Source organism: Lampetra fluviatilis, chromosome 1, assembly GCF_964198595.1.
Source record: "Lampetra fluviatilis chromosome 1, kcLamFluv1.1, whole genome shotgun sequence".
Lineage (NCBI taxonomy): Eukaryota > Metazoa > Chordata > Hyperoartia > Petromyzontiformes > Petromyzontidae > Lampetra > Lampetra fluviatilis.
In genome coordinates this window covers 27447390-27591568 of record NC_136275.1, presented here as the reverse complement: position 1 = coordinate 27591568, position 144179 = coordinate 27447390, and the positions used below count along the sequence as shown (strand labels likewise).

General features: G+C 49.8%; 1 protein-coding gene across 1 annotated transcript; it reads left to right on the top strand.

Annotated features, from left to right (window-relative positions):
• Window positions 1–37916: 37916 nt before the first annotated feature.
• Window positions 37917–95610, top strand: LOC144940078 (uncharacterized). The gene is made up of 3 exons (XM_078866756.1): window positions 37917–38478; window positions 89444–89637; window positions 95479–95610. The coding sequence occupies exons 1-3, from the start codon at window positions 37917–37919 to the stop codon at window positions 95608–95610; spliced, it is 888 nt and encodes a 295-aa protein (XP_078722882.1).
• The last annotated feature ends 48569 nt before the right edge of the window (window positions 95611–144179 follow it).

The following is a 144179-nucleotide window of genomic DNA, read 5'->3' as shown; positions in this document are numbered from 1 at the left end:
CATGAACACACACATGAACACACATGAACCACACGTGAACACCACGATCTACGAACCTCGGCACACAGCACAGATGGCATGATTGTTCATCTACACCGCATGGTTCGATGCATACAGTCGTGATAACTATAACAATAATAATAACAATAATAATCTCGGGATGAAAATACGTGGAGTATTTAGCACGGAGTTTGGCCCGTTGTTTCGTGCGCTATATAAAATAGTCACAAGGTAGGTTTTTTGCTGGAACTTATACCACGGGACCTCATCACGTCTAGACCTACGGTGCTGATGAGGTATTTTCTTTAGCATCGGTTTAGCAACAAAAAATATGTGATAAAAATTAAAGAGCATATGTTGAGCATATTGAGCGGAGATGGATTCGTAAGAGAGATTGTGATATCTGTAAACTGCTGTGGCATACAAATGCCCCGAATTGTATGTGTGTACATATTTACATATGGTTGTGTGTATACAAGTGAAAACAATGATCATCATCGTCAAATAACTGGCTGTTCCGTCACAGCGGTATGTTACACAGTATTTAAATTTCGCGAGTAGTGACAATAATACTAACAATAGTTCTTGATAAATCCGCTGTTGGATGACGGCATCCGGGCGCCGCGTGGATCATAGTGATTGCTCTGATGTGACCATACTTCACCAGTGCTTGCGTGGGCTTATATTATCACATTGCACTATGTACCTGTGTTCACAAACAACATGCACGCTGGGTGTTCGTTCAACGCGAACCTTCGGAAGAATTAAAACTAAGATCGCGCGTTCGATAGCGATCTTGGCTCAGCGCGGTTATCTACTTTCGTGACGATGTCAGTAGGAGCAGCAGTAGCAGCAGCACTGTGGTTCAGGAGGTACATGTGAAATCTTGAGTTCTGCTGGCCCACGACGAGAGGGCTTCAGCAGAGAGAGAGAGAGAGTTCTGGTAGTGTTGCTATTCCTCCTCCGTTGAGAAGGGGCGCAGACTACAGTGGTCCACTGTCGCGTCCGGAATTCGGGTTAGGTGGCTGCAGTCTATAGTAGGGAGGCGTGCGTGGTCTGAGTGCGCGGGGTGCGTGCTGGGGCTAGCGAGACGTGAAAGGGAGCCTCGTTTTCGACCAGGGCTTTCCAAACCACCACCACCACCACGCTCCTCCACCACCACCTTCACCATCACCACCACCACCACCACGCTCCTCCAACACCACCACCACCACCACGCTCCTCCACCATCACCACCACCACCACGCTACGTCTTTCGGCGTTTGCCAATTGACTCGTCGTTCAAATACAATAAAATCGTTCCACGCTGTACGCGCCCGATGGTTGTTACAACACGCCCCACGTGACGCTCGAAGCAAGTGACGCTATCAGCGTGAATAGAGCCGATTCAGCGTGAATAGCGCCGATTCAAATTGAGATCGAGATCTCGGTGTGCGCGCGTTCAACGTTTGCGCTGCACGTCACGTGGGACGTCTTTAATAATCATCGGGCGCGTGCAGCGTGGGACGAGTAAATTTGTATTTTAATGGGAGAGGGTTAAAGTGATGAACGCGGAGAGGCGAAGTAGCGTGGTGGTGGTGGTGGGCGGCGAGGACCGGAGTTGAGGATTCCCTGCATGGGTTTACCGCCATTGTTTAATTTTACTTCCGATATATTTCAACTGTTACACTGTTTTTTAATTATTTTATAAGGTAAGGCCCGCTGAGCTACGTGGCTCTCTATCAGAATCGTCCTGAGCACAAATGATAGCTCAACGAAGTGGCTTCTCATCACGTGGACATGGATAGCAGCCAAATACTCTAAACGCGCGTTGATTGTAAATGTGCAGCGAAACAAATGGGCGGACCCGGATAAAATCCACGCGATCACGGAAAGAAAAACATGCAAACTCCAAATATACAACAGGCGTCAAGGGTCGGGATCGAACCCACGGCCTCTTGTATACCAGGCGAGGTAGTTGACATCTCGCCATCATCATGAAATCATAAGTTTCGTCACAGATGTGAATCTGCCCCGATGGGTACACGCACTCACCTCTCTTTCTCTCGCTTTCCGCTCTGGAGAAGAGCAATTGGGCTCGAAACACCACTAATAATATAATACACAATTACTGCATTTTTATTTAGTGCGCTGATAGTATTCGTAGACGTTACCGTACGATTGTGCGAAACATTAATGTACAATTTCCATTTTTTAAGACAATTATGTATGTGTAGGTATGTGTGTGTATATATATATATCTATGTTGGTAAGGTTGCAATTAACTTCAATTCGTTATTGTACAAGGTGGTCCAGATGTATTGTGACCCCACATTCGATTCTCAAAAAACGTAAAACAACTTGAAGTAAGGTTTATTTCAAACAGAAATTAATATGAAAAGGAAAAAAATATAAATGTTAGGGGTACATTTAATTGAGAAGGGGGCGGGGTGTCACAAGACATCTGGACTACCAGAAATGACCGAATGTGAGCCACCCACATGATTCGGTAATTCGTACAAATGCGGGCTCGCAGACCTCAACCCCGAATCACCGAGACGAATATAACGAACATTGTCACGTCGACGACTGTTATTATTGGGCACACAATCTATACATCTCAGCCAAACGATGTAATACGAGGACGTGTTTTGTATATATATAAAAACTCATCGGAGTTAAATTGTAATTTTTTTTGCGTCAAATGCAGCTTGGGCTATCGCAAAATTATATATAATTCATAATTTACTTTTGGGTCACACCGCATGAACGTAAATTGCGTGTTGTGCACATAACCTCCTCCTCCGCCCGACACAGGCGCCAATATCAAAGCACCGGTCTCGATAACCCACGTGTCAAATGCATGGGTTGTTCTCATGATTCATCCTTTGCATCTCTGACCAGCTCCGTGCACGCGCACAACTGTTAAAAACACGGCAGCCCGTTATAATTACCTTACATCGCCGATACTCGTTCGGTACCGTGCAGTGATCACCCCAGAGTGATTCATACATTAACCGAAGCGATGTCTGAACTTGGTTCTTATAGCTTCCCTCCCCTCCCTCCGAGCCCTTCACCAACCAAGAAGCATTGACCGGCGTGATGAAGTATGGATTTAAACAATCCCCCACGGGAAAGCGACAAAAAGATGACGAGTGTGTAGAATGTTCTCTATATATGTGTATCTAGTCATTGTTATGGGATTCTATGGGAGAGTACCGTTGGGTCTCAGCACGTGATTATGTTCTGTCGTCCCTCTCCAATCTCAACGCCCCAAATAATTAATCCATCTCCTCTTACTGTTTGATTCGTATTTTTGCAATCTTTATATATTTTAAGTCACGATGCCGAACCTTCGCAAACATCAATTTCTTTCTGTGGTCTGGTCATCGGCTTCCCGTGACCCAGGGTGACTCTGGCAACAAACAAACAAAAACACCACAAGGGTCTTGCGGTCGCCACGGGTTCTCACGCGACACGCGTGGCTGCTCCTGTCGCTCCTCCACTAACGCTGCTGCCGAGGGCCCTGCTTGCGACGTCCCCTCGCTGGCCACCGCACGAGCGCCACACGGACACGCAGACCCCCACACCGCAAGACGGATAAGCCCCCCTCCGTCCCGATGTCTCGGGACCTCAAGGTCCTCTCTCACCTGCGGACCCGGGGCTCACGCTGCGTGGGTAGCCGGCGGTCAGTTGGTGGCCTACGCCAGCCGACACTCCACCTCCTCCTCCTCCTGCCGCAGGCGCCGGACACTCGGGGGACGAGCATCCTACCTCCAGCTCCTCTTCCACGACCATCGCTCCGTCTTCGTCGTCGGAGGAGGAAATCGCCTCTCCGAGGCCCGCGGGCTCGCCGCCTCGCTTCGGGGAGCGCAGCGCGCAGCGGTCGGGACTGGCGGCCTCGCGGTGGCGCCTGAAGATCTGCAGCAGGGCCCCGCCGTCGCCTTGCGACGCAGCGCGGAACGCGTTCTGCAGTTGCGGCCCGGACGCGTCGCGCGGGTAGAGAGCGGCTCCGGGCAGCGTGGCGGCCCGCGGACTCAGCCGCACGAAACCCCCTCCTCCTCCTCCTCCACCGCCGCCGCCGGCTGCTGCTGCTGCTGTGAGGTGCGGCGGAGTCAGAGCGAGGCGCTCCGCGTCGGGGCTGGCGGAGGGCGCGCAGCGCGGCCGAGGTTGGTGCAGCTTGTGTCCGGCGAGCGCCTGCTCCGACATGAGCATGGCGAGGTCCCTGCGCACGGCGTCCATCGGGTACGGAGAGGGAGGGAGGACGGACGGGACGGAAGAGACGGAAGACCCGACGGAGGTGGCAGACGATTCCGCAGAAGTCTCACTCGCAGCGGACCACAAGCAGCAGTAGGAGCAGCAGTAAGAGCAGCAGTAGGAGCAGCAGCGTCGCTGTCGACGTGTTGCCACCGTCGCCACCGCCTCCTCCTCCTAATCGAGTCGCGGCTCCGATGGCGCAAAAACTTTGCCGCTGAGATTCTCGCGGGGCGGTTCTGGTCCCGGTGAGGGGACGGGCTCGAGGGGTCGCGGGGTCGGCTCCGCGAGCTGCGCGCTCGGCGTCATCCCTCGTGGTGTCGTGCGCCGGCGTCAACAGCGCCGGGAGTTAAGCTCCATGTCGGCCTGGGAGGCGATTACATCTCCCCCCCTCCTCCTCCTCCTCTAATCTGTCATCCGCGCACCCGCCCACTCTCTCTCTCTCTCTCACACCCTGTCCTCTCGCATAGACACACACGCACTCCCCCCCCCCTTTTCTCTCTCATACACACTCTCTCCTCCACTCCCTCCGTCTCACATAGACACACACGCACTCTCTTCTCCTCCACTCTCCCCCCTTCTCTCTCTCATACACACTCTCCTCCACTCTCCCCCTCTCACGTAGACACACATACACTCTCTACCCCCCCCCCTTCTCTCTCTCATACACACTCTCTCCTCCACTCCCTCCGTCTCACATAGACACACACGCACTCTCTTCTCCTCCACTCTCCCCCCTTCTCTCTCTCATACACACTCTCCTCCACTCTCCCCCTCTCACGTAGACACACATACACTCTCTACCCCCCACCCTTCTCTCTCTCATACACACTCTCTACTCCACTCTCTCCCTCTCACGTAGACGCACGCCTACGCTCTCTCCTCCACTCCACTCCCCGAACCCCTCTCCCTCCTCGCGTCGGCCCTATCGTCACGCTCGCGACATGGAACGCGCGCAGTCGTGGGTTGTGGGTTCATTGACGAGGTTGGGATGAGGCGGTATGGGGGGCGGGGTGGGGGCTATGGAGAAGCGAGCACTGAGAGGTTGGAGGTTGTGGAGTGTGTCGGGGTGCGATGTGGGGATGGCTGTTCGGGGTTAGCGCGCCTGCACCACGAACCCCGCCCAGCACGAGTTCGAATCCCGCTCACGGTCAACACCACCGGTGGCGGTTACCTGCACCGGTCCTTGGCCTCCCCTAGATCGACTCGGACTCAAATGAGTACCCGGTGCGGTGTGGAGGTAAACACCGCCACCAAGAGAGACGAAGGCGGTCAGGGCGTGGTGCTGCCCACATGGCCTGCTGCGTGTGCCGTTGCGGCCTTCACAGGCGCTCGCCAACAGCACTTGCCACTAACGTCTGTTAAAGGCGATACGGCGGGGGGCGGGAGGGGGGCTTGTGTGTGCAAGTAGAGTGGGAGGGATGGGCAGGGATAGAGAGGGGGGGGGGGGGGCTGAGGATGGGGTGGGGTGTTGTGGGGGGGGTGTTATTATTGTGTTTGAAGACACGTTTATGGAGGCGTTAACGTAATTAAGCGCGTGTTCATTAAGGAACACGCAAGACCCAGAGCGCGCATTATTAGGACGTTCATTAATACTTAATGAGTCAATGATGCGTGAAGCAGCGAAACGCCGCCACCGCCACCACCACCGCTGACGGATCGCGTCGCCTCTGGCTCGCGACGCTCGTTCGTCGCCGAGCAAAGCCTCGACTCATCCCCGGGTCACCCGCCTCCTCCTCCCCGCCCCCCCAAGAGCCTCCCTCGCGAACGGGACAGAGCGAACGGGGGGGTGGGGCTCGGGGGGGGGGGGTTCTGCGTCTCCCAATTCACGTCGATGGATGTTTGCGCCGAATGCTTCTCTCGTCCGTCCGTCTTTGTATCTCTATTTGTCTCTCCGCGCCACGTCGCTATCGAGGCAGCTCGCCGCCAGACGTTGGAACGCGCTGCCTTCTTGACAATACGACAACCCGAGTCGTTGGCTATATTTTGAAGCCCGTCTTGAAAACTCACCTCCTTTGAATTGGCGTTCCACCCAAAGCCTCGTTCTGGCCGTTTACCTTGCAGGTTCTGAGCGTGTGGGTGTGTGAGAGGGTGAGTAGGTGGGTGGGTGGGTGAGAGGGTGAGTAGGGGAGTTGGGTGGGTGAGTGGGTGGGTGGGTGAGTGAGTGAGTGGGTGGGTGGGTGGGTGAGTGGGTGGGTGGGTGGGTGAGTGAGTGGGTGAGTGGGTGGGTGAGTGGATGGATGGGTGGGTGGGTGAGTGGGTGGGTGGGTGGGTGGGTGGGTGAGTGAGTGGGTGGGTGGGTGGGTGAGTGGGTGGGTGGGTGGGTGAGTGGGTGGGTGGGTGGGTGAGTGGGTGGGTGGGTGGGTGAGTGAGTGGGTGGGTGGGTGGGTGGGTGAGTGGGTGAGTGAGTGAGTGAGTGGGTGGGTGGGTGGGTGAGTGGGTGGGTGGGTGGGTGGGTGAGTGGGTGGGTGAGTGGGTGAGTGGGTGGGTGGGTGAGTGGGTGGGTGAGTGAGTGAATTAGCCTTTACCCCACGCAAGTTCTGGCCGTTTACTCAGCAGGTTCTGTTTATTGCCTGCTGTTCATACACGGGGTGCGCATCGTGTGGATGTGGAACTCCCTTCGTATCCTGCGTAGCAAACCGCGCTAATCGGAGGTTGCGCGGGGGAAAGAGAACGAAACTGAACACAACAACATTGGTGGGGACCGACGGTTGAAATCCGCCACCTTACAAATGTATACAAATTATAAATGACAAACGGCCAGCAACGAACGGCAACTATGGCAAGATGTGAACGCGTTTATTTAGTTTGCGCCTGGTTTCGTGATGCGTGTTTTGGGCCGGGTCGTCAAAATGTGGATGTGTGGCCCTTATGGACCGAGAGGTTAAGTTTATTTGAATTAGTTACACAGCTTTCGTCGGAAATCCATGGTGAGGGAGCACACCACGAGAGTGCGTGGGTGGCCAGCACTACGCCCGGCCGCCTTTGTCTCCCTAGTGGCGATGTTTTCACACCGCACCAGGTACTTCGTTTGAGGCTGAGTCGACCTAGGGGGAGGCCCAGGACCGGCTCAGATACTCGTCACTTGGTGTTGGCCGTGAGCGAGAATCGAACTCGGGTCGCCGGTTTCGTAGCCCAGCACGCGAACCGCTACACCACCGGTCCCAACACATAAACACATACATACATGACAATTATATGCAGTTTTTGTGTGAATCTACTGCTGGATGAAGGAGGCGTACCCACGCCGTGCTCGTCACGGACGATGCTTGACCATACTTCACCACGTTGGTGGCGAAGTATAGTGCAGGGGACACCCAAGACGGGTTCGGATGTAACGTATAGGTAGAACTCGCCGCTGATGTTGTGAGCCGTGGCTGGGAATCGTGGTTTTATATATCCATAAACGTACACATATATACAGAGAGAGACAAGTACATATATATACATACAGACACTTAAAAGCCGAGAAGCACACACGGGGATCACAAACAACTTAGAAAAATAAAGGCACTTGAAGGAACATGAGCGGCAATGTTGAATATTGTCAAATAGTTAAAAAAATTAGGGAGATAACTTCTTTGAGAAATATATCTTTAAAGAAATGTTGATTTATTTTTTTTAGTTGGTAATATATTAACAAACTATACTCATAAGATTAAATGATAATCGCCGTTGTGTGAATTGAAGCAAATCTATTAAAAAAAACACTCGTGAAGATTGCTTTTTAAACCAGAATTTACTCAAGAATGCGGTCAGCTGTGCCCAATTGTAAGTGCCTTGCGGACAAAAGAGGACTTTCTGCTTAGGCAAACATGTAAAATATATCAATCCTGCATCTCATTGTCTTTTTTCATCATCATCATCATCATCATTATCACTGTCAGTCATGATCTATCCCCTGGTGGATGAAGTCTTCCCCCATTCCGTCATCATCGCGATGCGGCGATCCATCCGGGCTCTTGCGCGAGCGCCGATTTCCCTGCTCCGTCTCCGCGGATCTACGGAGGCTGATCGCTGGTAAGGAGGTCAACGGACACGCACCCCAGCTGCTATGGGTGGGTCAATTAGCTGCGGTGAATGGCAGATGCACCACCGGTTTGCACGCCGCAGTTCGTACGAGATGTCGACGCAGATCTCACGTGTGAAGCCCTAAAACGTTGTCGAGGGCAAGTGCCGGTGGGCGAGTAACGGCGAATGAAGGCGGACACTGCACACGACGGGATGGGTGGCCAACACTATGTCGCCTTTGTCTCCCCGGTGCAGATGTTTACACACTGCACAAGGTACTCCATTTAAGGCTGAGTCCACCTAGGCGACCGGTTTCAGATATTCGTGCACCACGTTGCACGTGAGCGCGTAAAGAACTCGAGTCGCCGGGCTCGTAGCGCAGTGCAGCGCTAACCACTGCGCCACCGATCCACACTGATCACAAAGACAACGATCACTCGTACAGCCGAGAAAGACTTTTGGGGGCAAGTACTGTTAGCGAGCACCTCATGAAGGCAACACGTACATTAACACGTACAAATGCACGCACACGCGCACACAGCATATGTATATACAAACACATATATACATACAGACGCTTGTACACGCACACGCACAAACGCAACGCGTTTTCAAAGAATCCAATAATTACGAACAAAACTTTATACATCGAGTCGAGAACCTTCGGGATCGTCTTAAAATATATTTGTTTTAGTTTTTTTTAAATGATTAATAACCCGCGGTCAAAACTCTGGAGCGGTTTTTCAACGACAGCGAGTCGCATCGGCACCCTTCGACGACGAAACTCCACCCTGGCGGTCCGCAGAGGAGGGTAACGCAGGAGGTCTCTCGCCATGTCACGGAGAGACCTCAACGCGACCAATCCTCTCCACCAGCGGTTCTGACCCTTTATCGCTGCAGCCTCAATCTTTAATACAAGTGTATAACGTTAATTAATACATCTGGTTTGATGAATCAAAGTAAGTTGTTGCTTAACGCGGCCGTGCTTAATTTGTGTTCTTTAATAAATAAAATCTGGCCATGTCTCTACACCTCCTCCTCCTCCTGTCCCAGGAAGGGCACTCCAGGTAAAGCGCGGCGCTGCTCTGCACAGCCGAGGCGCTGCTGCAGCGGAAAAAAACAACGCAACACATCCAAGCGATCAGAAATAATTCGCCGGGGCAACGCGTAATTATCTCGCGTATAATTACACGCGGAGCGAGCGAGGCAGAGAGAGAGAGGAGTGGGTGGGGGTGCCACTGTGCCACTGTTTCTAGGCGGGGGGAGAATTAAAGCTCCTTTCTCTCGGATTTACGCCGCTCTTTATTACGTGCACGGCCAGAACTGGCGAGAAACCAAATTGCCTCGATTCACGACCGCCTCGCTCGCCGCGGGGCCCTAACGCGACGTGGAGGCCCGAGGGGCGGGAGGGTGGGGGTAGAGGGGCGGAGGGGAGGAGGGAGATAAGAGGGGGGTGATAGTGGGGAGGGGGGGGAAGTGGCGGGGGTCACGGAACGAATCTCCAGACCGATGCTGACATTTCACCGCGCCAGTGCGATTGCGTTTTTTATATTACAACCAGCAGCCCGCATGTCATGTATGTTGAACTTCTTTCGCACCGCACGTAGTCATACCGTGCTAATACGTTTGGAATTCCCTCCCTCCGTCGCTCCTTCCTTCACTGCCTCCCATCAGCCAGCCAGACAGCAAAGCTTCGTATTCTAATATAGCACGATGACCTGGATTATCCCCTTGAGATGGAGCATCTCATTTGCAGTCTTGTCCAAGGAGCCCAGTGCTAGGTGTTTAGCAAACACTTGAGGACACGGATACCAAGTAAACATCTACGAATCGTACTCAAGGCACCGGACTGCCTTTTCGCCGGCATCGATGATAACTACCTCGCCTGGTATGCAGGAGGTCGTAGGTTCGATCCCGACCCCAACGCACGCACATTTGGAGTTGGCGCGTCTCTCTCCTCGTGGTGGCGTGGCTTTTTCTCCGGGTCCTCCGGTTTTTCCCTTCCACATTTAGAATAAACAACACGCATTCAGAGTATTTGGCTGCTATACATTTCCACACGATAATCCACTTCGTTGAGCTATCATTTTTGGCCAGGTCGCTTCTGAAAAGAGCAACCTAGCTCAGTGGGCCTTACCTGGTAAAATAGAAATAAATACAAATTATTCTTTAAGAAATACATACAAAGTTTAGTTTAGTTTATGACACGGGGACTCGTGAATACGAGTATAACATAGCCCACGTGGTGTTGTGACTTACGTGGGGTGTGAGCGATGACATTCGCTCGTGTGCACGGCGCCAGCTGGACTAGCGCACGGCGTAGATCTTGAGAGTTGTTGACGGCTTGGAGAGGGGAGGCCTTCATCCAGCAGTGGAACTATCGCGGCTGCTGGTGCTGCTGCTGATTATGATGATGGGTGTCGTCTGGTGTTCCGTGCCATGTGCACGCGCGATTGAGGTTATATCCATACGGGGGTCAGTAGTGAAATATGATACCGACTAAATGTTAGATATCTATATATATGAAGAATTTGCTGGCTGGAGGGACGGACAAACGAACGGTCACTTTCAAAGAACGCGCGGGCTGCTTGTTGAACTAAAGGATGTTAAAGCTGCTTCAGTAATTACATATTACGCCTTGCGAGCGGAGGAACAAACCTAGGCAATCACTGCAGGAATATCCCGTCTCACATCATGAAGACGCGATGCTTCCCGCAGCACGAGAGACCGGCGGGTCGCGTCTTTGCTCTCGTTGAAGCCCCACGGAGGCTAAACGTGGCTTAGCTGATGAGCCCCCATGAGGTTGAAACGCGATAGCATTTGCCACTCTGCGGGCGGCATAATAATTCGGGAAGTTGTCGAAAAACGAAAGCACCAATGACTCCGCATGTGTATCGCGTGCATACAGAGCTGACGATGCGACCATCGGAATCAGGAATTTCCACCGCTGACCCAATGAAGGTGATCGAAAAATCCACCGCTCGTGTTGGGAGCATGGAAGCATTCCACCTCGATTCACGTGTTCTTGGTGAAGATTCCTTTTCGTCCGATTGTTTTTGAGAAGAATAAAAAAAAACACGCACCAATATTTCCCCCCCCTCCACACACCGCGCCGCACCTCGTTACCAACAATCGACCGGATCGGCCAGGCGATTGGGATGACATTCAGCCGTTCCCTGGAAATGCGAACACTCCAATCTGGTGCCTGGTATTTACACAAAGCGGCACTGGGAAGACAAAGACGGCCGGCCACGGTCCTGGCCACGTACCCTCCTCTCGGGCGCCGTGCCGGCCTTCGTCGGTGTTGCTCGCCAACAGCAGCCACTTGCCCCCAGCAGTCTGGGGAGATCTTTGTCTTCGGAGTGTGTGTGTGTGTGCGTTCTCCCTCCGGCCGCGGGTCTCTCATTGAGGCCCTCCGCTTCCACGTTGACGTAAGAGCTGAGCGATGATAGCGCGGGCAGCGGCGACGTTTTGTCTCTGGACTACGACGACATCGTTCGTTCTGACCCCCCCCCCCCCCCCCCCACTGAACGTCTGCGAGGAAGAGCTTCATATCTCATCGGATTCCGCCGGTATGAATAAAATATTCAGATTCGGACATAATTCGTGACTTTGCCACAGCAGCTGAAGCTATAGGGGGCTAACAACGAGAACGTGTTTGAAAAAAAATGGGGTGTAGTGAGCGATTTATTTTGGATGAATTTACCGAGAGTCGAATACATTTGTGAATGTCACATGGGTAAATAGATAAACATGTTAGATGACTCCGATTTTTTTTTGTTGTTGCAACATTTAATACATACGTAGGCCCTTCCCTCCTATTAATATTAAGGGCCCTGCTAAGCTCAATCCGGCCCCGGGTATAAGAATGAGGACACTTCAAATCGCCGCATCTGAGCGGCTGACATCGAGGGATGCCAGTGGCACTTTGCTCGTGGCAAACAGCGAGGTTACCTCCCTTCTCGACGGAATCAACGTTGAGTCGCCTGCGACACCTGATGGCAATGTCCAAAAGACACGCGGGAGGGGGAGTAGCGTCAATTTTTTATTCAATTTGTTTTCACTCAGTTGAATGTGTACATTTTGAATAGATCGTTTGTATAACGTGTCGTTGACGTCTGGTACAAACATCAACTGCTTCATCAAACGCGTCCTTTACTCAACCGCCTTTATTTAACCATTTGACAAGCGCCATGGGACCCGCTCATTAATGTGCTCGCCCCAGGGTTTCCAAAACTTCAGTCCGTGTGACCCAGCAACTGCGTTGCTCCGTCTCTTCGCGTTTGCCAATCCACTCCCTCATTCGACTGCAAATCACGAGTCGTTGCACGCCGCACGCGCCCGATGATTGGTAAACACGTCCCACGCGCCGCGCGAAACAATTGACGCCGTCTGCGGCACAGCGTAGCGAACGCGCATACACGTGTAGCGGGTGTACATACGCACACGTGCAACACATGTGCACGTGCGCACACACACACACTGAAATCACGATCTTAATTTTCAATCGAATCTCTCCACTGCATTGCTTTAGCGCGCGCACACACACGGAATAAATTACGCAACAATAAAAAAAAGTGTTCCGTGGCTCTGGGTGCGAATCGAGGGTTAAGTACCTGGGAGGCGTCCACGCCAAACGACGGCGCGACGCGGCGCGCAGACTACACGGCGCGCGCCTTCCATAGGTTAATTGGCCGTAATCGCTCATTTGCGAAACACAAATTTCGAACGGGGACAAAATAACGTGGGCCAATTAATCTCCGCTCGCCTCGGCAGCGGCGAGGCGGCGGCAGCAGCGGCAGCAGCAGCGTCCCAGACTCGTTCATTACAATCACGAGACGGGATGAGGCCCCTCGCAGTGACGCCTCCTCCTCCCCTTCCCTCCTTGGCCACGGATTCAAAAACCCCGACTCTTCACGCCACTACCACCGCTGCGTCTTGTCACATTTACTACTTTACAGTACTCTCCCCCCCCCCCATCCAGCCCGCTCCATTTAAATGCAACTTAACTCGTTCCACGCTGCACGAGCCCGATGATTGTTAAGCACGTCCCGCGTGACGTGCTCACCAGTTGCCCGCGGAACACGTGTACACGCACACGCGGTCAGTCACTGAGATCTCGATCTCCGTTCCAATCGGCTCTATGAACGCAGACAGCGTTAATTGCTTCAAGCTTGCATTTTGGCTGAGTCAATGCACTACCGCCAGCAGTGGCACGAGTAAAGAATTGCAGGGCCGCGCCACGACCTTATCTGTTTTCCTTCGCCGCATCACCCCCCTACACATCCCGCGGTCACGTGACTCGCGCTCGCCCTCTGCTGGGCAAGGCGACGATGCCACGGGACCCCCAGGAGGGATTTGTTCAATTTGGCCATCGTCGTCGTGAATAATGACGAAGATGATGATGGCAACTCGAAGAGAAAGCGCGAGGGAACGACTCGGAGGTGAGAGCTGGAACTGCAGCCAGTCACGCGGTGAGCAGCTGCCAACTTCTCCCCCCCCCCCCTCCATGCTCTGCAGTCCTCCATATATTAAGGTGTTATGCCAATCAATGCTTGTTTTGCACGTGGGTGGAAACCGGAGCACTCGGAGAAAAGCCAACAGATGGAACAGGTGGAGTCGGTATGGGTACCTCCTCGACGCCCACGGGGAGTGAGAAAGTTTCACAACATTTGTGTGCGGTGATCCACCAACCTTCGCCTGCACGGTGCTGAACTGCAAGGTCACGTGCGTTGCCCACCACCACCTTCCGGCCAATTCTGCAAATTGCCGCTATTGCGGATGGAGCCACAAAGTCGTCCGTTAATGTCCACGGTGTTTCCATGAACTGGACCCACCACTCCTGAGTTCGATTACCGGCCAGGGATAACATCGGTAGCGAGTGAAATCCGAACCGGTCACGGATCCCACTGGCCCCCCCACAACTCTAACCACGCTTCACCAGCCCGAACCAGTGTGGTGAAGTATGGTCAACAACCTCCATAAACGACACATGGGGAGGCCTTCATCCAGCAGTGAATTGACAAGGCGTACAAATATGAAATATTTTTTTTAAATTCACGTTTTGTGTTAATTCTCTTCCGTTACTTTATGACTTCCTTTTGTTTCCAGATGTTTAAACAAAGACGCCAAAGCGACCAGCACAACTGAAGATGTAATAGATGCACTTATTTTATTAGTTAAACACACGCCAGTGGTTCGCAGTTTGCGTAAAATTCCGCATTGTATGCTGTGGTGTGAGTTGCACAGTCAGTGGCACATCACGAAGTCAACGACGATGATGCAGGTCACGTGCCACGAAACCTCGCCCCACACCCCCCGGATGTCACGTGACCCTGAGGTTCCACGTGGAGCGGAGCGCGGGCGCCACCGCGTGGCCGCCACGTGGTCACGCTCTCTGACGACTTGCAATTACGAGTTGACTTAAATCGATTCGTAAAATTAAACATCGGGTTCTTTGGCTAACCCGCACTGTGCAACGTGATCAGAAGTGCGGTCAAACAACGCGCACGACTGATGCTGGCTTCGTGGGGCGGTCGGGGTTTGTGATCTTCGTCCAGCAGTGGAATGAGAACGGGATAAGGAGTGCACCGTCTGAAAAGTTATGTTCAATTCCAAACAACACGTGCTGCCTTGTCTATAGGGTGGTTCATTCGTCTTCCGACTGCAAATGCAAGACTACTTGCTTCCCAGTGTTCGTCTGGACAGGGTGGGGGGGGGTCTCACGTTCAGCAAACAGCAAAGTACTCAAAGATAATGTAGAATATAATCCAGAAAACGAACCTCTCTTTCTTATTTTGTGGCGACACTCCAATGTTGCGTGTACAGGGCTGCTCGACCGCCGAGTTTGAGAGCCTCGTTCGAGTGTAGAAATGGAACAATTTGATACGACGGTGACTGCACTGATGTCCATGGGGTGCGCTTTAAAAGCGTCGCTTTCAAGTGTCTTTCCTTTAAGATCGCGAGCCTCCGCTACCGCGCCCTAAAATCTGTCCCTAAGTTCTCTGCTGACGCCTTACAACCATTTCAATGAATCGTAGGAACCTTCGCAGTGCGACGCAGAACCTCCTTAAAACTCCCAGGACAGGGACCGCGTAATTGCTTCTCGTCTTTCTCCATCGCAGTCATCTGGAACGCCATCCCAACTATTCACAGCCGTAATGATCGATCTTATTTTTCCTTCAAAAACAATCTAAAAGGCGAGTTTCTTCAGCTCGACATTTAACCGAGTCTCAGAATTGCGTCTTCGGTCCGCAACATTGCGCGCGTATTATAAATTGTATTATTATTATTGGGTTAAGCAGAACGCTCAAAACTCGTGTTAGAGAGTCCGGGACACAGGGCTATATAATAAGGCGCCCAGGAGATGGCAGTACAGCAAGTAGGTTCGTGAATCCGCTCGTCAGTATAAAACAGACCTCTGCGTGGCGTTGTCACCTCGCCATGCACGCTGGGGAGATTCCTCCTGGTACCGTAGTCCAGTTGTCTGCTCCATGGGATTGAACAGAACACCTGAATGTACGCAGATGCTCTGATGATGCACTTCAACGCAACGTAAAAAAAACATGAAGTGCGTTTTACTTCACTAGATAAGGCCCACTGAGCCACTGTGTATAGCCATTTATCAGACGTGACCTGCGTACAAATGATAGTTCAGCGAAGTGGCATATCACGTGGACATTTATAGCAGCCAAATACTCTAACCGTGTGTTTCTAAATGTGGAGGGAAAAACCGGAGGAGCTGGAGAAAAATCCACGCGACCACGTGGAGAGAGAGAACACGCAAACTCTAAATATACAGCAGGCGTCAGGGTCGGGATCGAAGCCACGACCTTCTGTATACCAGGCGAGGTAATTAACAGCTCACCACCGTGGCGGATTAATTTACTGCTGGATGAAGGTATCCACAAAATCCGTCAGCCACCTTTCGCGATCTTGCGAGGCGACAATCCATCCTGGGAGGTTCCATCGTTCCATCTCCTTCGAAGCATTTCTATTCTTTGGCTACCGCTGCGGTTTGTTACTTTTGACCGTGCCCATCGTTAATTGGCTCTCCCCGGCTTATGAATAAAGTTAATACGTATGTGTGTATGTCTTTGTCTTAGGTTAATCCAGCCTCAAAATGAGTACAACTGGTGTGGTGTGTAAACGTCACCACTAGGGAGAAACATGCGGCGGGGCGTGGTGCTGGCCACCCACCCCCTCGTGCGCCGTGCCGGCCTTCATAGGTGCTACTCGCTAACAGCGCTTGCGCCAACGAGTTTGTTAAGGTTATACGGGGGATCTTTGTCTTTGTTGTCTGTGGGATAGAGAGGTGGCACAGTGGTCAACGACTAAACATCCACGGCGAGTGATATCTGATGTGGGTGCTGATGCGATGTATCACAAATACACCGTACAATGTATCACATGAATACACAATACAATGCATCACATCAACCCACAATACAATGTACAATGTATCACATCAATACACAATACAATGTATCACAGCATTCGTAACAAACGAGCCGTGCTGGTGGGTATAATCCACAACATTAGTTCCAACCGTGGCCGGAGTTTCCGAGAGGGCATGCCAGAGTCAATGCTAAGGACTTTATAGTCGAAGCGTGTATAATGAAACTCATTGTTTGGTGATGCTGTTCCTTGATAGCTCATCGCATTCCTAGAGTGAAAATACATATCCTGAGTCTGATTCGCAAGCACCACTGGCTAACGAGCTCGAACCATCCCTCGGTGGCACTGTGATCTTAAAATAAACGTGCAATATAATTATATATAATATATTATAATAGGCGACAATTCGGGCAATGGCTCTTCTTCATAGCACACGATTCGGGCAATGGTGGATCAGATTAAGAATAGTTATTGATACTGGAAGAATCCGATTAGCTATTTAGCAGCAGCAGAGATGTTAACTACCTCCCCTGAAATGCAGGTCGTGGGTTCGATCCCGACCCTGACACATGCTTTATATTTGGAGTTTGCATATTCTCCCTGTGGTCGCATTTAGAACCACGCGTTTAGAGGATTTGGCTGCTGTGTATTCCCACGTGACAAGCCACTTCGTGGAGCTATCATTTGTGACAGCGATGTTGCTCGGTGGGCTTTACCTGGTAATAATGAAAATATATATTAAGGCCACATGAGTTATACTTTTGCCTCCCATTCAAAATGGGTTTCGAAATAAAGAACCGGCATTGGCCGGGCTAAACCCAGCGGTGGAACTGCGCCCAAAACGCCCCCGGAACGCCGTGGTGGCCGTGAGCATTTATTTATTTACTTATTGCTTTTTCCCTTCTCCCCAACTGACCGCCAACTTAGAAGGGTTCCCACTTTCCGCCAACTTATAAGGTTCCCCATACGCGAGCGTGAACTCTAACCGTGTTCTAACTTGAACTGCCCTGGCCACGCCTCTGTATCGGCCAGCCAATAGAAGAACCCAGACATTGGTTTCATCACGCAACAGTAGAAATATACAGACTCAATACCTATTTCTTTTTTTAATTATTAAAAGACCATGCCAAAGGAGTCACCTATAAAACATGACTTTTCTCTGTATATGCCCTATGAAATGAAACCATGTTAGGGGGTCACTCGACCCCTGGTCGCCTTGCTACGCTCGGCACATGTGCCTTCCCCTTAGCGATGTGATTCCATTCCCACCGCTGGCTATACCCGATAGGAGCGTCAGCATTGTCAAGAGCGCCGTGCGGTACCAGGCGAGAGGCTGGCCTGCCTCGCGGCTGCAGCGGAAAGTTTTTGGATGTTTCACAAATGCCAGGGGTCCATCAACCCTCGCCCCGCGTGATGAATGTCGGAGTGTATACGCATTGCGTCGTACGCGTGTCTATCGAAGCTTTGCTAGGTGACGTGTACAAACACTTGCGATGCGTAGAGTCAGTTCAAACATCGCGAGGAACTCGACTACCGCAAGCGAAAGACACCAAACAGAAGCCACAAGCCTCGTCGCGTACGTGTGTTGAACTTCTTTCACACCGTACAGTAGCCGACCGTGCTAAATAGGAGGTGCGGGGAAGGCAAATAATTGGCAAATATGTTTTTGATTATCGACGAGTTTGTCTCAACAATTCCTGTTGGGCAATAATGCCACAAAACGGCGAATTAAAAAAACGGGCCATCAGAGACCAGATTAATATTTCATAATCATCATCACGGTCTCCCGTGCTGCAAAGTTCCATCTCCAGCTCTTCGTGTCCACTCCATCTGACATTTCTGTTTACGTGCTATGAAAAAGGACGACTACTCCAAACGTCGCCTATTGTTGAATATATTTTATTACGGCAGTGTTGTTACTGACGAGTATGATTGTGATTTATTTTTTAAATTAAGAATCCACCAACATCTTCCCTCCTCCCCCGTCCCCCCGCCCCCCGCCCCCCACCTCCCCTCCTCCTGCACCTCCACCACCTCCTCCACCTCCACCACCTCCTCCTCCGGCACCTCCACCACCTCCTCCTCCGCTCTCCTCGTGCATCCCATAGCCGTGCTTATGGCGCCTCCCAGAGATCGTTTCCGTGATGGGGCTCAGAGGCGGCTCCATCTCTCCGACAACAGCGACACACAATGGCCAGACACAGCAAAGTCCCATTGCGTGACCGATGCGTCACAAGAGCGCACGCGCACACGCGTGCTTGTGGGGAGAGGGGGGGGGTATTGTCTTGTATGTTGAACTTACTCTTTGGGTCTTTCGGTAAAGTCACGTAGAAAGAAAATTAATTAACTAGTAATAGAATACGACGTTTCCATTGCAACACAAGCAACCATCATATATTTGTTCTCATTAATTCGTACCTGATGATGATTGCTTGTGTTGCAATCGAAACGTCGTATCTATTATTATTTTATTTATTTTCTTTCTACGTGACTTTTCCGAAAGAAGCAAAGAGTAATTCCTGTAGTCACGAAAGCTTCGAATCTATGTTGAACTTCTTTCATCGGACCGGCGTTTGCCTCCGATTCGGAAATCACCGGATGTTCTCTAAGGGAGTAAGATCTCAGTTCTCGTCGAATAAACGCACGTGTGTGTTGTGTGTATGTGGATTTTTTTTGCACCGTACGTAGCCAACCTTGCTTATCCGAGGTGCGGGGGAAGGATAGCAAACTAAACACGAAAAGCAGTAATCAAGAAATTAGATTTTTTTTAGTCGAGATGATTTGCACTTACTCTCGAGTTATTTCTATACAGCGTTTAGAAATGCCATTGTATTAATGACTCTATTTACAATTCTACGAATATTTACGATTATTACGTATGATAGATGATGGTGATGATGAGTAAATCACCGCGCATCCCGAATTCAAACGCTCGTAATGTTTGACTCCTTCATGCGTTCATTCATTCATTCATGTATTCCTTCCCTCCGCACGACACAGAGAGAGATGACGTCCGCGTCATCTCAATAGCTTCAGCAACAACAAAGAAACTCCCACCAGCGAAGCCGTGACACGAACCAATACATGGGGATGTGGGAGGTGTGAACCCTAAAATGCCGCTCTCCAAATGCCAGGACTGTGAGCCACGGTGGCTCGGAGATGTTCACTACCTCGCCTGGTACACAGGTGGTCGTGGGTTCGATCCCGACCCTGACGCCTGCTGCTGCTGTATATTTGTAGGTTGCGTGTCTCTCTCTCTCTCCCGGTGGTCGCGTGGATTTTTCACCGCTTCCTCCGGTTTTTTCCCTCCACATTTATAATCAACAACACACGTTCAGAGTCTTTGACTGCGATAAATGTCCACGTGATAAGCCACTTCGTTAAGCGATCATTTGTGGCCAGGCCGCTTTTGAAAAAAATAGAGTTATATAGCTCAGTGAGCCTTGCCTGGCAAGACACAAATAGTTTGCTTGAGTTTTATTAGAGTCTTAGTTTTATTTTAGCCTCGATAATGGCTGCAAAAGGCAGCACCCTTGGGGAGGTAGATTCCTTCAACACGATCGTCGTTTGGACGGAACCTCCCTCGCCCGGGCCGCCTTTGTCTCCACCGTGCTTAACCTTCAAACGCAACTTGTAACTGTGCTGGCGACGTTCGTGTATGTGTTGTGTGTATGTTGAACTTCTTTCGCACCGTACGTAGCCAACCGCGATAATTAATCGGAGGTGCGGTGGAAGGTCAACAAGCTAAAGACAAAAGGGCAGCTCTAACGCAGTGAGTTTGGCAATCGAGATTTAAAGGTGCATAGCTCCATTTGCTTCGCAATATCGGAAAGAGGAGCGTTCCAGATAGCCGCAGACGACGATGGTGGTGATGATGAAGGCATCTACGTATTGATCTCATTTTCTAAGGGCGGGTAACGTGTTGGATTTAAATGCCACTGTGTAACGCTGGCCCTAAAGACCCGTAAGTGGGTAGCATCGGCTACACTCGCAACTCCCTTACCCGTGGCTACACCACTGGAAGGGGAGTAGAGGCAAGGATTACAATGTAATGGGAACAGAGAAAGAAACACGAGAGGGACGAGAAAAGATAATAAAATTGGGAATCTGAGGAAAAGGATGGAAAAGAAACGCAGAGACAGGCGCAGAGGCGTCAGGAGAGATGAGGATGTGGAGGAAGTGGTTACATGAGGGTCTCGATGCTGCTGCACGGCAGAGCAGCGTCTGTTTTCACAGTGGGCGTGGAGAGGGGAGGGACTCACAGTGGGGGGAGGGGGGGGCACGTAGAAGGCACGTGATTTAGAAGAGGCTTGAGCTGATTCATATGTAGAGATATACAGAATGGTGGTGGTGGTGGCCACACAGAAGCCACGTGATTTACGGGAGACTAGTGCCGATTTGGATACATGTAGATTTTATTGTAGTTGGGTAAATAAAATCGCGCGTTCATTGCGAGGTGCCCAGGAGATAGCAGTACCCTCAATAGATTATTGAATATATTTCCGTGCGAAGCGGTGAGTGTTTTCCCATGGGATGCACTGGGGGGGGGGGGGGGGGCTTTCTCCGGAATGTGCAGCTTTTTTTGTCCCAGGTACCAAACACTTAGACGGGCAATCGTCTAAACGCAATTCCACCGCAGGCGCACCCTGCGAACGACGACGCGTATGGCTCCTCTATACGCGGAAACCCTCACACCATCACCTAGATAATTGTGATAATTATGGTTGGTCGAAAACGCAACAATAGCAAAACGCCGAAAGAGAATCGGCTCGCTTCAACAATAAGATTGGTCTGGAAAGCTGATAGGCTGATGGACCAAATTCTAATCTGATCCGTACGTGGCAGATAGAGTTATGGAGTTCTAACTTGATTTGAAGCCTTCGTGACTGCAGGGATTACTCTTTGGTTCTATCGGTAAAGTCACGTAGAAAGGAAATAAATTAAATAATAGAATACGACGTTTCGATTGCAACACAAGCAATCGTCATCAGGTAGAACTAAATTTGAGAGACACACAGATAGTCTGTGTGTCTCCCTGTTTGTGTCTTGTCTCTCTCAAATTTAGTTCTACCTGATGACGACTGCATGTGTTGCAATCGAAACGTCGTATTCTATTATTAAATTAGTACATTTATTTATTATTTATTTTATTTTATTATTTTATTTACTTTCTTTTATGGAGTTCTGCTGGTATTTGCGGTATTTCCTGGCACAGACTTTTGGACCGGGTGCCCAGAGCGAATCGTAACTTCCAGTGGCGTCGTGTTTAGAGCTCGGGGGACATTCAAGGTCAAGTGCACCCCTCGAGACGCTGAGTTGACGGATTTTGCGAGATGGCAACCCGTCACGTCTGGTCCGTGAACACTTTTGTCGTTTTTTTGTGACCCAAGTCTCTCCTAAAAAAAGATATGGTCACGGTTCTAAACGCGATGGGTTGCATAAAAAGAAAGTAACTCTCTAGTAATATTGTGTGCAAGAGACACGCAAAGATACGAAGGCGACGCATTGTCTGCGTATCTATTTAGTTTTACAACGAAGCGTAAACACGATTATCCCTGTCGCTTGTTTCTTTTTTTTTCACGAGCCAAAAGTCGCCGCTCGCGGCGCGTAGCTCGGGACGGCCGGCGTCGATGCCGCGTCGTGGAATAAACTAAAATAATAAAGAGCTGGGAACGATCTCTTCTGCCGAGTAAAATAAACTAACGGCGACGGCGCCTGGAAGACGGCCTTTAGGATTCTCACAATAACAATGCCGACGATCGCAGCGATGGTGACGACACGTGGTGGGTTCTTTTTGTTTTTTGAATAGCGGCAGCAGCAGGCGTCTCGGGAGAGGGCGTTGCGCGCAACGCACACGGCGGCCAATTGCCAGCTCGCGCATAGTCTGAGGATGACTCCATCGTGGTCTCACGCCGAAGCACAGCAACTGCATCAACAGCATCAACAACAACAGCAGCAACAACAACAGCAGCAACAACAGCAAATGTCACAAGGTCACGCATATCCGAGACCGTTAAGCACGGTTGGCTTCGTACGGTGCGAAAGAAGTTCAACACACATACACGTGCTCCATAAGGTCAAAACCCCACGCCACATAAGACAACAAAACCGTGACCTGACGGGAAGTGGATTATGCTGTCACACGCGCGTGTCTTTTTTTTGGTGTTGGTTTTTCTCCCGCACCTCCGATTAGCACGGTTGGCAACGTACGGTGCGAAGAAAGTTAAACATACATACATAGTGTATAGTGTAGTGTATCGTAGTGTAGTTCTTAGTGCAGTATACAACGTGTATTGTGTTTAGATTGTTGTCCTTACCCCGCACCTCCGATTATCACGGTTGGCGACGTACGGTGCGAAAGAAATCCAACACGCACACACACACACGTGGTCTATCTGTGCGTCCCCAACCCGCGGCGATCTCTCTTGGATCTGCGACGCCACAACTCCACCTGTAGCTCGCGTCGATTCCATCGCTCCATCTCCGCGGGAAGGACGTGCGTCTCTCTCCGCTCGCCGTGATCGTCTCACCTCCTTCGGGCTGCCCTTCCTCCGTCTTTAGTTTTCTCCACAACGCAGCCGGCCATCGACCCCCCCACCCCCCAGCGACCGTGTTCCCTCGCCAAAGGCGCAACTTGCCGTTCGCCACGGTCAATGCGATGTCTTGAAGTTGCGGGGAAGGACCCCTTTGGGAATTCCACCACGCGCCGCTCCAATGCCTCGTTGCACACCCTCTGCTCTTGGTTCGACCACTCTCTTTCGTGAGTGGCCACGGGTTTTTTTGTCTGTTCCGTCTCATTGCGAAATAGATACTCCCTCGTATTTGCGTCCCTCTACGTGAAAATACATTAAACAAATCAGTGTTCTTTACACAAACCGTGGGCCCAAATGTCTTCTGAGAGTGCACACTTTCAGCAGAATTGGTTTCAGTTCCATAAAAGTCACGTCATAAACAGGTTATACATATAGACATATATACACTGATTGGAAAAACTGTTTCGAGGAAAGTTGTCCTGTTGCCGTTCATTATTAAATCTCGTTTTCCAACAGAGCATTCTTCCAACGTCCTCTCCTTGGCCTCTGTATGTCATCATCGTGATCCCTGTCCGCCTTAAAATATAACTGGTTCGGAGAGCCATTCTTTGCTTTGTAACTCCAGTTGGAGTCCAAGAAATGCGTCCCTCAGACACGACACCTTAGTTTAGTATAAACGCCCTTGTGAAATGTCGAGTTAGCGATCACTTTGACCGGACCGAAACCAGGGACCTAGAGTATTGATGATGGTCATCGCCTTTTGGCTAAGCCATCGAGCAAAGACGATCACCGCATCGCGCGCTTTCTGATGAGCTTCTGTGGCCGTCTGGAACGCTCTTCCCTCCGATATTCGGAAGGCACTGGAGCTATGGTCTTTTAAATCTAGATAGAAAGCCCACTTCCATAGAACTGGCTTGTATGGTTAGTTTGTTGTCCTTCGTCCGCGCCTCCGTTTAGCACGGTTGGCTTCGTACGGTGCGAAAGAAGTTCAACATACATACATACACATGCTCCATGAGGTCAAAAACCCACGCCCCATAGGACAACAAAACCGTGACGTGACGGGAAGTGGATTATGCTGTCACACCACCACGAGAAGGATGTTACAAAGATCAAATCGAGTTACTCCCTTCACGGCACAACTGGTCCCACCAGCTGGGAGAGAATACATTAACAAGATCAAGGTCGGGGTGAATTCCTCAAGTGAACAATTGGGATATCGGCGCCGCAGAGCCAGCGGTGACAATTCCACATTCCTGTGGATGGGAGCGAGTCTCTTTCTCCGTAGGTCGACCACTGTGGACTTCGCCACGCGTGAAGTGGAGTGCTTATTATTGATTGGATCAACCACGCAGGGACGGTGTGTCCAGTCAACCCTCAAGCAGGATTTGAACCTCGAAACATGGAAGTGTATCAGCGGTTCTCACGATTTAACTATATATATGTGTATCTATTAAATAAAAAAAACACACTGAGAATACCTTTCTTAGTCGCACGTTACCATCATTGTGAGGCCACGCGTACAGGCGTAACGGCTCCGAATTTTGCCAAATTAGAAAACAGCTCCCAAACTTTGCCCACGTGGGTGAAGCCCCCCACCCCCCAGAGTGAAACTACCACACAGATTATCTCTCGAAATCTTGACTCAAAGCTTTCGTGACTGCAGGAATTCTTATTCTTGGGTCTTTCGAACCTATCTACGTGACTTTATCGAAAGACCCAAGAATCTCTACTCGTCTCTGAAACATCGCGCCAGTTCTTTCCCCATTATAGCCCCCCCCCCAGCCCCCCCCCAGCCCCCCCCCCAGCCCCCCACCGCACGCTATGATAATGCCTACGGATGGCCACGTCCGTGTACTGTCCTCGCGATGGGGCTCGTGGATCGGACGTGGCGAGACAACTCCTCCTTGCCGGGGAACATTTGGAGAGGTTGCGATACCCCCTGGCTGGCCAGCAGAATGCAGTTACAGCAAAGTGTGGACGAATACCCATCTGTCACTAACACCATCTGTCACTATTATCATGTGGACCTTCTATGCAGGATAGAGCGTTGCCCTCTCGCATGCGTGGGGTCTGCCCCCCCCCCCGCCACTTGTATAAAAGAAACTGCACTAATTGTCTGAAAACATCTTGATATGTAGAGAACTGCAGAGCAACTGTTGGTAGCGGCCGACTCACCGCACGGCAGCCTTGAAGCCTGGTCTGTGGTTTCCCATACTCGGCGATTGTGAGTTATGCAATTATTTTGCATGAACGATGACACAATACGTGCAACTAATCATTACACATTTTTTGTTTTTATTATCATAGTGCGCAGGTTTAGGATGGCCACATCAGCGCCAAGCTTCCGACGGGAAACCATATCAATCGCTGACACGACCGAGGCTCACGGGCGGTGCGTGACGAGTTGAGATGGGAACGCGTCGCCCCGTGAGGCTGTCAATGATTCTCGTCCGCGACATTTGCATTTGGGGGATGACACGCGAGGAGCAACGTGACGGAACGCACGTCGCAATTTTCTTTCACAGCGGTTCTCAGCCAGGCGGCCGCCCTCGTTAATAGCGCGGGTGTGTGCTAAAGGATGAGAGCACGTACAACCAATATCTATATATAGATCCGCTTCACAGTGGAAGTTTAAGATCCCGTGACGTATTTCGCAAGAGGAGGCCGTTGTGTGTCAGCATCATGAAAGATTACCCGCATCTTCGTTTTTTTTTGTATTTTCCCACCGGCATTAACTCGACAAGTCCCGCAACGATGACGGGGGTTTCTCCTCATTTACCAAAGCGATATCTATCATGAAGAAGAGCCAATTGCGCCGAAACGTCACGTGTCATGTATACCATAATGTCATTGTCATTTTACGTGGCGGTGTTTATCAATATTATTATTTTTGGCCGGTGTTAACGTGCAGTCGATCTCCGGGCGCGGCAGTCCACACGTTGGAGCAAATTTTCTTAGAATAACGCCGGCCTCTGTTTGAATGTGGAATTTCGCAGTGATGTGACCTCCCTTCTTCGTGTGCGTAACATCTCGCGGCGGTGGCTAGGAGATGTGAACTCCCTCGCACGGGATACAGGAGGCCGTGGGTTCAATCCCGAACCCTGACGCCTGTCGTATATTTGGAGTTTGCGTGTTCTCCCCGTTGTCCGCCCGTGTATTTGTCTCCGGGTACTGCCGCCTTTTACTTCACATTTCAGAAACACGCGTTCAGCGTATTTGGCTGTTGCTATAAATTGCCACGTGATGATAAGCCCACTTCGTTGAGCTATCATTAGTGATGGATAGGTTGCTTCTGAAAAATAGCTTTAAAGCTCAGTGTGCCTTACCTGGTCAAATAAAACAAATATTGTTTTCAGTTTCAGTTTAGCTTTCAATATCTTAATTCCGCTTGTTTGGCCACCAGAAGAGACTCACTGAGTCGCAAGACTCTTTTTTTTTCAAGAAAGTTCTGCCAAGTTTTTTTCAGTAGAGGGCCGATGATTGCGAGGCAGATTCTAATCGAGTAATGTACGGTTTAATTATTATATATATTGTTTTAATTGCCCAATTCGAACCATGACATCGGAACGACAACAGCTCGTGAGCGATACCCGGTGACCTAGGTTCGATGTTCTGCCACCGATAACACCACTGGCAAGCGGTGTCTAACCCCACCCTGGATCTCCCCCAAAGGAGGAGTCCCCCAAGGAGGAGGCAGGCGAGGGTTGAGGGCAAGGCAGGGCAAGCCAAGGCAGGGTAACACAGGGGAGGAGAAGGCAGGAGAGGGGAGTACAAGGCAGGGCAAGACAAGGCAGGGTAACACAGGGGAGGAGAAGGCAGGAGAGGGGAGTACAAGGCAGGGCAAGGCAGGATGAGGCAGGGTAAGGTAGGGGCAGACAAGACAGTGCAAGGCAGGGGAGGGTTGCGGGCAAGGCAGTGCAAGTCAGGGTAAGACCGGGGAGTAGAAGGCAAGAGAGGGGAGGGCAAGGCAGTCAGGTGCCTGCCTGCGCAGTGAGCGCCGAGGCCGCATTGACGCCGCCCGTCACGGGTAGGGGGCGAGGCAGCACTGAGCACTCACGCGGCGCCCACCGCATCGCCTCCTCGCCGAAGCACCGCGACGTCTCGCACGGTACTCGTGTGAAGGTTGCTAAGAATAACCCCGTGACAATTTCCGACTTGGCACGGTACCGCCTGGGGCTTGTCGCACACTGGGCACGTGGTTTGAATTGGCACGCCGAAGCGACTCTGACGGGTGTTGTCAAGGGGGGGGGGGGGATGTGCGATTGGTATGCGTGTATGTTGAGCTTCTTTCACACCGTACGTAGCCGACCGTGCAAATCGAGGGTGCGGGGGAAAGGACAACAAACTGGATACAAAAAGCAGTTCTCAAGAACTTAGGTTTTCAATCTCGATGACGATGATTTAAAAGTGAATAGTTCCAGTGGCTTCCTCATATCGGAAGGAAGAGCGTTCCAGACGGCCGCAGAAGTGAATTTGGATGTTAGTCTTAAACACGGCACGTCAATCGTAATATTATACAACGTATTAAACATGGCAAGAGTGTGGCCCTGCAACCTAAATTATGGACCAATGCAGTAAACTACTGCGGTCTGCCCTCCTTCAACGGAGGAGGAACCGCAAACACGACACGAACTCTCTCTCTCTCTCTGCCAAAGCCCTATCGTTGTGGCCAACAGCTGGACCATGACATTATCATCGAGCTCCTGAACCACCTTGCTGTACTGCCATCATGCGTAAGAATATAATAGAGGCATAACAGAGGAATGCACGGGTTATGGAACTTCATACAATCAGGTTAATGTGCATCATTAACAAATCAAGTGATTGGTCTTGGGAATGATTCGTCACTGGAATTATCTTTTTGTTTACGCCCGAGTGGTCGAGACGCATGAAGGAGTAGCAGCCAAATGACAAGGCGTCGGAGATCGATCGTCAAACAAAGAAACGGAGCGATGGTGAGAGACGGCGGTGGATTGGGAATGCCTCTATGTAGCAGTTTATTGAACACGGCTGATGATACTTAACATAATAATTATATTACCCGACGAAGTCACTGTCCAGAGTACTCAGCCCGTGATTCTTTCTGTTTCGCCTTTTCATGTTTGTAGGGAGTCAACAAACGGCTGTCTTCTGGATAGACTTGCTGCCGCCGTGGGAACGTGGAATTGCCATTCGCGGGCCAAGCTCCTCGTGTGTGAAGGGAGACACTCCAGGCGCGATTCTCGGGTCTCGTTTTGCGAATTCTCATTCGCGTCGATTTTTTTGTGTGTGGGGGGGGGAGAACAAAGCCAAAACAACAGTGACCTGATCCTTTAACGGTTCCTCGGGGTGCCAAATAATACAAAAGAGGCAATAAAATATTTTATTTCTGGGACAATATTTTTTCCAGGGATGTACTTAACTCCGCGACTGGGGTACCAATCAATCCGAAATCAGTGCCACACTCCGCGATGTCGAAACGCAGCGAGGACGATTGCGCCGAAACCCTGAACGCTCGCGATACGCACCGTCGTGGTGCATCGCGTACAGCTCGTCGAGATGAGTCGATAGCCGCATCGCCGACCATCAACAGACTAAAGATGACTGCATCAGGGTACCGCCATAAGGTTAATCTCACAACCACGACCACCACCACCACCACAACCACTTCCACCACCACTACCACCACCACCACAAACACCAACCACAACCACCGCCTCCTCCAACACGACCACAACGACCACGTCCACCACTACCACCACAACCATGACCACCACCACCACCACTTCCACCACCACTACCACCACCACCACTTCCACCACCACCACTACCACCACCAACCACCACCACCGCCTCCTCCACCACGACCACAACGACCACGTCCACTACCACCACAACCACGACCACCACCACCTCCACCAAGACCACGTCCATCACCACCACCACCACAACCACGACCACCACCACTTCCGCCACCACAACCAAGGCCACGTGGCAAATCTTACGAACGTCACGTTGCTTGGCCTCTTTCACCCATGACGTCAACGCTATCCTCTGAACCTTTTTTTGGAATAGCAACAGCAACGCGACATTGCAGTATATATATAAAATTATATATGGATTGTATATCGTTTTAATCCTCGCTGCGTTTGATGTCTCCGTTGAGCTATTATAGGTCGCGTTAACGAGCAACTCGTTTATACGACCGAGTGTGGAGTTCAGCGAGCGCCCCGGAACAATGCGTCTGCGATGTCATGGCGCCTTCGTCTCAAGTCTAAGGTTCACCTCCGTCAATCCTGGTCGTATGGCCTCGACTGATGCTGCTGCTGCTGATGATGCTGATAACGAGCAAGATGTCATCGTGGCCAAAAGCCGTTGCTGATGACACCGGAGCCACACCTCTCCAAAGCGCCCCAACCTCATCCGCCAGAGCTCGCAGCTGCTGCTTCTGCTGCACAGGAAACACGCAGCCACCTGCCAAGATCACAGCCTGACGGTCTCGTCCCGGCGAATGCTCTTAGACTCCCACAGAGACGCACAGAATCACACAGAGACCCATAGACTCACACAGAGACATGTAGAGTCACACAGAGACTCACACACTCACAGAGGCCCAGAGACTCACAGACTCACACAGAGATTCATAGACTCACACAGAGACCCACAGAGTCACACAGAGACCCATAGACTCACACAGAGACCTGTAGAGTCACACAGACATTCACACACACACTCACAGAGGCCCAGAGACTCACATATTCACACAGAGATCCATAGACTCACACAGAGACCCACAGAGTCACACAGAGACCTGTAGAGTCACACAGAGACTCACACACACAGAGTCCCAGAGACGCACACAGAGACTCAACACTCACACAGAGATCCATCGACTCACACAGAGACTCACAGATTCACACAGATACCCATAGACTCACACAGAGACCTGTCGAGTCACACAGAGATTCACACACTCACACGTAGAGGCCCAGAGACTCACACAGAGACCCATAGACTCACACAAGAGACCCATAGATCTGCCCCGCGCTTAGCTCTTGGCTTCCCACAGGTCGCCAGAATCGTGGAGATCGCTCCATTGCCTGGATGGGCAACTGGCCCCTCCTCCTCCCCCCTCCATCTCTGCACGGCGACGTCCCAACCAGCAGCGCTGGTTGGGACGTCGCCGGTGTTACCCGTACACGCATTGCCTGTTCATGAAGCATCATCATCATCAGCAGCAGCCATCATAAATCCACTGTTGGATGAAGGTATTTCCAAGACGCTCACAGTTGTAACAGACAAAGACAAGGCAAGGAGTGTTGGGGCAAGTGCTGTGAGCGAGCACCCATCAAGGACGCCACGGCCACACGAGGGGGTGGGTGGCCAGCATCACGCCCGACAGCTTTTGTCTCCCTAGTGGCGATGTTTTACACACCGGAGCAGGTGAATAATTTGAGGCTGAGTAAACTTAGGGGTGGCCCAAGACCAGTTCAGATAATCATTGCTGGTGTTGGCCGTGAGCGGGAATCGAACTTTGGTCACCGGGTGCGTAGCGCAGTGCAACGCTAACCACTGCGCCACCGCTCCCCACCCAGTTGTAATAACAACAACCGCATTTCGCCACTAAGTGGCGGTGACGTCACCACGGCGCTTGTGCCAGGCTAGGTTGCACTTTAAGGCCACGTGAAGCGTCGAACGCCCGCTGGCAGGAGGTTACGGGACAGACCCTTGTGCCATGAGTTGACTGACCGAGATGACTGCGCCCAACGATTGCAAGAGATACCACCTAGCACCAGCTGATTTAATCGCTCCGTCTCCAATGGGTACGCCCTATCCGCTTGACGAATTCCGCACTAAAGTGTTGACGGATGCCGGGGATCTTGTCTCAATGAACGCTCGCCCATATATATATTTATATACAGGGTGGCCCAAAACTCAGGACACGTGAGGTCATACGTGATATAATAATGACTTCTATTTTAATAAAGCTTCTCTCACATCGAAGTATCTCAAAGCGCCGTACGAAAAAATGCAGCTGCACTCACGAGTATAGAAACAAGTTAAGCGAACTAGAAAGCTGATGAGGATAACATCATCGTTATATCAAAGACTACTCTGCTCCAGGACGAAGGTTCTGATCGACATTTGAGAGGTGATCAAGTCGTTACATTTGTGACGGTGGATGACGATGATGATTGATTTGACGAGTGAATAATTTAGTTAGGATCATGGTGATGACGATTATTTGAACAAATTCTGAAAATGTACTGTCGTGCTCAATAAATATGTTCATTTAAATGCTCCGATATATCTGATGATGATGATAATCATGATTTTTGAGAACACAACGGGCGAAAATTTTAAATAAGGGCTGAATTTGTCACTCGATATTTGACATACAAGTTAGCTTTGCAGTAGGGATTATCGGCATAAGGCACTACCACTATAGTACAAGGTAACCTCATGTGTTAATTGTACTCTACTAGCAACTGTTGTACCCGTGGCTACAGCACGGGGAAGGGGAGTCGAGTCAATGATTATAATGTGACGGGACAATAACAAGTAACGAGAGAGGAAACATACACCCCCCATACGATGCTGCTGCTATTCATATTCTTAGGTTTTTTCGGTAAAGTCACGTAGGTAAAAAGTTAAAATTAAAATTAATAAAAGTAAAATAAAATAAAAATAAAATAAAATTAATAAAAGTAAAATAAAATAAAAGTAAAATACAATTTTATTTTACTTTTATTAATTTTACATTTTTTACCTACGTGACTTTACCGAAAAAACCTAAGAATATGAATCCTTGCAGTCACGAAAGTTTCAAATCTAGAATTGATGCTGCTGCTGCTACTCAACAGAGGAGCAGCGTCTGTTTTCACAGCCGGCGGCATGGAGATGGGACGCCCTCGGCGGTGTGACACAGAAGTCCACGTGGTTCACGGGAGGCGGGCCTCAGCTGATTGTAGTCCTTTGAAGACAAACAACAACGAAATGAGTGGAGCGGGCTGCCAACAAAACGATTCCCGGAACTTGCTGTACCGGCCCCAAATTTGTATCGCTCGCATCTTTTCAAATGCGATATTATTATTAATAATCGTAAACAACAAACAAACAATCGACAACGTCCCTGGATATATTAGCAGAGTCCGTCAATAGTGCGGCGGGAAGAACCCTCAACGGAAGTGTGCGTGTAAATATGGCATCACTTCGTGAAGCAAGATCGGATCACGTGTGCACGCTTTATGACGTTTTACTGTCAAGAGGCGCTCCAATAAAGGTGAAACATTTACTGCCTGCACTGTAGCTGATTGTACACTCCTTGAGGTGCTTCTTCACCTGCGTGTCGATATCCCGTAGGCAGGGTGTGTGTATGTGTGCATCTTCCTAGATTCGATTCCCGCTCACGGCCAACACCAGTGACGATGATCTGAACCGGTCCTGGGCCTCCCCTAGGTCTACGCAGCCTCAAATGTGTACCTGGTGCGGTGTGTAAACATCGCCACTGGGGAGACAAAGGCGGTCGGGCGTGGTGCTGGCCACCCACCCGCTCGTGGACCGTTCCGGCCTTCATAGGTGCTCGCTAACAGCACTTGCCCTTATAGTCTGTTAAGTCTATACGGGGGATCTTTGTCTTTGTCTTCCTCGATTCGATTTCGGCTCACAGCCAACACCGGTCGCGATTAGTTTGAACCGGTTCCGAGCCTCCCCTAAGGTCGACTCAGCCTCAAATGAGTACCTGGTGCGGTGTGTAAACATCGCTACTGGGGATACAAAGGCGGTCGGGCGTGGTGCCGGTCAGCCCACCGCCTCGTGTACCGTTCCGGCCTTCATAGGTGCTCACCAACAGCACTTGCCCCAACAGTCTGTTAACAGGCTATACGGGGCATCTTTGTCTTCGTGTCTTCCTCGATTCGACTCCCGCTCACGGCGGCCACCAACACCCCGTGACGATGATCCGAATCGGTTTCTGGGCCTCCACCCCAGGCCGGCTCAGCCTCACACGAGCACCTGGCGCGACGTGCGGACATCCATCGCCACGAGGGGGGATGAAGGCGGCCGAGCGCGGGTGTCGCCCCCCCCTCAACCGACCCTCTTCCGTGGGACGTGCTGGCACTTCGTAGGTGCTACTCGCTAACAGCACTTGCCCCCAAAAAGTATTGCGGAGGCTATACGGGGGGTCTTTGTCTCGTCGTCTCATTGCGCGGTTCGGCAGTCTCCTTGAGTTGACCAGCGGGATGAGATCGACCTCGCCGAGACGTTTGCGTCGACGGAATTGCCTCTGTCGCGAGCGCGACCTGGCGTCTCTTTTGTTTGTTGGCCATTCGTTTTAAAAGCAAACGCAGAATGGTGATTTTTTTTTGTAAAATCTAAAATTTTACGGCGCAAAGCCGCAAGGATTTGCATGACATTTACGTGACCCTTTAAAGGAGGAGTTAAAAGTGGCAGTTTTTTTTGTAGCGTCCCCATAAGTTGCGCGACGCCCCTACACGGCTGAGTGAGTGTGTGCGTCAGGCGTGTGTGTGTGTGTGCGTGTGTATGTTTGTGTGTGTCTCTCTCTCTGTTAGTTGTGATGGCCACAGAAACTACCAGTGTGTCTCGCAGGCCATCATAGGCACTAGCTAACACTACTTGCCCCAGCAGTCTGCCCAAGGCTTCAACGGGGCAGCTTTGTCTTTGTGTTGGTCTGAGTAGGCTGCTCCCTTGCCCCAGCAGTCTGCCCTAGGCTATACGGGGGAGCTTTGTCTTTGTCTGAGTAAGGTGCTCACTCGCCCCAGCCGTCCGTGCGGCGGCTCTGCCTGCAGCGGGGTTTGTTTTATGTCCGTGATTGTGCATGAGGGTGTGTGGGGAACGTGAAGGAAGCTGCTACTGGGCAGTTGGAGGCAGTCGACCTCCAACAACAACTGAGGGCAGAGGAGCGACGCTCACAACAACGAGCGGAGCGCCGGGCAGCTAAAATACAGCAAGTTGGCACGGTAGGGGGTACAGCTGGTGGTGCATCTACTGGTCGTCTCAGTCCCAAGACCTCCTATCAGCGAGCCTTCGACAATGCGCGTGGCCTAAAAGTGCACCTGGCCTGGCACAGGAGCCGTGGTGACGTCGCCGTCGCTTAGTGGCGAGTGGCGGCTGTGTGTTGGTGTTGGTGGGGAGCCGTCGTGTGGCGGTTAGCACGGAGCGTTACGAACCTGTCGAACCGGAGCTCGATTCCCGCTCGCGGCCACCAACATCGATGACGATTATTTGAACAGGTCCTGGGCCTGCCCTAGGTCGACTCGGCCTCAAATGAGGACCTGGTGCGGTGTGCAGTAAACATCGCCACTGGGGGAGACAGACATGGCCTGTCGTGGTGCTGGCCACCCACCCTGTCGTGTGCCGTTTCGGCACTTGCCCCAACAGCCTGCTAATACTACACGGGGGATCTTTGGCTTTGTTAAATGCAAAAGCTCAACAACAACTTGTGAACAACACTGCCTCAAATAAAAAATAATATAATTCAAATCGACGACGTTTCAAACAATGACCCTTCTTCATGTCACACGTGTGTGAGTGAGAGCGAGCGGCGAGGCAGTAGCTCGCGGCTCCACGGTCCAGAACAAGCCGGGTTCGACTCCAGGCCACACACAACGTCAGCCATCTGACCACTTTGCACCCTCTTTTTTTTGTTTCTTCATCTTGGGCGAGTGAAATCTTTAGTCCCAAAATACAATCAGCACCCATTGTCCTGTTGGGGCTATTGTCCACAACACTCCCGCCGTGCTCCGTTTCACAGACGTCTGTGAAAAAGAGCATCGTAGCTCATCGGATTCCTCCTGTCTAAATACATAGTCTGATTTTTTAAATATTATTATTATATTATTATATTAGTTTATTATATTATTATATTATTTTATTATGTTTTATTTTTATTATTTTATTATTTCCCTTCTACGTGACTTTACCGAAATAACCAAGAAGATACATAGTCTGACTCTGATTCACTAACGCAGTAAAGCACTCGCCGCAATCATTCTACACGCGGGCTGCGCGTGTGTGCTCGTGTGTGCGCGTGTGTGTGTGTGAGTATGGGGGGAGGACAAAGGCGGCCCAGTCGTGTGCCGTGGCGACCTTCATCAGTGCAACTCGCTAACAGCACTTGCCCCAAAAGTATTGTTGAGGCTACACGGGGGGAGGGGGGTCTTTGTCTTTGTATGAGGGAGCGGCAGTGCCGGCGCTCGCGCCACAAAACCCGGCCACCCGAGTTCGATTCCCGCTCACGGCTGCCACAAACAACCGGCGGCGATTTATCTGAAGCGGTCCTGGGCCTCCGCTAGGCTGACTCAGCCTCAAATGTGAGCACGTTGGTACTGCGTGTAAACATCGTCACTGGAGAGACAAAGGCGGGCGGGCGGTCGGTCGATCGGGCTGCTGTGTATGTTGGCCACACGGTTGTGTGCCGGTTGCTGGCCTTCACAGCGTGGTTGCTGCACGCTCACCAGCACTTGCCCCAAATGTCCATTGAGGCTACACCCGGGGGGGCTGGGTGGGGATATTTGTCTTTGTGTGTGTGTGTGTGTTTGGGAAGGCCACGAGGTTTTATGAGCGTCGCTCTACCGTGCGACAAGCAGAGCCACGCTGGGCTCTTCTCTCGCCAATCCGGGGGGTTGGGGGTGAAGGGGGGGTGGAGGAGGGGGGGTGGAAGGGGGAGGGTGGAGGTGGGGAGGGTGGAGGAGGGGGGGGCGGGGGGTGTTTGGCTGCACCGGCAAAAAAAAAGTCGCGGGTTTTCACCCTGCGCTCTTTGAAGCTCCCGTTTTAAATATTAATCCCGAGCGAGCGCCGGTAGCCGCCGGTTCTCTGTGAGTGGGTGAACGGGAGGGAGTGGAGTTTGGGTCGGGGGGAGTTTCTTTCTTTTTTTATGGCCCGGTGGCTAAATATTTGTCCGCATGACTCTTACCTTGCTCGCTGATGGATTTTATGACAGCGTTACAAGACTGGGCTCGGGTGGGCGATGGGTGTGCGCCGTGGCAGTAAAAAAACAAACAAAAAAGACTTCTCCAACTTCTTGTTATCCTCCTCCTACTCCTCCTCCTTCCTGTTCTTGGGTTTATGATTGATTGCATTTTATGATTTCAGACGCAGCGGCGTGGCCCCGAGATCACCTCCGCAAGGGAGGGAGGCGGGGTGAGGAGTCGCTTAACCGTCCGTCGTGTTTGGAGTCGGTTTTAATTGACCGTAAATCGTCACGCTACTGTTTGGGGGTCCTCGGTCGAGCGATGCTAAATACCTGTGGAAGAAGGCAATCATCGGCGTCATAATCGTCATCGTAATTGTCATCGTAATCGTCGTCATCATAAGCATCATCATCGTCGTCATTAATCGTCATCATAATCGACATCATCATCATAATCGTCATCATAATCGTACTCAGCATGCGAGTGCGTTAATTCTCGTCCAGACTGTTCATCATCGCCGCCACGGTCATAGTTGTACAGACACACTTATTCTGCATTTATCACGATTGCACGTGCTACTATTGGTTACACGTCATCATCATCACCACTACCACCACCACCACCACCACGATGATTTCACATCGCCACCGTCATTAATGTCCGTGCGCAATATTACAAAACTCATCGCAAAGCGCAACCGTCACGCAGATTCACATCTCCCAGTAAGCAAGTGGCGCCGATGTGCTTTACAAACAAACAACATCAACAACCCCAACAGACAACAACATTTTCATTCCGAGCACCGCCATAAGTTTCCAACGAAACAACAATAATAATACAACAACAACAATAATGATGATGATAAGATACAGCATAAGCGTTAACCTCAACACCGCCGGCGGTAACGCGCGCGTGAACGCAAAGTGTCCCCGAGCGCGTCGATTCACCGATGAACATTCGCGTGAACTCCACCTCACCTCGCCTTCGTTCCTGCATCCGTGGGATGGAAGTCCGCTGTAAAAGCAAAACCCCCGCGTATAAACGTTTCGCCTTTGCCCTCTGCCGGAGGCGGAACTCGGTGAGGGTGTTTTTTTCTCTCTCTCTGTGTGTTCTGTCGCTTTACTGATTTGCGTGACCCATTCCGCCTATCTCGGCTCAGGTGCGTGCGTGCGCGCGCGCGTGCGCAAAGCTGCGGCGACTGTCCTTGACATTTGCTTCCATCTCGGAGTAGGTAAGTCGCCGCAGCCGTTATATTCGCTCTTTGAAGTCGCGCCAGGTCGTAAAAAAAAAACTCGCTCGGCAATTTTGAAAGAGATCTCAGCGCCGGCGGTGGGAATGAAGGTTCCTGCAAATTGCGCTCAGTGACGAATTGCCCCCGTTGCTCGACTCTTAGTCGGACGCGGTGTTTGCTCTGCGCGTCACTCTCTCGGTTTCGAGTCAATTTTTGACCAGACACAGGCGAGCGGCATCTCTCGCCGCGCCGCGCGAATCAATAGGGACGGCCGCGAAGGAAGCCTCAACTCCGTGACGGAGCCGCACCGCAACTTACGCACCACCAACTCCGGGAGGAGGAGGGAGAGGAAGCAGGAGAGAAGCTCGTGGAGTGTTTAGGGGTTTTTTTGAAGAGTTACCAAAAAAGAGAAAGAAACAACAGAACCCTTGCGTTCGAGCGCGGGGAACCCTCCGTTCGCAAGTCACGGACACGGCGAGGCGAGCAGCGTCTCGCTGTGCGCGGCAGTGCGAGTGAATGGATCAGGACTACAAAGGCGCAGAGACCCCTGGTGAGAAGGTAGGGCTGCTGCAGGATCCCGCGCGACCTCCCATGGGGATGGTCTTCCACGGGAACCTGAGCTTCCCCGGGCCGGGCTCCATGCAGCCGATCTTCGGCGCGCGCTCCTATCCGCTCCACGCCGACCAAGTGTCGATGCCGACTACGCCATCGGCCCTCGACCGCGACTCCCCAACGCTCGACCCCCTGCGCTACATTCCACAATCGCTGAGCGGCCACGGGGGGTCCGAGCAGCAGGCCTCTCTGCCGGTCTCCCTGCCGACCTCGGTGCCGGCGCTGATGGCGGGCAGGCACCAGCAGCACCTGCACAACCCGCACCACCACCATCATCCCCACGCCGTCGGCACCGCGCCCTCGGCCTATCAGTACCAGCGCTCGCCCGCCGAGTGCCAGGTCACCCCGTCGCCGCTCTACCCGACGTGGGCGCAGATGGACTACCAGAGGGCCGCCGTGCTCGGCGGCCCGGCAGACGGTGGCTTCTCCGACCAGAGGATGGGCCCCTATGGCCACCACCACCACCATCACGCGGCGCCCTACTACAGTCCGCCCTACAGCAGCGGAGCGCTCAACCACGGTCTCGCCAACATGTCCTCGGCCCTCGGTGAGTGGCCAAGCACCCGGACGTGCGTTCACAACAGAAATAATTTGCGTCACGTATGCAGCCTTTGTCAAGAGGGTCCTGCTGCTGCATCGCGGCTTTATACATTTTATAAAAAAAAAATGCTGTTTATTATTACAAGTGGGGAGCGAAACGGAGCAGACGGAGAAAACCCCACGCCTTGCGCGAGGTAGCGAAAACACTATGTCCCCGTAAAGATAGAAACCGATGGCGATTAGTCCACTTGCTGTACCGCCTTCTGTTGGCGAGTCCAGGGGCACGGCACCTCCTGGACGCCCTCGGGTATCAGGAAGGGAGTTTCACAGCAACATGTGTGTGTGCGGCGACCCAACAACACTCGCTGCTGCCTTCACGGTGCTGAGGATTGATCACAGGGCCAGCCACGTGCAGAACTAAACACACCACTGCCCGGCTAAGCATTGGCTGCAGCAGCTGGCAATTACCGGGTGCGTTGGCTTGCGACTGTGTGAGACAGCGCCTTGGAGCCAGCGATTGGTGGATCACGGAGACATTCGTGAATCTCCCAACGGCCTAACGAGATGGCAGTGACAGCGGTGGCGTTGTCTTCTCGTTTTGGTGGTTTAGTTTTTTTTCGGGAACTCCGGTGTCCAACCCACAGCAAGTAGCACGCTCAGTGATCTAATTGGCCACGTAGAGCTGTGTAGCTTAGTGGGCCTTGCCTGATACAATGAAGCAAAACATATTTGATATTATTTAATATATTGAAGCGTCTTGATACAGGGGGGTGTATATTAACCCTGTGTAAATATTTTTTCGCCCTCTCTTGATTTGAATAAAAAATAAAACCAATAATAAGTGAATGCTTCTACGCGGCAAAGGCGAGCAACTACGTTGTTGTGAAAGCTTATCGCTATGGCTGCCATGAACACAACTGCAATGTGCCGTTTTGTCATTTAAACATGCTTCGGCAAATTTGTCGTCATCTCATTCAAAACGGATAATTCTGTAGACGCGAAGTTACATCTATATCTTTTTTATTTTAGGAGTACATAAACAAATCTACGCGTCCGTCAACAGCACTGTGACCGTAATAGGAAAACACAACTATGTAAGAGAGCGACGTTTCAGAGAATAGGTCTCCTTTGACAGCAAGTAAAATTAAAAGAGGGCCATTGCTCGAATCGTCAGCGGTTGTCATTTTTGTCTTTCCTTTTACGGCCACACAGTGTTACTGACGAATGATGGACCGTGCTTTGCGTGGATTGGGGAAAGGCGGAGATTTGTAAATGTAATTTATTGAAACTAAATTAATGCTTATTTGACCAGGTAAGGCCCACTGAGCTATATAGCTTGTTTTCAGAAGCGACCTGGCTACCACAGATGATAGCTCAACCAAGTGGCTCATCATCGTGTGAACATTCAAAGCAGCCAAATACTCTAAACGCGTGATGTCGATTCTGAATTGCGGAGGGAAAACCCGGAGGAGTTGGAGAAACATCCACGCGACCACGGGGAGAGCAATGTAGCAATCTTTCAGAAGCAACCTGGCAATCACAAATGATAGCTCAACCAAGTGGCTTATCATCACGTGGAAATGTAGAGCAGCAGCCAAATGCTTTCAACGCGTGTTTCTAAATGCGGAGCAACAATTGTGAGGACCCGGAGACAAATACACGGGTTTCGGGATCGAACCCACGCCCTCCTGTATACCCGGCGAGGTAGTTAACATCTCGCCAATGTGGCGGCTCTTATATAATATTAGTATTGTTGTTATTCTATTGTGTGTGTGCGTGTACCACTGACAACGCAGCAGCAACAACAGCAGCATCACCGAATCATCCGTTCTGAATAAGGACCGTTGTCCGAAACGTTGGTCGAGGCATACTCTTTAAAGATGTTTACTTCTGTTATTCGACAGTGTTCGTGCCAATTGCGGCTACTTTATTATGACGTGTACCAACAAACGTCACTAACGAAACGAGGTCAAATGTATTTATAAAAGCCGGGATTCATATTTAAACCATGAACAAAGAATACATTAGTACTCATCATAAGCCTTATATATAGGCCTATATCCTGTGCACGTAGGTCGATCTCACGTGCAGTAGTATTTGGAATATCAACTGAACAATGTCTCAATGTAAATGCTGGACGGGTTTTTAAGAGTGCACACCAATTATACAGTTGTAAGATATTCAACACGTCTGAACATTAGTTACGGAGAGCTCTAACGAGGTCAGTCCATCACTATTGCAGCTCATCCTCGTATATACATATATACAACTAATTACAGGTTAAAACTTATATTTTAACTAAGCGCTGCAAGTGAGCGGAAACGTCGAGATTATATTTCCCTCTCAACACCAGATAAAAAAAGACTATTTGTTTTGCCTTAACTTGTTGATCTATTGTCTAAGTGCACTGAAGCAGCGACTTTTTTTTAGAGATATAAGGCACTATTGTGCCGCTGTTTACCCCGAGTAACTTTGCAGAGAGTCTCAGGCGGGCCGGGCACAATGATGTCCCTTAACTCTCCGTGCCATCTGCGACGATGCGAGTCACGAACGTGATCCGCAATGGAGCGGCCGCGTCTCACAACGCGACGGCATTGGCGCAGCCGTCTGTTGCTCACGCACATTGAAGATGTCATTTCGACCGTCCAGATAAAAAACACAAGAAAAACAAACGTATTATTTGGGTCTTTCGGTAAAGTCACGTAGATAGGTTCAAAGAAAATAATAAAAAAACTACAAGTAGTTTTTATATTTACGCGAGCTAACCCAAAACTACGAGTAGTTTTTTGTTATTTTATTTGAACCTATCTACGTAATTTTACCGAAAGACCCAAAGAATATGAATTCCTGCAGTCACGAAAACTTAACTCAAGATTTCAAAATAAACGTGTTATGGTTTTGGGCTGGACACTTCGCTGTAGGTCAGGGATCGTGGAAGGTGGTCAGGACCGAACGATGGAGCCCCCAGGCAAAGGACACGAGACTATTAAAAACTATTAAACTATATTCATAGTAAAATGTGTTTTGGGTTAGATCGCGTAAATATAAACGTGTCGTTAAACCCGCCACCACCCGACACAGCCAATCAGTAATGTTTGTCACTTAAAAAACCGTGACAATTATCTTCTTGGTTCTTTCGGTAAAGTCACGTAGAAGGGAAGTAATACAATAATAAAAATAAAACATAATAACCAAGAAGATGAATCCCTGCAGTCACGAAAGCTTTAAATCGAGACCGTGCCAATTAGTTACTACTTCAGCACACCGGCTGTACGTTGGAGAGTAAATCCACGACATTTACAAATCGAGTACGACGTTACGCTGGTGACTACAACCATCTTCATCACGCGAATTGTGCCGCAATTCTAATTGTGCCGGAGAATATAAGTTTAAATGTTACCACCAGGTAAAGCCGACTGAGCTATATAGCCCCGTTTTTCAGAAGTGATCCTCCTACAAATGATAGCTGAGCGAAGTGGCGTATCACGTGGCAATGTAAAGTATCTAAATACTCTGAACGCGTGATGTTGATTCTAAATGTGGAGAGAGGAACCCCAGAGCACCCGGAGAAAAATCCACGCGATCACGGGGAGAGAGACAGACATCAAACCTCCAAATATGCAGCTGGCGTCACATGGTCGGGATCGAACCCACGACCTCCTTGCATATCATGCGCGGTAGTTAACATTTCGCCACCACGGCGCCCAATGCATGAGAACAAAGCCACCGGGGAGATGGAGCGATGAAATCCGATTGCAGGTGCTCGTAGGTGGATTTGTTTACCATCGCAAACGCTTTGTGAGAGATGGCGACGGCTTTGGAGGGGGCGGGTGGGGGGGGGGCTTCATCAAGCAGTGGATTGATCATTGTAGATGATGATGATAATGATGATGACGACGAACTATCAGAGCCGTCCCCTAGGGTTACGGCGAATCGGGGCGATTGCCCCGGACCCCGTGCTTTGGGGGGGGGGGGGGGCGGCCCACCCAGTGTCAGATGCAATACTTCCGATTAAGTTTGAAGGCGTTGGTGGGGGGGGGTGCGAGCCCTGCGCCCCCTACTCTGCTTACTGTTTACTAAATTGGCTTTCGATGACCCCCTCCCCGCTTCTTACAAAACACCGAAGGAACCTGTTGCTGGTTGTTGCCGTACCTCGGTGATAATTGACGGAGAGATGGAAAGCCCCTCCAATTCGACGGTGGCGTCGGCAGCTGTAGTCTTACAGCGTGTTCACACAATTCTTACTTTGTCATCAGACGCGCGCTCTGCGTAATAGCGCACCTCCGACTGGCACGGTTGGCTACGTACGGTGCGAAAGAAGTTAAAACATGCATACATACTATGCTCTGCCTCCCTAAATACTATCATGATCAAGTGTTTGATTTAAAGATGCATTCCATGAGTAGGTTATGCAACCACACAAGTTCAGTAAGAGCATTTTTACATTTGCATCCTCTCTGGCCATTTCTCAATTTACCTGCTATGAATAAGGGTAATTGTCCGAAACTTTGTGCATGATGTACTTTCCCTTTTTTGAGGCCAATGTGTTAATGACGAATGTGCCGAGTTTTTGTTGTTGTCTAATATTGTGCTTATACACCAAAGCCAACGCAGCAGCAACATTATCATCAAATAATTTGTTTAATAAATACAGCAGTTTTGTGTTCGACTTGAAACAAAACCAATGTACATAAACCAATTTTTTATTATTACTCCGAAGATATTTATTACAATTATATTTACCCAATAAATGTTTCAGAGACCCGTATTATCCCGAAGAGTCGCTTCTCCCATTCACAATAACACTCTGGGCGTTACCCTGGCAGTCTGCAACTGGGCATGGCAGGGTGATGAGCTCTAATTAATACTAATACCCTCTTGGCTCTCTAACTATTTGGTCATGGCTCGCTGATGAGCTCTAATGATGGCAGAACGTATCAGTGTGTTCCATTCTGCCCAATACATGTCATTATATTGACCAATGAGTAACCTTCTTGATACATGCATTTATAATTTATTTGTTGATTATTATCATTTTTGCTGATATAGCATTGCCATTAAGACTCGGACACACCTATTCAGATTACTAGAGGTTGGTATATCTTTAAAATCGATTCTGCAGCTATAGACACCTACCCGCATTGACCATCGTGGTGAAGGATGGTCAAACAACACCCATAACCAATACGGGATGGGGAGGCCTTCATCCAGCAGTGGATTAACAAAGCTATTATTCTTATTATAAACAATATTATTACGTTTAGACGCATGTCTGAAGGTGCAAATAACGTAAAATCGACGAGCAACTAACAGCACTATTGATGACAAAGCAGACAAACGAAAGAAAAAACAAATATATATTTGTTGGTAGCCGAGCGAGATCTTAGGAACCTTGGACAAAATAGAGAAAGGAGCCTATAATTTGGGGTGATTGTATTTTTACATCGCCTATAATTTGCGTCGTAAATATAATTTACAACACTTGCTGCCTATGTTTGATTTTTTTGTTACAATCGAATGAACGTGCGCGCGTATCGCAGCGGAATTGCACACGGGGCGCACACGACGAACCGTGCGTACCCTGTGGGAGGGGAGTTCCACAGTCACGGGAATTCCCGGGAGCGATGGAGCGACGTCGCTCCATCGCTCCAATTTGGTGCGTTGCGCGAAGCACGCAAACCCTCTCTGCTCCGTGAGAAACATTTACACGGCGTGACAACTAAAGCCACGATTATAATGATGATGATGATGTGTGCGTGTTATTCGCCTGTTACAATAACATCCACAAAGGGGACGCCGCGCAAGAAAAGGACGAAGATTCTAGACAGATTTGAGGCTTTCGTGACTGCGGGAATCCATATTCTTTGGTTCTTTCAGTAAAGTCACGTAATTAGAAAAAATAAATAAATAAAAATATATCACGACGTTTCGATCGCAACACAAGCGGTCATCCTCAGGCGGAATAAAACACAATAATGATTATTATCATAATAATTATTATTATTATGATTATTTTGTTTCTTCTGCCTGAGGACGACCGCTTGTGTTGCGATCGAAACGTCGTGATATTTTTATTTATTTTAGTTTCTTTTTCTGCCGACGTGACTTTACCGAAAGAACCAAAGAGTACACTCTGCAGAATCAGAATCTTTATTAGACTGGAGGAAATCAGATGAGCTGTGAAGCGCTTCTTTTTGTTCACAGATGGTCCAATATGGAGTCACATACCTGGGGGAGGTGCAGCAGTAGAGTCACACACCTGCAGGTGCAGCAGTAGAGAGTCACACACCTGCAGGTGCAGCAGTAGAGAGTCACACACCTGCAGGTTGTGCAGCAGTAGAGAGCCACACACCTGCAGGAGGTGCAGCAGTAGAGAGTCACACACCTGCAGGAGGTGCAGCAGTAGAGAGTCACACACCTGCAGGTGGTGCAGCAGTAGAGAGTCACACACCTGCAGGTGCAGCAGTAGAGAGTCACACACCTGCAGGAGGTGCAGCAGTAGAGAGTCACACGCCTGCAGGTGCAGCAGTAGAGATTCACACACCTGCATGTGCAGCAGTAGAGAGTCACACACCTGCAGGTGGTGCAGCAGTAGAGAGTCACCCACCTGCAGGAGGTGCAGCAGTAGAGAGTCACACACCTCCAGGAGGTGCAGCAGTAGAGAGTCACACACCTGCATGAGGTGCAGCAGTAGAGAGTCACACACCTGCAGGTGCAGCAGTAGAGTCACACACCTGCAGGTGCAGCAGTAGAGAGTCACACACCTGCATGTGCAGCAGTAGAGATTCACACACCTGCAGGTGCAGCAGTAGAGAGTCACACACCTGCAGGTGGTGCAGCAGTAGAGAGTCACACACCTGCAGGTGGTGCAGCAGTAGAGAGTCACACACCTGCAGGTGCAGCAGTAGAGAATCACACACCTGCAGGTGCAGCAGTAGAGAGTCACACACCTGGAGGTGGTGCAGCAGTAGAGAGTCACACACCTGGAGGTGCAGCAGTAGGGGGCCACACACCTGGGGGGCCACCACAGTAAATGCGCGATCACCCCAAGTATAATGACGCTCGTGCTAATTAATTTCAGAATCAGTTTCTGATTTTCAAAGGTGTCAACTCCGTCACAGTGGTGCTGAGTGTAAATAAAATTTTGCGTCGGCAGCTGTGCATATATAGCAATGTGTATATATGTAACAGCGACATGTTATTACGTGAGCTATGAAGAAGGGCCGTTTACCGAAACGTCGCCTATTCTATTGAAGGCAGTGCTATATTTGACGAATGTGTTGAGTTGAGTGTAGTTGTCCGTGTATACGCACCACTGCCAACGTAACAGCAAGAGAATAATTCATCGTCGCACCAGGCTGAGAGCACGGAACGCATGGACAGCAACCACTCGTTGGAGAAGTAGTTAACATTGCACGAGAGTGGCTGACGTTTCGGGCAACTGCCCTTTGTAAATGCTGCCATCGGCTGAAACGTAATACGAAATTAATATATGGCCATTTTAAATATGAGAAGGTGGCGAAATTTCTCAACTGGCGTGTACATAGATTCATAATAATAAAAAAAGAACAACTTAAATGTATACGTACAGGATGACGGCACTTAAAGACGAGACGCAACCAGCCAATGTTGCTTATAGAAGCGAGCGCGTTTCATCCGTGCGTGCATTGCCTGCCACGGCTCATCGAGACGTGGTTCACTGGTGGAACAAGATACACGTGCATTCGAGAACACACGCAGGCGCAATGCATCGCTTGGCAATAATAGTTTGTAAAGTGGTGCATTTCGTCCATAGATCCCAATGCGCCCTGTGTATGGAATGCCAGGAAATAAAGAGAACCTGCAGGGCATATGGCAGGGGATGAAGGCCAATTTACCCACTCACTCACCAACTCCCCTACTCACTTGCTCACCAACTCTCTCACCCACCCATCAACTCCTTACTCACCTACTCATCCACTCACCCACTCATTCACCCACCCACCATCTCCCTTACTCACTTAATAATCCACTCACTCACTCACCCACCCACCAACTCCCCTACTCATCCACTCACCCACTCACTCACCAACTCCCCTACTCACTTACTCACCAACTCTCTCACCCACCCATCAACTCCTTACTCACCTACTCATCCACTCACTCACTCACCCACCCACCAACTCCCCTACTCATCCACTCATCCACTCACCCACTCACTCACCCACCTACCCACCAACTCCACGACTCATCTACTCAGGCACTCAACAACTCACTCGATCACCCACCCACCAACTCCCCTACTCACCTACTCATTAACACACACCAACCACATACCCACCCACCAACTCCCATACTCACCTACTCATCCACTCAAAGACAAATATCCCCCGTAAAGCCTTCACAGACTGTTGGGGCAAGTGCTGTTAGCGAGTACCTATGAAGGCTGGAACGGCACCGTAGGGGTGGGTGGTCAGCACCACGCCCGGCCACCTTTGTCTCCCCAGTGGCGATGTTTACACATCGCACCAGGACCTCGAGGAGGCCCCAGAACCGGTTCAGATAATCGTCACCGTTGTTGGTCATGAGTGGGAATCGAACTCGGGTACCTGGTAGCGCATCGTAGCACTAACCGCTACACTACCGCTCCCCGTCTCATCCACTCACCCAATCACGAACTCACCCACTCAGCTACGCGCGCACCCACCCACTCACCGACTCACGCACTCACCCACTCACCCACTCATGCACTCGCCCACTCGCTCAGACCCTGCAGGGTCAACGGACATAACTAGATGGGGAGTATTGACCAATTTAAAGAGGGTAGTTTTCAACACAGACGTAACGATATCTAACGACTCTGATTGCCCTCATTAGCAAACGTGAAACGTCGTCCCAACGCAAGGGAGCTGCACACAGTGGCACAAAGTCCGCACACCGCACGGGCAGAGCCCTTGGCCTCGGAGTCCTTAGAAGAAGGCGATCGGAAGATCTCAGGGACCCCGCTTGGGGTGCAAATGGATCCCTTCCTGTGAATGTCGCGGGCTGCTAACCCATTGAGTGCCCTGGAGATCAGCAGCAGCAGCAGGCTGATCGCATAGCCTGGGAAGGACTCATCATCGCCAGATGAGGGGGGGGGGCGGTGGAGATCAACTCGTGTATAGATGCTGCTGCTCCATCCTTACTTCGCATGACCCGAGAGAGGAGAGAGAGATTGTGACGGCTTTGCGATGCCTTCATCGAGCAGTGGGTTGATCATGCCTGCCGCTGCTGCAGCAGCTGCAGATGATGATAATGATGATGTATGTTGAGTTTCTTTCGCACCGCACGTAGCCAACCATCCGCGCAAATCGAAGTTCGTCGTAATACGCATCAAATCTTCGCCGCTCAATACAATCTCCGCGTCTGTTCGTATTTTCTCTGTCTCTCTCTCCCTTTCACTCTTTCACGCGGGCGCGCGAAGTTTTCATCACGTCTCGCGGTTCTAATCACGGGTGGTCGAAGCAAACGCTTGCGCGTAACATTCGCGCGGCGAGCAATCTGCTGGGATTGTGCCAGTGGTGCGAATTTCTCCTCTCCGCTCCAACAACAACAACAACCACAACAATCCCGTGTCCGAGACTACGCGCGCACCACAGCGGCGCACGCTGAACTGGTAAACTAATTGGCACGTGTTTTGTTTACGTGACAAACCTTGCTAATTCGGCTGTGCCGGGTGGTGGCGGGTTTAACGACACATTTATATTTACGCGATGTAACCCCCGTCCACCGCCAACCGCAACCAAACAACGTCTTTATTATGGATGTAAAATAAATATAATGATAATCAAATTAATCAGAATCAGGAGTGTTTCGAGCAGTGGTTCTGAACATTTCCTGCAGCCTGCAACTCCTTCGGTTCTCAGAAAGGGCATCTCGCCTGCACCCCAGCTGAAGAGCCGCTGGTTTAGATTACTTGGCTACGGCTGTCAATGTCCACGTGATAAGGCAACTTCGTAGAGCTCTCATTTGTCATAGCCAGGTCGCTTCTGAAAAAGAGCTGCGTAGCTCAGTGGGCATTACCTGGTAAAATAAAAAAAAGTTATAGTTTTAAAATGTTTTTCCCGAGTAAAGGCCGTTAATCAGCTGAGAAGCTCTTTTCCAAAGGGACGACTTGCCCGGCAGACAACTTAGCAATGATCTGACGTCGCTGAGGACACGTCTGGTGAGCGTGCCACGCGGCTGAGATGTGAAATCAAAACAAGATTGTGACCTTGGCTGTTGTTGTTTGGGTGATACTGCGATGGTAGGTGATGCACCGGGCAGAAATAACTCTCTCTCTCACACACACAATCATTTCACACATGAGTCATTTAACAACAATAGCGTGGTCTTGCAATAAAAAAAACCCTAGAATTTATTTGAAGAATAAAACAATGGGGAAGAGGTGGGGGCAATATTTCGGGCAATGGCCTGTTTTCGTAGCGCATGCAAAGACCAGTAAGATGATCTGACATACGTGGGTGTGATCTCGCTTTTACCACTGAACTCTGAGAGAGGATCATCGTCCGAAACGTTAGGTTTGGTATATACTGCATAGCGTATATTGTTTTGTAATAAGGCAGCGTTAATGATGAACGAGTTTGGATTTGTTGTTGTTGTTACATTGCACTCAATGCTTCATTGGCGTAGGCGACGTTAAAACAAAACAACGTTTAAGCCTCGGGACCGGTTATTTCTGAGCTGATGAAGATACATTCGCCAAATAGCATTGGCAGTGGCCATTATCAGACGCGTTCCGTTAATTTATAGCCACGAGTATGCATGCAGTTTGTGCGTATCCGCGCGAACATATATAGCTACTGGATGTGCACGTATGTATTAAACTTGCCCCCGACAGGCTGTTAAAGGTTACACGGGCGATCTTCGTCTTTGTATTATTATTTGCGTATGTACGCTTGTACCATGCAGGCCTTATATTGCATTACTGAATATTACGCGGGGGGTTATTGGTAGAACATTCGTATAGTCAATGTCATATTTGTAGTGGGCCAGTGAGAAAATGTGTGTACGCTTCGCCATGTACATGTGCGTGTGCATGTTTAGGTGCGGTGGTGTAGCGGTTAGCGCCACGCTGCGCTACGAACCCGGTCACCCGAGTTCGATTCCCGCTCACGGCCAGCACCGGTGACGATTGCCTGAACCGGTCCTAGGCCTCCCCTAGGTAGACTCGGCCTCAAATGAGTACCTGGCGCGGTGTGTAAACATCGTCACTGGGGAGACAAAGGCGGCCGGGCCTGGTGTTGGGTTACCTGTTCCCTCTTGTGCCGTGCCAGCAGCTTTCATCATAGGTGCTGCTCGCTAGGAGGACTTGCCCCAACAGTCTCTTCAGGATGTACGGAGTATCTTTAACTTGTTTTACCTATGTGCGTATGTACTACGTACAGCGCGTGCATTATGGAGCGTTGTGTGTATATGCATCCGTGCGTGGATTGTGTACAGTTTGTGTACACTGTGAATACAATGTTGAGATGTCGCGACAGTCAACGAAAAGTTTTCCCCAACTATTTTTAATTTTCACTGTCGTGTATTCCTTTCTCGGCTGCCCGATGTTTGTTTCTGTGTTGCCGTACGAGAGTCGCCCTCTCTCGAAGCGCCTTTTGGCGTGTGCCATTGAACGCGCGCCGTGGATCCGGCGAGTCTCGATCTACCCCGTGACTCGCTCGACCTTCGGCGGCGGCGACTGCGTGAATTCACTCGGCGCGCGGCCACGCGGTCGGACGTGTGGCATCGTTGTGCTGTTTGTGTGCTGTGTGTGTGCTGTGTGTGTGTGTACTGTGTGTGTGTACTGTGTGTGTGTGTACTGTGTGTGTGCTGTGTGTGTGCCGTGTGCTGTGTGTGTGTACTGTGTGTGTGCCGTGTGCTGTGTGTGTACTGTGTGTGTGCTTTGTGTGTACTATGTGTGTACTGTGTATGAGCTCTGTGTGCACTGTGTGTGTGTACTGTGTGTGTGCTGTGTGTGTACTGTGTGTGTGCCGTATGCTGTGTGTACTGTGTGTGTACTGTGTGTGTGTACTGTGTGTGTGTACTGTGTGTGTGCTACGTGTGTACTGTGTGTGTGCTTTGTGTGTACTATTTGTGTACTGTGTATGTGATGTGTGTGCACTGTGTGTGTGTACTGTGTTTGTGATGTGTGTGTACTGTGTGTGTGTACTGTGTGTGTGATGTGTGTGTGTGTACTGTGTGTGTACTGTGTGTGTGTACTGTGTGTGTACTGTGTGTGTGTACTGTATGTGTACTGCGTGTGTACTGTGTGTGTGCCGTGTGCTATGTGTGTACTGTGTGTGTACTGTTTGTGGATTGTGTGCGTGTGCTGTGTGTGCACTGTGTGTACTGTGTGTGTTTACTGTGTGTGTACTGTGTGTGTGCACTGTGTGTGTGCACTGTGTGTGTGCCGTGTGCTGTGTGTGTACTGTGTGTGTGTACTGTGTGTGTACTGTGTGTGTACTGTTTGTGGATTGTGTGCGTGTGCTGTGTGTGCACTGTGTGTACTGTGTGTGTTTACTGTGTGTGCACTGTGTGTGTGCACTGTGTGTGTGTTCTGTGTGTGCCGTGTGCTGTGTGTGTACTGTGTGTGTACTGTGTGTGTGTACTGTGTGTGTACTGTGTGTGTGTACTGTGTGTGTGTGCTGCGTGTGTACCGTGTGTGGGCTTTGTGTGTACTATTTGTGTACTGTGTATGTGCTGTGTGTGCTATAAACAATAAAAACATAATTGCGATGCTATGTAAATAAAAAAGATCAATTTGCTAAACCTTGGCCATAATATCTGGACTTGTCTTCATCTAACAATGCATAGATTTCTGTTCATATGATTGTGGTTATGGTTGGACTTTATTAATCCCTAATCTCTGCCATTATATACAATGAAACAAGAAAAGGTAAAAAAAACAGAGCAATATAATAAAATACACTATTAGACATTATTGTAAAAAAGAGTCCATCCCATGTGTTAATGATTTTTTTTATTTTAGGCAGGAAACTTGTTTTTTAATTTCGATTTTTTTCTGGGGGGGGGGCAGACCCCCTGGAAGATTTGGTCCCCCCCAATGTTGACGCCATGGCTACGGCCTTGGTGTGTACTGTGTGTACTGTGCGTGTTTACTGTGTGTATACTGTGTGTACTGCGTGTGCACTGTGCATGCACTCTGTGCGTATTGCGTGTGTGTACTGCGTGTGCACTGTGTGCACTGTGTATTGCGTATGCACTATGTGCGTACTGTGTGTGCACTGTGTGTACTGTGTGCACTGTGTGTATTGTGTTTGCACTGTGTACTGTGTGTGTACTGTGTGCACTGTGTGTGTACTGTGTGTATCGTGTGTGCACTGTGTGTGTGTACTGTGTGTGTACTGTGTGTGTGCTGTGTGTGTGCCGTGTGTGTACTGTGTGTGTGCTGTGTGTGTGCTGCGTGTGTACTGTGTGTATACTGTGTGTGTGCTGTGTGTGCTGTGTGTGTACTGTGTGTGTGCTGTGTGTGTGCTGCGTGTGCACTGTGTGTATACTGTGTGTGTACTGTGTGTGTGTGTTGTGTGTGTGCTGCGTGTGCACTGTGTGTATACTGTGTGTATACTGTGTGTGTACTGACAGGTAGTTGTCTCCTCGTGCGGTTTCGCTTTTTGTGCGCCTTACATCACTGCAGCACTTACATCGCTGCAGCGCTTACAGTACGTGCGGGGTTCACAAGTTTCTCTCTCCATAGTTCCCGCTGCCAGGGCCGGCTTGAAGTCACGTGGGGTTACGGCGTACAAATTGCCACCACACGAGTACGAAGATGCGCCTTCCCAGAATAATCCCGCATCGCTCCATCTCCCTTTCACTCTCCGCGTGCTCCAATTATTTTCTCAAAGACTTGGGCGACCGCGGCCTTCCTTCTGCCAGTGAGCTCCCTCCGTGACGTTTACTCCAGAACTTCGCATCGGATACGGCTCCTGCAAGTTGCCTCCGATCCTTCAAATTACTTCTGTAACTTGATTCGCTCTCTTCCCCGTCTTCTCGTCGTACCTATTGTGTTCCCCAGTAGTCAAAACAACATTCATGTTCAGTCTCCTGTTTTATCATTACATGTCTAAGAAATCTAACCATGCCTTGCTATAATCATTCTGATTCTCTGGGTGTGTGTGTCCGCTGCTGCTATCCACGGTATATTCATGCCACCACTCATCTTGTGGCTGTCCGTGAAATGTTTAACATCCTCATTCTAAAAAAAATACATTTCTGTTGCTGCTCGTTCGCTCTGTATGATCTTTGTGATTTCCAGTATTCCTAGAGACCCATAGACTCACATAGAGACCCATCGACTCACATGGAGACCATAGACTCACATAGAGACCAGCGACTCACATAGAGACCCATAGACTCACATAGAGACCCATAGACTCACATAGAGACCCAGACTTACAAAGAGACTCACAGCTTTCACATCCAAGTAGAAGAAACCTGGACATGCAACCCTGCAGTGTTATAATTCTCGAAAAATTTCTTAATTTTCAATATAGATGCCATTTTCTGATCCTATGACCCTATATCACTGTAATCACATGGAAAGGTTTATAAACAATCGGTAGACCAAATAACGCGAGGGCGATATTACTCCGCGTATGTGTACATGTGCGCGTACATGTGTGTGTGTACATGTGCGCATTTGTGTACATGTGTGTGTGCACATGTGCGTATTTGTGTACATGTGTGTGTACATGTGTGTATGTGTGTACATGTGTGTATGTGTGTACATGTGTGTATGTGTGTACATGTGCGCGTACATGTGCGTATGTGTGTACATGTGTGTGTGTACATGTGCGTATTTGTGTACATGTGCGTGTACATGTGCGTATGTGTGTACATGTGTGTATGTGTGTACATGTGTGTGTACATGTGCGTATGTGTGTACATGTGTGTATGTGTGTACATGTGTGTGTACATGTGCGTATGTGTGTACATGTGTACGCTCGTTCGTGAATGCACTCATCCATGCGTCAACTTGATTGACACCAGGCGAGATGCAGCTAATTGATCGCGGCTGGAGATGGAGTGGCTTTTTTTCAAATGGAGACCTGGATCACAAATACATGTGTAATGCGGGCGTAAGCGACCTTCCGGATGTGACGTCACGGGGGGTGGAGTCATGTGACGTGGGTGGAAGGTTCGGGTCCTTAAGCGGGTAAACCGGAAGGGGAAGTCAGTCGGGGTGTGAGCGGAAAGGAGTGAGGCCACGCGGGCGGGTGAGAAGAGGGGGGGGCACCGACGGCTATCGGGAGCCAACCCCGAAGACAAGAGGAAGCTGCGGAGTGGTGTGCAGCTGCAGAGGAGACAGCCAGAAGGGCTGCGTGTTAGAGGCAGCGGTGTGGCTGCCAGGAGGAGCTGCGGAGAGAGAGAGAGACAGCACGAGGCTGCCAGGAGGTGGAGAGAGAGGAGTTGCAGCGAGTACAGCCAAGGGGGGCTGTGTGAGAGAAACAGCAGCGGGGCTGCTGTTGTGGATCGGGCCGACATTGGAGTCAGCACCGTGGAGAAGCTACAGAGTAAAGACAGCCGTGTGGGTGTACAGCACGAACCGAATAAAGGACACTGAGCCAGACATCGTGGTCCAGTCGTTTATTACACTGGTGTCGGAAGTGCAACGGCATGTCGAAACAAGTGAGGAAGAAAGTTAATCCGGCGCCTGCATCGGCTTCTTCGTCCGACGACGACGAACTCCCTCCAACCACGGATCCTGTTGGGGTGGTGGAGGAGAGCCCGGCTGAGGCGACCACGGGAACGGGAGTGGAGGATGTTGGCGCGGTGGCGGGTCCGTCGACATCATCAGACGCGGATCAACGATGGCAAGCGATGGCGGTACAACTGGAGGCACTTAAGGACGTCCTGGCGCATCTATGCCATCTCGTCGCGCCAGGGACGATGGATGATGCAATTGGTGCTCCGCGGGCCGCCACGTTGCCTGTCCTGCCGCCGCCATTGCCCACGCGGCAAGAGGCCGCCATTTTGCGCGCTCCGTGGCGCCAAACCGCCATCTTGGCCACGCCGCGGGCCGACGCCATTTTGAATTTGCCATCACAACCACCACCATTGGAAGACGGCGGGAAGAGGAGTCGGAGTCGCCACCTTACAACGGTTAAAGAATTTTCCGTCGGTGGGGACTGGAGCGCGTTCGCCTGCCGCTTCTTGGCGGCGGTACGCACAGCAAGATGGACCGATGCGGAGGCTTTGGAGGTGTTGCCGACTCTCCTGGACGACGAATCTGTCCGATTCTTCCGTTCCATAACGACCGATAAGAAGGCAACTTTATGTGGTGTTTTTCAAGAAATGGCCGATGCTTATGAGCCACCAGATGATGCGCATCGGCGATTCGCTCAACGACAACAAGCACCAGAGGAGTCGCCCGTGGCGTTCAGGGGTGCGGTGCTGGAGCTGGCCATGGCAGCTTATCCTGAGACGCCACAGGACCTGCTCGAGCCTCTCATATTAGGGAAAATGTTGGAGCTGTCTCGGGATCTAGGGATCCCCATGCCTGTGTGTGGGCATGAGAAGCTAACTTCCCGGACGGCTGCTAAGTGTCTCGATGCGCAATTCAACCTCCGTCGCTGGAAACAAGTGACGGCGTGGACGGGGGGGCCCGTCAAAGAAGGGGATGCGCTGGGGTGGAACCCTGCGCAGGCTGTCTATGTTCCGGATGACCGGGGCCCTCAACAACTGACGGCCGCCTCCGCTCCATGGACGGGACGCGGCGGGCCGAGACCGCGCGCGGCGCTACCAGAACGGGGCCGTCAGGAGGCGAGGCCTGCGCTTCGGCGCAACGAGGCCGAATGTTTCCGCTGCGGGCGTAGGGGCCACTACGCCAGAGACTGCTGGGCCCGCTTCCCGGCTCCGCCGCAGCAGGAGGCCTCGGCACCGGTCAAGTCGGCTAAAGATCCTCCGAAACAGGCATGTCGGCACGCACCAGACACTCGGCAAGGCTTTACACCTCACCCATCACCGTCGTTGCGCCATCCTAACGTTGTGGTTAAAGCATGCCCTTCGACGGGGCCTTGTCGCTCGGTCACGCAATGGCGCAAGTTGGCACGGAGAGTCGTCGCGGCCGCTACGGGCTCGTCCACTGTACCGGGGTCTATACAAGGGGTGGACGTACGCATTTTGGTCGACTCCGGCGCGTCTGCGACTATTATTTCGGATGTCATTTTTCATCTGTTGGGCATCCCGCCGGGGGCTGTGCGTCCGGTTTATGGGTCGTGCGTCGCTGCGAACGGGGGTAGCATGGGTATCGTGGGTCAGGTGGATGCTAAGATATCTATTGGGGATGTGTCGGCCTCGGGTGTTGTGTTGATATCGAGATCTTTGGCGGTTCCTTGTTTGTTAGGCACCGATTTTTTGGCTAAGATGCCCATTTTGATCAAAATCAATGAGAATTGTATTGAACTGCCGGGGGGCCGTCAAATCTCGTTTCTGCCGTCGCCCTGGGGGCGACCTGCTTCGGCCGTACAAGTGCAGGCGCTGTCCGTCGCATCTGTGGACATCCCACCTGGTACACAGATGCTTATACCCTTGCGGTATCGGAAGCCCCTGCCTGATCGGCTACGAGCAGTAGGGGTCTTGTTGTCACCGTTCGCCACGATAACAACCGGGTTGGCGTTAGTGAGGGCACAGACCATCGTCCGGCCGGATCAATTACCGTTTTTACAGGTGCTTAATGCGGGGGGAGAAAATGTCCGTGTCCCGGCCGGTACGGTTGTGGCACATGCCACTACGGCGTTTGCGACCCATGATTGTCCACATAGCCGGGGAGTTGTTGCTGGGGTTTCCGAGCCAAGGAGTTCGGATGATCGTTGGGTTGCTCATTTATGTGACGAAAATTCTTCCCTGTCCATGGAGCAACGTGGTGCGCTGCGTAAATTGTTGTTGACATATTCCGATGTGTTCAGCTCCGATGATTTGGATTTGGGCCGCACTTCGTTGCTTTACCATCACATTGAGACGGGCGATGCTGCCCCTATTCGATTAAATTCGCATCGGATGAGTCCTGCGGAGCGAGAACACGTACGGGGGGCAGTGGAGGACATGTTGGCTGCGGACATTATATCGCCATCTAACAGCCCATGGGGCGCTCCAGTCGTCTTGGTTAAGAAGAAGGATGGCAAATTGCGATTTTGTGTTGATTTCCGCAAATTGAATAAGATATCGGTGGCAGATGCGTACCCCCTGCCGCGTATGGATGACTCCCTCGACGCATTGTCGGGGGCTAAGTTCTTTTCCACACTGGACCTCTCTTCGGGATTTTGGCAGCTTCCCCTTGACGAGTCCTCACGGGAGAAAACCGCATTCCGTACGCCGCAGGGGTTATTTCAATTCAACTGTCTCCCGATGGGATTGAATGCGGCCCCTGCTACATTTCAAAGATTGATGGAGCTCGTTTTGACGGGGTTGCAGTGGGAGACATGTCTTATATATTTGGACGATATTATTGTCTTCAGCCGCACATTTGATGAACATTTGACGCGGCTGGAGACAGTGTTCACGAGGATGCGTTCTGCCAAATTGAAATTCAAACCAAAGAAATGTCACCTACTGCAACGGTCCGTCCGCTATTTGGGACACATTGTGAGTGCTGAGGGAGTGTCCACGGATCCGGAAAAGACGGCGTGCGTCCGGGATTGGCCGACTCCGGCCACCGTGGGGGATGTTCGGCGGTTTTTGGGATTTGCCTCGTATTACCGAAGATTTGTGCCGGGTTTTGCGACGATTGCGAGGCCCTTGCATCTCCTTACGGGTAAAGGACGGAAGTTTGTTTGGGGACAGCCGGAGGAGGCGGCCTTTCGGAGTCTGCGTGATCTATTGGCCACGGCCCCAACATTGGATTATCCCGATTTCGATCACCCATTCATTCTTGATACGGACGCGAGTGACACAGGTATTGGGGCGGTGTTATCACAGTCTAAAGGGGGTGTAGAGCGTGTCGTGGCGTATGGTAGCCGAGTCTTGTCTCCTGCGGAAACCCGCTACTGTGTCACTCGCAGAGAACTATTGGCGGTTGTTTTTTTTCCTACGGCAATTTCGACCATACCTCTACGGTCGTTCTTTTATTGTGCGTACGGATCATGCGGCCTTGCAATATGCCCTTAAAATTGACCAGCCATCCGGACAGTTGGCACGTTGGTTGGACACGCTACAGGAATTTTCCTTCCAAATTCAACATCGGAAGGGAGTGCGCCATGCGAACGCTGACGCACTTTCCAGATTACCGCGGCGCGCCCCTTGTAAATGTGAGTCGGGGACGCATAGGTGTTCGCCGATTCCAAACCCCCCTCAGCCGCTTACGTTGGCCGTCGAGAAGTCGGACACTCCGATGGAACCGGGACCGGCTGACGGGGTTTTGAATCTGCCGCGGTCTGTCTGGATCCGGGAACAGATGATGGATGAGTCATTGGTGTCCTTGCGGAAGCGGTCTGCTAGGGACAATGGGAGTCCGAGTACGGCTATGGGGCCGCAAACCGCTCTCCGAGATGGTCTGCTTATGTGGCGGGAGGGGTTCCAGGAACGTTGGCGCCTGGTGGTACCAACGTCCTTGCGATTCGAGTTGATTAGAACCCTCCATTGTGACACTCTCTTACATTTAGGGGTGCAGAAGACCTTGTTGACGTTGCAACGTCATTATTTTTGGCACGGCATGGCGACAGATGTCGTAGGGCACGTGCGCGCGTGCCCTGCGTGTGCACGACGTAAGCCGCCGAAACATCCTTACGTGCCGCCTCTCCAGTCGATTCAGGTGTCTCGAGTCAATGAATTGGTGGCACTGGACATATTGGGACCTTTTCCACCATCGGCGAGGGGTAATAAATATTTGCTGGTAGGGGTTGAGTACCTCTCCCATTGGCCGATGGCCTGGCCGTTGCCCGATCAGTCGGCCGCGGCCATTACCGACGCCTTTTTGTTTGGGTATATTATGGATAAGGGGGCGCCTGAGAGACTCCTCACGGACCAGGGCAGGAATTTCTCTTCTAAATTATTGGCGGAAGTGTGCGCGGGCCTTGGGACTAAGAAAGTACGGACATCCCCATGCCATCCGCAGACGGATGGTATGGTTGAACGGCTGAACAGGACATTGTCTGCCATGCTTTGCCATACCGTGAGTGAACAACAATCAGATTGGGATCTGCACATCCCCGGGGTGCTTTCGGCGTACAGGATGACGCCTCATGCGGCTACAGGATATTCGCCGTTTTACCTTATGTATGGTCGGGAAAACGTGCCGCCGGTGGATGTGCAATTGGGAACTGGGGTGAAGGGACCTCGTAAACCACTTCCTGAATACATTCAGGACACGGTTCGCCGAGTCACGGAGGCGCGGGAGAATGCCCGCGTGGCTACGGCCAAAGCCCAGGCCCGGAACGAGCGATATGCGCGACGGTCTGAGGGGGAGTGCCCTTGGAAGGTTGGGGACCTAGCCTGGCTTCATTGTCCACAGGTACGTCCGGGGACCTCGCCGAAATTGCACAAACCCTGGCATGGTCCCGTACGCCTCATTGCGGTTCCCAACCCACAGTCAGCACGCGTCCAGATTGGGTCTCGTCGCTGGGTTGTGCATACGTCGCGCTTGAAACCATATGTTGCTCCCTTACATGATGCGTCATCCCCCAATGTTGCCTTGCCGGGGTCTGTTGCTGCTGACTCTCCCCTGCCTGCGTCCATTGATCTTGCTAGAGCGCCTGTCGTACCTGTTCCAGACAGGCCGGCCGTGACATTGCGGGGGACGAGGGGCCCTGCTCGGAGGACGCCTGCCAGGTCTGCGGGACCTTCGAGCCCTGCAGCCCTTCCGACCCAGCTGCGGGCACGGTCACAGGACAAGCCCAAGACTAACTCTTTAGGGACACGGGACGTCGGTGGACTTCCAGCTGCGACAGGGGGATTACCCCCTGTCATTCCTCGACTTTCATCGCGTTCCCGTTCTGCGAGTGGGCCGCCGACCGTCCGGGACGGGCCGGCGACCCGCACACGTTCCAAATCGCTTACGTTTCGTTGATTGTTGCTGTCTTGTTATTTTTTTCTTACAGTTGTATTTATTGCATGCTTTTTGTACGTTCGTTGATGTTAATTGCGTTGTTGTTGTTGTTCTTGCTGTTACATTGTATGCTTAGTGTCCTTTAGGGGGGGAAGCTCGGTTCGCCGCATTACGATTTGCTATTGGTCAGCCGAGGTCGGCTGGGATTTTTCTACGGGGGAGGGTGGTGTAATGCGGGCGTAAGCGACCTTCCGGATGTGACGTCACGGGGGGTGGAGTCATGTGACGTGGGTGGAAGGTTCGGGTCCTTAAGCGGGTAAACCGGAAGGGGAAGTCAGTCGGGGTGTGAGCGGAAAGGAGTGAGGCCACGCGGGCGGGTGAGAAGAGGGGGGGGCACCGACGGCTATCGGGAGCCAACCCCGAAGACAAGAGGAAGCTGCGGAGTGGTGTGCAGCTGCAGAGGAGACAGCCAGAAGGGCTGCGTGTTAGAGGCAGCGGTGTGGCTGCCAGGAGGAGCTGCGGAGAGAGAGAGAGACAGCACGAGGCTGCCAGGAGGTGGAGAGAGAGGAGTTGCAGCGAGTACAGCCAAGGGGGGCTGTGTGAGAGAAACAGCAGCGGGGCTGCTGTTGTGGATCGGGCCGACATTGGAGTCAGCACCGTGGAGAAGCTACAGAGTAAAGACAGCCGTGTGGGTGTACAGCACGAACCGAATAAAGGACACTGAGCCAGACATCGTGGTCCAGTCGTTTATTACACATGCAAAGACAACGATCCTCCGAACAGCATTTGTTTTTTAACAGAGCAAGTGCTGTGAGCGAGTAGCGTCTATGAAGGCCGGTACGGCACACGAGGGGGTGGGTGGCCAGTACCACTCCCCGGCCGCCTTTGTCTCCCCGGTACCGATGTTAACACACCGCACCAGATACTCATTTTGTGCTGAGTCGGCCTAGGGGAGTCCCAGGCCCGGCTTCAGGTTTTCGTCACCGATGTTGGCCGTGAGCGGGAATCGAACTCGGCTCGCCGGCGGTTCCTAGCGCTGGGACCGCTGCCCCACCGCTCCCCACGCGAAGCAACGCGGTCTTCATGTCACCCGCAGAGCACCAGGTGCACACCGAAGCATGCGCACCTCAACACTAAACACAGCGCGCACTTGCGCATATATGTTAAACGTACAATGAAAACGTTGCGTGAGGCGCGTTCAAATGCGTGTTGCCTTCAATAGTGTTACATTTCAGCTGTGGTATGATTCTAGATTTGAAGCTTTCGTGACTGCAAGGAATCATATTCTTAGGTTTTTTCGGAAAAGTCACGTAGGTAAAACATCAAAATTAATGAAAATAAAATAAAATAAAAACAAAAATCACGACGTTTCGGAGGCAACACAAGTCTCCGTCATCAGGTGGGACCGTCACAGCCGAATTAGCTGCATCAAGTGAGGCAGCTAATTCGGCTGTGACGGTCCCACCTGATGACGGAGACTTGTGTTGCCTCCGAAACGTCGTGATTTTTGTTTTTATTTTATTTTATTTTCATTAATTTTGATGTTTTACCTACGTGACTTTACGGAAAAAACCTAAGAATACTGTGGTATGATATACGTCCGAGATGCGTGCGGTGGAATGGGTGAACACATCAGGACATGTTGGATGAGCTTCACGTCGGACTCTGCGTAATAATTGGCAAGGCAAGAATAAGCACTCGGCTTCAATATGTGCAAAATAACGAGCACGCGACTTCGGTGCTCAGGTGCTAACAGATGCGCTGCTGCTTGCGTCAGGAGGCAGTGCGGGGTGTGAACGGTGTCAGCTGGCTCCCCCGTTGCTCTCCGAAGTATTGAGATGAAAAAAAATGAAAATCGTAATTGTATGTATCTGCCGAACATGATGATTCACAACCCAGAGTTCCTTGCGCGAGTTCATCGCAACGTGTCAGCCGTCGTCGTCTGCTGCTGCTGTTTTGTTTGGCTGCCGATGTCTCTGTAGAGCAACGACTGCGACTTATCGTCGAGGTTGCATGCTCAATGAGACAGATGGCTGGCTGAGCGATGTGTCGCTGCTGTGATGATGTCTATTTCGTATGTGTATATATCTCTATGCGAGCCTATGGCTGTCTATGCGAGTCTATGGGTCTCAGTGTGATTCTATAGATAGCTGTGTGAGTCTATGGGTCTCTGCAAGTCTGTGGGTCTCAATGTGATTCTATAGATATGTGTGTGCGTCTGTGGGTCTCTATGTGAGTCTATGGGTCTCAGTGTGAATCTATAGATCTGTGTGTGAGTCTATGGGTCTCCGCGAGTCTATGGGTCTCAATGTGAATCTATAGTTCGCCGTGTGAATTTGTGGGCCTGAAAAACTCAGAGACATCTGACGGCAGGCACCGAACAGACAACACGCCAGGCGAGCGTGGGAACCATGAGATTTTGTCGTATGCATCCTTGTGGTTGCAAACGATGAAGCGAACACGTGGGTTGGAGAGGTTTTTTGGTGTTTAGAGCGGGGGGTGGGCAGCCGAAGTTGACACTACGAGAGTTACGAACGTGTCGAATCGATGCAAGTTACCTGCAACGGCACCATCGGTCACGATCAGTGGAATTTTAGCGAACCGTGGAACAAAGTCGGTCACCGCATCGCGCGATTTCAGACGCGAGTCTGTGGCCGTCTGGAACGTTCTTCCTTTCTGATATTAGGAAACCACTGCAGCCGTGTACTTTAAATCTAGATAGGAAAGTCGCTTCTTGAGAACTGCTTTTTTTGCGTCCAGTTTGTTGCACCTCCGATTTGCACGGTCGGCTATGTACGGTACAAACGAAGTTCAACATGCATACACACATACAACGTACGTAGTCGGTTTAATGACAAAGTTGTGACTTTATAAAACACGTGAGAGGGCTTGGGTGAGGTCGCGTCGCTAAGAAGGGGTGCTGGCCTTGTGTGCCAGACTAACCACCGAGTGGCAGCCATGGGATGAGACGCACCGTGAGAAGGACGCGCAGAGGGGAGATGGAGCGACGAATTAATCTCGTAGCAGTTTGCTGCAGCACAGGACCGCGAGAGATATCGACAGCTTTTGGGAGGCCTTTATTCAGCGGCAGATTGAGCATGGCTGATGATAGTGCTGCTGCTGATGATGATAGGGGGACATTCGCTGTGGAATTGAGTGTAACTCACGGGAACTAACATCCGTGGTGACAACGTTACGGATCCCACTGCACAAACGCTGACTGGGAAGACGTCGTTCTTAAGTGGAGGAGCGCTTTAAAGCTTTCGTGACTGCAGGGATTCATATTCTTGGTTCTTTCGGTAAAGTCACGTATTATTATTTTATTATTTCCCTTCTACGTGACGTTACCGAAAGAACCAAGAATATGTAGGAGCGCTGCCATGCCCTTCTATGTCCGACACAAAAACAAAGACAAAGAAACCGTGTATAGCCTTTCCCGACTGTTGGGGCAAGTGCTGTTAGCGAGCACGACCTATGAATGCCGGCACGGCACACGAGGGGTGTGTCGGTGGCCAGCACCACGCCTGGTCGCTTTTGTCTCCCGAGTGGCGATGTTTACGCACCGCGCCAGGTACTCAATTGAGCTGGGGTCGATCTATTGGAGGCCCAGGATCGGATCAGATAAACCATCACTGGCGGTGGCCGTGAGCGGGAATCGAACTGGCGGATCGTCGGGTTTGTAGCGCGGCGCGCCCCACTCCATCTACGAGAAGCAGAAGTAACGCCAGCGTCATACTCTGTTTGAAACAAGTTTTGCTGGCTGGCTGGCAGGCAGAACGTCACACCCGGAGAGAGGGAGGGAAGAAGGGAGGGAGGGGAGGGAGGTATTCTTGGAGTAGACAGATAAATTTCGAGGCGTCTCTAAAAGCGGCATCTCTCCGCTACGAAGAGGTTTCCATTGTCTGCAACGTTTAAGCGACGTTTGCGTTCCTTTTAAGGCGGCGTTATTGTTGACGCGTTTTAGAGACACGATCTTCACGAGTCCGATTGTGGCGATGTAACCGAAGCGGTGCACCAATCCGTCAATGGATTAGCAGCATCACGACACAAACTCAACTGGAGCCCTCTTATCGTGGCTACCAGACCTCGATATTGCCACTCAGCTCCTGTACGTCTTGCAACTGCCATCATAGGCACGAATAGGGTAAATTTTGACTTAAAACTTTCGTGACTGCAGGGATTCATATTCTTGGTTCTTTCGGTAAAGTCACGTAGATAGAAAATAAAAATAATTTTAATTTATTTTAAATGTTTATATATATATAAATATATATTTGTAATTAACTTTTAATTTAATTGCATTTATCTCCGTGACTTTACCGAAATAAACAATAATACGAATCGGGTAGCCTATGGGCAATGTTCGTCTATGGACAACGCTCGTCCACGAGCCATAGATCAAAACACCACTGCAGCCTGTGCTCCTTCAACGGAGGAGAATGAACAGCAACACCGCACGAACTCTCAATGTCTCTCTCTCTCTGCTGAAGCCCTCTCGTCGTGACCAGCAGCAGACATCGACATTTTAGCATCGCGCTCCTGCACCAAATCGCGACCGTCATACGCAAGAACAGGATGGTGGTGGCTCTTTGTTAGTTCCAGCTGTGTGGCCCAATATTAGACCGACACATAACAGCTGACTCGCACCTGCACCTAACTTGCTCTCTCTCTGTGTGTGTCCCTCTCACACATTACATGACGCGCGGCGCTGTCCCACAACCACACGGTCCTCGCGAACAAGCACTTGCCGCAACAGTCTGCTGAAGGCTTCGTCTATAGAAGGGGGATGCAGTCTCGTTAACACGGTACAATATTGGAGACTGTACCGTGTGTGCGTGTGTGTTAGTGGGGAGCGGTGGTGTAGCGGTTAGCGCTACGCTGCGCTATGAACCAGGCGAACCGTGTTCGATTCCCGCTCACTGCCAACTACCCAGTGACGATTATCTGAACCGGTCCCCGGCCTCCCTTAGGTCGACTCAGCCTCAAATGAGTACCTGGTGCGGTGTGTAAACATCGCCACTGGGGAGACAAAGACGGTCGAGCGTGGTGCTGGCCACCCACCCCCTCGTGTGCCGTGCCGGCCTTCATAGGTGCTCGCTAACAGCACTTGCCCCCACAGTCTGTTAAAGGCTATACGGGGGAACGTTGACTTTGTTATGGGGGGTCCTTCGTGTGTTTCCAAGTTTGGAAGAAGTATAATTTGCGCAAACGGGCGGTCTAAGGGTTAACATTCATGTACTTGTATTGCTGTTACAACGTGGCCAGGTTTAACAGAATGCGAAGTAGTTTTTGGTTGAGTATTCCAGACAGCCCATTGTGAATCCACTTCTAGATGAAGTTATCCACATCCCCCCTCCTGCTAGCCGTGTCAGCCATGGGGGTTGGTTGACCATACTTCCCTTCGCAGGTCAGTGCATTCAATAGCAGCGTTTACTGCACGTACAAAAACACGGTCGCACATTCGAACTCAAGACCATCAAGCGTAAGAGGTTTGTTTGACACCGTATCCGTTTGCAGTCACGTGTCTGGACAAACCGCCTCCCGTGTCATGGGTGATTGTTGATTGTTTGACCATACTTCACCACGCTGGTCAGTCCGTGTTGGTCAAGCAAGTGGGGTGCTGGGGGATTGCTTCACTGGCGTGCGCCATGGGCAGAGGGATCGAACTCAACCCGACATTTCTCGATTTAAAGCTTTCGTGACTGCAGGGATTCATATTCTTGGTTTTTTCGTGAAAGTCACGTAGAAGGGAAATCATAAAATAATAAAAATAAAACATAATAAAATAAAATTCTCACGACGTTTCGGCCACAACGCCGTCCTTAGGTGAAGAAACAGAACATTAGGAAGCTGTCTTTCCGACAGCTCTGTTTTTCACCTGAGGACGGCTGCTTGCGTTGTGGCCGAAGCGTCGTGAGAATTTTATTTTATTAAGTTTTATTTTTATTATTTTAATATTTTCCTTCTACGTTACTTTACCATAAGAACCAAGAATATCAACCCGACATGTCCAGGAGGGGGTGCGGGGCCATGAACGAGCCCATCGCTCCCCGGTGTTGTGTCCTGCTGCACCTAACGACCTCACACCTCCTTGTGCTGCGAGATCGCGGCCTCGAGCAACGTGTTGGTCTGCTGCTGCTGCTGCTGCTGCCGATGTCTCTGTAGAGCAACCACTGCGACTTCACGTCGAGGTCGCATGCTCAATGAGCCAGATACGTGGCGGGGCGATGTGTTCGCTGCTGTGATGATGTCTCTTACGTATATATATCTCTATGCGAGCCTGGAGTTGTCTATGCGAGTCAATGGGTCTCAACTTGAATCTAGAGATAGCTGTGTGAGTCTGTTGGTCTCTATGTGAATCTATAGGTCTCAGTGTGAATCTATAGATCTTTGTGTGACTCTGTGGGCTTCAGTATGATTCTACAGATCTACGTGTGTGTCTTAGGGTCTCTATGTGAGCATATGGGTCTCAATGTGATTCTTAATATCTGTTTGACTCTGTGGTCTCCATGCGAGTCTATGGTTCTCAGTGTGAATCTATTTATCTCTATGTAAGTCTGTGGGTCTCGATGTTAGTCTATGGGTCTCTGTGCGAGTCTATAGATCTCTCATTCGTATGGCTGCTGATGTTGCTGTAGAGCAACAGCTGTGATGTTACATCGAGGTGGTTGATGAGCCAGACGATTGCGGAGTCAGGGAGTAGCCGAGTGGTGAGTCGCTGCTGTGATGACGCCTCCCTACCCCTCCTCCGTCCATGGTTCTGTCCTGGATGGTCAGCAAAGTCACCGCACGTTGCCCGTATAGTTTGTGATTTTCTGTTTATATTGGTCGTGTAAGCCTACAGACGGAATCTGACAGATGTTATTAAACATCTGTGCACCGCGGTGGCGAGATGTTAACTACCTCGCCTGGTATACAGGGGGTCGTGGGTTCGATCCCTACACTGACGCCTGCAGCTGTATATTTGGAGGTTGCGTGTCTCTCCGCGTGGTCGCGTGGATTTTTCTCCGGGTCCTCCGGTTTTCCCCTCCACATTGAGAATCAATGTGCGTTCATAGTGTTTGGCTGCTATACATTTCCAAGTTATAAGCAACTCCGTTAACCTACCATTTGTGATAGGCAGATCGCTTCTGAAAAAGAGCTATATAACTGAGTGGGCCTTACCTGGTAAAAAAAAAAAATCAAAGTTTATTTCTCATGCAGATGATAGTATGCAGATGTGCATTGTGTTACATCAATGGTATACCTCTCATAACACACATGTAATTATGATGATGGGTAGGTAGGCAGGGAGAATTCCACCACAGATACACTACCAGCGCTACCCGATCGTCTGCAGGATGTTGGGTAACCCGCCTGAGTCAGCTGACACGCGTTCGGGCCGCTGTGTGCAGGGTTCTAGGGAACGTGATTAAAAAATGAAGTGGCGTTCGCCAAATGATATTCCATAGACTCGTCACAGTAGCGATGTTACTGTGACGATTATCTGAACCGGTGTTGGGCCCTCCCGAGGTCGACTCAGCTTCCAATGAGTACTCGGGAGACAAAAGCGGTGGGGCGTGGTGCTGGCCACACTCCCCCTCGTGTACCGTGCCGGCCTTCAGAGGTGCTACTCGCTAACAGCACTTGCATAAAAGCGACTGTCTATGTGGGGGATCTTTTGTCTTTGTATTCGCCGGTGGATGTGTCGTTTGCGTCGTGGTTATCGCGTTGCACGACGAATCTAACGACCCGAGTTCGATTCCCGCTCACGGCTAAGGTCCTGCCCTAAACGAGTACCCGGTGAGATTGTGTAAACATCAGTACTGGGGAGACAAAGGCGGCCGAGCGTGGTGCTGGTTACCCACTCCTCGTACCGCCGTTCCGGCCTTCATAGCTGCTCACTAAACCACTTGCCCCGATAGTCTGTTAATGCTAGAACGGGGTATCTTTGTCTCTATGTTATACTGTATATGTATATGCCTGTGCATGTTTATACGTAAGTTTACCGAAGCATGTGTATGTATTACACGCTACGTACACGGTAAATGTATTATATCACGTATGCGAAATTTTAACTTAAAAGTGTTAGAAATATATAGGGTATATACGAATTAGATATATATTATTCAAAAAGTTTTACAAAAGTTGCAAAAAGTTTACCATTGTCATTAGAATATATGCACTGGTAGCTCTCTCTCTCTATATATATTTCCCGCAACTCCGATTCGCACGGTTGGCTACTTACGGTGCGAAATAAGTTCAACCTTCGTACAGACATGCAGGCTTTTCTCGCTAGAAGCGGTAGTAGCAGTGGTAGGTACAACAAAAAGCGCACAAAGCGAAACCGCACGAAAAGTAGCGCACACAGTACACACACAGTACACACACAGTACACACACACAGTACACACACAGTACACACACAGTGCACACACACACAGTACACACACAGTACACACACAGTACACACACACAGTTCACACAGTACACACACACAGTACACACACACAGTACACACACACAGTACACACAGTACACACACACAGCACACACACACACACAGTACACACACAGTACACACACACAGTACACACACACAGTACACACATACAGTACACACACAGTACACACACACAGTACACACACCGTGCACACACAGTACACACACAGTACACACACACACAGCACACACACACAGTACACACACACAGTACACACACAGTACGCACAGCACACACACAAGTACACACAGTATACACACACAGTACACACACAGCGCACACACACACAGCGCACACACACACAGTACACACACAGTACACACACACACAGTACACACACACAGCGCACACACACAGTGCACACAGTACAAGCACACAGTGCACACACACAGTACACACACAGTACACACACACAGTGCACACACACACAGTACGCACACAGTACACACACACAGCGCACACAGTACAAGCTCACAGTGCACACACACAGTATACACACAGTACACACACACAGTGCACACACACACAGTACACACACAGTACACACACACAGTGCACACACACACAGTACACACACAGTACACACACACAGTACACACACACAGCGCACACACACAGTGCACACAGTACAAGCACACAGTGCACACACACAGTACACACACAGTACACACACACACAGTACACACACACAGCGCACACACACAGTGCACACAGTACAAGCACACAGTGCACACACACAGTACACACACAGTACACACACACAGTGCACACACACACAGTACGCACACAGTACACACACACAGCGCACACAGTACAAGCTCACAGTGCACACACACAGTATACACACAGTACACACACAGTGCACACACACACAGTACACACACAGTACACACACACAGTGCACACACACACAGTACACACACAGCGCGTGTCGGGGAATCGAACTTGGGTCGGCGGCTTCATGGAGGCGCGGTCGCTCTTAATCACAAAGCCACCGTCGCCTCCAGCCTAAGTGCTATGAAATCACTCGTTATCATCGATCCACTGCTGGATGATGACCACCCAGAGTGGAATGGTTGACTGGACGTGCCCTCGTTGGCGATGCCGGTGTGCACGCTCCACAATGTGCGAGGACGCACGTGCTCACGGTATATGTAGGTGTATTCAATACCCTACACGTTGACGGCATGTCACATACCTCGGCAATTCTTTACGTCTGCGTATCTAGAGAGGCCTGCGCGCGTACACAATGCGATGTGAAATGTCTACGCTGTGTAAATATAGTGCGTAGCGACGTGTTCATTAAACGACATTGTCATTTTACAGGATATATATAGAAAGTTCACTGCTGCGAAGGCGATTGGGATATACGATCGGCCACTGACAGTCGTTACCGTCCGTTGAACTGCGTGTTTCATTTCATGCGTGGCAAGTCAAGTTACAATGAAGTTGTCTTTTTAAATCGCCGAATGATTTACGTGAATACGTATGACCGTCCTATTTAATGCATGTATTTGTAGATAATTAATGCATAATTGTACGTGCTATAAAGAAGGGCCATTTCCCGAAACAGTGCTTGTTTTATATATATAGAGATTTTTTTTCCCATTTCTAAGACCACGGTGCTATTGACACTGGATGTGTAGAGTTTGTTGTCGTTATCTGAACGTATATTGTATTATACGACGCGACGTTTGGAGGTGCGTCTTATAATCCGGTATACGGACGAATATGCGCGCGCGTGATTCCCGCTCATGGGCCACCCCTAGGCCGACTCAGCCTCAAAATGAGTAGGCGGTTGCGGTGTGTAAATGTCTGCGAGTAACACTTTGCCCCAACAGTCTGTTACGAACTTGATTTGGAGCTTTCGTGACTGCAGGAATTACTCTTTGGTTCTTTCGGTAAAGTCAAGTAGAAAGAGAAAATAGATTAAATAATAGCACACGACGTTTCGATTGCAACACAAGCAATCATCAGGTGTCTGCTTTGCTTGTGTGTCTGTCTGTGTGTCTCCGTGTCTGTGTTTTGTCTCTCTCTCTCAAATTTAGCAATCTTTGGAAGAACGTAATCAACCAGGTAGGGTGTTGACAGTTATATTATCCGACTCTCTGTGTTGTATTGCATTATATTTCTAAGTTTACTAAGTTTTGTTTTCTCTTTCATTTGTACCTGCTGATGATTGCTTGTTTTGCAATCGAAACGTCGTATGCTATTATTTAATTTATTTTTTCTGTCTACGTGACTTTACCGAAAGAACCAAAGAGTAGTCTGTTAGGGGCTATGCGGAGGATAAAAGTGAGAGAGAAAAAAGTGTTACCGAGTATGGTATAACTTTATTACTTTATTGACACCCGGGGACACGTTTGAAGTGCGTCCTACTGTCCGAAGCGCCTTATAATCCTGATATTACGGCAATAATTATCCGTACTTTTCAAACGGTGTGATTATTAACAAACATGGAAACATTGACAGTTTGAGTCGATTCGTCGAATCCGCTGAGCATTAAATGACTTCATCCATCACCTCCTATAATGTTGGCCGGTCTTCGTATCAGGACATATGTGCATGTAAAACACACACGTGTGGACACTGTGAACGCATATTTCCGAACGGCGTTTGCTCACGATACGTATTCACATCGTGCAAAAGGAACAGCGGGGAATATGTCTGGGCGTGCAGAAGACACTCGCATTTCGCACCGATGGTTTAGTCATCAGTTGGTGGTTGCACTCAATCCTCGCGAAAGCACTGCCATGATACACAGTACAGCACCTCATTAGAGGTTACGTGCAGTGTACGTATCATGGTATTATGTTCATGAAACGCGCGCGCTCTTACAGACTGCAATGGATCCGTGTGCATCCACAATCTCGTCCAAACGGATGAACGCGTCATTGTGTGTGTTCGCGAACGGAACTTACCTCAAAAAAGTCTTATTCTGGGTTCTTATTTTTTTAAATACGTAAGTGCTTTCAATCGCGGTGCTAAATAACTTCAATAAACAAAGTGAAAATTGACATCAGATTGGGATCACTTTATGATACTGAGATCATGTTATTTAATGCATTTTTTTAAATAAATACAATATGGTTCTTTCGGTAAAGTCACGTGACTTTACCGAAATAACCAAGAAGATGAATCCCTGCAGTCGCGAAAGCTTTAAATCGAAATCCAAAAAGTCTGTTCAGGCTACACGGGGGGGTGGGTGGGGAGTCGTTGTCTTTGTGTCTGTGGTGGGAAGCCGGGGGTGGGTGGTGTAGCGGTGAGCGGACCGAGTTCGATAACCCGCTCATGGCCAACACCGGTGACGATTATCTAAACCGGTCCTGGGCCTCCCCTAGGTCGACTCGGCCTCAAACGAGTAACCCGGTGCGATGCGTAAACATCGCCGCTTGGGAGACAAAGGCGGCCAAGGCGTGGTGCTGACCACCCACCCTCTCGTGTGGTGCCGTGCCGACCTTCACAAGTGCTCGCTCACAGCACTTGCCCCTACCGTCTGTTGAGGCTATACGGGGTATGGTCGTCTTTGGTGAGTGAACACCAGTCCCGGGGGAGACAAAGGCGGCCGTGTGTGGTGTTGGGAACACACCACCCACCAATTGTAAGAACACTCCCCCCCCCAACAGTCTATATCGGCTATGCAGGGGGGGGGGGGTCTGTCCCTGCTGTGTGTGTATATATTATATGTATATGTAGCGTGGGGAGCGGTAGTGTAGCGGTTAGCGTGTTGCGCTACAAACCATTAGACCCGGGTTCAATTCCCGCTCATGGCCCACACCAGTGATGATTATCTGAACCGGTCCTGGGCCTCCCCTAGGTCGACTCAGGTATTGTGGTGCGCTGTGCAAACATCGCCACTGGGGAGACAAAGGCGGTCGGTCGTGATGCTGGCCTCCCACCCCCTCGTGTGCCGTGCCGGCCTTCATAGGTGCACGCTAACAGCACTTGCCCCTACAGTCTGTTAAGGCTATACGGGGGTCTTTGTCTTTGTTTTGTATATATATAGTTATATATAGTTATGAAATACGAATCGATGCAGCCGATCTTTGCTGACGGTTGTAGATTTAACCCACTGCACACACAAATCATAACAGAAAATTAGCACACTTGTAATCAAAGTTATTGACTACATCAAAGTAATAAACAAGGCACACGACGAATATGGGCATGTAAACGAATAGAAAATTAAGAGTCTCCCATTTGCAATGAAAATACTTACACCGTACACAATACATTGAAGCGGTATTGTATTGTAATGCAAACAATGCAATAATGATAAAGCTATGCTTTTAAATGAATCAATTACAATTGCGTACAGAGGGTGGTTAGATAACTTGAAGCAAACCCTCGTCGTGCCGAGAGGCGCCTCATCTAGCGGTGGATAATTAGCAAAGAATTCGACACCAACAACAGCCGCCATTCGCCACTCAGTGACGGTGGCTTCGCGACGGCGCTTGTGCCAGGCTAGGTGCACGTTGAGGCCACGTGAAGTGTCGAAGGCTCGCTGGCAGGAGGTCACGGGACAAGCTCCAGCTGTTATTGGTTAACCGACTTGAGATGACTGGCAGATGCAACGGCTGTGCTCCCCACTGTGCAAACTTTTTAGTGTTTTATCCGCCCGGCGCTACGCTCGTTGTTGTGAGCGTCGCTCCTTTGCCCCTCGTTGTTGTTGGAGGGCGACTGCCTCCAACTGACCAGGACCGTTCTTCACGAACCTCCTCATCCACCACAAGCTTCTGAATCAGCCCGCTCCCGTAATCATCTCGGATAAAAAAATATCAAACTTTATTTATTTGCCAGTTATAGCCCGCAGAGCCATATATCTCGTTTTCAGAAGCGACCTCGTCACAAATGATAGCTTAACGAAGTGTACGTATATGTGTTGAACTTATTTCGTACCGTGCGTAGCCAACCGTGTTTAGCGGAGGTTCGGGGGAAGGACTGCAAACTAAACACAAAAGGCAGTGGGGATTTATCGCAAACAACGAATCTAAAATAATATTTTCAAAAACATCGCCTATTAAAAAAAAATCGCCTTTTCATATTTTATTTAACACACCTGCCGAGTTAAAGAGCCGAAAACCTCCCATCAGGCCAGCAAACAACAGCACGGTGGACGATATCCTGCACTGTGACCCACTATGAATGAGTACTGCTTTCTTTACACGTTTCTTACGTTAACAAAAAGGATTCCCTCGGTGAGATATGAGACGTTGGTAGAGCACCAGCGGTTGAAAAGTTCCAATATTGTAATTTAATATGTAGCGTAATCTTCCTTAAGGGTTAAGAATGGTGTCCAACAAATATATCAGGACCAGTTGCTTGTTTGTGTTGAGTTTGTTGTCCTTCCCCTGCACCACCGATTACAGTCTACGTATGCACGTTGAAATTCTTTCGCACCGTACGTAACCAACCGTGCTAGTCGGAGGTGCGAGGGAGAAGGACATGAAACCAAACACAACAAGAGGCAGTCCTAACGAAATTAGTTTTCAATCTAGGTGATTTATAAGTGGACGTTTACCTAAAGTCGTCATGAGCAACCTCTACATGAAATCTAATTCGGCACAAACGTCAAGATCTGTATTTGCTCTCGTCGTTAGATAAGAAAGAAGGAAAGATTTTTTTTTATTTTTAATATACACCTTACGCGGTTACTCATTTGCGTGGAGTCGCTCAATGTACATCGGTAGCGCGCTGGTGCGAGAGCGCGGTGTGTTGTGTGTGTGTTGTGTGTGTTGTGTGTGTGTGTGTTGTGTGTGTTGTGTGTGTTGTGTGTGTTTGTTGTGTGTGTGTTGTGCTGTGTGTGTTGTGTGTGTGTGTTGTGTGTGTGTTGTGTGCGTGTTGTGTGTGTGTGGTGTGTGTGTTGTGTGTGTGTTGTGTGCGTGTTGTGTGTGTGTGGTGTGTGTGTGTGTGTTGTGTGCGTGTTGTGTGTGTGTGGAGTGTGTGTTGTGTGTGTGTGTGTTGTTGTGTGTGTGTTGTGTGTGTGTTGTTGTGTGTGTGTGGTGTGTGTGTTGTGTGTGTGTGTGGTGTGTGTGTTGTGTGTGTGTTGCATACGCAGCAGGAAACCGGCCGACACAAATATCCCCGTGTGTACGTGCGCGCCCGATCTGTAACGCTTCTTTAAACAAACCACACTATTCAAACGTTGAAACTATTTTTTGTTGTTGTTGCTATCTTCATGGCACGACTCCCCCAAAGGAAGAGTCTTGATACGCAGGGGTGTATTTTACCCCTGCCTAAACACTTGTGGCTGTCTCTTGATTTAAAACATCATAATAATAATAACAAGCGCATGCCTCTGTGTGGCAAAGGCGAGCAACCACGTTGCTTTGAAAGTCTCTCGCCGCTGCTGTCACCAACACAACAACTGCAATGTGCCGTATTGTCATTTAAAGGTGAACAACAAAACGCTTCGGCAAAGTTGTCTTTATCTCATTCAAAACGGATAATTCTGTAGACGCGAAGTTACAAATGATCCTTATGGCGGTACCCCGGGGTACCAAATAATACAAAACGGGCGAGGCAATTACATATTTTATTCCTGGGACACTTTTTTTTCCAGGGGTGTACTTAACCCCTGCGACTGGGGTACCAATCAATCCGAAATCAGTGCCACTCCGCGATGTCGAAACGCAGCGAGGACGATTGCGCCGAAACCCTGAACGCTCGCACGTGGCACCGTGGTGGTGCATCGTAGTGTACAGCTCGTCGAGATGAGTCGATTGCCGCATCGCCGACCATCCGCAGACTAAAAATGACTGCATCAGGGATATTATGCGAGAGCCGGGGCACCGCCATAAGGTTAATATGTATATCACTTTTGTTATAAGAATACAATCAACGCGTTCGTCATCAACACGGTGGCCTTAAAAGGAAAAAAAAAACATATAACAGGGCGACGTTTCAGAGAATGAGTCTACTTTACAGCGCGGAACGTCACCTGTTATTTTTTTAAGGCCCCACAATGTTATTGAGGAATTATGGACCACGCTATTTGTGGATTGAAGAGAGTCGGCGCTTTGTAAATGTAATTCATTAAAACTTAAATTCAGCTATTTTTTTATTTTACCAGGTAAGGCCTAGTGAGCTGTCTAGCATAGTTGGTGTTAAAGAAGCGACCTGGCTGTCACAAATGCCAGCTGAACGAAGTGGCTTGTCATCGTGCGTACATTTATAGCAGACAGATCATGTCTGTTACACTTCCCGCAGAACTGCACGAGGTTGGAATTGTATCCAGTTACCATCGTTATCCTCACCACCATCGTCATCAACATCAAACCTTTTCCCACGTTCTATTAACAATGCATGCTCAATTCGTGATCACATATTACCTCTGATACATTACGCCTTTGGCAGTGTCGTTTGCTGACTTAAACATAAATTAAATAAAAAAACGGACGTGGTGGCCATTATCAACCTCGCTAGTCATCCAGCGTTTTCTAGACAAAGGGTTGTTGGGTCACGTAGAGATTGGTGAAACTAATCTTAATTTTGGAGCTTTCGTGACTGCAGGAATTATTCTTTGGTTTTTTCGGTAAAGTCACGTATAAAGATAAAATAATTAATTAAATAATAGCATACGACGTTTCGATTGCAACACAAGCAATCATCATCAGGTAGAAATGAAATAGCGACATAGAATCTAACCAGAAAACTATGCTTATATGTCTGTCTATAGTTTTCTGGTTAGATTTTATGTCGATATTTCATTATACCTGATGATGATTGCTTGTGTTGCAATCGAAACGTCGTATGCTATTATTTAATTTATTATTTTATCTTTATACGTGACTTTACCGAAAAAACCAAAGAATAATTGGTGAAACTTCTAAGCCATCTGGGTGTTTGCGAGGTGGCTCGACAATGGCAGCACAGCAAGCAGGCCCATTGACCTCATCACTGCACAACCTCTGAGTAATGATCTCCTCCGGAGCATCGTGAGTTTTCTCCGGGGCCTCTGTGTTTCCTCCCACACACCAAGACGAAGACTCCTTATTATTTGTTTCTTTCGGTTAAGTCACGTCTAAAGATAAAATAATAAATTAAATTAAATAATAGAATACGACGTTTCGATTGCAACACAAGCAATCATCATCAGGTATAATGAAATAGCGACATAAAATCTAACCAGAAAACTATAGACAGACATTAGCAGACAGATATCACCAAGATACATAGCGAGAGCAACACCGGTAACAGAGAGGGGTGATCGTCTCTTTTATGTCGCTATTTCATTATACCTGATGATGATTGCTTGTGTTGCAATCGAAACGTCGTATTCTATTATTTAATTTAATTTATTATTTTATCTTTAGACGTGACTTAACCGAAAGAAACAAATAATAATTCCTGCAGTCACGAAAGTTCTAAAATTAAGAACGAAGACTCCTGTCAAGGAGCTATAAACCATCACGCGAACTCGGTCATCCTCGCAGCAGCAGCAGCAGTGGCTTTTTGGCTGACCATCGAACAAATATGGTTACCGCATCGCGTGGCGCTTTCAGTTGCGCTTCCGCGGCCGTCTGGAACGCTCTTCCTTCTGATATGAGGAAGCCACTTAAGCGATGCACTTTTAAATCTAAATTTAAAATGTATTTCTTTTCGAACTGCTTTTTGTGTTTAGTTTATTGTCCTTCCTCCACAATTCCGATACGTACGGTGCAAAATAAGTCCAACAAACTTACACAATACTCTTATTTGATTATCAACTGACCAAACATCCTAAAAGCCAGACCCTCCTGATATTAAGTATTGAGACTCACCGAAGTTTTTCTTGAAACATAAAACACACGACTGGCCGCTGACGTTTGCTAACGTTACGCAACTGCCATATAACATTTTCCCCGCAGCGGCAGTGCTGCCAAAATGAATTCTCGGAAATTACTCAGCTGATTAAAAATCCTAATTAAACGAGGCACGGATGGGGGTGCTGCGTATAAACGATACACAAAGAAGTGGCCTATGACGAACGGCGGTCGCATTTCCACGTTGGATTTGTCAGCGTTTGTTGAATGGCTGTAATTGTATTCATTTTGCGCGCTTCGTGAAAAAAGTATTTGTTTTGGTAACATCCTTGAGTGTGTGTGTGTGCGCACGCGTGTGTGCGCACACACACACACATACGCTAGCCACGACGAGAGGGCTTCAGGGGAGAGTTCTCTACGTGATCCACCAACCCCCTGTCTTGTCGCAAACACTGGATCATTAGCGTGGTTAATAATTACTCGTTGGTTCTTTCGGTAAAGTCACGTAGAAAGAAAATAAATTCAATAATAGAATACGACGTTTCGATTGCAACACAAGCAATCGTCATCAGGTAGAGAACAAACCTAGCAAACTTAGAAATACAATGCAATACAACACAGAGAGTCGGCTAAGACAACAGTCAACACCCTACCTGGTTGATTACGTTCTTCCAAAGATTGCTAAATTTGAGAGAGAGACAAAACGCAGGCACGGAGACACACAGACAGACACACAAGCAGAGAGAGACAACACAGAGACACACAGAGAGAGACACACAACATAGACACACGTGACTTTACCGAAAGAACCAAAGAGTAATTCCTGTAGTCACGAAAGCTTCAAATCAAGTTTGTGGTTAATAATGTCTACTACTTTATCCTCATACATATATATAACCGCCAAGCGACCAGAAACAACGAGCACTCTTCTCAATATTGTGTAATAGATAAAGAGTGTAACGCGTGTTCTTGAATTTAGCAATGTCATTATTATAATTATTTTGTTTATAATAATATCATTCTAATAAGGGATCTGGGAGAAGAGATGCCGATGATGATGGGAGAGGGAGTTATACAGCGGAGGGGCGCGAGCAGTGCATTTTCAACAGTGAATTATAAACAATGCATGAATACAATGCATGATGAACAATGCATTACAAACAATGCATTACAAGCAATGTGAATAATCTCTGAATGAACGAACTCAACCGGGTCACAATTACACGTGCAATTCACAAGACGTGATACAAACATGATAATGATAATTAAACAAATATATGGCTCAACGAGTTAAACAATTTAGCAGGTAAAAATCGACAATACATTTGTATATATATATACAACTTCACTACGCTGGTTAGTTAGTTCGTGAGTTGGGGGGATTCAGGGTGGATCGGAGCGGGGAAGAGCGGAGCAGGACCGGTTGCCACTGATGTTAACAGTGGCCGGGAATCGAACTCTGCTCACTGGGACATTTATTTCACCAGGCAAGGCCCACTGAGCTATACAGATCTGTTTTCAGAAGCTACCTGGCCACAAATGATCGCATATCACGTGGACATTCATAGCAGCCAAATACTCTAAACGCGTGTTGTTGGTTCAAAATGTGGAGGGAAAAACCGGAGGACCCGGGGAGAAATCCACGCGGCCACGGGGAGAGAGAGAGACACGCAAACTCCACATACAACAACAGGCATCAGGGTCTGGATCGAACCCACGGCCTCCTGCATACCAGGCGAGGGAGGTAACATCTCGGCACCGTGATGCCCTTAAACGGGGCTCGCGTATGGAACAAAATCAATCAAGGATGTCGTGATGCACACCGCGCCGTATCCGTGTGGCGAGATCAGTACTGATCCTTCGTGAATTTAAGACGTAACATTTCCCGAGGATTCCCGATCTTATTTTGACCCCCGCTGCAGCTAGCCAACTCCTTGCCCAGCCTCCTTCTCAGATCTGATGTTAATTTGGATGTTGATTGCAGTTGTCGGCATTCAGCCGTCAGAAGATTGACAAAAATTACCCGCGTTCGGACCTCGGTGAGAAATCAAGGTCGTGGCAGCAAATGAATCGTAACTAAATTAAATAGATATCACGATTAGTGTTATATGCATTGCGGACTCGTTCGCGCAAATTGCATCTCTCACGAATCGCAAGAGTGTCGGGACCACAGACCAAAGCTGGAAGGCTGCCAAGCGGCGAGCCAGCGGGCACCAACTGCTCTGCAGTTCTCTGCATATGAAGATGTTTTCAGACAATTAAGTCAAACGAAACGTACCGGGAGAAAACCCCATGCGCGCCAGTGAGGGGTTGACGCAGCAGACACGGCAGTCGCAAAGACATTCCGGGAAAGCAACGGGTTCGTCCTCCCCCCGCACTTCCGATTGATCACGGTTTGGCTACGTACGGTGCTAAAGAAGCGCAACATGGCACGCACATGCGAGCACGCGCCACTCAGGTAACAGCGATAAGGTGACACGCATCATCATCATTATCATCGTCCACGCGTGCGAGGGGGTGGAGCGCCCATCGCAAGGACTCGAACGCGCCAACTCGCATCGAGTTCGCTTCAATCAAGGAGGAAATTTAAAAACTAGTGGAGAGGGGGGTTGGTGGGGGGCAGGGAACGGAGAGATTCTGTCCGCCCTCCTCCTTGCCGCGCTGCTCCTGTACATTTGATCATTGTTCGCCGTGCCCATGGCGAGGCATGCTAATAATTACAAGCACCCTCGCTCCGACGACATTGCGATGATTATTGTACAAGTCCAGTGGCGAACACCTATGAACACACCCCGTAGCCGCGCATTTGCCGTATTCACTGGGCGAAATGTGCTTTGGAGAAGGGTCATTGCTCGAAACGTCGTCTGCTATATATACTGTATTATTGTGTTAAGGCCACGGTGTTATTGGCGAATGTGTTGAGTGCTGGTGTTCTTGGTGGCGTAGCGGTCAGCGGCTGACCACTGCGTTACGAACCCGGCGACCCGAGTTCGATTCCCGCTCACGGCCAACATCGGTGCCGATTTTCCGACCCGGTCCTGGGCCTCCCCTAGATCGACTCGGCCTGAAACGAGCACCGGCTGCGGTGTGTAAACATCGCCACTCGGGAGACAAAGACGGTCGGGCGTGGTTGTTGGCTACCCACCCCCTCGTGTGCCGTAAGCCGGCCTTCACCGGTGCTCACTTTAACAGCACTTGCCCCAACAGTCTGCTGAGGCCACACGGGAGATCTTTGTCTTTGTTGTTGTATGCACGCGTGTCCAACTTGCCTCGCTAGCGACGCCTGTTGACAGATTTGTGAATCGCGGTGGCGGCATCGCAGACGCCGCGATCATCAAACAACTTTGACCGTGCTGAGTCGATGACCCCAATTGCCTTTTAACGTATAATTATTATTAAATGTATAATCGTCATCATCATTATTATTCATCTGTTGACAGTTTAATTAGTGTATGCTCTCGAGATATTATTGGGCTGAAACTTGAAATGGAAAGTACGCGCTCGCTATTCAATTCACGTTCTCCGTTTTAGATTTAGTGCTGCTTGTATCCGCTGTTTCTTTTTTTATTTCTATTTCTGGTTTTCTTTGAATGCATTTTGCAGAGCTTGATGTTCGTCAGGTTTTGCATCTGGAATTATTTTTGGGTCATTTTACGTACATTTCCGTTTTGACGTCCCAATTTCATTCGCAGTTTTCCGTTGTGAGTGATTAGTGATGCCCACGGTGAGAGAGAATATTAGTGAGGCCCCGTGAATAGATAAGAGTTGAATGAGCCCTGTGATTAGATAGATTAGTGCGCCCTTTGATTCGAGAGGAGTTTCGTGAGCCCCGCGAATAGAAAATATATCAGTGAGCCCCGCGAATAGAGAAGCGGAGTGGTGAGCCTCGTGGAGGAGGTAGAGATCAAGGCTCATAAACATTTCGTTTGGATCACCTTGTTCATGTTGGTGGATGAAAACCCACGAACGCCGCTTGAATTATCGGGTAAAAGTTTGCTTTAAGTTTTTTTCTCTCGTATCATCATCATCATTATTTTCATTAACACAGCGCATTACAGGCCGAGGTGGGAGGGGGGTTGGTGGGTCACTTTGATATTTTAGCACGTGCCTAAGACACGAAGTTAATAATTATAATTGTTGTTTACTGATTAACATTAGGGATGCGAAGTAAAAATTTACCGGTGACGCTTCCAGTAGTTTTAGTAGCTATATATACACACACACACAGAGAGGCAAAGATCCCCGCTATAGCCTGAACAGACTGTAGGGGCAAGTGCTGTTAGCGAGTGACACCGATGAAGGCCATAACGACGAGTTGGGTGACCAGCACCACGCCCGACCGCCTTCGTCTTCCTAGTGGCGATGTTTACACACCGCACTAGGTACTCAGACCTTGAGGCTGAGGCGACATAGGGGGAAGCATGGGACCGTTTCAAATAATCGTCACCGTGAGCAGGAATCGAACTCGGGTCGCCAGGTTCGTAGCGCAGTACGCTAACCGCTCCCCACCGCTCCCCACCGCTCCCCACCGCTCCCCACCGCTCCCCACCGCTCCCCACCGCTCCCCACCGCTCCCCACCGCTCCCCACCGCTCCCCACCGCTCCCCACCGCTCCCCACCCACATACATACACACACGCACACACGGTCGACAGACTATAATAACGATATCAACTCGAACACGTGGGTTCATTGTTGCCGTATCGACACCTTGCGAGCGCAACTTCATCGCCACGCGTCCTCGCGGCCATTCGGCCGTAGCTCTCACGGCAATAGGTGCGTGGTGTCCAGTAACGATCCTGGGCACACTAACATCATCACCGTTATCCATAATAAAATAGTATTTTATTTGGGGGGGGGGGGGGGGTTAGATCGCGTAAACACAACGTGCCATGTCAGAGTATACCCACAACATTTACAATTCGAGTACATAACCATTGTAGTGCATCGTTCGTACCCCCCCCCTGACACATTCAAAATTAATGTGTGCAAACACGTGACTTCTTCATTAACACTCCGATTAATACATAAACATATACGTGTGTATATATATATTTAAGAACCCGGCGACCCGAGTTCGATTCCCTCTCACGGCCAAAACCAGTAACGATGATCCGAATCGGCACTGTGCCTCTCCTAGGTCTACTCAGCCTCAAATAAGTACCTGGTGCGGTGTGCAAACATCTTTACTGGGGAGATAAAGGCGGCCGGGCGTGGTGTTGGTTACCCACGCCCTCGTGTGCCGTGCCCGTCTTCATCGCTGCTACTCGCCAACAGCACTTGCCCCAACAGTCTGCTCAGGCTGTACGGGGAATCTTTGTCTTTGTATATATAAACTTCATGAAGTTACCAAACTTTTCATGGACGCTGAACAAAATGTCGCTCGGCCACAGAAATAAGTTTAACCGCCACGAAATAATTATATATTTACGTAGGTATGTTGAACTTTTTTCGCACCGTACGTAGCCAAGTGTGCTTATCGGAGACGCGAAGCCGACCGTGATAAGCAGCGCACAGCAGCATACCAACTCGTTGTTCCATCTGAGAGCACCTTAACGTAAGCGTTCGGGGACGATTCGCGACGGCTGGTGACCACGGTTGGCTACGTACGGTGCGAAAGAAGTTCAACATACGCGCAAAAACATACTAATTTAATTTAATTATCAACCGACCAAACTTGGAAAAAAAAAGTCTTGAGACACACCGAAGTGTGTCTCGACTCACGAACGAACGACTGACCGCTGATATGTTTGTCCCAAAGTTACGCACAACCTCCACGCGACGTTTTCCCTGCTGCCGTCAAACAAAACGAAACGAAACGATCGCAAATTGTCTCCGCGCGTTGGCCAAGAAGCTCGGCGCACGAGCGGCACGCGTGCATCTCGGGGCGCTCGATCGCACCGTGGAGGCGGTTCTGTCGAGGCCAGTGGATCGTTGGGAAGTAATTCGGCAGTTTTTGTGTGGAAATGCGTGAAGTTAACCAACTCGATTCGACGTGGGGGGGGGGGGTTAGGGCGCCACCAAAAGTATGCAAAACGCGCGAGGCACGGCGCGAAACAAACTTTAAGCGCGCGACTTTCCATCCAGGGCGACTGGACCGCAGCTCAGACGAAGTCTTTCTAACCTCACGTCACGATTGGAGTTTGGGGGGGGGCGGGGGGGGGGGGCTCTGGGCAACCTTTATTAATTGATTTTCAGTAGTTTACAATTAAGGTTTAAAATAAATGTATTATTGGCACCCGCGATTCCTCATCATGCGAGGGACAAAGCGAACCTCTGCCCCCCCCTCCGCACCGAAATATAGAAGTTAAACTCTGCCTATGATTAACATTAAACCCCAAAGATAACACATTTAAGAATCACAGTTAAGAGACAAACAACATTATATATATACTAGTACAAATATTCAATACTAAAAACTGGTGCATTTATGACAAAACTTCACGGCCAATTTAGTTTTTGTTGGTACCCTCGTAACCAACAAAATAACCCCCAACACGTGTGACTGCGTTGGTGGTGGTCCACTGGACACAATAATAATAATAATCATCATCATCATCGTAATATCGACAACAACAGAAGTATCAACGCGTTCGTCAATAACACTGCACGGAAATGAATGAAAACAAACATCAGACATAAGGCGACGTTTCGGGCAATAGACCTACTTCGTCGCAGAGAGACGACGTGCCATTGGCGGAGAGTCGAGACCTTCTCTCCGCTACGATTAAGGACGATTGACAGAAAAGTTCCCCCACTTTATATATAATTATATACAGGACATAAATATTTAAATGTTTCACCCTGGGAAATCCCTTGATACGGAGCATGCACACACGCATAGCAAACACGTGATGACCACTTTTAAAAACATTGTTTAACCTACATCGCATATAGTACTTCACATGCATCTATACAATGAACATCGCAGGAAATATAACACATCAACACACACATATATATAAAATAAAAATTGCCTCGAGTTTCCTGTCTGGCTGCTGGCTGGGCTCCTTCTCCACCACGACGTTAATTATATTGTTAGTGGCTGCTGCGAGCCGTTGCCAACGAAACTAGCTGGGTAACTGGCGACACGGGATTTTCCGTGTAACAAATAAAGGCTGAGTTGCGTGTAAAACGGCGGAAGAAGAATGAGTTCGGAAGATGGTTTGAAATAAAACAATCAGAATAATCAAGAGGTGACACCCGAAGATGTGGAAATAACCTATATGGAAGTGACATTATTTTATTTAAATAACTTTTAAATTATGTGCTCCTATTAATGCAATTGTTTAGCGAGACCTGTGCGTTCTCTACTCGTCTATACAGGGCAAGGCTGTAATTATAATATATATTGGGGGGGATGTGTCCCCTGAATAGACGAGTAGAGAACCCACAGGTCTCGCTAAACAATTGCATTAATAGGAGCACACATCCCCCCCCCAATATTCAAATATACTCAAAATGTCCCAACCCCCCCCAAAAAAAATATTGCTATATAATTTCTTTTTTATATGCTATATGAATAAAAATAACAATTTGCTCAACATTGGCTACAATATCTCGACTTGTCTTCATTTAAATCAATGCATAGATTTCTGTTTATATGATTATCGTTATGGTTGTACTTTATTAATCCCTAATCTCTGCCATTACATATAATGAAACAAGAAACGATGAAGATGTAAAAACAGAAATGTAATACAATACACTATTAGACATTATTGTAATACATACATAAAAAGTCTATCCCATGTGTTAGTGATTTTTTAAATATTTTAGGCATGAAATTAGTTTTCAAATTTAGATTTTGTTCTGGGTTGGGACCTCCAGACCCGCTGGAAGATTTGGTCCCCCTCAATGTTGACTCCATGGCTACGGCCTTGATACAGGGTGGCCCTAAACTAAGAAGACGTACGCGGTTATTGCATTTATTTGAACAAATCACATAGGGTTGCTTCATTTATGTTAACAAATGTTATAAAACTGACTTCCATGAGCATCCGTGCTTGATGCATGAATTATCTTTTGAAATTAATTCAGGACTTGTTTTAAATGTGTACATAAATATTATAGCCGCCTTCTTTTGCATAAATTAAGCCACGATTTAAACACGCTAGTCGTTGCTCAATGTTCTTGGCAATTTTTTTCAAAATACCAACTGAAAAGGAAAAATAAAAATAAACGTCGATGTTAACAACGAAAAGAGCATTTTAATTTTCAATGTTACCTTCCAAACACGAATCACTGTCGGAACTCAGACTTCCTCTTAAGTGCCCGTGCAAGTTGCTCGCTCTGCTCTGCAGAGTCATGAGCGTGTGTTTTGTTACCAGTGTGTGTGCTTTGTCTGTGATGCGTTCGACCAGCCTTGCTGCTGTTGTTGTAGTATCCGCCGTGCTGCTCGTAACCGCGACGTTGATGCACGACATTGCCATTAGGAACTTGAGCTTGCAGCACCTGTTTATGGATTGGTTCGTCCGTGGGGTTTTGTTAGAACGGGGGGAGGGGAGGGGGCAACAAAGCACCCCCCACCCCGGCCCAAAAAAAAGATCATTAATTCCCAATAGATAATTTTTTTACCTGTTCGAAGACAAACTAAAACCTAAAAGTATGGCAAGCACGCACGCGTGTCGTTTGTATGACATCGCAAGCAATAGAACTTCACGGTCCGAATCAGACTGGATGCCCGGGTTATCACTCTCATTAACTACCCAGCACTGTAGTAACATTGCCTGCCACTGTCCTGCACTGTATTGATATTGCCCTGCAACTGTCCTACACTGTAGTAACATTGCCTGCAACTGTCCTGCACTGTAGTAACATTGCCTGCTACTGTCCTGCACTGTAGTAACATTGCCTGCTACTGTCCTCCACTGTAGTAACATTGCCGTGCTACTGCCCTACACTGTCAGTGACACTGACCTGCTACTGTCCTGTACTGTAGTGACATTGCCTGCTACTGTCCTGCACTGTAGTAACATTGTCTGCCACTGTCCTGCACTGTATTGACAGTGCCTGCTACTGTCCTGCACTGTAGTGACATTGCCTGCTACTGTCCTGCACTGTAGTGACATTACCTGCTACTGTCCTGCACTGTAGCAACATTGCCTGCTACTGTCCTGCACTGTAGTGACATTGCCTGCTACTGTCCTGCACTGTAGTAACATTGACTGCTACTGTCCTGCACTGTAGTAACATTGCCTGCTACTGTCCTGCACTGTAGTAACATTGACTGCTACTGTCCTGCACTGTAGTAACATTGCCTGCTACTGTCCTGCACTGTAGTGACATTGCCTGCTACTGTCCTGCACTGTAGTGACATTACCTGCTACTGTCCTGCACTGTAGCAACATTGCCTGCTACTGTCCTGCACTGTAGTGACATTGCCTGCTACTGTCCTGCACTGTAGTTACATTGCCTGCTACTGTCCTGCACTGTAGTAACATTGCCTGCTACTGTCCTGCACTGTAGTAACATTGCCTGCTACTGTCCTCCATTGTAGTAACATTGCCCTGCTACTGCCCTACACTGTCAGTGACACTGACCTGCTACTGTCCTGTACTGTAGTGACATTGCCTGCTACTGTCCTGCACTGTAGTAACATTGCCCTGCCACTATCCTGCACTGTAGTAACATCGTCTGCTACTGTCCTGCACTGTAGTAGCATTGCCTGCTACTGTCCTGCACTGTAGTAACATTGCCTGCTACTGTCCTGCACTGTAGTAACATTGCCTGCTACTGTCCTGCACTGTAGTGACATTGCCTGCTACTGTCCTGCACTGTAGTGACATTGCCCTGCCACTGTCCTGCACTGTAGTGACATTGCCTGCTACTGTCCTGCACTGTAGCAACATTGCCTGCTACTTTCCTCCACTGTAGTAACATTGCCCTGCTACTGCCCTACACTGTCAGTGACACTGACCTGCTACTGTCCTGTACTGTAGTGACATTGCCTGCTACTGTCCTGCACTGTAGTAACATTGCCTGCCACTGTCCTGCACTCTATTGACAGTGCCTGCTACTGTCCTGCACTGTAGTAGCATTGCCTGCTACTGTCCTGCACTGTAGTGACATTGCCTGCTACTGTCCTGCACTGTAGTGACATTGCCTGCAACTGTCCTGCACTGTAGTAACATTACCTGCTACTGTCCTGCACTGTAGTGACATTGCCTGCTACTGTTCTGCACTGTAGTAACATTGCCTGCTACCGTCCTGCACTGTAGTAACATTACCTGCTACTGTCATGCACGGTAGTGACATTGCCTGCTACTGTCCTGCACTGTAGTGACATTACCTGCAACTGTCCTGCACTGTAGTGACATTTCCTGCTACTGTCCTGAACTGTAGTGACATTACCTGCCACTGTCCTGCACTGTAGTAACATTGCCTGCTACTGGCCTGCACTGTAGTAACATTGCCTGCTACTGCCCTGCACTGTAGTAACATTGCCTGCTACTGTCCTGCACTGTAGTAACATTGCTTGCTACTGTCCTGCACTGTAGTGACATTACCTGCTACTGTCCTGCACTGTAGCGACATTGCCTGCTACTCTCCTGCACTGTAGTGACATTGCCTGCTACTGTCCTGAACTGTTGTGACATTACCTGTTACTGTCCTGCACTGTAGTAACATTTCCTGCTACTGCCCTGCACTGTAGTAACATGGCCTGCTACTGCCCTGCACTGTAGTAACATTGCCTGCTACTGTCCTGCACTGTAGTAACATTGCCCTGCTACTGTCCTGCACTGTAGTGACATTGCCTGCTACTGTTCTGCACTGTAGTAACATTGCCCTGCTACTGCCCTACACTGTTAGTGACACTGCCCTGCTACTGCCCTACACTGTAGTAACATTGCCCTGCTACTGCCCTACACTGTAGTAACATTGCCTACCACTGTCTTGCACTGTAGTGACATTGCCTGCTACTGTCCTGCACTGTAGTGACATTGCCCGGCTACTGTCCTGCACTGTAGTAACATTGCCTGCTACTGTCCTGCACTGTAGTAACATTGCCCTGCTACTGCCCTACACTGTAGTGACATTGCCTGCTACTGTCCTGCACTGTAGTAACATTGCCTGCTACTATCCTGCACTGTAGTAACATTGCCCTGGTACTGTCCTACACTGTAGTAACATTGCCCTGGTACTGTCCTACACTGTAGTAACATTGCCTGCTACTGTCCTGCACTGTTAGTGACATTGCCTGCCACTGTCCTGCACTGTACTAACATTGCCCTGCTACTGCCCTACACTGTTAGTGACATTGCCTGACACTGTCCTGCACTGTAGTAACATTGCCCTGCTACTGCCCTGCACTGTAGTAACATTGCCCTGCTACTGCCCTACACTGTAGTGATACTGCCTGCTACTGTCCTGCACTGTAGTAACATTGCCCTGGTACTGCCCTACACTGTTAGTGACATTGCCCTGCTACTGCCCTACACTGTAGTAACATTGCCTGCTACTGTCCTGCACTGTAGTAACATTGCCTTCTACTGTCCTCCACTGTAGTAACATTGCCCTGCTACTGCCCTACACTGTTAGTGATACTGCCTGCTACTGTCCTGCACTGTAGTAACATTGCCCTGGTACTGCTCTACACTGTAGTGACATTGCCTGCCACTTTCCTGCACTGTAGTAACATTTCCCTGCTACTGCCCTACACTGTTAGTGACACTGCCTGCTACTGCCCTGCACTGTAGTAACATTGCCCTGGTACTGCCCTACACTGTAGTAACATTGCTCTGGTACTGCCCTACACTGTAGTAACATTGCCTGCTACTGTCCTTCACTGTAGTAGCATTGCCTGCTACTGCCCTGCACTGTAGTAACATTGCCCTGGTACTGCCCTACACTGTAGTAACATTGCCTGCTACTGTCCTTCACTGTAGTAACATTGCCCTGCTACTGTCCTGCACTGTAGTAACATTGCCCTGCTACTGCCCTACACTCTTAGTGATACTGCCTGCTACTGTCCTGCACTGTAGTAACATTGCCCTGGTACTGCCCTACACTGTTAGTGACATTGCCCTGCTACTGCCCTGCACTGTAGTAACATTGCCTGCTACTGTCCTGCACTGTAGTAACATTGCCTTCTACTGTCCTCCACTGTAGTAACATTGCCCTGCTACTGCCCTACACTGTTAGTGATACTGCCTGCTACTGTCCTGCACTGTAGTAACATTGCCCTGGTACTGCTCTACACTGTAGTGACATTGCCTGCCACTGTCCTGCACTGTAGTAACATTGCCCTGCTACTGCCCTACACTGTTAGTGACACTGCCTGCTACTGCCCTGCACTGTAGTAACATTGCCCTGGTACTGCCCTACACCGTAGTAACATTGCTCTGGTACTGCCCTACACTGTAGTAACATTGCCCTGGTACTGCCCTACACTGTAGTAACATTGCCTGCTACTGTCCTTCACTGTAGTAGCATTGCCTGCTACTGCCCTGCACTGTAGTAACATTGCCCTGGTACTGCCCTACACTGTAGTAACATTGCCTGCTACTGTCCTTCACTGTAGTAACATTGCCCTGCTACTGTCCTGCACTGTAGTAACATTGCCCTGCTACTGCCCTACACTGTTAGTGATACTGCCTGCTACTGTCCTGCACTGTAGTAACATTGCCCTGGTACTGCCCTACACTGTTAGTGATACTGCCTGCTACTGTCCTGCACTGTAGTAACATTGCCCTGGTACTGCCCTACACTGTTAGTGACACTGCATCGTCGTTTGTGTTCCCCAGCACTGGGCGGCATCGGGGGCCACTGGTCGCAGGTGGCGCAGGGCACTTCGTGCGCGTCGCGGCCGCGCAAGAAGCGCGTCCCCTACAGCAAGCAGCAGATCTCCGAGCTGGAGAGAGCCTTCGACGAGAACCGATTCCTCACCCCGGAGCTGCGCCTCAGCATCTCGCACCGGCTCAGCCTCACCGAGCGACAGGTGAGTGGGGCAACAGACGCAACACACACGCACGTGCACGCACGCACCCGTCAATTTATGTTGTTCGTGTGATTAAAAAGTAATATATTTGTAAGCACGCTCAGTCCTCGCTTTGCGCGCTGGTGTTCACGCGACGCGTTTTTCGCTGTAACCGCGGTCCTTCCATATGGGGACACTTTTCGCCCAACGTGGAACGCGCCCCCCGTTATAACGCAGAAAGCACACCGTTACAATGCCGACCGCACACTGTTATGGAAGGCAAACCTTCCATTATAACGTGGGCGGTCGATGACGAGCTACTTTCTAGCGCTGCGTGGTTGAGCGTTGCGGTGACAGAGTAACACGGACTGATATTTTACCACGCGTGTGTGTGGTGGTACATCGTATCTCGGCAAACCTTAACGTTACCACATTATTCACGATGGGGAAATTGTTTTCGCTCAACGGGTTTTTCGCTGAGCGCGGCACTTTTCAGGAAGGCATCTGCAAGCGCGTTCAACGAGGACTGACTATATATATAACGTGTTGCACGCAGGGCCCAAGGTGCAGATAGAGTGGGTGAGATGCGAGGATGATGTGGATGTGCAGGGTGAAGGAGTAATGTACAGATGCGTGTGAGGAAGGTCCGATACGTGCAAAAGAAGATGAATGTGCAAGTAAAGTACTGATCAGGTACATGCACGGGTAGAAGTAAAGTGAAGGTACACGCGCAGGTACGGTGCAGGTAAGGTGTAGGTACAGGTTAGGCTTAGATTCAGGTAGAGTGTAGCCACAGGTGAGTTGCATGTAGATACCGGTAATGTTTAGGGAAGCCGTAGGTGCAGGTAATATTCGGATACGGTGGATATACGGGTAAGGTTTAGGCACAGGTACAGTCGAGACACAGGTAAGGTTTAGGTACAGGTGAAGTGTAGGTACAGGTGAGGTGTAGGTACAGGCAAGGCACGTGTTTACGAGCGAGGACGGTGGGAAGGCGTGAAGCGCTGCGTTGTGAGAATGCGCATCCCTTTAGCGAGCGGAATGTTTCGTATTTACTGACAAAGGCAAGTTGGGGGGGGGGGGTAGCTGTGTAGTCGCTGAGTCTCTCTCCCTCTCAAGGGGGACCTGGGCTACAGACAAGAAATACACCACATGGTAAAAAAAAAAGACCCGGCCGTGGTGGCCATCATAAACCGCGCCTGCAACAAAGCGCTCTCGTGTCAAAGGTCATTGGCGCCTCGTGTGGAGATTTTGTGAAACTCCCACAAACCCCAGCGCCCCTCGCCTCCCCCCAACAATGAGATGGCGGCACAGCACGCGGGTTCGTGAACCCATCTGTGCGGATCTTGAAGCGAGCCCTAAGTGGGTGTAAGGTTTTTACCGGGCAGGCTGGTTTCCTCACTGTACGTAAACACACACCAACCCCGACCGCAATTACTACTGCTACTACGAGTAAATACACGTTTTATTTTATTTTAACAGCTGAGGCCCACTGAGCTATGTAGGTAGCTCTTTTTCATAAACAACGTGGCCACAAATGATAGCTCAAGCAAGTGGCTTATCGTGTGGAAATTTATAGCAGCCAAATACTCGAAACACGTGTTGATTCTAAATGTGGAGGGCAAAAACCGGACGACCCGGAGACAAGTCCACGCGACCACAGGGGGAAGAGAGAGAGAGAGAGACACGCAATCTCCAAATATACAGCAGGAGTCAGGGTGGTAAATCGAACCCACGACCTCCTGCGTACCAGGCGAGGTAGTTAACATCTCCTAGCCACCGCGGAGCAATCGACCCAAGGCAGTTGCACCAGAGGCAGGTCTGACTGTGTTCGCACGCGTGGCAGTATCTGCGTGTTTGTTATTTTGTGTGTTGGGGAGTAGTAGCGTAGTCGGTAGCGCACTGCGCTACACGAGTTCGATTCCTGCTCAACAGCCAACGCCAGTGACGATTATCTGAACCGGTCCTGGGCCTCCCCTAGGTCGACTCAGCTACAAACGAGTACCTGGTGCGGTGCGTAAACATCGCCACTGGGGAGAAAAAGGCGGTCGGGCGTGGTGCTGGCCACCCACCCCTTCGTGCGCCGTGCCGGCCTTTATAAGGTGCTCGCTAACAGCACTTGCCCCAACGAGTCTGCATCGGCTTTATGGAAGGGGGTATTTGTCTCTGTATATGTCAAGGCCGCAGCCATGGAGTCAACATTGGGGGGGACCAAATCTTCCAGGGTGTCTAGGGGTCCCAACCCAGAAAAATATCTAAATTTGAAAACTCATTTCCAGCCTAAAATATAAAAACATTCACTAACACGGGATAGACTTTTTATTTTATTTTTTACAATAATGTCTAATAGTGTATTGTATTACATTGCTCTGTTTTTACTTTTTACCATTTATTGTTTCATTGTATGTAATGGCAGAGATTAGGGATTGATCAAGTACTACCATAACCACAATCATATAAACAGAAATCTATGCATTGATGTATATGAAGAAAAGTCCAGATATTGTATAGCATAGCAATTTTTATAGCAATATATTGGGGGGGACATTTTGAGCATATTTGGATATTTGGGGGGCATGTGTCCCCCCCCCAAAATATATTATAATTACGCCCTTGGTATATGTAGTGTAACAATACTGCAGTGGCATTGCACGATAACATATGACGTGTGTAATGTTTGCAGAATAGGATATTTAGAATGTCCTTACGTGTGTGTGTGTTCGCGCTGTGCACGTTATGTCCGTATATCTCGACTGGATATCACTTGCCGATAAAATGTACGCATGAGTTAGGTGACTCGCGAATGGGTGTAATCAGTGTAGATACGGTAACGTTTAAAGGGGCTGTATATCGGGTGATTAAATTGTGGCGTTTGAGTTGCAGCACTATTAAATATTATTATTAACACTGCTATGATTCAATGCCTATATATACTTATACGTTCATTATTTGGGTGATGGTGCAAAAGCACAAGTCCAAAAAGACTTAGCACGTTCGTCAATAACACTGTGACCTTAAAAATAGAAATAGGCGACGTTTCGGGGAATGACCCTTTACCATATCACTCACATTACGGCTAAAAGTACTTACAAAATAACTTGTTTTTATTTACGCTCGTTTACATAGGTTGTGTACGTATCGTGTACAATAGCCTTATGAACGTTACACTGCGTGTACACGACAAAGACTTACGTGGGCTATATATATACAATAAAATAATACAGCTGTTGATAGAAGAATCGCACAATTGCGAACAACTGAATCGCACAGAACGCTGAGGAGGCCGAATAATTATAACGATGTTTATACATCCTTTTGGCATATGTATTGCTATGTTTGGTTCTTTATATATAAGTAAAAAATATAAAGAGTGCTCTGTATGTTTGTGGCGTGCGTGTTGTCTATATCACCGCATTGTGACGCAATGCCACGTGATGCCGGTACAGTTGCCACGTGTTCACTCTCAGCGTGCGACGCTTTGACGACGATGCAAATAATTTCGACCTTCGGCCACGCCACACGAGAGATACCTATTATGTTTATGAAGAGGACCTTCGTTATACATTAAATATGCATATATAAGAATGGTATGTACTTTAAAATGTCGTTCGCATGTACATATGTGAATGTTCGGCTGCAGTAGGCCTACAGTGTTGTGCTCGCGTGAGTGATTTTATGTGCGTGTGAATGTGTGTTGTAGTGACGATTATCTGAACTGGTTCTGGGCCTCCCCTAGGTCGATTCAGCCTCAAATGAGTACGTGGTACGGTCAGTGCCGGATTCAGCTAGTGCGGGGCCTGTAGCATATGTTATGAAGGGGCCCTAAATAAAAAAAACACAAATAATAAAACACAAATTTTTTTTATCCATAACAGGTTTTTTGTGGTTAGATCGCGTAAATATATAAATGCGTCCTTAAAACCCGCCACCACTCAAACTTTTTTACTTGCACAGTAAAGTAATTGCATTTTTTCATTTGCTATACAGCCAGATAATACGACAAATCGCTAACCTTAAACACCCAGTCGTTCATACAAGTCAAAGGCGGTCTAGTACTCTTGTAATAGAGCAAGTGCAGAATCACTGAACCAGAATTGATAGCTTTAATTCATTTAGCGAGGGCCCCTTGAAAGTGCGAGGCCCGTAACATGTGTAGCTACTTGTGCTACGAGGACAATCCGGCACTGAGTACGGTGTGGAGACATCGCGACTCGGCCGACAAAGGCGGTCGGGCGTGATGTTGGCCCCCCCCCTCCCCCGTGTGCCGTGCCGGCCTTCATAGGTGCTACTCGCTGACAGCACTCGCCCCAACAGGCTGTTACGGCTATACGGGGGACCTTTGTATTTGTCTTTTAAATGTGTGTCGTGGGGAACTGTCGTGTAGCAGTTAGCGCTACGCTTCGCTACGAACCCGGCGCCCGAGTTCGGTTCCCGCTCACGGCCAACATCCAGTGACGATTATCTGATCCGGTCCTGGGCCTCCCCTAAGTCGACTCAGCCTCAAATGAGTACCTGGTGCGGTGTGCAAACATTGCCACTAGGGAGACAAAGGCGGTCGGGCGTGGCCAACTCGTGCGCCGTGCCTGCCGTCACAGGTGCTCCTTCACAGCACTTGCCCCAAGAGTCTGTTGAAGACTATACGGGGGATCTTTGTCTTTGTTGAACATGTGCAATAATACATACTGAACATATTTGGCTTTACGGGAAGGGTTCTGTCATTGTCAATATATAATTGCTGTACATTGAAATTAGGCGTAATATATATGTACCCTAAACTCAACGTACTTACCTGCAAAAAAATACAAAGATCCCCCGTAAAGCCCTAACAGACTATTGGGGCAAGTGCTGTTAGCGAACCTCTATGAAGGCCGCCACGGCACACGAGGATGTGGGTGGCCAGCACCACGCCTGCTCCCCTACGTATCCCCAGTGGCGATGTTTACACACCGCACCAGACACTCATTTGAGGCTCAGTCGACCTAGCGGAGTCCCAGGACGGGTTCAGATAATCGTCACCGGTGTTGGCCGTGAGCGGGAATCGAACTCGGGTCGCCGGGTTCGTAGCGCGGCGCGCTCACAGCTTCACTAACCCCAATGAACACTTACACACTCACTATAGGCCTACACGCACAGACATACACATACGTGCCCGCTATGACATACCGGGGCACAGAGTCGTAATGCACTGTGGTAGCCTACGAGAGCTATGTGTACTCAGCAGCCCACTATTCACCACATTTAAAATGTTACCATGGCAATTCCTTTCAAGTGCTGTTACTAATTGATGTTACACCCACGTCGCACACACGCATATATACGCACACGCGAAACGCACAAGTCACGCACGTGTATTGCATTGCAAACGCGCACTCGTTTACTGAATCTCTCGGTGAGTTTTGACTCACGACAACCCCCCCCCCCAGCCGGCAAACGCCACCCGACTCACTCCACCAGTGAATCCTTTAAATTTGACAACTGAGCGACTCTGAGAGATCACCACCCCATCACCGCCCGGGCAAAACATGAAAAGCTCCATACTCTTTGGTTCTTTCGGTTATGTCACGTAGGTATAAAACAAGATAAATCACGACGTTTCGGGCGCAACACCAGCAGCGTCCGTCATCATTCCCACCTGATGACGGACGCTTGTGTTGCGCCCGAAACGTCGTGATTTATTTAATGTTTCTACCTACGTGACTTTACCGACAGAACCAAAGAGTATGGATCCCTGCAGTCACGAAAGCTTCAAATCAAGATGAAAACCTCTCTCGAGCTTCTAACACCACGTGTGCCCTCGGGACGCGTTGCCATGTCTTGCCCATGCCCCGCTGCCCCCCTTCCCTTCCCTCCCTTGCCGCGCAGGTCAAGATTTGGTTCCAAAATCAGAGGCAGAAGGAGAAGAAGCTCATGCGAAGGCAACAGAGTGGAGCCGCGGCCAACGCCACCAACATCAACGGGAGCGGTGGCACGACCGGCTCGGCCACTCTGCCGTGAGACTCTCGCCTCGGCCTCTCCTCGCCCGGCTCCCCACGTCTCTCCCCCCCACCCCCAACTCACTCTGTCTCAGTTATCTTTACAAATACACCGCCCCCAACGCCTCTACTCCACACCGATCCCGCAACTGTGGCGAAATGCGCTTACCCTGTAGCGCCCAATGAATGGCATCGTCACCACCACCACCACTACGACCATCATCCTCATCGTCGTCGTCGTCGTCGTGATTGATCATCGCCGTGGAACCGACCTCGGGACCGTCCCGAGGGCCAGCCGGTCGCTACGATGCATCTGTGGGCCCGGGACAGCCGGGACGCCGCTTGTGCGAGACGCACGGAGGAGGAGGAGGAAGAGACGCGGTTGTGTGTGTGTGGTACGTGTGTTATTTGACTGTGCCCCAAGCTGCAGATGTGCCTGTGTGTGTGTCTAATATATGAGGTTGACTCAGCCTCAAATGACGACCTGGTGCGGTGTGTAAAATAAAACAAAAAACATCGCCACTGGGGAGACAAAGGCGACCGGGCGTGGTATCTGGTAACTCACTGACACCCCTCCCCCTTCTCCCCACTCGTGTGCCGTGCCGGCCTTCAAAGGTGCTCGCTAACAGCACTTGCCCCTAACAGTCTGTTAAGGCTATACGGGGGATCTTTGTCTTCGTGTGTCTATGCAATGCGAGAAATATTCACTGAAGGCAAAACGAAACTTTAACTCGGGGTTGTTCTGACTTCAAGATGCTGAAGATGTTGCAAGTTCCGCGGAAGAACTTTACACTATTATAAGGACACTTTTATATACAGTATATATATGTGTGTGTACTCTGCATTGCTCTGCTCTGAAAGTACAGTTGATACCGGATTGTGTGTAGTGAGTAACTGCGTATTGTGAGTACTCGCTGTGGTAGCGAACATACTGACAGTGTGCCGTAATTTTTAATTTTTGTTTTCAAAGAATCACAACGCACTAATTTAATGATGGTAAATACTATATATTGTCTCGCCTGCCCGTCCGAATGTTAAGGGACAGCGTGTGACACTCAGAGCAGAATTAATTGGCAATGCAAACAAGCCTTACTGCAACAACAACAACAAACCATGCGTGATGTTCAATTTTCATTGGGATAAATTATCCACGATCATTTGTGAGTCTATTGTTATTTAAAGTTGATTTCTTTTTTTGCTATCGTTATTAATATTTTATCCGTGTTCCACTTGCCACGTGTAGGCGAGCGTCTGTCTGTGTGACGTGTAAATACACTCCAAATTAGGGCCGCATATACTAACAATCTATACCGACGTGTCCTGCCGTAGTAACTCTCTGATCTTGTAAAACCTGTCATGTGCAGCGTATTAATTAGGGTGTCACTCATTAACATGCAAATGGCGGGAAACATAGTTAAGTTAAAACAAATACAATTACACTCTCTGAATGTGATACTTTTGATATAGAAGTCAACAGCTGAGGGTATTATTCAAATCTGTTCATATTTACGGGTTACTCGTGATGACTTGGCCACGACTTCTCTGCGTCTATGCCTCTACTATACCTCGACCTGTATCCATCTCATGACTTCTATTAAGTCGTTAAGGCAGCTGGCCAGCATTTGTGCAAAAAACCGAGCCCACTTTTTACCCAGGCAACTGGACAGCACGGGCTAATAATAGTTACTAACCGAATAAGAACACTCACTGCAGTGCCATCTCGATTCTCGTTGAGTGACCGGTACATATTGAGGGGTGGTCTTCGAGTTCCCAGTGGCGTCAGTGTAACGGGCAAAATCAGTGAAGTCAGGAGGATGTCACCCTGACAATAACAAACTTGAATTCTGAGTGATACCCTGTCGTGTATAAATATTAAAGACTGCGCTATCCACAAGCATGTATACCATAGCTAATGTTAGGCGAGTGTTTGGGGCGGTTTGTGGGAGGGGTATTTTTTATAAATAAATTGCGTGACATTTGAAAGTGACGTGTGTGTGGACTGTTGCCTCCGAAACGTCGTGATTTTAATTTTATTTTTATTTTACTTTTATTAATTTTTATTTTTTTACCTACGTGACTTTACCGAAAAAACCTAAGAATATGAATCCTTACAGTCACGAAAGCGTCAAATCTAGAAATGGACTGTCCAACTTTGCGTTCATCCGAAGAGTTCATACGAAGCTGAACTCGACGACGATCATTGCTCGGGGGGGGGGGGGCTGCCGTGATCACGTGACCCCCACCTCGACGAGTCGACGAACGACCACGTGAACCGGACCGGCACCGCGAGCGCCGTTTGAGCCGTCAAAATAAAACTACGAATTCGAGCTTTGTAAATCGTCTGCTGTCACGAAGGTCTTCCCTCTCACACGGGGTTGTTTGACCATACTTCACCAAGCGGGTAAGTGCACGTTGGCTGAGGCTTGTTGGTGGGGGGGGGGGGGCACAGGTTCAGCTATCACTCAACACTGATGTGAGCCGTAGCTGAGATTCGAACTCACGGGACAGGATATCGAAAAAACATCGATCGCTCGGTGCGTTAACCGAATCGCCGCACAAAGAGTGAAAGTAGCTTCCGTTAACTGTTGCCATGAACAACAGACGTGTCTGTGAGTAGTTGTGTGTGTGGGGTGGCGGGTGATTGTGTGTTATCTCCCCGCATGTGTGGGTTTTGAACTATACACTAATCAAATTTCACCAGGTAAGGTCCACTGAGCTATGTGGCTCTTTTTGAGAAGCGAAATGGCAACAAATGATAACTCAACGAAGTGGCTCATCATCGTGTGGAAATTGATAGCAGCCAAATGCTCTAAACGCGTGAATATTGATTCTAAACGTGGGAGGGAAAAACCGGAGAACCCGGAGTAAAATCCACGCGACCACGGGGGGGGGGGGGGAGAGAGACACGCACACTCCAAATATACAGCAGACGTCAGGTGTCGGGGTAGAACCCACGACCTCCTGTATACCAGGCGAGGTAGTGAACATCTCGCCACCGTTTTCGTCCACACGCGACAACACTCGCCAAATGGCAATAGACAAAACCACACACCAGAGGCGACATTCTCGTGAGAACGAGACGCAGTTGTGACACCCAGGACGCCTTAGGCCTGCAGCTGAGTGGGTCACGCATTAATTCTTCGTGGAGATATCTGCTCGCGTGTCCTCGCAGCGGTTGAAGCGATGGGGAAGTGTACACTACGTGTCAATGTGATTTGTCAATCATCCCCGCATTTGTATAAATTGTGCGCATTTCCTCGGGTAACCGTTCGGCCTGCACTTGCCTCAGAATTATGTTGAAGGCTACACGGGGGATCTTTGTGTATGCATGTATGTTGAACTTCTTTCGCACCACCGTACGTGGCCAACCGTGCGAATCGGAGGTGCCGGGGGAAGGACAACCGACTGAACACACAAAAAGCAGTTCTAAAGAAATGAGATGATGTATGACTAAATGTACAATACGCAGATATAATATATCGACAAAACGACCTTCATAACCAAGTGATCGAATACATTTCTATCGAACTGAAGGGAGGTTGCGTATCGTAAATGCACTGATTGCCGTGCAGACAGACATTCAGGAGACGCGGCTTGCACTCGATGTCGGTCACCAAACAACATTCAAATTGATTTGTAGAGTTAAAGGTTACACGCCGTAAGGGATCGAATATATTTTATTAAGTTGCCATGATTATTTGAACTATTGTGCCTACGTACAGTACGTACTTAGTGCTGTGCTCGCAATCGAAGATTACCCATACTTTCTATACGTTCAGTGTATGCTGCTCTGTGTAGTAGTATTTAAGCTAATAATATGGTAAGTGTCGTGTGTGTTTTGCATGTATAAACAATATATGTATTGGGTTTGTGTGTCTTTATATTGTCATATAGTTTAGCTAGAAAAACATCGCATTGACTCCTATTCCAGAATGTCCCTTGCCTGGTTCTATAGAGAGATTGGCCAAAGACATTGATGTCTGGTTTTGTCTGGGATAAAACCGAACTCTCACCCCCTTCTACGGAACATTGTAAACGACACGACCACGGCCAAACAACGCCAACAATGTACGCACGCGAGCTCCCGGGAGCGCTTCCCGGCGTTGTTACCGCGTGAGGTTCGGCGCGATGTCCGACGTTCCGTTCCACGTGCTGGAGGAGCTTCGTCAGGAACTGGGACTGAATATGCTAGCAGCAGGCATGACATGGTGCCGAAGAACACGCGGGAAAACCCGAGATCACAACCCGAGATATCACAACCCGACATCACAACCCGATACAGCACCACCGCGATATCGAACGCAGCATGGCAATACAGTACCCACAATGCACCACAACTCCTACTCCTCCTCGGTTTGGTGTCCTTCCCCCCAGCACCTCCGATGAGCACGGTTGGCCACGTACGGTGCGAAAGAGGTTCAACAAACACACACACACGCACACAAACACGCGCGCACACACACACGCGCGCACACAAACACGCGCGCACACAAACACACATCTTAGCCAAGACAGTGACGAGCAACAGACGGGATGGAACAGAGCGAGGGCGAGTCACGTTTCGGCCTCTCGTCACCCCCCCCACTCCCCCCCACTCCCTTACGCAGCGAGCCCGGGCGTGCGATGTGGCGTTGGTGTTGGCAGGGGACGGCGAGGAGGGGGGCGGGTGAGTAGTTGGGGGGGGGGGCGGTTGATGGTGGTGGTGGTTGGTGGTTGATGACGCGTCCTCGGCGGTTGGTGGTTGGCACCCCCCCCCCCACCCCCTAGGCGAGGATGGGAAGTTCCCCGGGCAGCTGGAGGCGTCTCCCCCCCCTCTCTCCCGCGTCGGGGTCGCCGTCTCGCCCACAGCCCGATCTTCCTGTCGCACACAAAGCGGGCAATGATTGGGGGGGGGGGGGAGAGGAGAAAAAAGCTCACGGGCCAGGCTGCCTTGTCAGCCCCCTCCCCTCGTCGTGGCCCCCCAACCCCTCGCCACCACCTCGCAGCAGCAGTCGGATTGGGAGGGAGGGGGGCCGTAGAAAGAAAGGGGTGGAGAGGAGAGAGATGGGTGGGGATAGCATCCCCTGACTCCAGACCCCCCCGTCCCGCGCCCCCCGCGTGTGTATAAAGCACAGGTGCTCCTAGGGGGGGTCCTGTACATACCCCCCACCCCAACTTATCCCCCTCATCCCCTCGCCCCTAGCCCAGGGGCCATCTTCTCGCCACCGCCGTCGAGTGCGCCGCGACTCAAATGGGGTCAGGGTCGCGTCCGCCCCCACGTCTCCGACACCGCGATGCGAGGGCGCTCTCCTCTCTCTCCTCGCTCTCTCCTCTCTCTCGCGCGCCAAGATTGAATTTAACCAATCGAGCTGTTATCTTGACACGTGTATGTACATTGACAAAAGAAAATGTACACTCGACATATTCCGTGGCAATAGCACCTTCATTGCGGGTTGATATAGAAGCGGGCAGGCGACGTTTCGAGTAAACGACACTTACTCACGGCAGAGGGATTTCGCGTCGCCTCTTTGACAGAAGATTCACATCACAGCGCTTCGCACGTCAATGATTAAAAAACAAACGTACATCCAATGAATTGTCATTTGCGACGAGTGCGTGCGACTGTTATCGCTGGTGTGAGGATCTTCAATGTGTCGTTTAATGTGGCTTGCACGTCACAGTCAATTAACAAATTAAGCCCGTGCCATCCCACGATCATAATCTGCATTTCGTATGGCGTGTGAACGGCAATCGTGAACAGCTTGCGTGTTGAGCGTGCCTTGCTAACACGATTAAACCGCACACAACGTGATTGTCGTAGTTATTACCATCATCATCATCATCCATTCTCTATCCACTGCTAAGCTGCGCCTGGCTCCCGGCGAAAGCCCCTCGACTAGCCTTGCACGGGCACGCACGCATTATACGGCAGCAGAAGGTCGTAAATCACACGAGCGGCGAGATTTATTGCATCGCGGATACAAAAAATAAATGTACACACATTGAAAAAAAAAACTCACCCGTTACTTAACATAAGACAAAGACAAAGATCCCCACGAATAGCTTTCACAGACAGTTGGGGCAAGTGCTGTTAGCGAGCACCTATGAAGGCCCGAACGGCACACGAGGGGGTGGGTGGCCAGCACCACGCCCGGCCGCCTTTGTCTTCCCAGTGGCGATGTTTTTATGCACATCACACCAGGTATTATTCATTGTAGGCTGAGTCGACCCAGGACCGGTTCAGATAATTATCGTCACCACTGGGTGCTGGCCCTCAGCGGGAATCGAGCTCGGGTCGCCAGGTTCGTAGTGCAGCGCGCTTTCCTCTACACCACCGCGAACATTCGAGAAACGCAGACACAACAGAAGACAAAGACGGCCGGGGGCCGCGCCTGGTGAGGTGAGCAGCTGCGACAGGCCGTGCTGAGGACGGAGCGTCCTCACCTCGCGATGCGAGTGATGAGCAGAGAGAGAGTCGCAGGCGCTCACAGCTGCACGTGCACACCAACAACATTACAGCCGTGCGTTGCGCGCGTGTCTTCGTTATTGTGGACTTCTTTCATAATGCACGTAGCCTAGCGTGCTCATCGGAGGTGTGTTGTTGTGACCTGCGGTGTGGTGTGTGAGTTGGTGAGCGAGTGTTTGTTGTGACCTGCGGTGTGGTGAGTGAGCTGGTGAGCGAGTGTTTGTTGGGACCTGCGGTGTGGTGAGTGAGTTGGTGAGCGAGTGTGTTTGTTGTGACCTGCGGTGTGGTGAGTGAGTTGGTGAGCGAGTGTTTGTTGGGACCTGCGGTGTGGTGAGTGAGCTGGTGAGCGAGTGTGTTGTTGTGACCTGCAGTGTGGTGAATGAGTTGGTGAGCGAGTGTGTTGTTGTGACCTGCGGTGTGGTGAGTGAGTTGGTGAGCGAGTGTGTTGTTGTGACCTGCGGTGTGGTGAGTGAGCTGGTGAGCGAGTGTGTTGTTGTGCCCTGCGGTGTGGTGAGTGAGTTGGTGAGCGAGTGTGTTGTTGTGACCTGCGGTGTGGTGAGTGAGTTGGTGAGCGAGTGTGTTTGTTGTGACCTGCGGTGTGGTGAGTGAGTTGGTGAGCGAGTGTGTTGTTGTGACCTGCGGTGTGGTGAGTGAGTTGGTGAGCGAGTGTGTTGTTGTGACCTGCGGTGTGGTGAGTGAGTTGGTGAGCGAGTGTGTTGTTGTGACCTGCGGTGTGGTGAGTGAGTTATTGAGCGAGTGTGTTGTTGTGACCTGCAGTGTGGTGAGTGAGTTGGTGAGCGAGTGTGTTGTTGTGACCTGCGGTGTGGTGAGTGAGCTGGTGAGCGAGTCTGTTTGTTGTGACCTGCGGTGTGGTGAGTGAGTTGGTGAGCGAGTGTGTTGTTGTGACCTGCGGTGTGGTGAGTGAGTTGGTGAGCGAGTGTGTTGTTGTGACCTGCGGTGTGGTGAGTGAGTTGGTGAGCGAGTGTGTTGTTGTGACCTGCAGTGTGGTGAGTGAGTTGGTGAGCGAGTGTGTTGTTGTGACCTGCAGTGTGGTGAGTGAGTTGGTGAGCGAGTGTGTTGTTGTGACCTGCAGTGTGGTGAGTGAGTTGGTGAGCGAGTGTTGTTGTGACCTGCGGTGTGGTGAGTGAGTTGGTGAGCGAGTGTGTTGTTGTGACCTGCGGTGTGGTGAGTGAGCTGGTGAGCGAGTGTGTTTATTGTGACCTGCGGTGTGGTGAGTGAGTTGGTGAGCGAGTGTGTTGTTGTCACCTGCGGTGTGGTGAGTGAGTTGGTGAGCGAGTGTGTTGGTGAGTGTGTTGTTGTGACCTGCAGTGTGGTGAGTGAGTTGGTGAGCGAGTGTGTTGTTGTGACCTGCGGTGTGGTGAGTGACCACGATGCGGTTGGGACGACATGGATGGAGGAATCCAGTGAGTGAAATTCACGGGAGAAGTAGCCAAGAAGTAGTCGTAGCAGCAGCGATAGATGAGTGATAGGTAGGCGACTGCCCGCCGCTGGAGTGAATCGGTGAGTGCCGGATCCACCAATCTGAGTGCCCTCACCCCCAGAAGCGACAGCAGTAGCATTCCAACCTTTGAATGTGTTGCTTGGTGTGGTTCATGTAAAGTCTGCAGCGATCGTGTGCGCGCTTTGCGTGCGCTTGTACTTACCTTAATAGGCGCTCGCAAACATCACTCGCCACTCTCCCCAGTCGATGAAAACCGACGTTAACACGGCACAGACGTGTGCACATATATACTGCTGCGACATTTCTCTGAATAACTATTTGACAGAAGGGTAATTGCCCGAAACGTCGCCTTTATACAATGTACGTATATATATATAATGTTTTCCTTTCCTGGCAGATTTGTTTTTTTTATTGTGTGTGTACCGCTACCAACGAGGTAAAACAATTGCACTTAAAAATGTATAACCGAGTTTTACGCAAAATGCATTCACATTCAGAATACTGTTGCGGACCCGGTGCTGTGCGGACCCAGCACTGGGGAGACAAAGGCGGCCGGGCGTGGTGTTAACCACCCACCCACCCCTCCAGTGCGCCGTGCGGGCCTTCGTGTGTACTCGCCCTAACAGCCCTTGGCCCGCCAGCAGTCTGTTAAAGGCTACACGGGGTACCTTTGTCTTGTGCAGGGGCTCGTATTTGTCACAGGATGTATTCTTTCACAGCGGCTGTCTGAAGTTCGTTAGCCGCCACCATCACACGGGGTAACTCGAGGTAACGTGGGGGTAATGCAGGGGTAACGTGAGAGTTTGGGGGGGGGGGTTGGTGGTGTGGTGTAACGCCACCACAACGACCACAACCACCAAAGACAAAGATCCCCCGTGTAGCCTTAACAGACTTTTGGGGCAAGTGCTGTTAGCGAGCAGCACCTTTGCAGGGTCGGCACGGTACTGGAGCGGGTTGGGTGGCCAGCACCACGCCGGACCGCCTTTGTCTCCCCGGTGGCGATGAGTTTTACACACCGCACCAGGTACTCATTTGAGGCCGAGTCGACCCAGGGGAGGCCTGGGACCGATTTAAACAATCGTCACCGGTGTTGGCCGTGAGCGGGAATTGAACTCGGGGGGTGCTGGGTTTGTAGCGCAACGCGCTAACCACTAACACCACCGCTCCCCCATAACGCTGCCACCGCCACCACCGCCACTACACCACCACCGCCACCACCACCGCCTTGATCTTGACCTTGACCGCGTGGGGGAAGGGCTTGCCCGGAGGAGGCGAGATGGAGACTTTATAGGCGAGTGGGTGGGCAGACCGCACAGGCGCATGACTGGGGCGCTTTAATGGGCGACAGGGGCTTTTGCCAAGAGGCGATTTTATAATGCACAGCGCGTCTAGACGCTCCTGTGAACAGCGCGCACACACAGCACCACCTCACCTACACGCACACAGCACTGCCTCACCTACACACACACACACAGCCTCACCTACACACACACACACAGCCTCACCTACACACACACACACACAGCCTCACATACACATACAGCCTCACCTACACACACACACAGCACTGCCTCACCTACACACACACACAGCCTCACCTACACACACACACACAACACGGCCTCACCTACAGACACACACAGACTCACCTACACACACACAGCACTGCCTCACCTACACACACACACACACAGCCTCACCTACACACACACAGCACTGCCTCACCTACACACACACACAGCACGTCCTCATCTACACACACACAGCACTGCCTCACCTACACACAAACAGCACGTCCTCATCTACACACACACAGCCTCACCTACACACACACAGCCTCACCTCCACACACACACAGCACTGACTCACCTACACACACACAGCACCGCCTCACCTACACACCTACACACAGCACGTCCTCACCTACACACACAGCCTCACACACACACAGCCTCACCTACACACACACAGCCTCACCTACACACACACACACAGCACTGCCTCACCTACACACACACACAGCCTCACCTACACACACAGCCTCACCTACACACAAACACAGCACCGCTTCACCTACACACACACAAGCACTGCCTCACCTACACACACACACAGCCTCACCTACACACACAGCCTCACCTACACACACACACAGCACGGCCTCACCTACACACACACAGCCTCACCTATACACACAGCCTCACATACACACACACACACACAGCCTCACCTACACACACACACACACAGCCTCACCTACACACACACACAGCCTCACCTACACACACAGCCTCACCTATACACACACACAGCCTCACCTACACACACACAGAGCCTCACATACACACACACAGCCTCACCTACACACACAGCCTCACCTACACACACACACAGCCTCACCTACACACACACAGCACGGCCTCACCTACACACACACACAGCACTGACTCATCTACACACACACAGCCTCACCTACACACACACACAGCCTCACCTACACACACAGCCTCACCTACACACACACACAGCCTCACCTACACACACAGCCTCACCTACACACACACACAGCCTCACCTACAAACACACACACACAGCCTCACCTACACACACACACACAGCCTCACCTACACACACACACACAGCCTCACCTACACACGCACACAGCCTCACCTACACACACACGGCCTCACCTAGACACACACACACAGCCTGACCTACACACACAGCCTCACCTACACTCACACACAGCCTCACCTACATACACAGCCTCACCTACACACACACACAGCCTCACCTACACACACAGCCTCACCTACAAACACACACATCCGCACCTACACACACACAGCACTGCCTCACCTACACACACACACAGCACTGACTCATCTACACACACACACAGCCTCACCTACACACACACACACTGCCTCACCTACACACACACACAGCCTCACCTACACACACACACAGCCTCACCTACACACACACAACCTCACATACACACACACACAACCTCACCTACACACACAGCCTCACCTACACACACACACACACAGCCTCACCTACACACACAGCCTCACCTACACACACACACACACAGCCTCACCTACACACACAGCCTCACCTACACACACAGCCTCACATACACACACAGCCTCACCTACACACACACACAGCCTCACATACACACACAGCCTCACCTACACACACACACAGCCTCACATACACACACAGCCTCACATACACACACAGCCTCACATACACACACAGCCTTACCTACACACACACAGCCTCACATACACACACAGCCTCACGTACACACACACACAGCCTCACCTACACACACACACACAGCCTCACCTACACACAGCCTCACCTACACACACACACACAGCACCGCCTCACCTACACACACACACACAGCCTCACCTACACACACACAGCACCGCCTCACCGACACACACACGCTGCCTCACCTACACACACAGCCTCACGTCCAGGCTGCCTTTGCCTTCAATAGTGGCTTTGTTTACACACCGAACCAAGTCCTCGTTTGAGGCTGAGTCGATCTAGGGAAGGGCCATGACCGGTTAAGATTATTGTCAATGATGTTGGCCGTGAGCAGGAATCGAGTTCGGGTCGCCGCGTTCGTAGCGACCAGCGCCAATCGCTTCACGACACCAATACAAAGATCCCCCCCTCCTAGTCTGAATAGACTATTATTACAAGTGCTGTTCGCGAGTGCCAATACGACTCGCCACTAAGTGACAGATGACGTCATCACGGCTCCTGTGGCAGGCGACGTGCACTTTGCAGCCACGTGAAGTATCGAAAGCTCATTGCCGGGAGGTCATGGGACAGACTCAGGTAGTGCCATGGGTTGACTGACTGAGATGACTGGCAGATGCACCCGCTGTGCCCCCAACGGTGCCAACTTGCTCGATTTTAGCCGCCCGGTGCTCCGCTCGTTGTCGTGAGCGTCGCTGCTCTGCCCTCCGCTGTTGCTGGAGGGCGACTGCCTCCAACTGACCAGGAACGGTCCTTAACGAGGACACAAAGACAAAATTCCCCCGTATAGCCGCATTAGACTGTTGGGGAAAGTGCTGATAGCGAGCACCTATGTAGGCTGGCAGGGCACACGAGGAGGAGGGGGGGGAGGGTGGCCAGCACCACGCCCGGCCGCCTTTGTCTCCCAAGTGACAATGTTTCTCCACATCGCAACAGCTACTCATTTGAGATGGTCGCGTGGATTTTCCCCCGGGCCCTCGGGTTTTTCCCCTCCACATGTCGAATCAACATCACACGTTTAGAGTATGCAGCTGCTCACAAATGTCCACACGATGATAAGCCACTTCGCTGGCCTATCATTTGTGGCCAGGTCGCTTCTGAAAAGGATCTATATAGCAGCTCAGTGGACCTTCCTTGGGATAACATTTTTTTTGTTAATCTTTGTTTCATAGCTTAATGTAGACCAAATATTCCACGCGCATTATAGGACCACGGGACCTTGAGCGATTGTTTGTTGCGCCGGTCGTGGCCGCGTCCTTACCCCGAGCGCTCGTCCCGTGGGTTTTTCCACGCGTTTCCCGTTGCGAATTCAAAGTCCAAAAAAAAAAATTCTACAGCGCATTGAGATGCAACTCTCAATACTGACACCGCGATGTGAACGTCTAATTAACGCGACATTTCTAATGAACGCAACATTAAGAAAGATAATACAGTGCAATACACATGCCCGTCTTTGTGGAGGACTGTGGGTAATGCGAATACGGTAATTAATAATGGTAATAAAATAACTCAACACATTCGTCAATAGCACTGTGGCCATAGCATGTAAAGTATGTAGTGTGACGTTTCAGGCAATGGTCCTTCTTCATGACACGTACACACAGAGACCGGAGAGTGAAGTGACTCTCTGGCTTCTGGAAATCGCCGATGATGATCTTTGAAGACAGTATAATAATAATAATAATGTATGCTTAAATATAAAAGTTTTTGTCCATGATAACTGCATCCCATTAATTGGCATCTCGCCACGGTGGCGAGATGCTAACTACCTCGCCTGATTTAGAAGAGGGCGTGGGTTCGATACAGACCCTGACGCCTGCTGTACATTTGTAGTTTGCATGATCTCTCTCTCTTTCTCCCGGTGGTCGCGTGGATTCTTCTCCGGGGGGCTCCGGTTCCCCCCCCCCCACACATTTGGAATGGACATGCACGCGTTGAGAGTAGGTATCTGGCTGTTGTAGAATGTCCACGTGACGACGAGCCGCTTCGCTATTGGTCACGACCAGGTGGCTTCTGCAAAAGAGCATCTCGGTGGGCCTTATCTGGTAAAATAAATAAAAAAACACCACCACGTGCTTGTGTCTTTTTGTTTGCTGAAACTTCTCCACTCCATACGAAGTTGTGCACCACATTCCATTCGCGGTTATTTAAAAAAAAATCGTGCCGAGAAACACCCCTCCTCCTCCCACCTCGTGGCATTTCACGGTACGGCGCCCCCCCCCCACCCCGTTATTTGTCGGAGGAGTTATGCGCGCCGGTCGCCGACGATCGGGAAACGACAACACCTGAGGTCTGTTGCTGCTGTTGCTGCTGCTCGCGATGGTCTTCGCCGTTGTTGTCACAAGAAGCAGCCTGAGAGACGCACATTCGATTCGCACGGTTGGCTACGTACGGCGCGAAAGAAGTTCAACGTACCACACGTACATGGCGGCCGCTTTTTGGCTGACCATTGAACGAAGATGGCCACCGCGATCGCGCGCTTTCAGATGCGCTTTTGCGGCCGTCTGGAACGCTCTCGCTTCCGATATCGGGCAACCACTGGAGCTGTGCACTTTTGACATCTAAATTGAAAACCTAATTTGTTTAGAACTGCCTTTTGTGTTTAGGTAGTTGCCCCTCACCCTGCACCTCCGATTCGCGCGGTTGCCTGCGTACGGTGCGAAAGAAGTCCAACGCACATACCTACATGTGCATGGCGACCGTGCTCTTCTGAAGGCGGGGGCCCTATCGCGTCTATTTATCTTCCCGATAAACTCGAGAACCCCCCCCCCCACCCAAAAAAACACACCTCGAGTTCACCCACTTAAAGAGAGACCTTAACGTTCCCTTAACGACCACTGTGTGGCCAGGCATCGATGCGCACGGGAGATGCCGCATCTGCATTCCGTCCTTTCCGCCTGCCTCGCGCGAGCGACAGCGCACTATTCACCCGCCGTGGCCACTCGTTCGCGTTGTTTTCCTCTCGTTGATCGCCTGCCTCCATCCACTCCGCGCCGTTGGCAACGTTCGCTGGAAAACGCAATAAACTTAAGGCGCTTTGCGGACAATATTCACGAACAAATCCTCATCGATCCGTGCACGAGTCCATGTCGCGTGAGCGTGCGAAGTCGATTCGATTAATCGACGCCAAGAACTTTATTCGCATCGAGACAAATACCACGATCTCCCGTACAGCCTTCACGAACTCTTGGTGCAAGCGCTGTTTGCGAGCATCACCTATGAAGGCCGGCACGGCGGCACACGAGGGGGTGGGGTGGCCAGCACCACGCCCGGTCGCCTTTGTCGCCCGAGCGGCACGACACACCACGTACTCATTTGAGGCTGAGTCGACCTAGGGGAGGACCCAGGACCGATTTATATAATTCGTCACTGGCATTGGCCACTGTTGCATTGGCACGGTGACCCACGAGGTGACACGTGAGCACACGCCCATGCTGTGCTCGCAGGGCGCCACGCTCTGCCTCCCCGAGCCCTCGGGCAACTCCCACCGATTTCAATGAAAAATGTAATAAATGCACCGCCAACAACGACCCAGGGAAAACAAGGAAATAAATCCACGCGCACATGGGGACATCTCGCCACCCAAGAGACGTGTCCTGCGGTGGTGTCGGAAATGCATCCCGGTCGCTTGCACCCCCCCCCCCTCCGCCACGCGTCAGTCAACCTCCTCCCCCACCACCTCCACCTCGTCACACTTCGGGATTTTTTTTTGCTTCGCAATTTAACTGCTGGCTCTCAGAGGGGGAGGAGGATGATGATGAGGGGGATGAGGATGAGGAATGCCACAAGCAGTTGAAATTCTCAAGCGTGCAGCATTCATTTCTGTGGGCGAGATTTTTCATCCCGGAGTAAGCTGCACACAAGCATCAATTTAATTTTGTTTTCGCAGTGGGTGCAACGTGTTATTCATTACACAGGGCCGCCACTTATTTAGCACTACTCCTCCAAAGTAAATCTGCCCGTGTGTGTGTGTGCGTGTGTGTATTTTGCCGCATAGAGGGGGCTTGAACGGGCGCGGCACGGGCTAGAGAAGAGATGAGCCTCTGTGGTTCCAGGGTAGGATTTGGAGCTGAGTAGACTTGCCGACGACTGGTTCCAGCGGTGGCAAGATCGGCCTCCATGGAAGAGGCTCGTGAAGGACGCTGCTGGATAGTTGGAGGCAGTCGCCCCTCCAACGGAGGGCAAGAGGTGCGACGCTCACAACAACGAGCGGATCAAGTTGGCACAGCAGGGGGCACAGGTGGTGCATCTGCCTGTCATCTGAGTCAAGCCATGGCACCCGGGCCTGTCCCGTGACCGCCTGTCTGTCAGCGAGCCTTCGACACTTCACATGCACCTAGCCTGGGCCTCCCCTAGGTCGATTCAGCCTCAAATGACAACCTGGTGCGATGTGTAAAGATAAAAATAATCGCCACTGGGGAGACAAAGGCGGCCGGGCGTGGTGCTTATACCCCACTCTCCCTCGTGTGCCACGGCGGCCTTCATAGGTGCTCACAAACAGCACTTGCCCCAACGCTCTGTTAAGGCTTTACGGGGGGGGGGGGTCTTTGTCTCTGTTGTATCTGCATCAGTCCCGTCTCCGTGGCTGTCTGTGAATCTTTGTCCTGAGGTCTGTTTCACCTTCACCTGTCTCTCCATGTCTCGCGCGCTCTCTCTGTGTGTTTGTCCCAGGCACCCCCACAACTCTGCACTGGATGTTCAAGATTTCACAGTCCTGCCCCACGATGTGTAGCACAGTCTTCCACTCGTATCCACACTCTGCCTGGCCCGCTCTCTATGATTAAGGGGCATTGCCCGAAACGTCGCCTATTATACACTTTTCATTTTAAAAGAAAGTGCAATCGACGACTGTGTTGAGTTTTTGTTGTTGTTGGTGTTGTTGTATTTGTTTCGTTTGCACCACTGACCAAACAAGTAACTGGATTCGGAGACGACTCTCCGTATGGGACAGTAGGCTGACAACAAACACACATACAGTGCGCATCGAGAGCTCGTAAACTCCACGCTCGAGCGGTTAAGAGTAACTCAGACATACACACATGCACACACACACACATACACACACACATACACACATGCACATGCACACACACACGATGCACACACACACATACACACACACATACATACATACACACACACATGCACACATGCACACACACACGCGATGCACACATGCACACACACACATGCACATGCACACACACACATGCACATGCACACACACACACACGATGCACACACATGCACACACATGCATACACACATGCACACACATGCACACACATGCACACACACACACGTGGCACACACACACACGTGGCACACACACACATGCACACGCACACATGCACACGCACACACACACGCACACACGCACACACACATGCACACACACATGCACACACACACATACACATACACACACACACACACACACGATGCACACACACACACACACACAAAGACAAAGATCCCCCGCATCGCCTGAACAGACTGTTGGGGCAAGTGCTGTTATCGAGCAGCACCTATGAAGGCCGGCACCGTGGCACACGAGGGGGTGGGGTGGCCAGCACCACGCCCGGCCGCCTTTGTCTTCCAAGTGGCGATGTTTTTACGCACCGCACCGGGTACCCATTTGGAGCTGAGTCGACCTAGGGGAGGCCCAGGACCTGTTAAAATAATCGTCACTGGTGTTGGCCATGAGCGGGAATCGAACTCGTGTCGCCAGGTTCGTAGCACAGCGCGCTAGCCGCTACACTACCGCGCCTCTAAGACCGCTCACACACGCAGCACACACAGCACACACGCAACACACACAGCACACACACAGCACACAGCAACACATACCTAGCACACACACAGACGCAGCACACACACACACGCCACATACACGCGCGCAGCACACACGCAGCACACACACAGCACACACACAGACGCAGCACACACACAGCACACACAGCACACACATACGCGCAGCACACACACAGCACACACACAGCACACACATACACAGCATACACACACAGCACACACAGCACATACACAGCACACACACAGCACACGCACACGCAGAACACTCACACACAGCACACACACACAGCACACACACACGCAGCACACACACACAGCACACACACACGCAGCACACACACGCGCAGCACACACACACACGCAGCACACACACAGCACACACATACACAGCACACACACACGCAGCACACACACCACACATGCCACATACACACGCGCAGCACACACACGCGCAGCACACACGCAGCACACACACACACACACATGCCACACACACAGGCAGCACACACACACGCAGCACACACACACACGCAGCACACACACACGCGCAGCACACACACAGCACACACACGCAGCACACACACAGTACACATACACGCAGCACACACACGCAGCACACACACACACGCAGCACACACGCACGCAGCACACACACATACCACACACACACACATGCCACACACACACGCGCAGCATACACGCACGGAGAACGACGCCAACAAAAAAACGGTGACTCGGAGCGACCCGAACCCCCCCCACCCGCCAGACAACGACGCGCATGCGTCACGACGCCTGTCAAGTGACGGCGGCCTCTTGGGAGGCGAGCGTTGGTGGGTCACCGAAAGACTTGACGCGTGGAATTCCCACACCCGCCGTGAGAGCGAGGTGGGCAGGAGACGGCGGGGTGAGCTGGTGGGGGAGGGGGTGGGGGGGGTCAAACAAAAACCAAATCGATCATGGATTCGTGAACCCGTCTGTACGGACCGTCGGTGCCTCATCTCCCGGACTGTGGTGTCTGCGGCTGAGGTTCGGATTTGACTTGAAGACGAAGCGCGCCGCACGTTCAAGAAGGAGCCCTCTCTTGAGAGTGTGGCCTCGGCTTGCCTGAGTAAAACACGCGCATACGCGCGCACGAACGGGATGCGGTCCATTCGCTTTCGGATATAATTCGCTGATTGTTCTAGCGAGCTCTTGGAAAGTGGCCACATCACCAGTCGATGTCTGCAGAGCCAGGTTATGGACACGCAAAGACGGAGAAACGGATCCCCCCGTGTAGCCTTCACAGACTTTTGAGACAAGTGCTGTTAGCGAGCACCTGTGAAGGCCGACACGGCACGCACACAGAGATGTATCAATCACGATGCTGTCATACAAAGTCGCTGTGAAGATGTCAGCCCTCCTCCTGGCCAGTGACACGTCTGGGTCATCAGCACCCAACCCACCCACCACCCCAACTTCCACACCCACAACCACCTCCAATTCTCCCACCCCCCTCCTCCAGACCCCCCCACTCCCCCCTCTCTCTCTCCAACCTCTCACCTTCCACCCCGGCGAGAATGAGGAAGGAAACGCGAGACGATCGGATCGGGATATTTTCGTCGCCGCCGCCGTTCCCGGAGGAGATCTCTGTTGGTTTGTCAATGCCGTGTCGAGTCCGTGGCAAATTGAAGGGCTCGCGTCAAGCACCCTGCCGTTACAAGTCGTCGTGTTCTTTCCCGAACGCCGCGGTGGCGAGATGCTAACTCGCTCGCCCCTGGGTAATGCAGGAGAGGTTCGCGGGTTCGATCCCGACCCTTGGCGCCTGCTGAATATTTGGAGTTGTTTGCGTGTTCTCCCTCTCCCCGTGGTCGCGTGGATTTTGTATCCGGTCCCTACGGTTTTAAGCCCTCTCGTGTAGAGACGCGCGTTTCAATAGTTTGGGCTGCTATAAATGTCCACGCGATAAGCCACTTCGTTGAGCTATCATCTGTGGCCGGGTCGCCGCTTCTGAAAAAGAGCTATTTTAGTGTTCAGTTAATAATTAAGGTGCCGAGACCGAAACGTCTGTTTCACGTGTTATCAATGGGTTTATCTTGATAACTTTTATTCTCATTTATTTATATCTGCGTTTTGTGTTTAGTCCCCCCCCCCCGCACCTCCCATGAGCACGGTTGACTACGTATGGTGCGAAACAAGTTCAACATACACGTACGTACTGTGCGTCTAACGAGAGGGCGATTCAGAATATATTAGACATTACGAATCAACACATTTGCAATGGAAGTAATGTATTGTGTGTTGCGTGTAATATATATGTAGATACACAGACGCATGCCACTATTACGCGCGTGAAAAAACGTGCATCCCAATTAGCACGTGGCGTATTTGAGATTTGTTTGACCGCGGCTGAGAACTCGAGAGGCGAGGGATGAGTCCTCGTGGTCGTGTGGAGTCGGGAGAAGCCTGGGGCATGGGTCTGCGAGTGAGTAGCACTTCTTTTGACCCCTTCTACTTGCCGAGTTAGAACATGTTTTAGGCGAGCATGCGTCTGGGAGGATGAGCACGTGTCAATACGTGTTTTAAAATGGGAAACGTCGCGTGTTCAGATGAACACGTGGACTTTCGCGACCAATATTATCCAATATTAAGGGGTTTTTTTGGGGGGGGGCGGTTAGATCGCGTAAATATGAATGCGTCACATTCTTGGTTCTACGTGACTTTACCGAAAGAACCAAGAATATGAATCCCTGCAGTCACGAAATCTTTAAATCAAAATATAAATGCGTCGTTAATCCCAGCCACCACCCGACGCAGCCAATTAGTAAGGTTTGTCAGGCAAACAAAACGTGCCGATTAGCTACGAGTCCAGCACACACAGGCGAGTTGGACAGTGAACCCGCCACATTTACATATCGTGTACTGCGACGTTTCGCCGGCGATTCCTGGCAGCTTCATCGGGCGATGAGCCAGAATCGTGAAGAGGCCCTCCCGTTTCGCTCTCAGATCGAGGGACTGAAGGTGATTTCATCACTGTGGGCATTGCATCGGTGTTTACCTTGATCGACAATTGTATTGTTGGAACGGAAAGCGACGTTAGTACGAGGATGCGACTATCGGCTGGACATTGCACTGTCGCATTCTGAAAAGGGCGCTTTAAAACCTTGAGTGCCGATTGTCGATCGACCCGCGTCATTGTCACCGCACTTTCTATCCGGTGGAAATTCCTCATTCCTATGGCAAGGAAGAGTCTATCCATAGGACAATTTCAAACATATCTAGGAGAATATACATATTTGTATGCGCTGTAGAAGTAATACGTGATTGTTAGCGAGCACCTATTAAGGCCGCGTGGCCCGCACAAGCACCCATTCGCACGGTTCGCTACAAACATACAACGCCCGGACGCTTACACAATTATAATCATAGCCACTTCGGTGCCCTCGTCGAGGAGGCCGCTCTCCTATCTTACAGTTACATGCTAATTTCTCACATTAACATCACTAGCCCCGGCCACTTCTTTATGACCCTTGGGCTACACCCATTTCAAACCTTTTTAAAACAGTCTGCCTCAGCAGCAGACCACGCTTTCCCACCTGATGACGGACGCTTGTGTTGCGCCCGAAACGTCGTGATTTATTTTATTTTATACCCACGTGACTTTACCGAAAGAACCAAAGAGTATGGATTCCTGCAGTCACGAAAGCTTCAAATCAAGATTTGCAAGGCGCATTTCATTCATAGATTCGCAATGCGCCGTGTCTTTAAATCTCGCCTGTTCACCTCGGAGTGGCCACAGATTGTAATCTCCACTGACGTTGTTATCAGCGTGTACACTACACGACAGAGACAAAGATCCCCCGCATAGCCTTTACAGCCTGTTGGGGCAAGTGCTGTTAGCGAGCACCTGTGAAGGTCGACACGGCACACGAGGGGGTGGGCGGCCAACACCACGCCCGGCCGCCTTTGTCTCCCCACTGTCGATTATGTTTACACACCGCACCAGGTACTCGTCTGAGGCTGAGTCGACCTAGGGGACGCCCATGATAATTGTCACTGACGAACTCGGGTCACCGGGTTCGTACGCAGCGCAGCGCGCTAGCCGCTACACCACCGCTCCCCGTGGCGCGCAGGACACCACACACACGAGGCAGAAGCACCCAGATGTTCTGGGTTAACTGATTCGGGTTGGACTGGCGCCGCCCGCAATCCCCACCATGTCGCGTGTTTTACTCGCCAGAGGCTCTGCCCCGTTGTTGTGAGTCGCTCTGTCGCCTCCATGATGTTTGGTTTGTCCCTGGCTACACAAAGACAAAGATCCCCCGTATAGCCTTGACAGACTCAAGGGGCAAGTGCTGTTAGCGAGCGCCTATGAAGGCCGGAACAGTACACGAGGGAGGTGGGTGGCCAGCACCACGTCCACGTTGGCGATGTTCACACACCGCACCAGGTACTCATTTTGAAGCTGAGTTGACCTAGGGGCGGCCCAGGACCGGTTCAGATAATCGTCACTGGTGCTGGCCGTGAGCGGGAATCGATCTCGGGTTCGTAGCACAACGCGCTGACCGCTACACGACCGCTCCCTACACATACCTACCACATCCACACACGCGCGCGCACACATAGCTACTGCATACACACACACGCACACATACCCACTGCATACATACACACACGCACATATCTACTGCACACATACACATTCACGCACATATCTACTGCATACACAACTGCGCACATACCTACTACATATACACGCGCGCGCAGGTCTTATCATATGAATGCTTCGTGCGCCGAGCCAGGCGCAGACGCACAAGTGCTGTTAGCGAGCACCTATTAAGGCCGGTACGGCACACGAGGGGGTGGTTGGCCAACACCACGCCCGGCCGCCTTTGTCTCCTCAACGCTGACATTCACAGAGCACACCAGGTACCAACGTAACGCTGAAAATTATTTACCTGGCGCGCTGTGTAAACATCGCTACCGGGGAGACAAAGGCGGTCGGTCGGGGGCGTGGTACCGGCAACCCACCAACCCCCCCCCCCCCTCGTGTCCTTTCTCCTGCACTTGTTCGTCAATCCCGCATTTGCCCACTCAATAATAATAATAAATTATAAAACCCCCTTCTGCTTCAGGCTTTGCCGGGCCGAGAAGCACCCAACCAAAGCAACCAACAGCGTGAGCGCAAATCCAAAAAAGCCAAACGTGGAACTCTCGACCACGGGCTCATGGCGCGCATCGAAACGAACAAATCACCGAGGGGACCCCACTGATGATGAGCAGGAGGAGGCCGCGGCGGCGCGTGGAGCGCTCGCCAAGTCCAGGCGCAAAATCTCGCGATGAATGTCAATGGCCGAACGCGTCCCCCACCATCCACCCACACACCCACCCACCACCATCCCCAGCCTCATGCGCCACCGCTACGACCAGGCCCGTTAAACGGCGCGCATATCTCGAGAGCTTTACTGCGCACGCAGAAAATTAATTGCGATGCACACACCCGACGTGAGCGCCCCCCCCCCCGGGGAGGAGGGGGTGGGTGCCTCGATTTGTTTGGCGTGCTGCTCCCCGCGAACAATAATAACCGGCGGAGAGAGAGTCAAGATGCCGCCACGCACAGTCGCCCAAGCGTTAAAATACACGAGGGCCAGTCCCGCGCCAACGAATCGTCGCGCCGAGCAGGAGCCGACGCCGGATTGCGCAATGATCTCTCGCCGCGACAGAGCGCGGCGCGTTCTGCGTTCTGCACGGCGCGGTTTCTACGATGATGTCGCGACTCACTGTTTCATTGCTTTTATGTCTTTTTTTGGTGATTTTCAAAAAGTTTTTCGGTTTGGCCATGTTTGTTTGTTGTAGTACAGAGTAAGACTGATGGCCTTAATCTAAGTTGTCTTGTGGTTCTTGTTGTTTGACTTGCATCCCACTGTGATTTTTGCACACAGTGTTGGTGTACGGTGCTTTTTCTGCAATATTTTGCTGACTTCTCTTGGATTTTCTGTTTGCACTCAGTCACATAGTCACTATACGATGTTTTCTTGTTCATGTTTTTGTTTTATTGTTTGTTGCGGTTGCACCCGATTCAAGAGCCGAATGGCTCACAGGGCGATACCTAATACATGAACTTGAACTTGAACTCTCGGAGGGATGTTGGTTTCTCGTCGCAGTGAAGGAGTTCCCCCCCCCCGTACCCCGCGACTCATCCCACGCCTCTGCAATCCTACCTGCCTCCGATTTGCTGCCTTTCGAACATCGATCATTTGATCGGAAAGATGAACGGGTTAACTATCGCCGTTGTACCGACCATTTGCTAAACAACTCTGATCTCTGTTTGTTTACTTAAAACGTTCGTGACTGCAGCAATTCATATTCTATTGGCAGAGAATATGAACTCTGACCTCACGCAAGGCGGGGGAATGGCCGGTCGATCGTGAAAGAGTGAATGGCCACAGTGAGCTTGTGAATTGTAGGTTACTAAACCACGCACTGTCGTGGAACGGCTTGGTGAGCTTGGATTCCGGTCACGGACATCATCGGTGGCGAATGACGCCAGAGGAGCTTCGATACCGCCCGCTTCCCGCTCGTGTAGCGACTGGCACTGACCACCAGAGCCGCTTAGCTGTGCTCAAACAACCGTTGCCAATGACACGCAAAGTGTTTGCCACACATGAACCACGATATCTGAACTGCTGATCTCGTCAAGGAACATAAACCATCATCACGCGAGCTCCGGTCATCCTCGCAGCAGCAGTGAAATAAAATAAGATAAAACCCCGCTACGATAACGTGAAGACACTGCACAGTGAGAGGAGAGAGCTCGTGATGGATGGAGCGATGTATGTGTTGGTGGATTGTAAGTGGAGCCCTCAACCCTTGGACACACACCATCGCAGTGATTCATTTCAGGTAGGGGGTGAGGGCTGTCCGGGTGTGGAAACGTGGCAAAAACATATATAAAATATTATTTCCATACCCGGCACACGACAACCAGTATACCACTGGCTGTGGATGTGGCAACCAGTCACGCGTCTGACCCATGCGGTCCAGCAGAAGACGCGCTGGATATTCACAATAAACTCTGCCAAAAAAACACGTTGAGCAATTGGATAAATAAAACTGTGTTTTATCCATGTCCCCCCCCCCCCCGCGACGATCACGTGGAAGCGGGGGGGGGGGGAATCGAGGCATTTGTGTAACAGGGTAGCAGACGGGAGGGCAATGTGACCGGGAAAAGGAAGGGGAGGAGTGATGGTGCCCGCACGGAATTTCCCCAAGACGGACAAAGAGGAGGAGGAGGAGCTGCAGGCAGGGGAGGTGGAGGAGCGCCCGGAAGGAGGGGTGGGAGGAGGAGGGTTGAGGGGGGAGATGGTGGAGGGGGTTGAGGGGGAGTGGCCGGGCCAAGATGTTGTCTGGGATGAGATGGGGAGGGTAGAGAGAGGAGCGGAATCGAGGATGAAGGAGCGAGCAGCAGTGAACCACACGGAGGAGCGGCGTCTGTTTTCACTGCGTGCGGTTTGGAGAGAGAAAGAGAGAGAGAGGGGGGGGGGCAGCGATTTAAAGTGGAGGGCGCCCACACATTGTCACATGTCACCTACAGGCCTCTCTTATGCCCGCGTGTCGTGTGCGGTTAAAGCCGCGGGTGTTGTCTACCTCAACTATCGCTTTCGAGAAGTCTGGCCAACGTAGGTTCAGAATATGTACTTATCCTGGAGGAATCCGATGAGCTGCAATGCAATTTTTTTCCACAGATGTCCAGCAGTTTCACATATATCTAGGCCACACGTATCCCAGAGAAGGGGCTCTCTCTAGCTCCCTCTAGTAGTGGCCCCCTGTGATTTTGCCAGCATTGGCCGGGCGGTGGTGGCTATGCACGTGGCATGTAACCCAGCACTGTCGAGGCAGCGAGGCTTGGTGCATCACTGCACAAATGTTGTGAAAGTTCCTTCCCCGTGGGCGTCGACGAGGTGCCATGAGCTGGCTCTGGGCAGGAAAAGGCAGTCACGTGTCGAGGCCGTTGTCCTTCCACCGCGCACCTCAAATTAGCACGGTTGGATACGTACGGCGCGAAAGAAGTTCAACGTACACGCTTACATACAGAGTCGCCTGTTTCATCTGCATGGGATCGAGTGTCGCCCCATCGCACAGGGCGTGGGTTTTCTCGCGGGTGCTCCGATTTTCTCCCAATATGAACACTCGTGAAATGGCCAGTAACACCTTAATATAAAGAGGGCCGCAGAACTTGGGTGAGTATTGGCACCGGCTCACTGTTGCACGTTACAGGCTGAAATTATTATTGTTGTTGTTATTGGCACGAGCAAAGGATTGCAGGCTGCACCTTTGCCTTGTCCGTTTATTCGAATCTATTGCTCTGCCGTGAGATGTTGCATGTGAGTTTAACTGTTTTCTCACCGCATGCAGCCAACCATGCTGCTAATCGGAGGTCCTAAACGAGGTCCGAGCAAGCAAATGAAAAGGTATGCTATACACAACACATCCGAGGTTACCTTCAACGATGATTTTTTTGTTTACTGATGACACTAAAACTAATTTATATTATACAAATAATATTAATGATTATAATGATTTCCGCTTGTAACGCCAAACTGCCGCACGGTTATTCTCTCGCTCTTGCAGCGAGAAAGAAAGAGAGAGGGGACGACCCAGCGGCGCGAGATTGAAACCACAGACAGGCGGGAAGGTCGCCAATCGGTGAACCAGCGCCAACCATTGCCCAAGCCCTGCGGTCCTCTAGATATAGTTGTTATCGGCCAATCAACGACTCTTTAAGACGTCCTGTAAAACGTTTGTACTGGAGGATTCCGATGAGCTATGAGGCTCTTTTTGTGTGTGTGTGTGTGTGCATGTAACGGATGTCCGGTAAACGTTTGTGAACGCTGTGCGCGATCCTTCTTCCATCGCCGCGGAAGCTACAGATGTTGACCATCGTGGCCTCGCTGGAGACAAACATCGCTCGTTGGAAGACACCACGATCATGACGTCTGCTCCGTAAAACGTTACATGTTGACTACGCACAACTACGTATGCAAAAGTGTGTTTCTTTATCGTTGGGCACTTTAGGAAGCGTGACTCGCAGCCTTTCCGACACGGAAGCGTTTCACGGATTGTGAGAATGCGCGCTTGCTTGATTTTTGTCACAATTCTCTAACACGACAACAACAACAAAAATGTGTTGTGGTGCAACAACATTTATACGATTATATATTTTTCTTTACTTTGATTAAATCAGCAGGCGTGATTAAAATAGAATCTATATAACGACCTGATCAGCATTTTTTAATATATATAAAAGAAACAACTATTTGTAACAATTTTAATTTATTTTACCAGGTAAGGCCCACTTAGCTTTATAGCTCTTTTTCCAAAAGCGACCTGGCCACAGACGATAACTTATCACGTGGAAATGTTTCGCAGCCAAATACTCCAAACGCGTGATGTTGATGTTCAACGTGGAGGGAAAAAAAGAACGACCCGGAGGAAAAAAAAAAATCACGCGAACACGGAGAGAGAGAACTTGTAAACTCCACATATACAGCAGCAGGCGTCAGGGTCGGGATCGAACTCACGGCCTCCTGTATACCAGGCGAGGTGGCCAACATCTCCTAGCCACCGTGGCGCCCATGATCTCTCTCTCTGCCATACCCTCTCTCAAAGACATCTGAGGCCATGGCCTTCCTTCCCCCATGCAACTTTGTCCGTGATATTTACTCAAGAACTTCGCATCCAATGCCACCATGGGGTTGCAATCGATCGTTCTAAATTCTCCTCTAACTTCATTCGCTGTCTTCTTCGACTTCTTACCGTCATCTATAATTTTCCCAGTCGAACCAACGTTTATATTCGGCCTCCGGTTTTTTTTTTTTCTCTCATGACATCTCCAAGAATGCTACGAGAATTATTCAAAATATGAGAATGAATTCCTATTTGTTTAAAATCTGGTGACAAATCTAGAGCGCCGCGGTGGTGAGATGTTAACTCCCCTGCCTGGTTTGCATGAGGCCGTGGGCTCGACCCCGACACCTGCTGTATATTTGGAGGTTGCGTGTCTCTCTCTGATCCGTGGTCACGTGGGTTTTTCTCCGGGTCCTCCAGGGGTTTCCCTCCACATTTACAAACACGCATTTAGAATATTTGGCCGCTGTACATTTACACACGATAAGCCACTTCGTTGCGCTATCACTTCTAATAAAGAGCAATATAGCTCGGTGGGCTTCACCGGGTGAAATCAAAACAATATATTAGTTTAGTTTATAGTTTAAATATAACACCCACCTCCGATGCTGCTTTAAATGATCAAGTTTGTTCATTCAAAAGCCCTCCGACTCGCTTACTCATCTCGCCTCATCGTGTCCCCACTTTGATCCCCCCTCCACCTTCAAGAACGATGAATGCCCCGGGCCCTGTGGGCGGCCACGCGAACCACCGCTGTTGTCTGGCGCTCCTTCCACGGAGGAGGAGGCGGGTGAGGAGCAAAAGCGACGCGAACTCTCATCAAGCTCCTGACGCCCTCTTGTCGTCGCCAGCAGACCTCGACATTGGCAAGGCGCGTTAACCCTCGCTGACCGCACGCGTCTACTGAACTATTCTAGAACTATCGTGTCAATTTATAGCTTCCACAACAACCGCTGCCGATGATTGTGAGTTACATATGATTACTATACTATCCTGTACAATGCAGCGTCGAACCAGCACACCACATCGCAAAGAACGAGAGAGAGAGAGAGATATGAAGATGCGTCCTTCACTGAACGACCGATCAAGATCACCAGCGATGATGATTCGAGCGAGCCTAACTCCGCTGTGGGTGCGTGCGGGGAGTTTGCCTCGTCTCGAGACGGCGCCGATGAAGTCGCGCGACTGATGGGGGCCGTGCAACGAAGCCGTTCGTTTCTCGCGCGGCTAGAGACGGGAAAAACAAAAGATGCAACGCGTGAAGAGCGACTTTTATCGCGTCGTCCTTCCGGTTTACGTTGCTGTGACGCGGATCGGAACCATCGTCGCTCACAAACAGATTGGATCGAGAACGGATATCGCCCCCTTACTTGTGCAGTGGTGCGCTCGTGTTCTACGCAACGACCACGCCGATGTGTGTATACGGTGCGTACGTTAAATTTCTTTCGCACCGTACGTAGCCAATCGGAGGTGAGGGGGGGGGACAACACACTATACACGTGGTGACGATGGCATCGTCCACTTCTGTGCGCGCGTTTCGGATCACCCTTCACGCAGGCTCTCACCGAAGCGCTTGCACCCAACGCCTACATAATACACTACAAATAACAACCACAGAACAGCATTTGCAGAATAAATTAAAACAGTTTAAAGAAGTGCAAGAGCTACTCTCAATTTGTAAACATGTCTTATTGCGCGCGGTAGTTGGTCGCCATTTGAGTACACGATATTCATGAAATTGCTTGTTATTAATTGTAGTATATCCTATTCATGCTCGTAAAGTCCTATTCAGTCGAGTGTTTTGCATTCATGATCTTACTTTCCATTAATTCGAGTACACGATATTCATTCGAGCGCATCCTCTTCATTCTGGTCCTTCCCCGCACCTCCGATTAGCGCGGTTGGCTACGCACGATGCGAAAGAAGTTCAATGCACATTCTAGGAGCGTCTTATTCGTTCAAGTACTGTGCGTTCTATATACATTCCAGTCCTTGGCTGCAACGTATGATCTTGTGTTTTGATTTAATGTGCTGATATTTAAAGGTGCATTTGAAAAATTGTGATACTCCTACTGATGCTCCTGCTGTTGTGGAGTGACTCATGCAGCCAGCTATGGCTCCAGGGTTTGGTGGTACATGTTGTTTATGTCGTTAATTGTGAAATTTCGGCCACAGTTCCTATGATCACTGATACATTGCTGATGGCTTGATTTTGGTGATTTCAAAAAGTTTTTTGTTTTGGCCATGTTTGTTTGTTGTAGTACGGAGTTAGAATGATGGCTTTAATCGAGTTGTCTTGTGGTTGTTGTTGTTGTTTGACTTGCATCCCACTGGGATTTTTGCACAGCGTTGGTGTACGGTGCTTTTTTTCTGGAAGACTTTGCAGTTTTTTCCTGGATTTTTCTGTTTGCGCATAGTCACATCGTCACTTTAAGATGTTTTCTTGTTCATGTTTTTGTTTTTTGTTTGTTGCGGTTGCACCCGATTCAAGAGCCGAATGGCTCACAGGGCTATACCAAATAAATGAAACTGAAACTGAAGAAGCTTTATTTACACAGGCGACGACTGATTGAGACTACACAATAAGATAGAGCACGAATATATACACACATACTCTCTCGAGTATCTCTAGAGAGTTAGTTGACCCACTCTGCCCTTAGTGAGTCTCTCTAGAGAATAAGTTGACCCACTCTGCCCTTAGTGAGTCTCTCTAGAGAGTAAGTTGACCCACTCTGCCCTTAGTGAGTCCCTCTAGAGAGTAAGTTGACTCACTCTGCCCTTAGTGAGTCTCTCTAGAGAGTAAGTTGACCCACTCTGCCCTTAGTGAGTCTCTCTAGAGAGTAAGTTGACTCACTCTGCCCTTAGTGAGTCTCTCTAGAGAGCAAGTTGACCCACTCTGCCCTTAGTGAGTCTCTCTAGAGAGTAAGTTGACCCACTTTGCACTTAGTGAGTCTCTCTAGAGAGTAAGTTGACCCACTCTGCTTTTAGAGAGTACCTCTAGAGAGTAAGTTGACCCACTCTGCCCTTAGTGAGTCTCTCTAGAGAGTAAGTTGACCCACTCTGCCCTTAGTGAGTTCCTCTAGAGAGTAAGTTGACCCACTCTGCCCTTAGAGAGTCTCTCTAGAGAGTAAGTTGACCCACTCTGCCCTTAGTGAGTCTCTCTAGAGAGTAAGTTGACCCACTCTGCCCTTAGTGAGTCTCTCTAGAGAGTAAGTTGACCCACTCTGCCCTTAGTGAGTTCCTCTAGAGAGTAAGTTGACCCACTCTGCCCTTAGAGAGTACCTCTAGAGAGTAAGTTGACCCACTCTGCCCTTAGAGAGTACCTCTAGAGAGTAAGTTGACCCACTCTGCCCTTAGTGAGTTCCTCTAGAGAGTAAGTTGACCCACTCTGCCCTTAGTGAGTCCCTCTAGAGAGTAAGTTGACCCACTCTGCCCTTAGTGAGTCTCTCTAGAGAGTAAGTTGACCCACTCTGCCCTTAGTGAGTCCCTCTAGAGAGTAAGTTGACCCACTCTGCCCTTAGTGAGTCCCTCTAGAGAGTAAGTTGACCCACTCTGCCCTTAGTGAGTCTCTCTAGAGAGTAAGTTGACCCACTCTGCCCTTAGTGAGTTCCTCTAGAGAGTAAGTTGACCCACTCTGCCCTTAGTGAGTCTCTCTAGAGAGTAAGTTGACCCACTCTGCCCTTAGTGAGTCTCTCTAGAGAATAAGTTGACCCACTCTGCCCTTAGTGAGTCTCTCTAGAGAGTAAGTTGACCCACTCTGCCCTTAGTGAGTCCCTCTAGAGAGTAAGTTGACTCACTCTGCCCTGAGTGAGTCTCTCTAGAGAGTAAGTTGACCCACTCTGCCCTTAGTGAGTCTCTCTAGAGAGTAAGTTGACTCACTCTGTCCTTAGTGAGTCCCTCTAGAGAGCAAGTTGACCCACTCTGCCCTTAGTGAGTCTCTCTAGAGAGTAAGTTGACCCACTTTGCACTTAGTGAGTCTCTCTAGAGAGTAAGTTGACCCACTCTGCTCTTAGAGAGTACCTCTAGAGAGTAAGTTGACCCACTCTGCCCTTAGTGAGTCTCTCTAGAGAGTAAGTTGACCCACTCTGCCCTTAGTGAGTTCCTCTAGAGAGTAAGTTGACCCACTCTGCCCTTAGAGAGTCTCTCTAGAGAGTAAGTTGACCCACTCTGCCCTTAGTGAGTCTCTCTAGAGAGTAAGTTGACCCACTCTGCCCTTAGTGAGTTCCTCTAGAGAGTAAGTTGACCCACTCTGCCCTTAGAGAGTACCTCTAGAGAGTAAGTTGACCCACTCTGCCCTTAGAGAGTACCTCTAGAGAGTAAGTTGACCCACTCTGCCCTTAGTGAGTTCCTCTAGAGAGTAAGTTGACCCACTCTGCCCTCAGTGAGTCCCTCTAGAGAGTAAGTTGACCCACTCTGCCCTTAGTGAGTCTCTCTAGAGAGTAAGTTGACCCACTCTGCCCTTAGTGAGTCCCTCTAGAGAGTAAGTTGACCCACTCTGCCCTTAGTGAGTCCCTCTAGAGAGTAAGTTGACCCACTCTGCCCTTAGTGAGTCTCTCTAGAGAGTATGTTGACTCACTCTGCCCTTAGTGAGTCTCTCTAGAGAGTAAGTTGACTCACTCTGTCCTTAGTGAGCACCTCTAGAGAGAAAGTTGACCCACTCTGCCCTTAGTGATTCTCTCTAGAGAGTATGTTGACTCACTCTGTCCTTAGTGAGTTCCTCTAGAGAGTAAGTTGACCCACTCTGCCCTTAGAGAGTACCTCTAGAGAGTAAGTTGACCCACTCTGCCCTTAGAGAGTACCTCTAGAGAGTAAGTTGACCCACTCTGCCCTTAGTGAGTTCCTCTAGAGAGTAAGTTGACCCACTCTGCCCTTTGTGAGTCCCTCTAGAGAGTAAGTTGACCCACTCTGCGCTTAGTGAGTCTCTCTAGAGAGTAAGTTGACCCACTCTGCCCTTAGTGAGTCTCTCTAGAGAGTAAGTTGACCCACTCTGCCCTTAGTGAGTCTCTCTAGAGAGTAAGTTGACACACTCTGCCCTTAGAGAGTCCCTCTAGAGAGTAAGTTGACCCACTCTGCCCTCAGAGAGTACCTCTAGAGAGTAAGTTGACCCACTCTGCCCTTAGTGAGTCTCTCTAGAGAGTAAGTTGACCCACTCTGCCCTTAGTGAGTCTCTCTAGAGAGTAAGTTGACCCACTCTGCCCTTAGTGAGTCCCTCTAGAGAGTAAGTTGACCCACTCTGCCCTTAGTGAGTTCCTCTAGAGAGTAAGTTGACCCACTCTGCCCTGCCCTTAGTGAGTCCCTCTAGAGAGTAAGTTGACCCACTCTGCCCTTAGTGAGTCTCTCTAGAGAGTAAGTTGACCCACTCTGCCCTTAGTGAGTCCCTCTAGAGAGTAAATTGACCCACTCTGCGCTTAGTGAGTCTCTCTAGAGAGTAAGTTGACCCACTCTGTCCTTAGTGAGTCTCTCTAGAGAGTCAGTTGACCCACTCTGCCCTTAGTGAGTCTCTCTAGAGAGTAAGTTGACCCACTCTGCCCTTAGAGAGTCCCTCTAGAGAGTAAGTTGACCCACTCTGCCCTCAGAGAGTACCTCTAGAGAGTAAGTTGACCCACTCTGCCCTTAGTGAGTCTCTCTAGAGAGTAAGTTGACCCACTCTGCCCTTAGTGAGTCTCTCTAGAGAGTAAGTTGACCCACTCTGCCCTTAGTGAGTCCCTCTAGAGAGTAAGTTGACCCACTCTGCCCTTAGTGAGTTCCTCTAGAGAGTAAGTTGACCCACTCTGCCCTGCCCTTAGTGAGTCCCTCTAGAGAGTAAGTTGACCCACTCTGCCCTTAGTGAGTCTCTCTAGAGAGTAAGTTGACCCACTCTGCCCTTAGTGAGTCCCTCTAGAGAGTAAGTTGACCCACTCTGTCCTTAGTGAGTCTCTCTAGAGAGTAAGTTAACCCACTCTGCCCTTAGAGAGTCCCTCTAGAGAGTAAGTTGACCCACTCTGCCCTTAGAGAGTCCCTCTAGAGAGTAAGTTGACCCACTCTGCTCTTAGTGAGTCTCTCTAGAGAGTAAGTTGACCCACTCTGCCCTTAGAGAGTACCTCTAGAGAGTAAGTTGACCCACTCTGCCCTCAGAGAGTACCTCTAGAGAGTAAGTTGACCCACTCTGCCCTTAGAGAATACCTCTAGAGAGTAAGTTGACCCACTCTGACCTTAGTGAGTTCCTCTAGAGAGTAAGTTGACCCACTCTGCCCTTAGTGAGTCCCTCTAGAGAGTAAGTTGACCCACTCTGCGCTTAGTGAGTCTCTCTAGAGAGTAAGTTGACCCACTCTGCCCTTAGTGAGTCTCTCTAGAGAGTAAGTTGACCCACTCTGCCCTCAGTGAGTCTCTCTAGAGAGTAAGTTGACCCACTCTGCTCTTAGTGAGTCTCTCTAGAGAGTAAGTTGACCCACTCTGCCCTTAGTGAGTCCCTCTAGAGAGTAAGTTGACCCACTCTGCCCTTAGTGAGTCCCTCTAGAGAGTAGGTTGACCCACTCTGCCCTTAGTGAGTTCCTCTAGAGAGTAAGTTGACCCACTCTGCCCTTAGTGAGTCCCTCTAGAGAGTAAGTTGACCCACTCTGCGCTTAGTGAGTCTCTCTAGAGAGTAAGTTGACCCACTCTGCCCTTAGTGAGTCTCTCTAGAGAGTAAGTTGACCCACTCTGCCCTTAGAGAGTACCTCTAGAGAGCAAGTTGACCCACTCTGCCCTTAGTGAGTCTCTCTAGAGAGTAAGTTGACCCACTCTGCCCTTAGAGAGTACCTCTAGAGAGTAAGTTGACCCACTCTGCGCTTAGTGAGTCTCTCTAGAGAGTATGTTGACCCACTCTGCCCTGCTGGCCAGACGTCTTGGAAGATGATCTATCTCTCTATGTGTGCCTTGTCCTTTCTTCAAAGACGTCGCCAATTATGGCCTTCCCGCTTCAACGCAGCTCTCGCTCTGTACACGAGATTTACTCAGGGACGTTACATTGGACGACTCTTCCTAGTCGCTTCAAAGTGAGTGTCCAAATTGCTTCTGTAACTTCACTTGCCGTCTTCCTTGGTCTCCTTTGGAAGAGGGTAAAGTCTACACGGGGCAGAAGTATGAAAATGTAAGAATAAGGCAAAGCCTTCTCTGGTCTAACACTGGTTGAGACTTGGCCCTGAAGAAGGATGTCTCTGGTGGAGGTCAATCAGTTTAAAAGACAAGGCCATTTATTAAGTATCAGAGCGTGTCTGCATGTTCAACACAAGTACCGTGTGAGTTTAATGCAGTACTTGATTCCTTGCAAAAGGTTTCCATTTGGTGTTTGAACATCTTAACACCTACTGTTTTTTTTATTCTTTGGGTCTTTCGGTAAAGTCACATAAATCGGTTCAAATTAATAAAAATAAAATAAACAAAAAACAACGATGTTTCGATCGCAACACAAGCGATCATCATCAGGAGGAAAGCAGACCTGCTGTTTCATTGCCTATTCTTATTTTTTCATAAGGCAGAAGATTATAATCATAATCATCAAAAACGTTTACATTCACACGTTTCTCGAACGATGAACTCACATTTGCGTAGACATCGCATTGAGAGAGGACAGTTGTTGACACTCCAAGAATCAGACTCGGAAGTTTATTTTGCCGAGAAAAAAACCCGTGGAGCTAAGAAGCTCTTTTTAAAGTGTGACTCGGCCGGCAGATGACATGGAAGCATTCCACGATTACATTTAAAAAACGTAATACAGTAAGAGCAATTATGTTGCAAACTTACACTCACGCTTAAACTCTCGTTAAAGTTCAAACCTTGGGGGCGCCATGGCGGCAAAATGTTAACTACCTCGCCGGCTATACAAGAGGCCGTGGGTTCGATCCCGACGCCTCTTTAATTGGAGTTTGCGGTGTTTCTGACCCCGCGGTCCCGTGGATTTTCCTGCGGGTCCTCTGGTTTTTTTCACATTTAGAATCAGCACGCATTCGTAGTCATTGGCTGCTATACATTTTCACGTGATAAATCCACTTCGTTGAGCTGTCATTTGTGGCCTGGTCGCTTCTGAAAAAGAGCTATATAGCTCAGTGAGCCTTACCTGGTAAACTGGATGAAATTTTTTTTTCATAGTTTTCAGTGATTTTAATGGACTCAGCTTTAACGAGGACAGATTTGGTATAATTGAGATCTCGAGAGACGAAACTTCGTGGCTCCAAAACTTCGGAGAAGCTGCATTAGATGTGTTTTGATGCAAATCGTGCACGAAATGTGGGAACTATTCATCGATAATTATCAGACGTGCGTCGCTGTTTTTTGGGGGGGGGATTGTTTAATGGTGTTAACAGGTCAAACACATTAAAGAGACCCGGTATATATGTATCTATGTTGAACTTATTTTGCCGACCGTGATCAACGGCGGTGCGGTGGAAGGGACATCAAACTGAACTCAAAATAAGCAGTTCTAAAGAAATGAGCTTTCAATTTATATTATTCAAAAGTGCAAAGCTCCTGTGGCTTCCAAATATCGGAAGGAAGAGCGTTCCAGACGGCCGCAAGAATATCACAATATTCCATGTAACACAATTTTCCAGGTTCGCCGACATTCAAAGCCTCAATGCTCTATCAACCCCATGACGGGGATCATTTGTCGAGCGTATTCAAAGGGCAAAGGCTGGAATCCGATATTAGTAGTGGCAGATACACTCGGTGGTCATTTTGTTTTCAAAGATGAACCTGTGTGATGCAATATTGTGATACACCTTTATCCCATACGTATTGTTTGTGATCCCGCGTCGGCAATAGGGCTTGTTCTGCCTCACGGCAGGTGTTTGCTCCATGAGAGGAATGGGGGCGTGTGTACACAGGAATTTCCTGGTTTTGATGCTGAGTTTGATCACGTGACCAGGTAGTTCCGATTTGACAGCCTTTCAGCCACGAGGCTGGGGGTCCGCCAATTCACAGAGTTCAAGATGGCGGCACACATCGCGTCCCAGTGAAGCCTGTTGCAATTGTACATTGTGGGACTTTAAGAAGCATTGTCTGTAAGTTCGTTTATGTTCTTATACTACTGGGAATGCTGTTATAATGTTATAATGGCCGTTATAATGCTGTAAATGCCTTTATAATGCTGTTAAATTGTTATAACAAATACGGGGCCTAGTTAACAACGAAGCCTGCAACTTGCCTTATTGTGAATGTTACTTGTAATTTAATAAGTCGGGTCAAACTTGTACCCAGGTAACTATATTGTGATCTTGAGAGCAAGGATGACGAAATGTCTCATTCATAGTGCAGTGGTATATGCAGTGCTGTACATCTGGGGTGCAGTGTGATGAATGCACGATGTGCCTTTGTTTAGCGTGTTTTCTTGTGTAGCTGTTCAGTGCTGTTGTGGGTGTCTGGTCCATCCAAGATTTATTGTTGAGAAACATATTCTTAGGTTTTTTCGGTAAAGTCATGTACCGGAAAAACCCTAAGAATATGCATCCTTGCAGTCACGAAAGCGTCAAATCTAGAGTTGAGAAACATGTTATTTAGGACAATGTTGTGACGCTGTAGTGTTCATGCATTGTGTTGATGTTTCCAAGTATTAACAGATGGTGTATCTGTGCTGTATTTTTCCATTAGTTTTACCTCGTTCAATTCAATAAACTACGTTTGGAGTCGATGTTCACCCTGGCTCTGCGGGTTTATTGGATGCGAGGTGAACTACTCGGATAGCGGTGCAACGCAGCGCACAGCGAGGCCGAGACCAGGCTCAACCACACACATGCTTCTTTGAAACTGAATACATTCGTCAGTGACACGATGGGGGCCGCTGCTCCTCCCCATCGAGAGGATACCCCAAGGGCGAAGACCCCGGGGCCGGCCCAATACACGCTGCTGGCAGCGATACTCTGTCGCTCCTCTGGCCTGGAGACGCCTGGGAATTCCCCCAGGAAGAACTTGAGTCTGTGTAAAGTAGTGTATAGTGTAGTAGTGTACAGTAGAGTATAGTAATACATCATACCTATACTTGCAGCCGTTGTGGCAGGACCTGCCTGACCCACATAGGCCTCGTCAGCCACCAGCGTGCCTGCAGAAGACGTGGATGTCCTTCCTAGATCTTCGTTCGCGAAGCCAAGCCATGATGATGAGTAATACATAGTGTAGTAGTGTGTAGTGTCGTAGTGTGTAGGAGTGTAATAGTGTATAGTAGTGTATAGTGTAGTGTATAGTAGTGTATAGTGTAGTGCATGGTAGTGTATAGTGTAGTGTGTGTAGTGTATAATGTAGTGTATAGTAGTGTAGTAGTGCTGGAGTCCGTCGCTAGGGAAATGGAGGTGTGGACCGCCACGACGCAACACTCTGCCGCCGCGGCCCTCACCAGGACAAGCGGATCGAGAAACGAACACAGGTTCCCCCCGCTTTACTCGGGCTTCTGTTTGTGCAGAGTCGCTTACAGTCCGTCCTGATAACCTTGTTTCTACCCAAAATTCGCTGTCCTATGCGGTTTGAATTCGCTCGTGTGCGGAGGCTATGCGGTCTGACGTCGGTCAAAATTGTGTGTCTGTACTGTGTGTGTACTGTGTGTGTGGTGTGTGTAATGTGTGTGTACTGTGTGTGTAGTGTGTATAATGTGTGTGTGGACTGTGTGTGGTGTGTGTGTGTGTACTGTGTGTGGTGTGTGTACTGTGTGTGGTGTGTGTGTACTGTGTGTGGTTTGTGTGTACTGTGTGTGTTCTGCGTGAACTGTGTGGGCTGTGTGTGTACTGTGTGTGTACTGTGTGTAATGTGTGTGTGGACTGTGTGTGTACTGTGCGTACTGTGTGTGTACTGTGTGTGGTGTGTGTGTACTGTGTGTGGTGTGTATACTGTGTGTACTGTGTGTGGTGTGTGTGCACTGTGTGTAATGTTTGTGTGTAGTGTGTGTGTACTGTAGTCTACTGTGTGTTTGTACTGTGTGTACTCTATGTGTACGGTGTGTGTACCGTACGTCCTCCTCCGCAGGCAGCTGTATTCTCGTGCTTTACGTTGTGGCTTTACCTGGTAAGATACAAAAAAAACCAATTGTCTCGTATTATCTGTGAAAACATTTAAGTGACCTGTTTACATTTTCTGTACTTTGCAATCCCATCGTGGTTTTTTGTGTTGTTTCTTGTTGCAACTTTCTCTATAAAAAAGCCTCATAGCTCAAACCGGACTCCTCAAGTATAGATACATATTCTGATTCTGGGTTGGGGTGACTGCTTTGTGCGGCCATTTTTTAAAACGTATCTCCGACCGCATAAAGCGAGGAAAGCCTCGAAATAAAGTAGAGAATGGGCGACATCTCGGACAACGGGTCCCTTCTTCTGATGAAGAAAGAACCATTGCCCAAAACGTCCCCTATATGATATTTATCTTTCCTACAGGGCAGTGTCATTGACGATTGTGGAGAGTTTTTAGTCTGCAAATCGACGAAGCTGCGTATGCTGTGAAGCCGATAGCGAGCAGCTGACACGCCGTGCTTGTTTACAATGGTCATAACCTATCTTTACTAGCCTCTCCACTGTACCCTCTCTATTACTCAATGTAATACACCCTACAGGTCACCCCAACCAGAATCAGAATATTTATCTAGACTTGAGGAGTCCGGTGAGCTATGATTGAGGAGCCAAAAAAGATTGGATAACGTGGCGCAAGGTTAGGTACCACAGATGAATATTTTTTGGGATTCAAGAGAAAATAATCGTGGCATTTTAGGTTCGTTTTTTTTTACAGGAATAAGGTTATCATTAAAATGGTATTGTGATTTTGTAAATATTTCGTTGACGTTCCAGATCAATCAGAAGACATCAATGTGCCACAGAGTGGCGCATTATTGATCAACTCCACAACATTTACACTCGAGCAGGATTTATTTCTTAAACTTTCAATATTTGAACATTAAAGTGTATCGCTCGGCTGGGAGGCTCACCCACCTTGATATCATCAGCATCGTTATCAGTAGTCATGGTCCATCCACTGCTGGATGAAGCCTCCCAAACACACCGCTTCCACCTTTCACGATCGTCGCCATGCAATCAACTTGGCACACCCACGCAAAATCGGAGTTCAGCAACTCCCTTGAGTTCTATTGTGTCCACGATACACCGCGTATATTTGTGTGTATGGGTGTGAGAGAGATGCAGTGGGGAGCGGTAGTACAGCGGTTAGCGCGCTGCGCTACCTGGCGACCCGGGTTCGATTCCCTGCTCACGGCCAACATCCAGTAGTGACGATTATTTGTAACCCGTCCTGAGCCTCCCCTGGGTCGACTCAGCCTCAAATGAGTACCTTGTGTAGCGGTGTGCAGTATAAACATCGCCACTGGGGAGACAAAGGCGGCCGGGGTGGTGCTTTGCCACCCACCCCCTCGTGTGCCATAGGTGCAACCCGCTAACAGCACTTGCCCCAACAGCCTGTCCAGGCTATACGGGGGATCTTTGTTTTATTTTCTGTCGTGAGATAGAGAGCAGGGCCACACTCCGAATAGGACCGTGCCCGCCGGGCATTGAGACCGGAAGAGACTCACAGGGGGCCATCAATCAGCGCGTTAACTGCCAGCGCCAGGGCTGCGTGTGCGGCCTGTGGCTCTCCCCGTCCGGCCGGGCTTGTCTAGCCACGCGTGTGTCTGTCTGTGCGTGTGTGTGTGCACGTGTGTGTGTCTGTCTGTCTGTGCGTGTGTGCGTGTGTCTGTCTGTGCGTGTGCACGTTTGTGTGTGTTTCTGTCTGTCTGTGCGTGTGTGCACGTGTGTGTGTGTGTCTGTCTGTGCATGTTGGTGTGTGCACGTGTGTGTGTGTGTCTGTGCGTGTGTGTGTGTGTCTGTCTGTCTGTGCGTGTGGGTGTGTGTGTGCACGTTTGTGTGTGTGTCTGTCTGCCTGTGTGTGTGCACGTGTGTGCGTGTGCCTATATGCCTGTGTGTGCACGTGTGTGTGTCTGTCTGTCTGTGTGTGCCTGTCTGTCTGTGCGTGTGTGTGTGCACGTGCGTGTGTGTCTGTCTGTGCGTGTGGGTGTGTACACGTGTGTGTGTGTCTGTCTGTGCATGTGGGTGTGTGCACGTTTGTGCGTGTGCCTGTATGCCTGTGTGTGCTGGTCACCCACTCCCTCGTGTGTGGTGCCGGCCTTCATAGGTGCTCGCGATAACAGCACTTGCCCCAACAGTCCAAGTAGGTTATACGATAATCTTTGTCTTTTTTTACATGCGTGTGCGCTGGGTTTGTGAGTGGGTGTGTGTTTCGTATGTATGTACGTGTGCCTCTGTTTTATTATTATATTGCAGTGATTAGGGCGCTGTGCTACGAACGTGGCCCCCGAGTTCAATTCCCGCTCACGACTAATAATTCATCAGTGACGATTATTTAACATGATCCTGGGCCTCCCCTAGGTCAACTCAGCCTTAAATGGGCACCTGGTACGATGTGCACAAAACATCGGCACTGGGGAGACAAAGGCGGTCCTGCGTGGTGCTGGCCACCCACCCCCTCGTGAGCCGTGTCGGCCTTCATAGGTGCTCGCTAACAGCACTTGCCTCGACAATCTGCTAAGGCTATACGGGGGATCTTTGTCTTGTGTGTCTATTTTTCTCCTTGGGGGCGGGGGGGGGTAGCGCAGTGGTTAGCGCACAAGACCTCGGAATCCCGCTACCTGAGTTCAATTCCTGGCCGCGGCTCACATCAATGGCGAGTTTAAATCAGAACTGGAACCCCGGGATTTGCCGAGATCGACTCAGTGATTAAATGAGTAACTTTGCGCGGTGCGTAACCATCCGCACTGGTGAGATGAAGGTGGCCGGGCTGGCCTCAATATACGCTCGTTAACTTAGCCCAAGTAGGCTATGCAGGCTACACGGGGGGATATTTTGTAATTGTTTTGTTTTATCGGTGTGCTGTATGTGCACGTGTCTTTGTGCGTAGCGGGGAGCGGTGGTGCAGTGGTTAGCGCCCTGTGCGACGACTCCGGCGAGCCCGAGTTCGACTCGCGCTCCTTCCCGACATCGGTCGCGAATATCTGAACCGGCCCTGGGCCTCCCCCCTAGAGCGACTGGGTTTTAAATGGGTACTGCACGTGGCACTGTGTGTAGTACACATCAGCCGTGTGTCGTTGACAATGGTGAGACAAAGGCGGCCGGGAGTGGTTACTGGCCACCCCGCTTCGTCCCGGCCTTCATAAGTGCTCCCTAACAGCACATGCCCCACCGATTTGTTAAGGCCATACGGTGGATTTTTGTCCGTATATGTAACTGCATGCACGTGTCCGTATTATATGTGTGTGTGCGCATGGGAGCATTTGTGCAGTGATTCGCTCGCTGCTACGAATCTGAGCACCTGTGTTCGATTCGCGCTGATGATGCTCAACAGCAATGGCACGCGTGGCATCTGAGCCCGTCCTGTGCCTCCTCCAGGTCGGCTCAGTCTTAAATGAGAACCTAATGCTAGAGTGTGAAAATCATCATGACAGGGGAGGCAAAGGCGGTCGGCCAGATGTGATGTGTGTGTATCATCGGCCTGAACCATGTGCGTGCAGTATATTCGTATACCACTTCACGTTTGCTTATGAATATTTGTAATGAGTCTGTCATCTTGCTGATATATCCTGTCACCCGTCATGGTAATGTGGATTTTACACCGCCACAACATTTTGTCACATCCAAGTCGGCTTCATGTGCAACAGAGGCCTATACACTAAAGTACAGTGCAATATATATGCAAAGTATCGGGATGAATATCCTTAATTATTGTACCGTGTGAGTATATGTATTGCTACACGATGGGTTAAATGCCACGCAATAGACGAAGCTATTGAATTCAATACTATTATTCATATCCATAACGACCATTGTAATAATAGTGGCATCTTTACTACAACGGAGCGTTGACGCTGAATTATTTGGGATGAATCCAACGATGGCTTGCTTGGCGAATACCAGGACCTGAGAACTATTTGAACTGTTATCCAACATATAACTGCGAGCAACGATACCAACGAGGGATAACGTTGTTGTTAACATCGCTAGCATCATCGTTAACATCGTCAAGAAACAAACTTTACATCAAGAAATCGCACGCACGCACAAACTAAACAGTACAGAACATGCAATTAGACGATTTAATATTCTACAATGTGCCTTAAACAGTGAACAAATATAAATGAAGTATTAACAGCGTTAACATTTAACAATCGCGTATTATAATGACATTCAAGGGCTCTCAGGTTACCTGGACTACCACGTGGACACTTGCTATTGCTGGAAAGGTAACTTTAACAACATTACGGTATACATATATTCAAAACGCATCTATTTATACATTGCTTAGCGAATGTTTTCCTAAATTAACATATACAATGAGTTTCTGTTTGAAATAATAACAAAATTAGGAGAGACGCGAGTTTAAGTTTTAATCATTCGCGATGGTAATTACGCGTTAGTGAACTTTCACTCAGGGGCACCACGGTGGCTAGGAGATGTTAACTACCTCGCCTGGTCTACAGGAGGTCGTGGGTTCGATCCCGACCCCTGACGCCTGCTGCTGTATATTTGGAGTTTGCGTGTCTCTCTCTCATCACCATCACGGTGGCTAGGAGATGTTAACTACCTCGCCTGGTGTACAGGAGGTCGTGGGTTCGATCCCGACCCTGACGCCTGCTGCTGTATATTTGGAGTTTGCGTGTCTCTCTTTCTCTCTCTCCGTGGTCGCGTGGATTTTTCTCCGGGTCCTCCGGTTTTCCCTCCACGTTTACCGTTTAGACTGTTTGTCTGCGACACATTTCCACGCGACAAGCCACTGCGTGTGAGCCGTAAGTTGTGATAACCAGGTCGCTTCTGAAAAAAAAATGCTTTATAGCTCTGTGGGCCTTACCTAGTCAAATAACAAAATATAGTTTTTAGTTTTATAGTTTCATTTACGTTTGGAATCATCACCAAGTATCGCCCCAGGTGCATAGCTAATAACGCGGCTAGCTTTAACGTTTAAATACAACTTTAACGTTTAAATACAACTTTAACGTTTAAATACAACTTTAACGTTTAAATACAACTGTAACGTTTAAATACAACGTTCAGTTACGCCTCTGAGAACACGCGCTTGTTATTTACGCATGGACAATTGCAGATGACGTTCTCATCGCGTCACGACTGTATTCTCCAGCAGCCTCGCGCATTTTAGAGATCACCAGCACGGCGACATCCAACATCTCCATTTGTGCAATGCACGAGTTCGCCGATAATAGCGACGGTAGCGGTGATTGCGACGATTGCGATGATTGTGATGGCGATGTGTCTAATTTGGCATATGCAGCGAAGCATGAATGTAACGAGATCGCCTTGACAGGCGTGCGGATGATACGGCCTAGGTATCCGGACATGCGCACACGCATATTTAATATTGCGCGTACGTTCATCACCGGGTTACGACCTTCGCCCGCTTTTTATTGGCTATAGCGTCACACTTCACAACGTATGTACGTGCGTTGAACTTCGTTCGCACCGTACGTAGCCAACCGCGCGAATCGCAGGTGCGGGAGAAGGACGACAAACACACACACACAAACACACACACACACTAAACAAATTCAGTTCTAAAGTAACTGATCTTTCAAATGCGCAAGACACCGCGTGTCGCGAGAAATTCGAATTTCGGAGCAATTCCACACGGGGCCATCCCGCCCCTCTCAAGCAAGGCCTTGCGGACCCACAGCAGAGCTGAGCGGTGCCCACAGGCTGCATCGGGATTAAACACCCTCTCTGGCTCCTCCAGGTACTGACAAGGAAGAGGAGGAGGATGAGATGTAGGAGAAGCTGGCGGCGAAGTTGACGAAGCTGAATAAGTCGTAATTCTATTATTTAATTTATTTTCGTTCTACGTGACTTCACAGAAAGAACCAAAGAGTAATTCTTGCAGTCACGAAAGCTTCAAATAAAGTTTGAAGCTGAATAAGGATAAGAAGTTTAAGAAGAAGAGGCTGGTGACGAAGTTGAACAAGCTGAATAAGAAGTTGAAGAATGAGAAGCTGAAGAAAAAGGTCCATTGCCCGAAACGTCACCTCTTGTATACTTTGAGTTTTAGGGCAGTGTTGTTGACAAATGCGTCGGGTGTTTTGTGTAATACTGTATATATAGTGTATGTATATTTGTGAGTGTGTGTGTGTAATGTACGCGAGTGTTGGATGCGTGTGATAGAGATAAATGCGGTGGTCACTGCTGCGGTTCTTATCACGCAGACAGCCCGAGGGAGCGGCAGCACCAGCGGCATCGTCGCGGCGATGAATGGGACAGCACAAAGAGCGCACGCGGGGGGCATCTGATATATCGCGTGATGGGCTTGAGACCGAGACAGTTTTTTTTTTTAAACAGTGGCACCACCACACCACCACCACCATCACCAACAACAGCAACAACACAAACCCATAGCAATGTCACAATGCAGTCGGGGGCTACCACAGCGTCTAGATGCGACTGCGTCTGCCCCGTAACCAGCGGTGGGGTAAGGTCGTGTAGTGGCGTTGCGTCTCTGTCCCGTCACGCAGCAAAGTTTGTCCGCGTTGTTGGTAATCGATTTATTTATCTATATAAAAGGGAAATTTGTAAATATGTGTGTCTGTTCGAAATGTTTAGCATACTTCCCGACATGCAACAAACTTGAAATTTGGCATGTGCGCAGCTTCCAGACTGTACACAATGCAAAAAATATAAAAATAGACTTTAGTATTGGGGGGGGGGGGGGGCGCGGGGGCGCAATAATGGATATATTTTGCACGGCAAGTGAGCCGTGACGTCACATCTGTGATGTCACCCGCATGCGGCACCGTCACGCAGTGTGCCTACTGACGTCACGCATCTCCCCCCCCCGACCCTCCGCGTAGGCCGTGTGTTAATCCAAGACAAGAGTCCAAGAAGTCCCGGTTGAAGCCGGCTAGTAAAGCTAGTAACTTAAATACGTATAGCATTTGTTTGTTTTCATCTCTATTGGTCTTGAGACTCGGTCGATACTTTAATGTGTAGATGTTCTAGTATCAGTGTTGATATATCGTTGGTCGTATACGTAAAAAGCGCCGCTATATTTTCCCGTGATATAAAAATATAACCGTGCCATTAAAATACGAATCGGCGCTTGGTCAAAATTAAGCGCAAAAAGCAACAAGAGTAACAATAACGAAACAGACAATATTGTTGTTGCGATGTATTAGTGAGAGTCCTTGCACAAGAACATAAACAACTACATAAATAAGCGCACACACTCAGCCACTTGCCTTCACATGTTTATCCGCTTGAACATTTTTAAACCGACTTTTTTTTAACACGTATATATATACATCCCATCAGCCGCACTGGCGTTCTGGAAATGCATCTCATGAGCAGCAGCAGCACTGGTTCAACCCGCGCCGGTTTCCACACGCAGTGTCTCATCAGCAGAGTGGGATATTCGCGCTTGCTTAAAACAGCCTTGCTGGTGAAACTGGCCTCATGTGTCAAGGCAACAACAACAACAGCACAGGGAGCGTGAAGGTACAGAGTCGGTCAGCTGTTATGATGAACCCCACTATTAACGCTAAATACATAACGCAATATGAACAAAAATGGAAATTGTATAACGCGCACGAAATGTCACCGACGTGAAAGAGCCACGTGACCCCCGAGGTACGAAGAGCGCTCTGCAGGCGGACAGAGACATCGCCCACGACGCACGCGGTCTGTCACACGACGACACACGATTTGGATTACTCCAGGGGACGGCCCGGCATGATCGCTACATACACATTTCTGTATGTGTGTGTATATATATATACATACATATGCTGTCCAGTGGCGGATTAAGCTATTGCGGGGCCTTAGCATATGTTATTAAGGGGCCCTAAATAAAATAAAAAACGCTGATATTAAAACACAATTTTTTTAATTGCATAGTAAAGTAATTGTATTTTTTCATTTGCTATACAGCCAGATAATATGACAAATCGCTAACATTAAACACCCAGTCGTTCTTAAAACTCGAAGACGGTACAGTACTATAGTAATAGAGCAAGTGCAGAATCACTGAAGCGGAATTGATCGCTTGAAAGCATTTAGCGCGGGGCCCTTGAAAGTGCGGGGCCCGTAGCTCTTATGTAGCTGCTACTTTTGCTGCTGGAATAATCCGGCACAAGCTGTCTATAGGTTAATCGGCCACAGCAGTGCCAAGAAGTGCACTTGGCTATAGCAGTGGAGGTGGTTTACGTGGAGCGAGTCGGCAGGCGCCAGGGCCACGCTGCTGATACGGCTTGCACGCACGCATCACGCGGCGACGATTTCATTTGTGTCCTTTCACGAACACAAATCGCACAATTGTTCTACGCTCGTCGCTTCGGTGATAGCCTAACTCTTGCGCGTGATGTTACGTGTTGTGTATATTTTATATGCATTGAGTATATTCATATACACACACACACATTGATGTATATATCACACGTGTGGCACGGCCGTTGTGTCGCTGTCGCGGGGACTCTGCTCTGATGTCGTTTCAAGCTGTGCGTGTGCTCGTGCGTCTGTGTGTGCGTGCGTCCATCATGCGTACTCAGCCTCAAATGAGTACCTGGCGCGGTGTGTAGTAGACATCGCTACTAGGGAGACAAAGGCGGTCGGGCGTGGCGCTGGCCACCCACCCCCTCGCGCGCAGTTTCGGCCTTCATAGGTGCTCGCTAACGGCACTTTCCCCAACAGTCTGTTCGAACTATAGGGGGCAGCTTTGTATTTGTGTGTTAGTGCGAGAAAGCACAAACAAAGACAAAGATCCCCCTTCATAGCCTTAACAGACTGTTGGGGCAAGTGCTGTTAGCGAGCACCTATGAAGACCGGCACGGCACACGAAAGGGGGGTGGGTTGGCCAGAACCACGCCCGGCCGCCTTTGTCTCCCCAGTGCCGATGTTTACTACACACCGCACCAGGTACTCATTTGAGGCTGAGTCAACCTAGGGGAGGCCCAGAGCAGGGAATCGAACTCGGGTCCACGGGTTCGTTCAAGTAGTAAACGTGGACACTTATTGAGTTTATACGAACAGTCGTGATTCTACGTCGGTAGTGGCGCATCATGCGGGCAAATAGCACAAACCGAACACATCTGTCAAACACTGCCCTCAAGAGTAAATATATTCATAGGCGACGTTTCGAGGAATGGCCCTTGCAATGTGCACGATGTGTAAAATAACGTCGTGCACGTAATATAATATGAAGGTTTTGCGTTGCTCAACAATCGCGTTGATTCCAGCTCGCCAAGAAATGTATACAGTATATTTTAATAACAGATACGGCAAACTGTGCACTGTAATAATTTGACGAATATTGTAAAAAATATAGACGTAGACGGCCCTTTCTTAATCCAACGCTGGGATAAAAAGGCCTCGCCTGCGCTTTGAGTTCAAGTGAGGGGGGGGGGGGCGGTTTGACCATACTTCACCTCGAATGTCAGGCCGCCCTATTAATATATGGACGCGTACATCTGACTCTGGCACAAGTTGCGTATTACGATGATCGAAATGAAGATGCAGATGACTCCCATTCGGATATTCCACAAGGCCGTTCTCGTGTTGGTGACAAGGTTTGTTTTGAAGTCGGGCTGTTTGCACAAACACATTATTTACTGTACTCGTTTTTGCTCTGGCTCTATACAGTCGTAACATCCACTAGTAATACGCATTTCTCAGGCCCGACACTTCACAGAACATTTATCACATACATCATATATATTTGAATTGTGTTTTTTTTCCAGGCATGGACCACTGACATTTATCAAATGGAATCCATACATTTATCGTACAAATATGCATACACTTATGTATTTCATGCCCATAGTTGCATTGGCATTTTTACTCTATAACACAAAGTTGTATCGTATGGAACAAGACTTGCGATGCACACAGGATATTGAAAAACGAGGATGCACTGAATTCATTGTGCATTCTCTTAACTGGAGTAAATTATGGAGCCACGTGACGCAGTGGTTCCATCATTTTCATGCATGGAAAAGTCACACAAAAACCCGCCTCTATTTGTCTTGTCAGATAATTGGTAATTAGATCACGACGTTTCGATCGCAACTCAAGCAACCGTCATCAGGTGAGACAAACACAGCAGGAGAACTGCAGAGGACAGGAGATCGACGTGACTTTACTACGTGACTTTACTACGTGACTTTACTACGTGACTTTACTACGTGACTTTACCGAAAGCACCACAGAGTATGGATTCCTGCAGTCACGAAAACTTCAAATCAACATTATTTACTGTGAACACCAAACGCGTAGAAGCCGCCACGGAATCCGTTCCTTCGAGTGAATATGTAGCATCACCATCAGCATTATCATCAGCAGCCATTAGTTCAATCCACTTCCGGATGAAAGTCATCTTCCACCGAGAATTCGCTGCTCGCCTCTCGTGATCACGATGCATGGAGGTAATAAAACAAAAATGTGGAAAATAATTTCCATCACAAGGCCATGCCTATAATGATTTCGCACTCAGAGGAAGTGCGCGTGTGTGTGTCTGTGTGTGTCTGTGTGTGTGTGCGGTAGTGTAGCGGTTAGCGCACTGCGCTACGAAACCGTCGACCCGGGTTTGATTCCCGCTCACGGCCAACACCCAGTGACGATTTTCTGAACCGGTCATGGGCCTCCCCTAGGTCGACTTAGCCTCAAATGAGTACCTGGTACGATGTGTGAGCATTGCTCGCTAACAGCACTTGCCCCAACAGTCTGTTACAGGCTATACGGGGCATCTTATTTTGTGTACAAGATAAGCAACCTCAGTAGTCGAAATCAAATCTGTCAGTTCACGAGAGACCAACAACACACACTCGTCATCATCATTTGAGAACAATCATTCACGCTGGCAAACCACAAAGTTCCAAAACAACAACAACAACAAATGGAACTGTGGAAAGATCGCACACAGAGGTCGTGTGTGTGTGTGC

Coding starts and splice junctions, on each gene's coding strand:
- LOC144940078 (XM_078866756.1), top strand. CDS start 37,917: ATGGTCTTCCACGGGAACCTGAGCTTCCCCGGGCCGGGCTCCATGCAG. Junction 38,479..89,443: donor CAACATGTCCTCGGCCCTCG/GTGAGTGGCCAA, acceptor TGTGTTCCCCAG/CACTGGGCGGCATCGGGGGC. Junction 89,638..95,478: donor TCAGCCTCACCGAGCGACAG/GTGAGTGGGGCA, acceptor CTTGCCGCGCAG/GTCAAGATTTGGTTCCAAAA.